At 35.3% G+C, this 121,896-nt stretch overlaps 6 protein-coding genes and 1 long non-coding RNA gene across 10 annotated transcripts; 1 reads left to right on the forward strand and 6 right to left on the reverse strand.

Annotated features, from left to right (window-relative positions):
- Positions 1–8,858: 8,858 nt before the first annotated feature.
- Positions 8,859–10,455, reverse strand: LOC120634512 (acetylcholine receptor subunit gamma-like). The gene has a single exon (XM_039905187.1). It carries the CDS (start codon positions 10,453–10,455, stop codon positions 9,223–9,225), a length of 1,233 nt encoding a protein of 410 aa, XP_039761121.1. The 3' UTR covers positions 8,859–9,222.
- Positions 10,456–23,534: 13,079 nt separating this feature from the next.
- On the reverse strand, positions 23,535–26,509 carry LOC120634647 (facilitated trehalose transporter Tret1-like). Its single transcript, XM_039905377.1, has 3 exons — positions 26,474–26,509; positions 25,696–25,834; positions 23,535–24,805 (listed from the first exon to the last, which is right to left on the reverse strand). Exons 1-3 carry the CDS (start codon positions 26,507–26,509, stop codon positions 23,535–23,537), a joined length of 1,446 nt encoding a protein of 481 aa, XP_039761311.1.
- Positions 26,510–27,712: 1,203 nt separating this feature from the next.
- On the reverse strand, positions 27,713–30,145 carry LOC120634648 (facilitated trehalose transporter Tret1-like). The gene is made up of 3 exons (XM_039905379.1): positions 30,110–30,145; positions 29,518–29,653; positions 27,713–28,974 (listed from the first exon to the last, which is right to left on the reverse strand). Exons 1-3 carry the CDS (start codon positions 30,143–30,145, stop codon positions 27,713–27,715), a joined length of 1,434 nt encoding a protein of 477 aa, XP_039761313.1.
- Positions 30,146–31,555: 1,410 nt separating this feature from the next.
- Positions 31,556–37,679, reverse strand: LOC120634625 (facilitated trehalose transporter Tret1-like). The gene is made up of 3 exons (XM_039905358.1): positions 37,644–37,679; positions 36,373–36,511; positions 31,556–33,995 (listed from the first exon to the last, which is right to left on the reverse strand). Exons 1-3 carry the CDS (start codon positions 37,677–37,679, stop codon positions 32,767–32,769), a joined length of 1,404 nt encoding a protein of 467 aa, XP_039761292.1. The 3' UTR covers positions 31,556–32,766.
- Positions 37,680–43,080: 5,401 nt separating this feature from the next.
- LOC120634649 (procathepsin L-like) lies at positions 43,081–54,486 on the reverse strand. Its single transcript, XM_039905380.1, has 9 exons — positions 54,483–54,486; positions 53,752–54,062; positions 52,644–52,796; positions 50,316–50,438; positions 48,342–48,475; positions 47,167–47,299; positions 45,578–45,738; positions 43,885–44,019; positions 43,081–43,178 (listed from the first exon to the last, which is right to left on the reverse strand). The coding sequence occupies exons 1-9, from the start codon at positions 54,484–54,486 to the stop codon at positions 43,118–43,120; spliced, it is 1,215 nt and encodes a 404-aa protein (XP_039761314.1). The 3' UTR covers positions 43,081–43,117.
- A 2,979-nt stretch (positions 54,487–57,465) lies between these two features.
- LOC120634556 (trehalase-like) lies at positions 57,466–118,091 on the reverse strand. 4 transcript variants are annotated; one of them, XM_039905252.1, is made up of 16 exons: positions 117,897–118,091; positions 102,655–102,973; positions 89,902–90,039; positions 89,460–89,572; positions 87,672–87,827; positions 87,311–87,476; positions 86,043–86,195; positions 84,317–84,394; positions 82,990–83,102; positions 81,389–81,555; positions 80,340–80,510; positions 79,465–79,680; positions 77,682–77,790; positions 76,764–76,775; positions 72,955–73,075; positions 57,466–58,455 (listed from the first exon to the last, which is right to left on the reverse strand). In XM_039905252.1, exons 2-16 carry the CDS (start codon positions 102,729–102,731, stop codon positions 58,320–58,322), a joined length of 1,926 nt encoding a protein of 641 aa, XP_039761186.1. In that variant the 5' UTR covers positions 102,732–102,973; positions 117,897–118,091; the 3' UTR covers positions 57,466–58,319. The 4 variants fall into 4 exon arrangements, with proteins under 4 accessions (XP_039761186.1, XP_039761187.1, XP_039761184.1 ...); XM_039905253.1 differs by lacking the exon at positions 76,764–76,775 and having other exon boundaries at positions 117,897–118,090; XM_039905250.1 differs by lacking the exon at positions 76,764–76,775 and having other exon boundaries at positions 57,467–58,455; positions 72,955–73,090; positions 117,897–118,084.
- On the forward strand, positions 62,122–62,828 carry LOC120634557. The gene is made up of 2 exons (XR_005659251.1): positions 62,122–62,157; positions 62,643–62,828. It is a non-coding gene; the product is annotated as an uncharacterized LOC120634557 (long non-coding RNA).
- Positions 118,092–121,896: the final 3,805 nt, after the last annotated feature.

Genomic DNA, 121,896 nt, shown 5'->3' on the forward strand with positions numbered 1-121,896 from the left:
TAAGTATATAAGGTATTTAAGTAAATAATGTACTTAAGTATATAATGTACTTAATTTATTATTTACTTAAGTAAATAATGTAATTAAGTATATAATGTACTTAAGTAAATTATTAACTTGTAAGTACATTATATACTAAAGTACATTATGTACTTAAGTACTCAATTATATATTATGCACTTAAGTATATAATGTACTTAAGTATATAATGTACTTAAGTAAATAATGCAATTAAGTATATAATGTTCTTAAGTAAATAATATTCTTAAGTATATAATGTTTTTAGTAAATTATGTACATAAGTAAATAATGTATCTTAGTAAATAATGTATTTAAGTATATAATGTAAATAAGTAAATAATGTACCCAAGTAAATGATGTCCTTAAGTAAATAATGTGCTTAAGTATATAATGTATTTAAGTATATAATGAATTTAAGTATATAATGTATTTAAGTATATTATGTACATAAGTAAATAATGTACTTAAGTATATAATGTATTTAAGTTAATAACGTACTCAAGTAAATGATGTACTTAAGTATATAATGTATTTAAGTATATAATGTTTATAAGTTAATAATGTACTGAAGTAAATAATGTACTAAAGTAAATAATGTATTTAATTTAATAATGTACTTAAGTATATAATGTAAATAAGTATAAAATGTATTTAAGTATATAATGAAAATAAGTAAATAGTGTACTTAAGTTAATAATAAATAAATAAAAATAAAAATAAAATTCATTTATTTCGACCGACTTGGATCATAAATGGTTAGTAAAATACAAAGTTAAAATTAAGTTAAGTTGTTAGTAAACTTAGCCTAAGGAAATATTTTATATAAAATCCTTCGAGCATGCCCGATTGGAAAGCACGTGTACCATGCAGCAATGGCACAGGTACTGACAATCAGTCCTGCCAACAAGTACCTTCAGAAGCAGTGGCGGATTTACCAGCAGGCTGAGTAGGCTGGAGCCTAGGGCAAATTTTAAGGGGCGGCAAATTTAGTTCATAAATTTATTATTTCGGTTTACAAATTAAAAAAAAATTATTATACACAGTGTGTAATTTACACACACATAATACGAATTTCGAAAATTGGAGAGAAATTAAAATATTTAACAAAAATCGAAATATTCTCATATACAGTGCTAATTAATAAATATTTCAACATCTCTGCATGAACAATTCCTAAACGCTTTACTAATTATACATTAATGATTAGGAACTTTTAGAATATCGCGATTCGATATTATAATTGAAATTTAGTAATTTTTACATATATTCTTCACTGATAACTGCTATAATTTTTTCTCCGTGTACCTAATAATTATGAGATCTGCTTACCCAATTCAATCGATATAATATCGACGGTCTAATAAAAATACTGACTAAAATTGACTAATTTTTATTAAATAAAAAACTAGTTCAATATCTTATAGAGATCATATTAATTAAATAACTGATAGTTAAACGACTGTGACTTGACAATAAGAAAATTCCCTCCACAAAATATGAAGTGTGACAATTTGCTCATTAGAAAATTTATACATTTTATCAGTTAATTATTTTATTTGCAGTAAGAAAAAGTTTGGAAAATCCAAATGAGCAGGCCTTAAGCGCTCATGTCGTACACGAATTATTTAAATTAAATGTTAACCAACGTTCGCCAAATGTATGTTTTTTACGTAAGCTTAATTCATATTTTGTAAGTATTGTATAGTTTTAAGACATACCTTACCTTACTTTAAAAGTGGTATACGATTGAGATATTTTTTCCTTAAAATAATGTTTTTTGATAATTCTTTGCTGTAAAAATAATCAAGGATCTAACACGGGACCATAGTTCTCAATAATAATAACTATATGAAAAAGTTGATGTAACGAGGATGATGGAGCACAAATTATAAAGTTGGAATTTTATTGATAGAAAATTGATATGATTGTGGACTAAGATATCAAAATTTAGAGGCGGCAAAAATTGAATAGCCTACGGGCGGCAAATCTATAAATCCGCCACTGCTCAGAAGGCCGTTGGAACTAGCCATAACCCTGCGCACCAAGGATGTACACCGTTTTCGCGCTGCAAGACCGAGGCAATCCCATCAGCATCCTGAACGCATTATTGTACTGTACGCGGAGGGCACTGTACTGTTTATGCGTGTAATTAATCCACAGACTGCTCGTGTAAAATGATGTATGCTCTGAAAAGAGTGACTTTAACAGGAACTGTACAACGAGCAAACCTGCGCGCGATGATATTGGCCCTCACAGACAATGCCCTGCGCTCTCTCTCTATATCTGCATCATCTTTGAGGTCAAAAGATATCACATGCCCCAGGTATTTAAACTGTGTCACTCTCTTTAACGGTATACCGTACATTTTGATGGCAGGTACACTGGCAGGCAGTGCTTTTCCTTTGGCCTCAAAAACCATGCATTCGCTTTTCTTAACGTTATAGTATAAGCCATGACTGCTGGCATAGTTCTCACAAATACCTAACAGACAGACGCACTCAGCAGTGCCATGTCATCTGCGTAACTAATGTTGTTGAAACATATTCCACCGATATGACGTCCGAGACGAGAGCTGCTGAGTTCCTCTATTAGTGCATTAATATATAGATTGAAGAGCTTTGGGGAGGTCAAACCCCCCTGCCTAACTCCGCACTCCAACCTATACGGCTTTGAATATGTCTCGGACCATCGCACGACATTTATCTGATTCTTATACCAAAACTTGAAGATCCTAGTGAATGCTTCGGGCATACAAGTATCCTTTAGTTTCTGCCACAGAATATCATAATTAACCAGGTCAAATGCCTTGGAAAGGTCGAGAAAGCAGGCATAAGTAGGCGTTCGCCTGACTGAGTAGTATTTGACAGTTTGCTTTAAACATAAAATGGCTGACTCAGTAGAAAGACCAGGTCTGAAACCAAACTGATTATTATGTAGCTTATATATTTGTCAAGCTGGGTGCTAAACAAACTGTCAAGCACTTTGGCAACAATCGTAGCAAGGGAGATCGGCCTGTAGTTGGTCCTGTCACAAATGTCCCCAGTTCTGTTTTTCACAATTGGAACAACCACAGTCTTCATCATTGCAGCAGGAAGATACGAATGTGCTATGCATAGACTATAAAACATCGCAAGCACTCGGGGCAGATGAGGACCAGCATGCTTGAGATGTTCGATGCTGAGTCCGTCATGGCCTGGAGATTTTCCCCGTGACATGGAATGTACCTAAGTAAATAATGTTCTTAAGTATATAATGTATGTACTTAAATACATTTTTTACTTAAGTACATTATTAAGTGTGTGCCAAGTGAAGAGTTATATATATTTTTACTGTCAGTTTACGCACACCGAGTGATTCTCAAACTTAAAATGTCACTTTTTTAATTTACACCGTTACGCCAGGGTCAGGTAGGTATAGTGGTAGTTCAGTGATAGTTCAGTGGGTAAAGCCTCGGCTTTCCTTTTTTGGACCACTGATTTTTCGGAGTTATGCGCGTTTTTAAATTCATCATCATCATCAAATCAACCGACTGTCGTCCACTGCTGGACATAAGTCTTTTGAAGGGCGTTCCAAACTTCACGTTTCTGGGCCGCTTGTATCCAGCGGCTCCCCGCGACTCGTTTGATGTCGTCTGTCCACCAAGTTGGGGGTCGACCAACGCTGCGCTTACCGGTGCGGGGTTGGCACTCTCACACCTTGGAACCCCAACGTCCATCGGTTCTCCGAGCTATGTGCCCCGCCCATTGCCACTTCAGCTTCGCGACTCGTTGAGCTATGTCGGTTCTTATACGGATCTCCTAATTTCTGATTTGATCACGTAGGAATATAATATAAAATAAATAAATAAATATACTACGACAATACACACACCGCCGTCCAGCCTCAAAGTAAGCGTAGCTTGTTTTATGGGTACTAAGATGACTGATGAATATTTTTGTAATATAAAAATAAACATTCAGACACTGAAAAACATTCGTGCATCACACAAACATGTTCCAGTTGCGGGAATAGAACCCACGGTCACGGACTCAGAAAGCAGGGTCGCTGCCCACTGCGCCCGTCGGCCGTCATACTCCTGACTTATACCCTTAGCATAGCTCTTTCCATCACCCGCTGAGCGACTCTCAGCCTTCTTATGAGGCCATAAGAGTTTTTAATTTAAGGAATTTAAATATTACTCTATTAAAACGGTGAAAGAAATAATGGTAAGGAAACCTAATCGCCTGAGATTTCTACATAATGATCTCAAAGGTGACTCTTGGACTATGGCCCGAAGAATGACAAGAATTCTGCACGGTTAGCATGGACAGGAGACAATTATATCCCAGGGGAAAGGATATAAATTTATCTTCTGCCACAACTCTCATAGCACTGGTACACAAGTGGAAATAATATCCAAATAATATGTTTATTAATAAACGGGGGTAAATTTCTCCTATTCCATGTTCCAGTTATTTAGCAGGCACGTTAGTTATATCTCTAGTCAGGGGATATAATCGGGGGATATAATTTTTATCTCCCGCCCGTGCTAGCCCTGCTGAGGTGAGACCCGTGTCCGTGACCCGGGTGGCATAGTGGACCGGCAATGCTTTGCTGACGATGATGAACCCTCGTAGCTTTAGTTTTAAGTGCGAACAAGCATGGAGTACTGTAGTCACCTGTGGGGTGGCTCTGCCAAGTACCAGCTTGAAGCTTTGGATTCGGTAAATTCGTCGCGCCAGGAGAATTATAGGCGACAATTCGTTAACACAGTCGAAACTACATAGTCTCCAGCACCGACGCAATGTTGCCTGTTTATCGGTTTTTTACCGGATATACTTCGGTGAGTGTGCTCAGGAACTTCACAATCTTGTTCCTCCTTCCCCGTTTTACCACAGAACAGCGAGACACAGTGGGCGGTGGCATCCTCATGTGGTTGATATTCCACCAACACGCACGAAACGTTTTTTATCCACGTTTCTGATACGTGCCGCTAAGATGTGGAACGCCCTCCCGGCAACTGTGTTTCCTGCCACGTATAATTTGAGTACCTTTAAGGCTAGAGTGAATAGGCTTTTTCTAGGCAAGCGTGCTCCAACCTAGACCTCATCATTGCTTTCTAACGGGCATGATTGTCGTCAAACGCTGGCCTATCGTTAATAATAAAAATAAAAAAAGTTGACGAATTTAGTTATCACCATCAACTCACTTCTATATCATATTTTGCATGTAATGTACGCATCAAAAGTGCCATCTATGTGCCTATTTGATTAAAGAAATATTTGACTTTGACTTTTACTTTGATGATGTTATAAAAGGTAACAGCCTCAGATACACAGTTTTATTATTCGAATCCCTTGAGCCCGAACCCTCGTCACGGTAGGTGCTTATTTGGTCAGATTCCTGAATGCAGATTTAGTTTCAAATTTCGCGAAAATTTTATTAAAATTTTGCAAGCGGAAGTAAATCGATCTCCGCCCAATTTCCGGCGCTGTATGTCGGTATTTTTTGGATTACAGATTTTCAAATATAAATCCTTTAATTTTAACGTAAAGTTTTCGTTGTTTTATTAAAATCTGAATATCAAGTTCATTTTTAACGTTAGTGAAAAACTTTTAAAATAGAAAAAAAAAGTGTGTGTCAGCTCCGACGCACGACTGGAGTTTACTCATTAAGTACGATTGTCGAAACATACACAAAAAGAGTTTATTTAACTGAATAAAGATTAATACCATATGAAAGGGTAAATGTGCAATATATTCACACACGGCGGAAGTGTAATTTCTTAAAGTAGCCTACGGGAGATTGAGGTGGATGTAGAGTATCTGAACTATTAGGATAAATGTAATGTTTATTATTTAGTTTCCATGGTAACGAGAATAGGAAAAACAAACTCACTCTGTCCCATGTATTTATGTGTTTGTTTCTTTACCTAGATAATATTCGGTTTCCTTGGTAACTTAAATAGGAAAAATAAGTTTATTAAACGAAAGCGACGTTGCATGTTTGCCGGGCATGCAACGTCGCAAAGCGAAAACGTAACGAGGGCGCCTTATATTATATGAAAATCGATTCTTAAGGAGTAAACTCCAAAAACGCTCTTTTACCACTCCACAATTATACAAGGTCCAAGATCTACTTCTAGATTATGATCATCCGGCTATGATCATCCGACAGCCGGTTGGCGCAGTGGAGAGCGACCTTGCTTTCCGATTCCAAGGCCGTAGGTTCGATTCCCACTACTGCAAAATGTTTGTGTCATCATCATCATATAAAACCGTTACCAGTCCACTACAGGGCACGGGTCTCCTCCCACGATGATAAAGGTTTAAGGCTAACACGCTGGCCCATTGCGGATTGGTAGACTCCACACCTTGGACAACATTATGGAGAACTCTCATGCAGGTTTCCTAACGATGTTTTCCTTCACCGTTGAAGCAAGTGGTATTTTAATTACTTTAAACGCACATAACTTTGGAAAGTTAAAGGTGCGTGCTGGGAATCGAACTCGGCCCCCGAAAGTGAAGTCGAGCTCCTACCCACTTTAGCTGCGTGACTCTGTGTGCTACGAGTATGTCGGTAACTCTGGTTCTTCTACGGATCTCCTTATTCCTGATTTGATCACTACCGTTCATTGGTAAAGAATAATAAACAAATGAATAATGTTAAGAAAATTCAATTAATAGTTAGGTGATTAAGAATTATCCAATGTCTAGTGTAAACGGTGCGGTGGAGCGGCGGTGGTATCATTTAAAAAAAAACGGTAGTTATATGCATCAGAAAAAACATTCACCTCCCTGGTGCAACGGTGAGCGCTGTGAATTTAAGCAGGAGGTTCCGGGTTCGATTCCAGGCAGAGGCAATTTGGGAATTTATAATTTCTAAGTTTTCTCTGGTCTGGTCGGCCGTGGCTAGTTACCACCCTACCGGCAAAGACGTGCTGCTAAGCGATTTAGTGTTCCGCTGCGATGTCGCGTAGAAACCAATTAGGGGTATGACTACGATACTCACTAACAGGTTAGACCGCTACCATCTTAGACTGCATCATCACTTACCACCAGGTGAGATTGCAGTCGAGGGCTAACTTGTAGTGGGATAGGAAAAAAATCATCAGCAGATCTGCAGGATATGTTTTTTTTTTTTACTCGTTTTTACCAGTAATTCTTAGTACTTCAAAGCAATACTCAAATATTGGATAGAAGCAGGCGTTACTTTGCGGAAATCCATAATATATTGTTAAGACTTAACAATTATTCATTATAAAGTCAACATCTCCTGAGGATGCTACGGTTTCGGAGCGAAACGTGCGTAGAGGGTACTTTGCCGAGGATCTGTTTGGTGTGGAGTATTCGGATTGAAGTAATTATAAATTACACCGTACAGATTCTCCTGCTGTTCGCGGAGTATAAGCAAATTAAGCATAATTTTCATAATGCAATACTCAAAATAGATTATTACTTTGAACTAATAGGGCTCTGCGCGGTGTGCGACATTAAAATATTTCGTGACGTCACAGAAAAAGCAGTTATTAAAAAAAAAAAAGATAAATAACCGAGACGTGACCAAATAAACAATGACACAGCAGAAACTTAGTAATAGGGCTACGGAATCCTAAAAATAAATGTACTGCTTATATAATAAACTGACTCTGATTAAGTGCCACAGACATGATAGACCGAAAAATATGATCAAGGCATATAATGTGTCACGTACACGGTCTGCCCCATAATATTCACACGTACCATATCCGTCGAGAGCACCCCATGGAGGTGGTTTTCCCTGTATTAATGATCAACCATTATTCCCCATTTTTCTTTTCGCGCTTCTGCAGAAAATCGTGGTGAAAACAGACAATAAAAAGGCGAAGATAAGAAGGGGCAAGTTGATGAAACTGATTTCCTTTTTTTTTTTGAAGTTATACTTCTTTTGGCGCGATGGGGAAAAACGATGAGAGTGAATTTTTACGATGCGCGCGCACACCGACACCTGAATTCTACATCGTAAAGTTAGCTCTAGGTAGCGTGAAAACTTTGTTCAAATTGTATATTCTAGTATTTTTATATTTAGAACACGTGTTTCGTAACAGTACAAACAGTTAATAAAACCTTTTTTATTTAAATAAAATCTTTTTCATTATTTTAATATTTATCGTAAGTCACTACTGCATTTTAATTATTTTTTTTCCATACGCCAAAGAAGTATAACTTCTAACGCGTGTACATAAGTACACACACTCTTTTTTTTAATTTCTTGTCTAAAAACTAAACCCGCTAAACATATAACGTTGTGTTTTTAAGCGTACATACATATTTTGATAAAAAAAAAAGGTTTTGTATATTTTATTCAATATTTCTATTCAAGTCATAGTTAAAAGATTATCAAAGTCTTATTTGTTTAATTAAATAGTCGTAATTGCTTTTATCTGTATTACCTCAGAATTACGTCAATATTTGTGTGATGAACATGGTTTCTTTTTTTCAGTGTCTGGGTAATATCTATATATTATAAGTATTTATGTTGATTATTCTAAAAAAATATTCATCATTTTTCTAATTCAAACTTTCAGATGTTTAGTAGTATGGGTATTACATCAAAATACGCTTATACTTTTGAGTAAACTACTGCCATAGTTTCTACTGAAAGAAGTCAGATACAGCTCTAACATCACATGCAAAATTTAATTATGTGTCTCCTGTCACTTTACTAGGTACGCGTTACGTAGCGTAGTTAGGTACTATGCGCGTGTCGGTCTTCAATCTTCAATAGAGTTGTCATAAGTAAACACTTAGCATGTTTTGAATTCATTTGTATGTAAAAAAAAACATGTTTCTTTTGATTTAATATTTTTACTGGGTGATTCCTTATGAAATATACCTATGTATCCATCAACATTATTTGTTAATTCGGTTACACGTTGTATACTAAAAAGCTAAAAATTATAATGCTCTAAAATTAACTGCAAACGACACTAAATATCTGCTTACATTTATTTTTTGTTCACCTAAACTTTTAAGTGTTGTGCATTAAATACCTACGTTTTCATCCCTATCAGTTTTCAAAATACTTTACAAACAAATAACTTTTAAATTTCGCAAAATTTTAACAGAAAGTTGAAAGTTACCAAAGAACCTCTAAAATCGATTTATTCATTGGTTTCCCTTAAACACTTATAAAAACTTTTAAATTGTTAGAATTGCTAATTTTGAATACATTTCCTTAGCTTCATTGTTTAAATCCTTCCGGCTGAGGCATAAGAACACAATATAAAATTAAATACACAACTAAAAATACATAAAGGAATAAACTGTTGACTATACTTGCGAGGTTTATCCGAATTTCTGCATTGTTAATCGAATATTCAGTTTCTCCAGTTGAAATCACTTTCCACTTTGGAACTATAAAATATTTCAAAGACGTTCCTAGAACACTTTCATTAAAACTTACAATCTTAGATGCTGATGTTATTTGCATTCTTAATAGCATATTTAAAGTTACAGTCAATAAAATAACACACGTGGTAACAATAATGGACGCACAATTAAATAACAAAATGAATGGTGTCGCAACTTCGTGAAATGGCAAGAAAACACTCATGATTTCCAATAATGAAAAATGGATGAGTAAGCTAAAACTGATCATAACAATTCGAATGTAACACCTAAAATCCAAAAACACTGAACACAAAGTAAACGCAGCCGTAGCTAAAGATGGTATAATAACGATGGTAACAAAACCTAATGCTTGCCTTTGAAATACAAAGTTAAATTGTATAGACGTTCCATTAATTTGCGTTATGCTACTGTTGTAGTCAATCAAATCCCACCCAGGGCCGTATGTTAAGGAATTAAGTGCTGTTTTCTCAGGAGGAAAGGAAAACTTCACACGGTGATGTTGTTCGGAATGTATAGGTACAGATCGCCGCGCTATAAATATAAATGTACAATTTTTCGTATCGTACGGCCAGTTGTTCAGTTTCGCCTCGCAATTTGTCTGATGATATAACTGTAAAGCACATGTGACGTTCCCTTCACTCATCAGTTTACAGACCGCTGATGGCTTAACCCATTCCGTGTTCGCGTCGTCGTTTAACTGATCCACGTTTTTGAAAGAGCAGGATGGTCTCCAGATGAACATCGATCGAATTTTGGTCTCATCTATGTTGCTATAGTCCTCAGGCTTCCACGCAAGCCTTGAATCCTGCCACTCGAGGAATACCCACGTGCTCATCTCAAAATTATCGTCTTCTTCATTAAAACTGAAGTGTTTTAGAATGAATTTTATTTGGACGGTCGTTGTGTCTGCGCTCGGAGGTTTATAAGAGATGTAGTCTTTAAGGAGATCACTACGAAGTCTTTGTTCAGCTTTGATATCTGTAGATCTGTTGTCTATGGCACTATTTATTGTCACATCAATAAGTGATACTAGGGTTAAAATAATAACTAACATGGTTATCATTTAGTGGTACATAGAATACTGGTGACAAATGCTCTGTAATTTAATACATTGGAATGCGTCTACGCCCCCTTTGATACAATTGCAGTTAAATAATAACCTATACAGTCTGCCTCGGTTATATGATATCTTTTTAAAGTATTCAGTAGGTACTTATGTAAAAACAAGTTTGCTGTGTAATTCTGCGCAAATTGAGTCACGGGTACCAAATTTAAAATAGGGAATAGAATAGAAAACGTTGAATGGGATAGGAAACCGGGTTATTTTTATTTTTTTTAGAAGTTATTACTTACCATCTCACCTGGTGGTGAGTGAAGTCTAAGATAACAGAGAAAGCTTAGGGGTTTGATGCCTATAAAAATACAAACATATATGTATAATATATGTTTATATTTTTAATATATGTTTATTAGTTTATAACATATACCAGAACAAGAAAATAATGCAATAATAAACGCTAATTACGATATTATTTAATAATAAAAACGACTTCAAAAATCGAGTGTCAAAATAGTTATGTCTATCAATACCATATATAAACATTCGGCCGGTTGCGGTAAGTTGTTTTTGTGTTACATCATAATAATAAGATATAACCTCAATTTCAGCAACTTAAACAAAAAGGTTTCTCTTAAACCTGGGTGAATAAATCAAAATAGTTTACAGAATTTTGAAAGATAATTGTTTTTCTACGTAATAAAATTATAACCACCGTGACATAACATAATGTCATTAGGGGTCCAAAGCTCCTAAGAAAATGGGGAATGTCCTTTAGGAATAACAAATTCCCAAGTTGCCCCCGCTGGAAATCTAACTCGGGTCATTCCACTTGTAAGACCGCAGCGGTTACCAATGTGCCAAGTGGTCGTCTTTAGCGTTTAAGTAACCACATATTAGTTATAATAACCGCGACCTGTGATAGAGTACTTTAATAGCTAATTCAATTTGGCGTGTCTTGCCTTAAATTCTTGTGAATAAAAAATTATTATTATATATTGGCCGAATGGCGCAGTTTGCAGCGACCCTGCTTTCTGAGTCCAAGGCCGTGGGTTCGATTCCCACAACTGGACAATGTTTGTGTGATGAGCATGAATGTTATTCAGTGTCCGGGTGTTTATATGTATATTCTAAGTATTTATGTATATTATTCATATAAATATTCATTAAAAAAAAAAAAAAAAAAATTTGCGTGCCATCTGGCACACCTGCCAATAATTTGCCACCTCTGCCATATAAAATCAGGACCGTTATCCCGAAGCTCCAATGGCACTTTCCTCAAGACTTTCCCGGGATTTCCCCCGTGTTCTTTTCTTTCATAAAAACATTCCCTAAATATAAACAGCCGCTATAAATGTTAATGCACCAACCGAGGTGTCTGTGCCCCGCAAGCTACACAAATAGGAGTAGACATAGCACCCGATAGGAATTGATATCAAGTTGTATACAACTTGATATCTATGTAAAGTAGAGTATGACTATGTAGAGTAAAATGTTCTCGCCTAGTATTACCCTACTGAAAAAACACGCACATTATTTAAGTACACCCAGCAGGGCTATACAGGCAGGAGGCAAAAATTATATCCCCCGATTATATCCCCAAGGGATATAAATAACGAGTCCACCTGCTAAATCACGGGAACATGGAATAGGAGAAATTTACCGCCGCTTATTATTACATATATTATCTCTATCATTTATTCTTTTTCTTTTTTTTTTAATTATTAACAATGCTTGAAAATAAAATAAAAAACACTATTAAAAATTTAAAAAAAAAAATAAAAAAACTTCCACCCTCCGCTTGCGGGGCTTTTGAATGCCCAAGCAACCGGTGGTCAGGGCTCCAGAGTGAGGAACCTCCTCACCATACGCGCCGTTTCAAGGACTACTGCCTTCTGTATCCGACCCTTTATCCAACAACCAAGCGAAAGCTTCTTAAGATGTTGGTCGAAGCTTTTCGCGAGAAGACCATTGGCTGAAACGAACTTACACGTATATTATTTGGACATTATTTCCACTGCTCCGCCAGAGTTGCTAAAGCTGTGGGAGAACATAAATTTTTCTCTTTTCCCCGGGGATATAATTGTCCCCTGCCTGCTAGCCGGTCAGTGGTTTGGCTGAAAGGCTTTTGCCGCGCCTGATAAACAAATTACAGCAAAGCGATTTAGACAACCGTTTAGCACCAAGAATTTTTCGTGCAAAGGCGGTCTTATATCGACCTATTACCGGCCCACTCCGCCATAATGAGCATGGGCTCCAGGGCATAATGAGAAGGGGTTAAGGTAGTCGACCACACTGGCCCAGTACAGATTGGTGGACACACACCTTTGAGAATATTATGTAGAACTCTCGGGCGTGCAGGTTTCCTCACGATGTTTTTTTTCACCATTGAAGCAAGGGATATTTTTAATTAATTATTATTTGTTTTATTATCTATACTTATAATAAAACTGTAACTAGATTTCTGTACATTTAATATTTTTTGAAAATTTTGATCGGGGGATGCTTTATGATCGATACTGAGTCCTAAACAGATTTTTATTTAATTTTTGTATGTCTCTCTTTCTGTCTGTCTGTGATCATTAATAAGAATAAAAAAACAAAAACAGCAAAAAATATCCTTTTTGAGAGATTCTGATGCGTGCGAATCGTGAACGGTAAACGTTACGCCAAACGACGGAATTATGTTGTAATAGGAATATCGGATTTGTCGGAATTGTGGTTTCTTTAAAGTTCTATAAAACAGTCCGCGATAACATACGACTACTTATTTTTTAAGTCGACTCATTCGCGGACGAAGTCGTGCCGGTCCGTTAGTTTGTTATATAGTAGAAAATAAAAAATGCAGCAACTATAATGTATGTGTAATGAGAGTTAGATAGGTGAAAGTTCAAGCCTGATCTGCGATTGGTACCGTAAGGATTTTTTTTTAAACTTGGCAAACAATCTTCAATGGAAATTCACATGAATTCGGTCGTCCATTACACATTAAAATACTTTTCTGTTTTCGTAGTTAAATAAAAGTCCTTCCCATCTAGTCATATGGACATGGACCTTTTCTAAAGTAATTCAAAGCTAGTCTTTTTTGCGTTGAGTAAGAAGGGGCAAACGCCATATACTACTAATAAGTATATAGAGTATAATATAATATTAAATAATAATATGATATCAAAATACTAAGATTCATTCAGATGCACTCTGCTAGCTGCTAACTCTCAATCTAATATTATTATATAAAATAATAAATAAATAAATATACTACGACAATACACACATCGCCATCTAGCCCCAAAGTAAGCGTAGCTTGTGTTATGGGAACTAAGATAGCTAATGAATATTTTTTATGAATATAATACACATAAATACTTATAATATACAGATATACACCCAGACACTGAAAAACATTCATGTTCATCACTCAAACATTTTCCCACATTGAACCCACGACCTTGGACTCAGAAAGCAGGGTCGCTGCCCACTGCGCCACTCGGCCGTCGGTAATTATATATATTATTAGATTGAGAGATAAACTTTTTGTAGAACTAAATCAAAACAAAATAATAAAATAAGAAAAATAGCCATTATGTTGCCCGAAGCAAAGTCCTTCTACATATAATTTGACCTAGTGGTCCGATATTTTGACAGATGGATAGCCTCTCCCCAAAAAAACGCAGCATCGCTCATTACGCTGTGTCTCATAAAATTTGAATTTTCGCCGTCGCATCCAGAATTATTTCACTGAAAACGAGACGAGATTATGTAATTTGACAATGGATAAATAAGCTCTGTTGCTTCAAATAAAAGGTGTAAATTCGCTTGGCAGATATATTGTTATTGCTGGCTTTACTTAGGAAGGTGAGCATTTCGCAGGTATTTTTTTAATGTATTGAAATTTTATGATACTTATCTTCATTATTAATCCATTACTGACCCACAGCATGGCACGGCTCTCCTCTCAAAATAAATAAATAAATATATATTATATACTACGACAATACAAACATCGCCATCTAGCCCCAAAGTTTGACGGCCGACTGGCGCAGTGGGCAGCGAACCTGCTTTCTGAGTCCAAGGCCGTGGGTTCGATTCCCACAACTGGAAAATGTTTGTGTGATGAGCATTAAGTGTTTTTCAGCGTCTGGGTGTTTATATGTATTTTCTAAGTATTTATGTATATATAATTCATAAAAATATTCATCAGTCATCTTAGTACCCATAACACAAGCTTACTTTGGGGCTAGGTGGCGATGTGTGTATTGTCGTAGTATATTTAAAAAAAAAAAAAAAAAAGAAGTAAGCGTAGCTTGTGTTATGGGTACTGAGATAATATACATATAAACACCCAGACACCGAAAAACATACATTTTCCAGTTTAAGGAATCGAACTCACGGCCTTGGACTCCGTTGACTTATGCCATTGCCTACCACGCTGGCCGTATGCGGATTGTTAGACTTCACACCCCATTGAGAACATTATGGCGAAGGCGAGCAGGTTTGGCGACCTCCCTGGCGCAACGGTGAGCGCTGTGAATTAAAGTAGGAGGTTCCGGGTTCGGATCTCGGCAGGGGCAATTTAGGAATATATAATTACTGAATTGTCTCTGGTCTGGTTTGGTGGGAGGCTTTGGCCGTGGCTAGTTTCAACCCTGCCGACAAAGACGTGCCGCTAAGCGATTTAGTGTTCCGGTACGATGTTGTGTAAAAACCGATTAGGGGTATGACTTCCATACTCACTAACAGGTTAGCCTACTGCCATCTTAGACTGCACTAACTAACTTAAAGTCCACTTTAAGTTAGTTAGTGCAGTAAAAAAAAAGATTTCCTCACGATGTTTTGCTTCACCGTTCATCATCATCATCATCGTCATCATCAGCCCATCACCGGCCCACTACCCACTACCGGTCTCAGGTACACTGTAGTGGGAATATCATCGTTACCATTATTTCCTGTCGAATATACTATCCCACTTCTGAACAATTCCTGTTTTCTAATGTGAAATAGAAATCTGGGCTTCACCCTTAAGCAACAAGGTTGCTTGGAAAACCACCACAATTTCTAATATATATTATTTAATTAAATTACAACCCACTACCGGTCTCAGGTACACTGTAGTGGGAATATCATCGTTACCATCATTTCCTGTCGAATATACAATCCCACTTCTGAACAATTCCTGTTTTTTAATGTGAAATAGAAATCTGGGCTTCACCCTTAAGCAACTAGGTTGCTTGGAAAACCAACACAATTTCTAATATATATTAAATAATTATTCTATAAATAATAATTATTTGTGTGCACGAAGCCACACTTATGATGTCTAACGTTAGGGGACATCTAAAGTTACGACACCGTTTTGGCGGATCGTTAAATTAGGGGACTCGTAAACTGACACTTGACATCAATCCCTATCCCTATCCCTACTAATATTATAAATGTCAATGTAAATTTGATTGTTGCGCTTTCAAGCAAAAACTGCTTAACCGATCCTCATGAAACTTTGTACACATATTTTTGGAAGTGTTAGAAATAATATAGGATACTTTTATCCTGACATTAAGCTCGGTTCCTTTGGGAGAGGGGATGAGTTTTGAAGATTTTACACCATAACTCCGACAAATTTTAACCGACTTAAATAATTATTTTTGTACTATAGAGGTTATAACATATGTTTCATTTTGCCCAAACTGTGGTTGGAGATAGAGGGCAGAACTCCTTAGCAGACAGCAGCAATAATCCCCTCATTTAATACCTTGTGGCAAGAACCATAGACAAGCCATGTGAAATGCCTAGTGCAAATCGATTGTTGAAAGGTAAATAGGCAACGAAAGAAATAATCAGAAAAAAAAACCACGACCTAGCCTAGCCCCAAAGTTAGCGTAGTATCGTATAGTAAGTTAGCGTAGTCATCATATAATCCAAGATTATGGGTGCTATGATGACTGATGAATATTTTTTTATGAATAATATATACATACTTAATTATAAAATACATATAAACACCCAGACACTGAAAAACAATCCTGTTCATTACACAAACATTTTCCGTTGTGGGAATCCACGGCCTGAGTATTCTATTTATTGATGGCCTATTGGCGCAGTGGGCAGCGACCCTGCTTCCTGAGTCCAAGGCCGTGGGTTCGATTCCCACAACTCCAAAATGTTTGTGTGATGAACATGAATGTTTATCAGTGTCTGGGTGTTTATATTTATACTATAAGTATTTATGTATATTATTCGTAATAAATATATATTCATCAGTCATCTTAGTACCCATAACACAAGCCATGCTTACTTTGGGGCTTTATGTTTGTTTTGTCGTACTATATTTATTTATTTTTTTATTATTTATTTAACTCAATGTCATGAATATTGGTTTCTAATCAAAATTCATTTATTTTAAGTAGGCCTAATATAAGCACTTTTGAAACGTCAAGTCTGTCTGTGTGTAGTAACCCTACCACCGGTTCGGAAGGCAGATTCTACCGAGAAGAAGCCGGCAAGAAACTCAGCAGTTGCTCTTTTCCAATATCAACAATATACATTTTACATTTTATAATTCATTTTTCTATCTTGTGAGAGATGAAAGCGGAACCGGATGCTTCCAAGCAACCTTGTCATTAAGAAATTCATCAATTGTATAATAACCTCGCTGTAATAAATGTGTTTTAACACATTCTTTAAACTTATGCAATGGTAGGTCCAAAATTACCTTAGGAATCATATTATAAAAGCGTATACTCAATTCCACAAGTTACTTCTGCACCTTTCGCAGACGATATTCAGACAATATTCAATCAAATATAATTTCAATTCTTTCTTGAAAACTATCTATTAATTTATTAATAATTATTCTGAAATATCTGAATAATGAAATTATAGTTATCACAAGTTTAACTACCCACTTTACAAAATTACTGTAACACTACCTGTGTAACAAGAAAAGGTTAAATTACCTCACTACAGCTAGTTTTCTTTGGGTTGGGAAAAAGTTAACAAATGTACCCGTGTTTTTGTCACCACCTGAGCCGTCACGTCGACCCTACCCGCCGGACAGCTGACAAATGGTTTCCACGAAAAATGGCGTCAGTTAGCCCACTTGCCCTACTTTGTGCTTTAATAACTAGAGATGGCCGAGATCTGGCTTGACGACCTCCTTGGCACAACGGTGTGCGCTGTGAATTTAAGAAAGAGGTCCCTGGTTCAATTCTTGGCAGTTGCAATTTGGGAGGTTATAATTTTTTTTTTTTTTTTATTTATTTGTGAACAATAACATATCCTAACCACTAATGAATGCAACGATGATCACTGTAAAAGTTTGAAACTGCGTACCAGTGATCACGCCCGCCTCCAAAACTTAAAATTTACCACTGTTCACTTAATATTTATCAAAAAATCTATCAATTATCTAATCATTATCAATATCATCATCCCATTAACTATAGGGCCCACATATAAGCACGAGTCTCTTCTCAGAATGAGAAGGGCTTAGGCCGTAGTCTACGACGCTGGCCGAGTGCGGATTGGTAGACTTCACACGCCTTTGAGAACGTTACGGCAAACTCTCAGGCATGTAGGTTTCCTCACGATGTTTTCCTTTACCGTTTAGAGCAAGTGCTATTTAAATTAATTAAATTGAAAACGCACATAACTCCAAAAAGTTAGTTAAGCGTGCCGGGGCTCGAACTCGGTCTCAACGAAAAAAAAGTCGAAGCCTTACAGGATATAGCCTATTTATCCGTTGAACGGACATAAAATAGATTTCTCCGACGGAACGGTCTCCGATGACATTTTATCACGACCATTGTAGCTGTTGAGACAAACATGACATGAAACAGGCGCGCTTGCATCTCTAAGTTTAGTATGGAATGTATTTGAAAAACTTGAAAAGTGGATAGCAAATTTTTAAACGCAAGAACGCAGTAAGTTAAATCTTGAGAAATGCATAAGCTTGTAAGAAGCATTAAAAGCGATGTCTTGAAACCAGGCGCTGAAACCCGCTGACGGGGGCGAAGTCGCATTCTTCCAAATCTTGAGAGACATCTCGACACCTCCAACACTCGTTGGATTCACTATGTATAAATGCGGGAATACAAAATGCTTTTTGTTCAGTAACATGGAAAATCTACTAAGCGACAGCATTTTCCGCAAAATATGTTTGCCAGATTTATGCGGATGCTTGTGTCACGTGTAAAAGTTAGTTTCGAGAAATACTGTAACCTCGAAGCGGTGATTTTTTCTTGCTCCTCGTGGTAAAATGCTTGGATTGCCTGTCCTTTTGGGCAGGGCAGAGGTCACGTATATCCGAACTAAAAACCACCACCGCAAATCCCTCTCGTTGGCTTTACTAGAGACGCCCAACCCGGAAGCCGAGTGCCGAGTGCCAGGACTCCCACGCTAAAGAGGAGGGGATCGGGACGGCTTGAATCCCCCCCCCCCCCCCCCCCCCCGCCAAGATTAAGGCTTAAACCCTTTTCATTTATAAACGTTTCAAGCAATTAAAATATCACTTGCTTCTACTGCCTGAGAGTTCTAAACAATGCCCTCAAAGTCGTGTAAAGCCCACCAATCCGCACAAACCCAGCGTGGTGGACTACTACCTAAACCCTTCTCATTGTGGGTGGCCCGCGCCATGTAGTAAGCCGGTAACGGGATGATATATATATATTGGCTTTAATGACGAACATTCGCGATTCAGCAGCATAGTGGGTTTAAACTACATAAAAAAATACATCTCCTATAGAATAGGAGATGTGTTCCCAGCTGTGGGATAATAAAAGGCTAATAATGATCGCGTGTCTAAATTGATTGTGCAAAGTTGGTAGAATATTTTCCAATTAAAAGTTATGTGACACGCCTCTCGGTTCCCACAATCCAAAAGTTTTGCGGCAATCAAAATATTTTGGGGCAGTTAGAAAATTTACGGTATGTTTTATTATTTTTTAGTAAATTCGCCCACGCTCATAATATTTCAATTTAAATAGGTACTCTATATCTCAAAATAAGCTTTTTATCATAAATTTTTATATAAAACATAGAAAACCGGCCAAGTGTAGTCGGACTTCCACCTCGAGGATTCCGTAGGTACATCAGAGAGAAGTTAAAATTTTTTTGTTTTTTTTGGTAAAGATAAATTATATAAAAATACACAGTTTATTACATATTTGTTGTCACCAGTTACTGTCTAACATTGTAATATTACATAGAAATTTCTGTTTACAGTTTTTTGTATAAATAACGAACAAACAAACAACTTTATTTTACAACTTTAAATTTATTATCATCATAGTCACTTCAACCGATTGACGTCAAGATCTAGACATAAGTCGTTGGTAGGAAGTTGCAAAATCCACGTCTGGGCCGTTGTCTCCAAGGGCTCCTAGCGACTCGCTTGATGACGCCTGTCCACCTCGTATCAATCTGTAGGTTTTAAGATTACAATGGGATTATGAACGTTTAGTAACTTAGGTTGATTTAAAGGTAACACAACACTCGACTTCAGATTGTTGCAAACAAAAACACCACCTAAAACAAAAAGATCGTAGCTTTTCCGTGCATTTTCCGTTTTCACTTTTTTTTAAGAACCTGATAGTTGCATAGCCAAAGTAATCAGTAATTTAATATAAACATTTATGGTTTTTTTAAATTTCATCCATAAATTTGAATAAATAACTGAATGATCTTTATAATTTGTACTAAGCAAAAAATCGTGTAGAGTATAAACCAATATAGACAGAAAAAAGTTCAAGACGCACTGGACCAGCGTGGTGGACCAATCTTAACCCCTTTTCATTGTGGGACGAGACCCGCAGGGTGATTACGTATCTCGCGCCAGCAATGCGACAGGCGTAAATCTTGCAATCACTGCTGTCAAACGTCACTTTTGTTTATTTATTGTATGGAAAAGTGACGTTTGACAGCAGGGTTTGCTTATTTACGCCTGTCGCATTGCTGTCGCGAGATACGTAATCACCCTGCAGTGCGTTGCAGTGGGCCGGTAATGGGATAGATTTGAAGATAATGATGTCCTATTAACGATAAACCTTCGAAGAAAAATTGCGTTTGTAAAAAAATATAGAATTGTAACACTGTGTGAAATTTCCAAGTCAGAAATTGTCAAGTCACTCCATCGACCACATTTCGATTTTGCTAACACTAACATACATACTGGATCAAACAGTCGGTTAAGCAATTTACAAATTCCCTACACCTTTTCCACCGAATATGTTTTTATCATCTGCCAGTTTCGAATTGTTCGGAGCCGCGCCGGGGGGACATGTCAGATTTGTGCAAAAGTTTTAATTGGAAACGTTGCCGAATTAAATTTTTACTTTTATATTGAACTACCTACCTACTTCAAATCGGTATGTAGATTGTTGTGCGTTATGCCTTTAATTTTAAGGTAAAGAATGTAGTTATAAGTATTTATAGGGCAGCTAAATTTGTTGATGCTAAATGAGTTTCTTGTTTTGTTGTGTTGTTTTGTTAAATTCTAATTTTTATGTTTATAATTTTGTTACGTAGGTATACCCACGGGATAGCCATAGTATGCCTGCTAACCAAGAAGCGGTCGTATCGCATCATGTTCAAGTTACGTCGGCGCAGCGAATTCCGGAGGCTAGCTTTAAATCGTGATGCGATACCGCTTTTACCACGTTTCCTATGGTTTTTAATTGTAAAACCTAGGCTAAATTTGTCGAGCATAGTTACATTGGTTGAGTTTAGTTTAAAGATTATAATAATTAATAATGTAATTCTTTAGACTAATCAGTTTATATTCGTCTTAACATCTTTTTATCCTGCATCCTACAGTAACGCTAAATATAAGAATTATTATTATTGTGCAAAGCCTGTAATTCCACCGGCAACCACGATCTTCAGACATAATGCCAAATATTCCAATGGAGTGCCAGTGGTTTGCCATCGGAAAACCATAATGACGCCATTGGGTAAGTAGAAAACTAAACTTGTCAAAACTGCCAATTATAAAGTCACTGATCGACCACTGACACACATTTGTAAGAGCAGACTCGGCCTCCAGAACATAGCATTGCGAGTGACTTGTTGCATTGGTGGTAGTTCCCAAGACGAGCTCTTCACTAAATAACTAGGTATAACTAAAAATTCCTTCCTTGTTATGTTTCTCGGTGTTTTGTTCTCATAAAGTTTTGCACGCCTCATAAGCGAAGCGTTGAGGTGGGTATTACTGTCAGTTTACGCATACCGAGTGATGCTCCAACTTAAAATGTCACTTTTTTTTATTCTTTATTGCTTTTATAAGTGAATATAAATAGACAAATGTTGAGAAAAACCACTATTTTTGACACTCATGAAATTTTTAAATCGCTTTTATTATTTAAACTAATTAAAAAAATGTTTAAAAAAAAATTCTGTCTTACACGTCTGTGTGTCTGCATGTGCGGATCCCGTATCTTGTGGTCACGATAACGAGCGAAATACTTCACTTATCGAGTTGGTTTTTTTAATAGGCTTCAGAATTTTGAGGAATAGAAGCCTATTTATTACTTTTCACGGTATAATTAGATGTAGTTTAATTATTATTTACAAATAATCTCAATTTTATTGTAATGAATGAGATTATGAGGCGTACACTTTTGGATTTTTCTATTTCGATATTAGAAAACGACAAATTGTCGATAGATCATGAAATATCATGACCTTGAATTGCTTCTACAGCCAAGAAGGTATTACATTCTAAGAATAGATTTTACAACAAAGAATAATATTTTGTATGTTAAAATTTTCCATATCAGTGGATACTGATGAGTTGAAACAGCCAAAAACAGCTGTGCAAACCGTCTGCGAAACTTGCAAATTCTGTGACCTCTCCATATACGAATATTGCTCTTTTAAATTGTTGGTAGTCACGTTTAATTGAAGGTCCACTATTTAGAAAAGTAAAATTATATTTTATTACTTAGAGTACACTGCCGTGAATAGGTTAAAAAAAAAGGATACCATTGACACATCTTCTTACTTGTTTATATTTCGTTTTAAAGTAAATATTATATAACATTTAAAAACTTAAATTAGAACTTCATTTTAACATGGTTACTTTATTGGATCGAATTTTTAATGTGTAAAATTAACGTAGCATATATTATGACATACTCGTATGTTCTGAAGCATTTTATTCTTATGATAGTCATAGTCATTTCATTTATAATCATTTGAATTTTTGCATACTATTAAATTAGTTGGCTGTTTAGGAGTCACAAATAATTATTGTGTAATAAAAACATGTACGTACCACATTCTAGCAACTAAAGTAATTCTATTCTATTCTTATAGTTCTTCAGTCTAAAGATTTAAAACTAAGATTTTCCTGGTCAATCAACATTTCTTAAATATACTTAGTTATATTTATAACACGACAAAATTTTTCGATTTGTCGATACTTCGACCCTGTTGCATAGATCGTGGTCACGACGGAACGGGGTCCTTAGTGTATCTTAAAAAAATTGCACGGAGCCATATATTTTTTATAGAGTTTATGCCGAAAATAATTAAAAAATGTAATAATGCTTTTGAATCTTCATTATAAGGTATACAACATTAGTCCTTACAAAAAAACATATGTATCAAAACAATCTTGTATTCAGATAGAAGTCTATAACAGTCTACGGCTGGACTAAAGGCATGATGACCATCGGCAGGATGGTAGTAGTAGCACAGACGACGTGTTCTCCATTATATTCTGTTGGTGGCCTCGTACGAAAACCCCGGAAAGAGGACAGGTGGTGATAATTGTATTCTGATCTGTCACCACACTTATACAAACATTAAATTTATTAAATGTTCGAATTTTAAAACGATATTATATTCTAATAAATAAGTAGAAGCGGCGATTGCCCAGTGGGTAGAACTTCGACTATGTTATGTGCGTTTAAAGCGGTGCAAGGAAAACATCGTGAGGAAACCTGCATCCCTGGGAGTTCCACGTAATATTCTCAAAGGTGTGTGGAGTCCACCAATCCGCACTGGCCAGCTTGGTGGACTACGGCCTTAACCCCTTGTGGGAGGAGATCTGTGAGATGATGAAATAAGTAGGTACCCACATAAAAATCTTATTCCGTGCAGATGAGTGGTTTCCCATTCAAATAATAATCATTAAAATTGGGTTGCTTGCGACCTTTGATTTCATTTTCTATTTGTTGCAGCGTCTTGTCCTTAGTTTCATTCAATATGAAATACAATATCAACAGACCGACAATCACGTGAAGTGCATAGATACCAAAAGTGCTCTCCACTCCAGTCTTCTCCATCATCAATGGAGTACATTTCATCACAATTGAATACAAAATAGTAAAAACTACACCCGTCGCACCCGTACCTATACCTTTATGTTCTAGTGGAAATATTTCGGACATTATTGCAAAACATGCGGGTACAACTCCTACGTTAACTATAAAAACGTTTAATAATATAACTATAGGGGTCAACCACCAATAAACAGATCCCCCAATATCGTAATGAGATTTCAAAAACGTAATCAAACTTGTTGAACACATCAAAAACGCACATGTTATTCCAGAAATAAATAGTAATGTCCGTCTTTTACAACATCTGATAGCAAAACATGAAATTAACAACGCGGTAATAGTTAAAATATCAGAACCTATAGTACAATACATAGTAATGGACTTATCTTTCGTCACCTCCATTAGTATTTGAACTACATAAGCAAGCATATAGAATCTTCCACTTGCGTCTGTTATCACTGTTAATAAAGAAACAATTATAAATGGTTTGATAAAATCTTTGCGTAGCATATTTTTAATCACAGTCTTCAAGTTGTTATTGAGCTTCAAGTGTTTTCTTACTTCCACTTGATTTGATATTAACTCTTTTAATTCTCTCTTACTCTTTAAACTGTCTCCATAGAGCCACATATGTGATTTGTCACACTCTTCATATTTTCCGGTCAGAGCCAAAAACGACGGACTTTCCGGCCACGTCAATGTAAAAAGTATCGCAAGAGAATTTGGAACAACTGCGAATGCAGCTATTTGTTTCCAGGTCCAACACAAAGCCAAGCAATGACACATTAATGAGCCGATTGCAACCGTGCTTTTCTTTATTGTGATGAAGTATCCCCGTCTTTTTGGGTGGGAATATTCTCCTACCATAATGGATGTTATAAAAACTGCACACATTGGGATTCCTTGAATAATTCTTGCTGCGTATAAACAAGGAATGTTGGTAGCTAGTGCCAAGATAAGAAATCCGAGAACGTAAAATAAATTCAATGCAATGTGAACGAATTTTCGGCCGTAAACTTGCATAACATAGGGCACAAAGCAAAATCCCACAATGCCCGAAATTCCATTAGTGCCAGCTGAAAAAGATAATGATACTAATAAACACCCTTTTCTTACCATTTAGTCTGATTCTTGAATAATTAATCGGAAATTTTTCAGAAGAGGTTTTTTTTTTTTTGTTTTATTACTACAAGTTAGCCCTTGACTGCAATCTCACCTGGTGGTTAGTGATGATGCACCCTAAGATGGTAGCGGGCTGTTAGGGAGTATGTTTGTCATACCCCACCACGGTAATCGGCTTCTACGCAACATGGATAAAATTCCCCATTTTAAAAAGCACGGCAGTGTAGCGATAATGCTCTTGAACTGTTTTTTAAACCTAGATTATATATCAGTTAAAGCCTATCTATGTCTATGTTAAATAAATAAAAAATTAAGCGATTCTCTGAGTTTAACCATGATCTGCGCACATGGTGTTTGTGGAGGCAGATACACAGAAGGTCCTTTTGCGTTCGCTTAAGAAACAACTGTGACAACTGTGAATTCAGTGTCCGCTAATAAGGATCACTACAGTTTCTGGCATAAAGTAGATTCCCTGCAATCTCGCTGCAGATGGCATCATAAATCCTAAGAAATGAGCTCCGCTTAAAGTGACTTACTACGTATCAATTACTGACATTGGTGTTTCATAAGGTACCCTATTTGGACCAATATTTTTTCTGATCTCGTGGTACAAAAAAGGTGCGGTTAGTTTAAAATAATACCACGAAGAACTTCAGTTTATACTTTTGTATTATAAGCTGTGCTGCGCATTGACTGAATTTGAATATAAATAAAATTTCATAATACATGATTCAATTATAACATTACATAAATACAATATAGTAGCGATTCTTTGTTACTGTCATCATGCATATTTGCGAATCAGTCAGCAGGGAGATTAAGATGAACAATTAGTTTTACTTACCAATCCAAGAAGCTTGATCTGGAGTTGCATGTATCCCAGTACCATTTGGAGACAATATGTCTGGATTTAGCACCGCGGGGAATGAAAGCATAAACCCAGTACCGATTGAAAGCATACAATTGGCTGTGTGGACGATACACTTAAACAAAACCCGGTATAAGAAATAGCATTTATGTTTTACTTAGAAAATTTATTGCATGAAAATTTTTCTTTTACTAAATTAGTACTTTCATCATAATAACCTTCAACCCATTACCGGCCCACTACAGGGCACTGGTGTCCTTTGAGAATGACCTGGCCAAGTGCGATTGGTAGACTTTACACGCCCTCGAGAACGTTATGAAGGAACTCTCAGGCAAGCCGGTTTCCTCAAGATGTTTTACTTCATCGTTTAAAGCAAGCGATATTTGAATTGCCTTAACTAAAAAGGCACATAGCTCCGAAAAGTCATGTGGTCACCGGGCCAAAACACTGGGTCAAAACTCCGGGGCTCGAACTCGGTGTTCACGAAACGAAAGCCGAAGTCTTATCCACTGGGTAAGACTTCGGCTTCATGGTTGGGCTATATTTGTTAAAGAATAATTTAGAATGCAATATCTGATTTTATGGTGATTTTAATTAGCAACATGTATAATAATATAAGGTAAAAAGTAAACTGAACAAGAAAAACAATTTGCTTACCGTAATTGGATGATATGGATGGATGGATAAGATAAAAAAATCTAGCTAGATTTATTAAACCTTAGTTTAACAATTATGTAAAACTAAGAAAACATACCTGCCTGCGAAAATAAACATCACTAAAGCAACACATGGTTTTAAATTGAATAAACAAGACTTTGTTTCATTTCAAAAAATTATACAACAACCATTTCTGAAGTATTTTACATTACAAATAAAAAATTTAAACGCGTCTTTTAATTGTCAATGCTGAATCGTAATAACTTTATGTGAAATGAAAATATATAGAGTGCTTGATCTAAATTAATATTTTAATTATTGTTTGTTCAAATGGAAAATTTACATATAAAAAGACGGCCCATTGGCGCAGTGAGAAGTGACCCTGCTTTCTGAGCGAAAGCTGTGGGTTCAAATATCACAACTGGAAAATATTTGTGTGATAAACATGAATGTTTTTTAGTGTCTGGGTGTTTATCTGTATTTTATAATTATTTATGTATAATCATAAAAATATTCAGTCATCTTGGTAACCATCAGCTCCTTTGTCACACTTTTTTTTTTTTTAATTTTTATACTTTAACAATTATTTTATTTCACAAATGTAACATTTTACACAAATGTGTGACAATAAATACGATTTTTCTTTCTTTCTTTCTTTCATAACGCTTACTTTGGGGCTAGATGGCGATGTGTGTCGATCAAAAACTGTGATCAAAGGAAAACTTATTTTTTCCAAACCACTTGATGAATGAATATTATAGAAGCCGAAATAGTAACTAGTATCAAAGACGTAGATGAAGACTTTCGCCAGGGCAGCAACACAAGAAATAATAAATAATGCAATTATTTTTAATTAGAATCATCATCTGCGCCCGTAATATAAAATTACTTCCATTTGTTTGTATTAAAAACTGGGCAATTTAACTTGATAATAATCTCAAACTTAACATCACGTTGAGAGAATTTTTACTAACTAGAAAACTCCGTTTTCTATGCGTTTTCTGTCATCTAAAATACAGGGAGTTTTCCGTGGATTTGTCAATACTGGTACCATTTCCCTGTTCTCTGATCGCACTATGCGCCGCAGAAACGATTTTTGCCGCACCAGCTAGATGGCTGGTATTCTTAAACTGTTCTAGCAGATAAATTTGCTTGTTGTTATTAACGTTTATCTGTGGTGCTTTTACTAAATTGCACTCTGGGATTACTATTAAATGGGCGGATATACAAATATCTTAAAAACCTATTTAATAACCTCATTATATATATAAGTATTCATTAAATTAAATTCAAAAGATTTTCTTAAATTAAACGCGACATATAATATTTCAGCTGGTCACGCACTAATAAGTGGTTTCTCATTCGAATAACACACACCAGGATGTTTGATGCCTTTGATTTCGTTTTCTATTTGTTGTAGTGTTTTGTCCTTAGTTTCATTTAATATAAAGTATAATATCAACAGACCGACAATCACGTGTATTGCATAGATGCCAAAAGTACCTTCCACTCCAGTCTTCTCCATCATCAACGGAGTACATTTCATCACAATTGAATACAAGATGGCAAAAACGATACCTGTTGCTGCCGTACCTATACCTTTATGTTCCAATGGAAATATTTCGCTTAAAATTGTAAAACCCGCGGGAACAATACCTACGTTAATAGTGAAAACGTTTAGTAATATAACTAAAGGCGTCAACCACCAATACACAGATCCTCCAATATTAAAATGGGATTTTAAGAACGTAATCAAACTTGTTAAGCACATCAAAAACGCACATGTTGTTCCAGTAACAAATAATAAGGTTCTCCTTTTACAGCATCGGATCACAAAACAAGATATTAATAATGCGGTAAAAGTTAAAACATCAGAACCTATTGTACAATATGCAGCAATGGACTTATTTTTTGTGACATCAGTCAGAATTTGGACTATATAAGCAAGCATATAGAATCTTCCACTCGCATCTGTTATCATTGTCAATAAAGAAACAATTATAAAGGGCTTTATGAAATCTTTTTTCAGTAACTTTCTAATCTCATTCTTCAAGTTATTTTTCTCCTTTGACTGTTTTCTAATTTCCATTTGGTTTGATACTAACTCTTCTAAATTTCTCTGACTTTGCAAACTGTCTCCAAAAAGCCATATATGTGATTTGCAACACTCGTCATATTTTTCATTGAAGACTAAAAATGATGGACTTTCTGGCCACATCAACGTAAGTAATATCGCTAGAGTATTCGGAATAACTGCGAATGCAGCTATTTGTTTCCAGGTCCAACACAAAGCCAAGGAATGACACATTAATGCACCGATTGCAACTGCAGTTTTCTTTATCGTGATGAAGTATCCTCGTCTTTTTGGGTGTGAATATTCTCCCACCGTAATAGTTGTAATAAAAACACCACACATTGGGATTCCTTGCATTATTCTCGCTGCGTATAAACAATAGACGTTGTGAGCTAGGGCCAAAATGAGAAACCCGAGAACATAAAAGCAATTTAAGCCAATGTGAACAATTTTTCGGCCATAAACTTGCATAATATGTGGCACCAAGATGAACCCAAAAACACCTGAAAACCCATTGCTGCCAGCTGAAATTGACAATAATTTTAGTGATTATTTGAAACAACTGCTTTTTGAGGTGATTATTAAAATATTCTACACAATTTTTAAGCTGGACTCCACTATTTTGGAATGATGAAATCAGAACTTTCGTAGTTTATTTTAGTATAGCTACTAATCCACTCAGCACAATTTCGGAAGGTTCGCGAATGTAGTGGATTTATCCTGTTACTGAGCTTCATGCTTTAGTGAGCTGTTAACCAAAGACTAATTTGATTTATAGAGATTGCTTGCATTCGGGTAGGAGAAACGACCTGTGTATCAACTACTAAAACTTCAGTCTAAACAAAATCACTTGAAGACTTAAAACTAAAGAGTTACAAAGGTTTAAGAATTCCAGACGCCGCGCGGAAGTATAATCTCACGATCAATTTGGAGTACTGGTGTTTTACAAGGGACCATACTTGCACCACTACATATCCTGATCTAGAGATGCAGTTAATCGCCATCCCTCATTGCTATAGATCAGGCTATATAATTATTTATTAAATATTTTCGTTCGTTTTGCTTACCAATCCAAGAAGCCTGATCTGAAGTTACATGTATGGTGCCGTTTGGTGATAGTATATCTGGGTTTAGAACCGCGGGAAACGATAGCATGAAACCAGTACCAACTGATAGCATGCAGTTGGCAAACAGCACGATACACTAAAATAGAATACATAAAACTTAAGCGATGTATCATAATGATCAATAACAGCCTATCACATTCTACTGATGGACTAAAGGCCTCTCAAATCGGAGGATTTGCCCATGAAGTTATACTCCTTATGGGGTTTTAATTCTGAAACATGACTGACTAAAACTGACACCAATCCCAATTAAAATAAAGTAAATCATCAAACTTTTGAATATTTTAATTTAGCTAATATAACTATCATAAATAAAGGTTACGTGGTTATGTGTGAACTAACGTGTGATGACGGGATTTTCATTTTAAAGGAGACATATAAAGAACTATGCAAACTCAAACTAGTAAATCTTGTAAAAATCGAGTAGATTACAAGTATTTTATTTGGTAATTATTTCATAAATATCAATATATTAATGAAATAATTAGTCTAAACAATTTTAATATAACTGAATATGTTCAAGAAAACATACCTGTCTCCAAAAATAAATATCATTTAAGCATCCCATGGCTTAAAATACAGTGAAGTCGTCTTCATTTGAAAAGTAATTAAGGAATAGTTTCGAGGTCACGATAACGATTAAATAAAAATATCCGCATTAACCGTGTCTTTTTTTTCACCATATGCTAATGAGAGAGTTATCTCATAAACAGCGTACATAACTAGTTTATTTTATCTGCTTAATTATTTAAAGACTTGAAGAGCTAATTACACATTTTGTCGTAGGATCTTAGTCAAAATGTCCAAGCTTTTGAATAATTTCAGTAATATTCCGAAGCTAAGAAATTATTAATGTGAATCGAGGTATTGAGCTACACAGTTTTGCTCTCTTTTCATTTTTTTAGGTTTGTTGGCAGTATCATTTCTTTCTATTTCTAAACTTCCGTCTTTCTTACCGTCGATACCTACCATTTTCGCAGGTCATCGCTATCACCTAGTGCAGGTCGCGGTGCATCACGGCAGTGTAGCGGTTATGCTCTTGAACTGCTCAATTACTCAGCACCCTGGTTTCATCGTATAGTGTGATATATCTCAGTTATAAGACACTTTATTATGTAATTTAACATAACCATTTAGAAAGCGTTCTTTTACGATAATTATCTTATACAGGATAATTTTTAAACCACTGCGGATTTTTTTTTGGTATCGGTAATAGACCAAAAAATTTCATTTTTTTTGTACAATGTCCACGCATAAAACAAGCCAATCATGGCTACTCGTAATAGGTGTATATCCAAAGTAATAATAGCCTATTTTAGACTGCATCATCACTTCCATCACCAGGTCAGATTGACGTCATGGGCTAACTTGTAGTGGATTAAAAAAAAAACATCGTAATGTGTGGCATAGTTTAAGTTTTCAATTTTCAAGTTATTATTATGCTTTATTTTATGGAATTACCGCTGCGACGATAGGACCGAGTGCTATAACGGTGATCGCAAGTTAACAGCTGAGAGCTATTGTATGGGTTAATTTCTTTATCGTTAAGTAAAACATAAAAACTAAAAAAATATATGTTCATAAATTTGGTTCATGTATGACATATTAAAAATATCCGCATTGAAAAAAAAAATATCTTTTATGATCCCAAAAATTTGAAATGCAATTCTTGAACTTTTTTGAAAATACATTATAATGAAATATTAAGAAGATATTGCTTAATTTATTTATTTATATTTTTCAAAAGAAAAATAAATTAAACTATCTTGTAAATATATTCAATAGATAAAACTATTATAAATTTATAACTTATAAGTTTGGCAACTCATGTTTTTTACATGCATAGTTAAAACACGCTAATAACAAGTATAGCAGATGATGGCAAATATCAAAATACAATACCAACCGAAAATAGGCAATAAAAAGAAAGAAAAAATTAAAAAAATTCAAAATTAATTTATTTCAAGTAGGTCTAATATAACTTTTGAAACGTCGAGTCTGTCTGTGTATAGTGGCTCTCCCACTGGTTCGGAAAGCAGATTCTACCGAGAAGAAGCCGGCAAGAAACTCAGCAGTTGCTAGAGCTACATTATATAGATGAAAGATGAAAGTGGAGCCGGATCCTTCTAAGCAACTTTGTCATTATGAAAATAAGAAAAAGAAAAGAAATAAATTATAAGTATTTAAAGCTTTTGGACACAGAATTTTGTATATCTCCGGAAACGAGAGTACAATAGGCGTAGCAAATCTTCAATCTGAATTACTTCAAAGACTTTTTTTTACAATATTATCATTAAATATCAAAAACAAAAATAACAGTAATCTTCTTCATTACGTTCTTGCCAGGGCGTTTTTAGTAATCATGAAGTGACGCTATTTTTTTCTCTATTATATACTCCATGTTTGTAATAATACAAAGTACTTTAAAATAAAAAAAAATACTGGGGATAGAAAGCAGACTTTTTTGTAGTCCCAGACGGAATTTAAAAATTTAATTTAAACTATCCAATACATTGGCTTTTTTTTTCGTGGGGAAATCCTCATGGATCGCGCCACTAAGGGGCACGGTGATTATATCGGACTCGTACCGACTAAAACCCCACGGTCCTACCAGTCGCCTGGTGGCTGGGCCACGGGAACGCTTTCGCACACATCCGCGACATATATATTATTGCCTGACGCAACCATGGCCCGTGTATGGTCGATGTCCTTTACCAGACGAACTCGAAAATGTGAGTATTCAAATTTTGTTATTTCAAGAAGCCTACTTTATAAGCGCTTTTGAAACGCCAAGTCTTTCTTTTAGATTTGGCTTTTCATCTCTTACTAGACGAAACTAAATTTTTAAGCATATCTTATGCCACATATTTCGAATTTAGATTCCCATGAGAATCTTGAATTGATTTGTATATCCCAATGTCAGTGGCGTGCACAAGGTTTTAGACCAGGGTAGGCACAATTCAAAAACTTGTCAGAAAATGGAAAAATCCTCCTACTTTACGTGTGATATAATTTTTTAGGGTAGGCAGTGCTTCTGTGCATAAATTTAACTCATACAGACACAACAAAATTATATAATAAAAAAAAATATCGTTAAAAAAACAATTTTTACCGCTTTAAAATTACGACATAAGACTTATTGAATAGAAGATGCACCAATATATTATTTTCATCTGAATAAAATGTGCGTTACGTTTCTATCAATGTTTTAACTCCCCTGATTTCGTTTTCTATTTCTTGTAGTGTTTTATCTTTAGTTTCATTTAAAATAAAGTATAATAAGAATAAACCGACAACCACGAGAAATCCATAGATACCAAAAGTACCTTCAACTCCGGTGGTCTCCATTATCAATGGTGTAAATTTCATAACAAGTGCATACAAAATACTAAATACTATACCCGTTGCGCACGAACCTGTACCTCTGTGCTCTAACGGAAATATTTCGCCTATAACAGCAAAACATACAGGTATAACACCTACGTTAACTATAAAGACGTTTAACAAAATAATAATAGGAATTATCCAAATTGTAGATTCACCAAATATATGACGAGATTTCAAGACTGTAAATAAACTAGTTAGAAACATTAATAGCACAGAAATTGTTCCAGTAGTAAATAGCAAGTTGCGTCTTTTGCAGCATCTAATTACATAGCACGATACTAACAGTGCAACAATAGTTAAAGTATCAGCTCCTATGGTACAAAATGCAGCAATGGCTTTGTTTCCAGTGATTTCAGTTAAAATTTCGACGACATAAGCTAACATATAATATCTCCCACAAGCGTCTACTATCATAGTTAACAAAGCAGCGATTATAAATGGTTTAAGGAAATCTTTCTCCAGCATTTTTCTCATCACGTTTTTTAAATTGCATTTCTTCTTTGCCTGTTCCCGGCGTTCCATTTGAGTTGCTATCAAATCTTCCAACTCTTTCTTATTCTTCGGGCTGTCTCCGTGTAGCCACGTGTGTGATTTGTCACACTCATCGTATCTTCCATTCAAGGCCAAGAACGCTGGGCTCTCAGGCCATATGAATGTCATAGCTATCGAGGCAATGTGAGGAGCTATAGCAAAAGCAGCAATTTGTTTCCACGTCCAACACAAATCCATTGTGTGGCACATAAGAGAGCCAATTGCAACTGAACATTTTTTTAGCGTGATGAAGTACCCTCGCCGTTTTGGATGCGAGTATTCTCCTAACATTATCGGTGTCACATACACTCCACATAATGTCAATCCTTGAGTGATTCTTGCTATGTATAAAGCGGGGACACTTCTGGCCAGTGCGAAAATGAGGAAACCTACACTGGCGAAGACATTTATCCCGATGTGGACAACTTTCCGGCCAAGAGTTTGCATCAAATGTGGCACCATTAAAAATCCAACGATGCCGGCTAGTCCGTGGCTGGCAGCTGTAATAGATTAAATAATATTTTAGTTTTAAGCTTATAAATTATAAATAACCCTTTACTTTTTTGGTGTTTGTGATAAAAAAAAGGACAGAATAGTTTTCAATCGGTTGATGTTAAGGAGAAATTATTTATTGATTTGGTACTGGTTTTTCCCGAATCTTATGGTAACTGGTAGTTATGTTAAGTTTAAAGTGAAAGTTCTCACAAGACATTGTTTGAGAATGAAATCAATTTAAAATTCAAAACATTACAATCTTTGCTCCAGGGCTGAATTGGCAAAGTCGATTTCTATTAGATTCTACGGTTTAATCATCATTATTAAATTAGAGTAAAAGTAAACAAAGTATCAGCATAGGTACTGGTATGCCTGATTCCATGATGTACATAATTTGCTATAGCCCGCGAAAACCAGGAAACTGTACAATGTATAATTTCTTCAATTTCTATACTCCATAATTGGAGGATTTGTTACACTCCAGTATAGAGATTGAAGAAATTATAAATTGCACTGTAGATTTTCCTGACTCTCACGGATTTTGCAAACTAAGCTTAATACTTTGCAAAGTCCTCTTTCTAGGCAAGGGATTAATTATTGAGAGCGATTCTGTATTTCTCACGGTAAATATTATCACTTACAAGCCCGCCAACCTACACTGCAGCAGCGTGGAGTACCCAAGCTCCAAACTCCCCTTTCCCACGAAATAGGAAGTTGGTACTTAGCACATGATGATATATAAATGTAGTATGATTCTATTAGTAGTTGAACTTTCTGTTATCAAAATGAAGCTTAATTTGCTATACTCCGCGAAAAGCAGGAGAATCTGTGTGGTGTAATTTATAATTTCTTCAATCCTTATACTTCACACCAAACAGATCTTCGGCAATATACCCTCTACGCACGTTTCGCTCCGAAACCGGAGCATCCTCAGGAGATGTTGACTTTACAATGAATTAATTAGTTAAGTCAAAGTTTCGCGGAGTATAGCAAATTAAGCTTAATTTTGATAATATATCATGGATTTCCGCAAAGTAACGCCTGCTTCTATCCAATATTTGAACTTTCTGTGACAGAGCTTCTCCGGGAAAGTAATATTACTGTGCTTATTTCTGCCGCTAAGCAGCATTGTGCCAGTCGAAGGGTGGAGGTTGAAGGGTTTGGTTGCCGGTGTAGTTAAAGGCCTCAGGTGGATCGGCACAGGGCGACATGTTGCAGGACAGTTCGTAGGACATTGTCAGGCAAAAATCATCATCATCAGCTATAGTGCGTCCACTGCTGGATATAGGCCTCTTTCAAGCAGCGCCAACTTTTCCTATTTTTACTAGGGGCCTATTTATTGTTTTGCTTACTCATAAGGATAATGCCCTATTTTTTTTGTTGACCGGGGGGAATTCTTCTTAAAAGATACCCAATTCTCTGTGTGAATTTGGGTTATGTAGGATTTCTACCCACTAAAACCCCCTCAGTAGCCAGCCTCAGTACATAATGGGAGGCTCCGGGATCTCCTATCTTTTTAAGATTTATGATTTCCGATTTCCTGTAGGTACGTCACTTTGAGGTAAGGCAACACCTTGGCTCTTCTTGTCTTCCCAGGGTCGTAAGTAGAGGTGATGACGTAACTACTGTCAGACCGTTCTCGACCCTGATGTCCCTTCGTCTGGAACTATTGAGCAGGTGAACGAGCGTGGATAGCACCAGCTCTCGGGCGCTGTCTTCTCCGAGCAGGATTGGCTAATGCCCTAATCACCACGCTGGGCAAGCGGTTTGGTGATCGCAGCACTAGACTTGATTGCGATGATATCTCTGCTGCCCGACATCGGCAAATGTTTTTTGTTCAAGTCTAGCTAGTTTAGTTTAATGGTTATCCCGCCATTAGTCGGTCGCCAGTGCCTCGTTCATCAATTAGCAGGTGGTACCACGAGCAGTAATTTTTAAATTCAATTTTGGATTATTTGCATGTCCTACGAAGTGTTACTCTGTTCACAAGCTAAGGTTTGCCACTTTCGCTCAGGTGGGTCACCCTGCTAAGCCCGTCAATTATTATTTTAAAAAAAATACATAAAACTCCACTATCCCACATTAGAGCAGGATTGCGGATGCAAGCTCCAAATTCCTCTTTTACGGGAAAGAGACTGCTCAGCTCATGATCCTAACTAATATTATAAATGCGAAGTTGTTTGTTTGTTTTATTGTCCTTCGTTCACGCTCTAACTAAGCTTCCAATTAACTTGATTTTTAGCAAAAAGTTAGTTGGAAGGTCGGAGAGTAACATAGGGTACTTTTTATTCCAGGAATACAAATAGGATAGGATTTTCACAGGATTAGTAAAAAAACCGCGGGTAACAGCTAATGTATAAATGAAAGTTTTGTTTCACTTACCAACCCAAGAAGCCTGGTCGAGAGTCGCATGTATTCCAGTACTGTTGAGCGAGAGTATAGCTGGCTGAAGTACCGCAGGGAAGGAAAGCATGAAGCCAGTGCCAATCGAGTGCATGCAATCCGCCGTGAGCACGACACTCTGAAATGTACGTGTAATTAACAGTCATTATGGCCGCCATAAACATAACACGGTAACACGTGATGCCGTAAAACAAGAGTCAATAATCAATATGTATTTAAACTAATGAACAATGCTGGTATTCTCACAAATCATTTTTGTATTAGTTTAGCTAGTTTTTTTCATTGTCAGCATTTAATATTTTTTTTATACCTATAATTGAAGTATTTGTTTTTTTTTTTTGTTATTAATTCTAAAATGTATGTTTTTGTTCGCGGCACTAGATGCGGCTAGTTTATGTCATAGCTTGATGGATCTTACAGCTCCTACTCTCATATCTCTCTTCTTTATCGTTTTTTCTCCTTCTAACTGACATTATAGTTTTTTATTTTCAAGTTTTGGCAGTCTCTGAATGGATCTACAATATAACATTAATACGTTTTTCATTTTTTGTTTAGTTTTATAAGAGCTATTGGAACCTGTTGACTGTCCATTAAATAAATCATTATTTGGTACCCTTGTGTGACATAGTTTAATGGCCGATTGGCGCAGTGGGCAGCGACCCTGCTTTCCGAGTCCAAGGCTGTGGGTTCGATTACCACAACTGGAAAATGTTTGAGTGATGAACACGAATGTTTTTCAGTGTATCGGTGTTTATTTTTATACTATAAGTATATATGTATTCATTAAAATATTCATCAGTCGTTTTAGTACCCACAGCACAAGCTACGCTTACTTTGAGGCTAGATGGCGATGTGTGTATTGTCGTAGTTTATTATTTAGTTCGTAGGAAATACACGGGCCATTGTTGTGTCAGGCAACAATATATTTGATAGTTTAAATTCACTTTGGGATCACAAAAGTTCTTCCTATCCAAGGTTTTATTTTAAAAGTACTTTATATTTAGTTTTATTGTAATAATAATAAATCGATTTCTTTTCTCGCAAAACATCTCGTTATCTAATTATAATCCAAATAAAGCTAAATAATGTCTCTTTATTACACCTTTCGGTTACAATGATAAGTCAACAATAATGCTAAAAACAATAATAAATAATTTTATAATCTTACTGCGATCACAAGCGATAGGAATTTTATCCGAAATAAACGTTATTATTATTATAAAACAATTTAAAACTTTAAACATACATACCTGCCTCCAAAAATAAACATCACCGACTGAACCCATGCCAGTATTTGAAGTGAAATTGTTTCAGAGTACACACAAACCTGCATCAGTCTATACAAATAAATAAAAGTGAAGTGTTTGCGAATTTAAAATAACTATCTTTTCTTAAGCTGATACGTTTACTTAACCGTTATCAAAATCCACACATCCGTACTTAATGTTAAAAATGCAAAAGTATTTGTCTGTTTTTATCACCCTTTTTCGGATGTATTTATCACCATCATCTTACTACCATAAATACTTAATAGTAACAAACCAACACTCCGCAAGGCATGAAGAAGAAGAAATACTTTATTGCACACAAACATACATAAATATATATGTATGTTTGTGTGTAAAAATAGAATAAACAAAAGAACAAGAGTTCTAGGCATGCAAAGGCGGCCTTATTGCTGCAGAAGGAAAAGCTGCAAGAGAGCGGGATAATGCAATTATATATACTTATATATATATATTCGAAAATAAATAGACATACATAAACTATACTTATACTTATCCTAAGAGTATATATATAACTAGCTGTTGCCCGCGACTTCGTCTGCGTTTGATTTTGTTTTTAAAGTATTCAGTATCGCTAAGCCTTAAATGAGTATAGTAGTATATATATATATATATATATATATTTATATATAACATGTGACTTTCAATTAATTATAGACAAATAATTTGCAATAAAATTAAATTGCGACTATAATTAAAAATCAAAGCTATCCTATCTCTTAAGTTGGACCAGACTGCTCACGGTGTACCAATTTAATCTAAAATCGGTTAAGTAGTTTAGGAGTCCATCGCGGAGTCCAAACATCGTGACAGGAGATTTATTTATATTAAGATATTGCATGCGTTACCTCGTACACGACCAGTATGAAGAAGCGAGGGGAAAACCTATAACCTATATATATATACATATAATATTAATAGCGGACCCCAGCGCCATCTGTCGGGCTTATTTGTGAAACCATCCAGGGTGCCACCCAAACGCATACCAAAAAAAATCATTCAAATCGGTCCGGCCGTTTAGGAGGAGTTCAGTGACATACACACGCACACAAGAAATATATATATAAAGATGTAATGACATATGGAGCCGAGACGTGGACACTGACAGTCGACCTGATCCACAAATTTATAGTCGCGCAACGCGCTATGCAGCGAGCTATGTTGGGAGTCTCTCTTCGGGATAAAATTCGCAACGACGAAATCCGTAGAAGAACCAAGGTCACCGACATAGCTCAAAGGATAAGCAAGTCGATGGCCGTTGGGGCAGACGTGTTCTAGAGTGGAGACCGCGAATCGGTAAGCGCAGTGTGGGACGACCTCCAGCCCGCTGGACAGGTGACCTTAAAAAGGTTGCTGGGAGCGGCTGGATAAGAAAGGCGGAAGACCATGTGTGGTGGCGCGCTCTTGGAAAGGCCTATGTTCAGCAGTGGGCGCTTGTGGGCTGTTGATGATTTGATATTTTTTTTTTTACTACAATACACACATCGCCATCTAGCGTCAAAGAAAGCGTAGCTTGAGTCATGGGTGCTAAGATGACTGATGAATATTTTGATAAATAATATATTTAAATACTTATAATATATCTACATATTAACACCCATACACTGAAAAACATTAATGTTCATCACACAAACATTTTCCAGTCGTGGGAATCGAACCCACGGCCTTTGACTCAGAAAGCATGGTCGCTGCCCACTGCGCCAATCGGCCGTAATTATTTAACTCTTTATTTGTACACATTTGTTGTACTATGAAGTTAGGTTAGAATACAAAAGGCGGCCTTATCGCTTAGAAGCCTGTAGTAGATATAACAGAAATTAGTTTAGCCGGCAGATTCACAAGCAACAAAACAGCTAAAGCGATAAAATCAGAAAAGAAACATAATAATAATATGTTGGCGTGACAACTAAGTATGTTAGTATGATAATTAACGTAGCACGTATTTGTTACGGTTTATCGCTGTAACTAGACACTTTGCCAAGTCTACTTTTAACATTTTAAAACAACGTTACGTATTATAGTTAGGTACATTGCGTTTGTCTTTATTAACCACTCTGGCGCAGTGGTAATCGTTTTGATCCTATAAGTGTGTGGTCCCGGATTCGAAATGCGGGAGGAGTAATTTGAGAAATTATAATTTCTGAATTTTCTTCGTTATCTACCGACAGGCGTGCCGCCATTGCTTTCAAGTGCGAAGCCGTGTACAAACCGATTAGGGTATGCGTTTAATATAGCTGCCATACCCCTTCAAGTAAAGTCAAAGAATAAAAAATATAAAATAAAGCAAAATTAGAAAAAAATAATGAAAAATAAAACAAGAAAAGGAATAAAAAAATGTAAAAAACAAAGTACATATCTATACCGACGATAGCTGCTATGTGAAGGACAATTTTAGGTGTAGGCTTCAGAAGATAATAATGTACATAAATAAATAAATAAATAAATATACTAAGACAATACACACATCGCCACCTAGCCCCAAAGTAAGCGTAGCTTGTGTTATGGGTACTAAGATGACTGATGAATATTTTTAGGAATTATATATAAATAAATACTTAGAAAATACATATAAACACCCAGACACTGAAAAACACTTATGCTCATCACACAAACATTTTCCAGTTGTGGGAATCGAACCCACGGCCTTGGACTCAGAAAGCAGGGTCGCTGCCCACTGCGCCAGTCGGCCGTCAAACCGTCCGCCGTCATGTTTATACCTAAGATTCTAGAAGGATAATTTTACGCTTAAATGAAAAAAAAAAACATGCACTTGGCACCGACTTAATACTGTTGTAGAAAATTTTATTTCCTATTTTTTAATTTTTTTAACCAAGTCCGTTTTTTATTTATCAATTTTATTTTATTTAGACAATAATACGTAGTTCATGAGTATCTTAAAAGATGGCGCTGTTTTATTTGTGGATCGAATAAGTGTAAAAAATTTGTTCGCAGGAGTTTTAAAATGCAGGCAAACGTGGGGTAAAATACAAATATGTTTAACCTGTTTTTATGTTATGTTAATATTAACAGAGTGGCTAAACTGCATTTAATCGATAAGAATTAAAATTTGAAACAACTTTCCTGGATGCTTTATTTTGAATTCCTTTCGTATTAAGTAATCAGTAATCGCTTCTCAACCCATGTGCGAGTGACACGCATCTTTGTTTTTTTTTTTATTTCCTCAAAAACTATGCTGGTTAGGTAACATATTTTTTATAATATCTACACGATATCTATATTTCACATTTTTCGTTTTACAAACTTCCGATTATATTTTTTATGATACATGTATTTGACAGCCGATTGGTGCAGTGGGCAGCGACCCTGCTTTCTGAGTACAAGGCCGTGGGTTCGATTCCCACAACTGGAAAAACGTTTGTGTCGATGAACATGAATATTTTCAGTGTCTGGGTGTTTATCTGTATATTCAAAACTTATTATTTGTATGCATTATATTCATAAAAATATTCATCAGCTATCTTAGTAACCGTAACACAAGCTACGCTTACTTTGAGGCTAGATGGCGATGTGTGCATTGTCGTAGTATATTTAGATTTATATAAAATTATCAAGATGAGTAATGTAATTAAATATCTTTACGAAACAACTGTCTCATTTTAATTCTTAAATCGCGACAAAAGTCGTCTTTTTACATTGTTAAGTTAATTTACGTTCATAAAATGGGATTAACGGATTTTAGACAGAGCAATGCTCTTAAATGCACTTCATTACTAAAAGGTTACGTACGTAGTATACTTATAACTGAAGTACTTCTGACGGCCGATTGGCGCAGTGGGCAGCGATCCTGCTTTCTGAGTCAAGACCGTGGGTTCGATTCCCACAACTGTAAAATTTTTGTGTGATGAACATGAATGTTTTTCAGTGTTTATTTGTATTTTATAAGTTTTTATGTATATTATTCATAATTATAATAAAACTGTAACTGGAAGATTTCTGTACATTAAATATATTTTGAAAATTTTGTACGGGGGATGCTTTATAATCGATACTGAGTCCAAAACAGATTTTAATTAAATTTTTGTCCGTCTGTCTGTCCGGGCATAACGCGAAAACTACTAAACGGATTTAAATAAAAATGGTAGCTGATATTCCGGGTCAACTTATAGGATAATTTTTATCTTGATAAACAATAAGTATCCTCCGGGAAATGGGATGCAAATTTTTGTCAATTTTACTTTATAGCACCATTAAATTTAAACTGATTTTAATAATGTTTTTTTTATTTGAAAATGTATACGATCAAGCATGTATTGTCTTATTTTCATAAAGATCTGATATATATTGTCGTATATAAAGGACATAACTCTTCACAAATAACAGCAAGTCGCATCGTACCATCCTACTAATATTATAAATGCGAAAGTTTGTGAGGTTGGATGTATGTATGTATGTATCAACTAAAATAATGGCAACTTACTAACTAAGTATACCACGTAAAATAATAGTATGTACATAGCTAGCCACGATGATTATGCTGTTAGCATCAGATCTATTCTAGCTTTTCGATTGACTCATACGCGGACGAAGTCGAGAGGGTGCGCTAGTCTATATATATATATATATAAATGTTATGTAGGTTTGTGTACGCTTCAAAAACTCAAAAAGTTCTGTACCGATCGAGCTGAAATTTTAGCATGATATATAATACGCATCAAGGATTGTTTTTATCTATTTTTCTCAACCACCACTGTGATTGAATGGTTGAGAAAAGTACCTAGCTAGTTATTCATGAAAATAGTCATCAGCCATCTTAGTACCCATAACACAAGCTACGCTTACCTTGGGGCTAGATGGAGATACTACGACAATACACACATCGCCATCTAGCCCCAAAGTAAGCGTAGATTGTGTTATGGATACTAAGATGGCTGATGAATATTTTTTATGAATAATATACATAAATAAATAGCAATATACATATAAACACACAGACACTGAAAAACATTCATGCTCATCACACAAACATTTTCCAGTAGTGGGCCAACTGCGCCAATCGACGGTCAAATAGAGAAACACTTCGCAGGGCATGCAAGGTATACATGTCCTGACTCCTGAGTCCATAAACCTGACGCGAAGGTGTCAAGCCTCATATGCCTGTTATTACACCGGCAACCAGGTCTTCAGACGTCCGTACCGCAGTAGCGTGCACTTCATATACGCACAAAAGCACTGCCTACCCAAATTATTTTATATAGCTCGTATTAAAGGGGATTTTTTCTATTTTACGCCATGTGTCTGCTTTATGCATAGTCTGGCCAAAGACCCCGTGCACGCCTCTGCCGTACCGGAGATCGAATCTGGTACTTCCCACATATAATTCCACAGCGCTCACCACAGAAGCAGCTTGGGTTTACTATTAGAAAAATAAACTCTATTTCTTTGTAATGATATAAATATATTTATTATAATAATTGTTTTTATATTTCCACGTAGGTAGCCATGTTTGCAACTCCGCAAATGTTGAAGCCTCTTCGGATCCTGTTGGGAAAAAAAAACATAAATTTTTAAATTCCGCAGCCGGGATTCGAACCTGGGACCTCCTGCTCTGGATCTCATAACGCTCACCGTTGCGCCAGGGGGGAGCTCGTCAAAAATGTTCAAACTCCTTAACGTAGGGCTATAAGTTTGTATTAAACGTAAGCTTATAGAAAAGTCCTATTATAGTATTAAGGACTACGTCAACGATAAAAATGCTTGGGTGCAAATTATTGCTCTAACCAGGCTGCTTCTTTAATAGTTTTAAATGACAATGTGAGATGGTGATAACAAAAAAAAAAGACAACCGGCTATGTATGTTGTGGGCTTCTTCTTAGACCAGGACGCGTTTGGAACCCTCGTAGCTTTAGTTTTAAGTTGACGAATTTATTTATCGCCATCAACTCGCTTCTATGTCGTATTTTACATGTCATGCACGCATCAAAAGTGCCATCTATGTGCCTATTTGAATAAAGAAATATTTGACTTTGACTTTGACTTTGACTTTATAACATCATATAAACTAACTAGAAGAAGAAAAAGAAGAAACACTTTATTGCACGTATAACATACAGGAAAAGAAACAGTAAGGAGTATACAGTACACAATGTAGACATGCAAAGGCGGCCTTATTGCTGCAAGCAATCTCTTACAGGCAACCTTTGTAGATAGGACTAGCTAGTTGTTTTAAAAAGTAGGTAAATATTACCTCATATAGCCATTCTCTCCCCACTGCTTGCCCCACCAGTTCAGTAGAATCCAATATTCTGGGGTGTATCCGACCAGTAGCATCGCGTGGTTCAGTTTCCATGGAACGCAGAATGGATCATTATATATGCCGCTTCTGTGAGCAAAAATCCAGCACTTGAAATTAACCTCTTAATAAAGGCGACTGTTTGGTCTTTCTCTTTCGAATGTGAAATCACTGATGACAGAAAGAGAGAGATCTAAAAAATTCTAAATTCATTTATTTCAAGTAGGCCCAGTTTATTAGCACTTTTGAAACGTCAAGTCAGTCTGTTTGTAGTGACTCTACCACCGGCTCCGAAGGCAGATTGCACCGATAAGAGCCGGCAAGAAATTCAGCAGGTTCCTCTTTTTCAACATAATTTTACAGTTTACAATGAAAAAGTATATATACAATTTTCTATCTTGAGATGAGAGCGGAGCATGCTTCCAAGCAACCTTGAAGAAATTCATCAATCGTATAGTAACCACGATTTATTAAATGTTTTTTAACATTGTTTAAACTTATGCATTGGCAGGTCCAAAATTACCTTGGGAATCAGATTATAAAAGCATATACTCAATCCCGCAAATGCCTTCTGCACCTTTCACAAGCGATATGCATCGTGTATACTTATCACCAGCAATAGGTACCTACTGTAATAATGAGATATCTTCTTTCATCATATCGACCTATTACCGGTTCACTACAGCGCACGGGACTCCAACAATGAGAAGGGGTTAAGGCCGTAGTCCACCTCGCTAGCCCAGTGCAGATTGGTGGACTCCACATCCTTTTTGAGAACATAATGTAGAACTCTCAGGCATGCAGGTTTCCTGACGATGTTTTCCTTCACCGTCGAAGCAAGTGATATTTGAAATTACTTATAACGTACATAACGTAGAAAAGTCAGAGGTGTGTGCTGGGATTCAACTCGACCCCCCGATTGTAAAGTTGAGCCAAAATGCCAACGAGGTGAAAAGGCAGGAGCAATTGGTTCCAAGCGGCACAAGAGTGATATACCGGAACGCAACATAGCTTATTCCGTGGGGTGGTACACATAACTTAGAAAAGTTGAGATGTGTTCTGGGATTGGGTCCGCCGAATCCAACTAGGACAAGAAGCGATCGGGAAACTTCGTGACATCTTTTCGTCCAAAATACCTCAGTACCTGAAGACCGAAGTCTTCGAACAGTGCGTGTTGCCAGTGATGACCTATGGTTCGGAAACATTGACGCTAACTATGGGCCTCATAAGAATGCTCGAAGTCACTCAGCGGGTGATTGAGAGAGCTATGCTCGGAGTATCTCTACGTGATCAAATCAGAAATGAGGAGATCTGTAGAATAACCAGAGTTCGCGACAGCGAGTCGCGAAGCTGAAGTGGAAATGGGCGAGGCACATAGCTCTGAGAAAGGATGGAGGTTGGGGTCCCAAGGTGCTGGAATGGTAGCACCGCACTGGTAAGCACAGCGCGTCGCAGGTAGCCGCTGGACCCAAGCGGCACAAAACCGTAGAATTTGGTAATCCCTACAAAAGATCTATGTCCAGCAGTGGACATCTATCGGTTAATATGATGCTATGATGAATAACAGATCAGAATACAGTTGTCGCCCGTTAACTCAGATGTCCTTATTTTGGGGCGCTTAAAAATACTTCCTCTGTGAGACACTTACCTGTAAAGTTGGAAGGTGAAGGGAGAAGCGTTGACAGCTACAGCCAACGGTCCTATAGTGGCCAACGCTCGTTCCATGGCCTCTTCATCTCCCGCTGGTAATGTGGCCCAGCGTCGGGCTCTGGTTCTGACTGAGCGACTGTTGTAGTGGCAACGCTCTTTCTAAAGTAGTTTTAGTTAGTTTTAGTTAAAAGTAGTAGAGATTTTTGCAACTGATCAGTCATGCTTATATAAGCCGCTAAGAAGTATTGCTGTGTTGGTGTCTGACGGGCGTGATTGCTGGTGTAATAACAGAGGAATGAGGTTTAACATCTACGCAGTTTGTTGGAAGTGTTCCTTGCATGCTCTTGTAATACATAGGTATACAACGTGTTAATGAAAACCGAAGTAATACTTCACAGGCTTTAGAGGTACATGATGTACTGTCTTTGAGACTTGTCTCTGAAACGGAAAACCTAATGGTTTTTGAGTAACAACTGCCCTGTACATATCACATGTAAAATTATTTTATTTATTTATTTAAACTGTTTATTACAGTTAGGAAAATAAAGGACGAATAGAGACAAACACAAAAACTGGAGTAGAATACAAAAGGCGGCCTTATCGCTTAAAAGCGATCTCGGCCAGGCAACCTTAGGATTAGGACAACAAGAGCGAGAAAAAATAGGCGGTGTAAAATTATTATAAATGTACATTCAAATTGTTTTCGTATGTAGTTATACATACGAAAACATAAAATACTAACATACTACATCTTAATATATATAAATCTCCTGTCACGATGTTTGTCCGCGATGGACTCCTAAACTATAATTACCGATTTTGAATTAAATGGGCACACCGTGAGCAGTCTGGTCCAACTTAAGAGATAGGATAGCTTAGATCTTTAATTATAGTCGCAATATTATTTTATTGCAAATTATTTGTCTATAATTAATTGACAGTCACATGTTATTATATATATATATAGATACTACTAAAATCATTTAAGGCTTAGCGATACTGAATATTTTAAAAACAAAAACAAACGCAGACGAAGTCGCGGGCAACAGCTAGTAATATATATATATTAATTATATATTTTGTTTATTTTATATATTTTATTAATTATGTGATGCCTGTCACTTTATTAGGTACACGTCGCGTAGGTACTATGTGCGTGTCGTTCTTTTATCTTGAATAGGGTTGTCACAAATAAACACTCAGAATGTCTTGAATTCCTTACTAACGATTTCCTTGGCGCAACGGTGAGCGCTGTGAATTTAAGTAGGAGGTCCCAGGTTCGATTTCCCGCTGGGGTTATTAGGGGTGTGGTTTGGTGGGATGCTTTGGCCGTGGCTAGTTACCACCCTACCGACAAAGACTTGCCGCTAAGCGATTTCGGTTACGACTACCATACTACCTAACAGGTTAGCCTGCTACTTTCTTAGACTGCATCATCTCTTCCCACCAAATGAGATTGCATTCAAAGGCTAACTTGTAGTGGAATAAAAAAAAACCGTTTTCGAAATAAATATGCGTTTTTTTATATAATATTTTTACAGCGTGATTCCTTTTGAAATATACTCTCGGCACTCGTCAGAACTCTACCTTCCCAACGTATGGATAATAAGTCTCCATCATCAGACCAGCTCTGGCGGCATATCTGAGCGCAGCCTGGAGAGAACCCCCGTCGCAGCCCAAGTTACCGTCCTTGAGGCTGCAGTCAACGATCTGTTGAGGGCTGCAAAACGAATACAGAATTCTAAACGATAGCTTGGCACAGTGTTTTTTTTTTCTTGATAAACTTCGTTCTAATTATATTCCGTACTTCTATACTAATATTATAAACGGGAAAGATTTTTTGTTTGTTTAATAATAATATACTAATTTAACACACTGCGGCAACACACACATCGCAATCTAGCCCCAAAGTAAGCGTAGCCTGTGTATGGGTACTGAGATGACTGTTGAATGTTTTTATGAATAACTAGATATCTGTCCCGGTGAACTTTGTACCGCGGATCCTTTTTTTTGTTATGAATGTTATGTTTTAATACTTATAATCCTATTCCGGTCTAAGAGGAATCCAAAAAATCAAATATTATAAAAATTGGTCCAGCCGTTCTTGAGTTATAAATGGTGTCACTAACACAACTTTCTTTTAAATACAGGATGGCCGGTCAATTGACGTTACAAAAAAAATTTTGGTCCGGTATGTTGTGGAGTATCCAAATCACCCCGCGATATATGTTCCGCGATATTTTACAGTTATGGAATTATGATTTTTTTTTCGATTTTTTGAGGAATTTGGACATGACCATCTTAAAAATTTCTGAAAAAAAAATCATGAGTTGCACATTTATGCATAAAATAATCAGCTTCGTAGCTTTGATGAAAGTTATGAAAATGTTGGTCTGAAGTTAAAAATTTAAGTTCCGTGAATTGGTACTTAAAGTTGAAAATTTAAGTTAAACTTTTAACTAAATTTTTAACTTTACATCAAAATTTTATTTTATATTTTATAAAAAAAATAATATGGCGCGTAACGAAATATGTGGCTCAGAAATGAAGATGGCGCGTAACAGAAAAATATGGAGCGTAACGAAAAAATGTGACGCGTAACCAAAAAATGTGACGGTAATTTTTTTCCAACGCCGATTAAGTAGTTTCACTTCAAAAACGTTTCGTGCGTGTTGATTCTTAATTCTGTGGGTATATCATATCCCGTTGGTATCCTACGGGTTAAGATCGCTGGCAAAGAACGCTAGTTTTTGCTGCTCTACCTCAATTCCTTCCAATTCCTGTGCCTCTTGTAAAGCTGGGCCTGCAACGCGTGGGTGATCGCGAAGGCATAGCAAGCTCCGCAATGCCATTGCTCCTCAAGCTTAGGGGTATAGCCTTCTGCACGCCAGTCTACCTGAACATATTGCAAAAAACATTTCAAAAGCATACTGGGAAGTGTTTTAGTCGAAACGTCTGGTCAGGTGGGAGCAACCAAACGACAAAGACGTGCCGCTAAGCGATTTAGCGTTCCGGTACGATGTCAGGTAGATCCGATTAGGGGTTTGTTTTTAATTTAACTGACATTACCCCTAACAGGTTAGCTCTCTAATTATAACCCCTGTATTTGCTAAAGCATGGGAACATGGAATAGTAGAAATTTACCATCGTTTTTTATCACGCATACATTATCTGGATATTATTTCCACTTGTACACCAGTGCTCTGAGAGTTGAAAAAGCTGTGGGAGAAGATAAACTTTATCCTTTCCCCGGGGAGATAATTGTCTCCTGTCCATGCCGTACTGCAGGGCTAGCATAGGTAGGAGACAAAAATTCTATCCCCCGATTATAACCAAGGGATATAATTCACGTGTCCACCTGCTAAACCACGGGAATATGAGATAGGAGAAGTTTATCCCCGGTTATAATTTATTTGCATATTATTTCCACTTGTGCAGCCAGTGGGACATAATTTTTGTCTCTTGCCCGTGCTAGCCCTGCTCGTGGACAGACTCTTATGAACGCTTTGTAAGTGTCTATGAATAAAACGTCTTTATTAAAAAAGATAAAGCTAATGCCTCTTATGTTAAACCTAGGCATTGCCTAAATTGAATGCCAAATGTTTTCGGCAGCGTCTATTGGAAAAAAAATTGGTGAAAGGTTGTTCGTCATAAGTATAAAGTGTCAAAGTCAAAGTCAAAGTCAAAGTCAAAAATATCTTTATTCAAGTAGGCCCATAGGTGGCACTTTTGATGCGCACATGAGAATTACACGGTGCGGTGGTGAGATGATGGCGATAACAATATTCGTAAACTTAAAACTAAAGCTACGAGGTTTCAAAATGCGTCCTGGTCTAAGAAGAAGCCCACAACAAACTTAGCCGGGTGTTTTTTTTTGTTATCACCATCTCACAATGTAATTTTAAATTATTAGAAGAGCAACCTGGTTAGAGCAATAATTTACACCCAAGCTTTTTTATCGATTACGTATAAGCTTACGTTTAATACAAACTTTGAACTTTTTAAGAGACATCTCCCAGATGTCAATTGGTAGTTTATTGTAGAATTGTATGCAATTTCCTTTAAACGAATTATGAATTTTATGTAACCTAGTATATTGCACTTTAAGTTTATTCTTACTTCTAATGTTTAAATTATTGCAGTCACATTTTTTCTTAAATTTAGAAATGTTTTTATGAACGTACATTAAATTTTCAAATATGTACTGGCTATACACTGTCATTATTTTAAAATCTTTAGTGAAAGTCATAGTCAAAAATATCTTTATTCAAGTAGGCCCATAGGTGGCACTTTTGATGCGCACATGAGAATTACACGGTGCGGTGGTGAGATGATGGCGATAACAATATTCGTAAACTTAAAACTAAAGCTACGAGGGTTCCAAACGCGTCCTGGTCTAAGAAGAAGCCCACAACAAACTTAGCCGGGTGTTTTTTTTTGTTATCACCATCTCACAATGTCATACTAAATTATTAGAAGAGCAACCTGGTTAGAGCAATAATTTACACCCAAGCTTTTTTATCGATTACGTAGTCATTTATACTATAACGACTTTTCAAAAATATCTTTATTCAATAGGTGGCACTTTTTATGCGTACATGAGAATTACACGGTGCGGTGGTGGGATTATGGCGATAACCATATTCGTAGACCTGCTGGTGGACACGTTAGTTTACCCACTTTAGGGGTTATAATTTTTGTCTCCGTGCTGGTTGGGTTACAAAAACGCTCGTTACCTTTTTCGGTATCCTGCTATGAAGGTTGTCCCGGTATGTCGTCTTCTTATGATCTTCCGCCGGGTCGAACAGAGGGATGGTTTTGATAAGCTTTAACAGTTGCCGGATGTACGCTGCTATCGGCTGGAAGAATATTATGCTATTACATTTTATAACGTTGTAAGGCTTGCACTTTATGGAACACCAAAAATTACAGAGGGTACCTAGAGGTAAAAGAAAACGTCTTATATGAGGGACAAGTCGATAAAGTATGAAACTGCACCGAGTGTTGTTCAACGAACACGTACATTATAAAATTGTAAATTGTATTAATTGTAATATCTTAATTTTTCTATGGTTAAGTCTTTTTGTATTTAAGCAAACCCGGAGGTGGGCGTTAATAGATGTAACACAGTTTTTAACTAACACAGTTGTTACCGTTCCTCAGATTATAAGAATCCGTTATAAATGAGACACAATAAAGACAATTATATTATATTATCAGGGGCACAGATGTCTATGAGAAGGGGTTAAGGCTGTACCAGTTGCCCTGTCTACCACGCTGGCCCATTGCAGATTGGTGGACTCCACACACCTGTTCTCCAACATTAGGTTTCCTCACGATGTTTTCCTTCACCGTTAAAAAATAAATAAATAAATATACTACGACAATGCACACATCGCCATCAAGCCCCAAAGTAAGCGTAGCTTGTGTAATGAGTACTAAGATGACTGATGAATATTTTTATGAATAAAATAAATACTTATAAAATACATATAAACAACTGAAGAACATTCATGCTCATCACACAAACATTTTCCAGCTGTGGGAATCGAACTCACGGCCTTGGACTTAGCAGGTCGCCGCCCACTGCGCCACTCGGCCGTCAAAAAGCACTTGCTTTATATTTAAATTGATTAAATTAAAAACGCACATAACTCCGAAAAGTCAGTGATGCGTACATGAGAATTACACGGTGCGGTGGTGAGATGATAGCGATACAATATTCGTAAACTTAAAACTAAAGCTACGAGGGTTCCAAACGCGTCCTGGTCTAAGAAGAAGCCCACAACAAACTTAGCCGGGTGTTTTTTTTTTGTTATCACCATCTCACATTGTCATTTAAAATTATTAGAAGAGCAACCTGGTTAAAGGAATAATTCACACCCAAGCTTTTTTATCGATTACGTAGTAATTTATACATCACATCACATGATCTGCGGTTGAAAACTAAAGTAGAGGTTTATAAAGCCATCATTCTACCAATACTTCTTTATGCTTCTGAAGTTTCGTGTCTGTGCAAAACACATATTAAGCGTCTGGATATTTTCCATCTCAAATGTTTAAGAGCAATAATGCGTGTAAAGTGGCAGGATAAAATCACAAACTCTGAAATTCTGAGGAGATCGAGCATGGACGGCATGGAAGCATTAATATTGAAAGGTCAACTCAGATGGTGTGGACATTTGACACCCGGCTACCGAAAGCAGTTTTTTTACTCTGAGCTTAGTAATGGTAAACGGAAGTCTGGTGGTCAGTACTTGCGCTTTAAGGATGTTCTAAAACGCAATCTAACATCATGCAATATACCATGGAGCAATTGGGAGCAAAAAAATTAGGCCAAAGCTTCCTATACGTATAGTTATAATAACAGCGGTCAACTTTACTGCGGGTCGTGCAATCGAATCTTTAAAACTAAATTTGGCTACGCTAGTCATATCCGTGCACACTCGATACGATAAAGCCAAGGTGTCGCCGTTGACGGATACGTCATGGAGGACATCATCAATTTATACTATAATAGGACTTTTCTATAAGGTTACGTTTAAAAAAAACTTTGAACTTTTTAAGAGACATCAATGATCACTGTATTCTTTTTTGTTTATTTCGTTTTCTACATATTTTTGAGGGTTCTTTTATTTTAATAATTTTTTTTTTTTATTTTTTTTTTAATTAAGTATTTATAGTAGCGTATTTGTATGTTTATATGTTTGTATATAAGTATGGAATATATTTTATATTTTTGTACATATCTTTAATATGTTATGTTTAGTATATACTATGTTTTATGTTTTTTTTTATGTTAATTTAGTTTTAAATCCTAATATTTAATTTTGTTTGTTGTACCACCTACTTATTTCTTATAACATTTTCTTGTATGCCTTTGGTTGCCTGGAAGAGATCGCTATTTAGCGATAAGGCCGCCAAATTGTACGTTCTACCTTATTGTGCTGTTGTATTTGTATCTCTGTAAATTTTCTCTGTGGTGTACAATAAAAGTGTATTCATTCATTCATTCATTCATCTCCAGATAGAATTAGTATCTAGATAAGTATATAAGTACTAACCCAGTCTCCGAAATGGTTGAGTTGAAGCGCGTATGTCTGCTGTCCGGTGAGATATTGTCGGTTGTGTTGCGCAACTCGTTTCAGATTATCCCGCCATACCGATAGCGCTGATTTTTCATGATGGTGACTAACATAATCCTTATTGAATGCTGCCTAAAAAAGCCAGGTGATATGAATTCAAGCTGTGAAAGCTTAGCTGTTAGGACTTTGGCTTTACTTTTAGAAGCCGATTTCGTATCCCAGCACGCACCTTTAACTTTTATTTGTGTTTCGAGCTATTAAATATCACTTGCTTAAACATTGGATAGAAGCAGGCGTCACTTTGCGGAAATCCATAATATATTATGAAAATTAAGCTTAATTTGCTATACTCCGCGAACAGCAGCAGAATCTCTATGGTGTAATTTATAATTACTTCAATCCGTATCCTCCACACCAAACAGACCCTCGGCAATGTACCCTTTACGCACTTTTCGCTCCGAAACCGGAGCATCCTCAGGAGATGTTAACTTTACAATGAACTTAATGTTACTTAACAATTATTCATTGTAAAGTCAACATCTCCTAAGGTAACTTAATGTTACTTAACAATTATTCATTGTTAAGTCAACATCTCCTGAGGATGCTCCGGTTTCGGAGCGAAACGGGTTAAAGTAATTATAAATTACAATATACAGATTCTGCTGCTGTTCGCGGAGTATAGCACATTAAGTTTAATTTTCATAATATACTTGCTTAAACGGTGAAGGAAAACATCGTGTGGTAACCTGCACGCCTGAGTGTTCTCCACAATGTTCCCAAAGGCGTGTGGAGCCCACCAATACACACTGGGCCAGCCTAGTGGACTACGGCTTAAATCGACTGGCATTCTGGGAGGAGACCTGTAGTGGGCCGATAATGGGGTAAAATTATGAGTGTAAATGGACCAGTGAAACTAAACCACCTTGTTTGGCAACTGAGATTGTATGAAATCCCTTTGAAATCCCGCAAGAACGCCTAGCAGAAACGAATAGCACGACGGGCGTGTGTAGAATAGTGGATGAAAGATTGTATGGGAAAAAATCCTTATCAGAAGTTGTACGCAGAAGTCGCGCGGAACCGAACGAACCTTATATTCCTCCCAATGCGTCTCAGGGACTTCTTCATGCACCAATAATCCGTTGAAGATATGTTGCTTCTTATAAACACTATCACTTGCACCAGCACTACAGTCACTCACGTTAAAATACTTCAAATATTCACCAAATCTCTCAGTCTTCTCCAAAAATCTTAAAGTATTCTCCGCGAAATTTTTAACCTTCAGATGTTCTCCATTCTCGGTGTCAATGCAACGCCGTGTTCTAATTGACTTGTATTTATTCAAAATGAATTTAATTTTCTGGGTTGTATTATTTATGTATAATTCAGAATTTACGACTGCTAATAATTGAATAAATAAAATTAATAAATACATTGTGAAATAACTTTAAACAAACATTTTTACACAACACACATAAAAATAATGAAATAAAAAAAAAAAAATTGTTTAAAATACGTAATATGCTACAGTTATTGAAATCAAATGGAGCTCGCGAAATACGTAGTCTCTCACATACCTAAAAGTTATTTTGTAGAAATGACAATGAAATAAAAAAATATTATCAATCCGACCTTTTGTTTTCAAAAAAACTTATGAATATTCTTTGCTTACCGTAATCTTATTATATCAGTAGTGATACCACGAATTTGTGATTCAGCGGATTTTTTTTCTTATCGACTGAATCCGGTCGTAACATTCTTTAAAAAAACGCTAAAACGGTGATAAAAAAATAACCGTTTTTGATTTTAGAAATATCATACACATATTTTAAAGCTGTGATAGCGCAGTGGGTAGGAGCTCGACTTCACTTTCGGGGGGCCGAGTTCGAATCCCAACACGCACGTCTAACTTTTCAAGTTATGTGTGTTTTAAAAATATCACTTGCTTCGACGGTGAAGGAAAACATCATGAGGAAACCTGCATGCCTGAGAGTTCTACATAATGTTGTCAAAGGTATGTGGAGACCAGCAATCCGTACTGGGCCAGCGCGGCGTGGTGGACTACGGCATTAATCCCTTCTCATTGTGGGAGGAGACCCGTGCCCTGTAGTGGGCCGGTAATGGGTCGATATGATGATGATGACATATTTTAAACGCACACTGTTCATCTATACTTATAATAAAAAAATTTGAAAATTTTGAATATATTTATTAATTTTACTTCATAGCTCCGTTAAATTTAAACCGATTTTAATAATTCTTTTTTTTATTTTAAAGTGTATACTAACAAGCATGTATGGTATATTTAATGAAGATCTGATATATATTGCCGGATATAAAGGACATAACTCTTCACAAATAACAGTAAGTCGCAAGGCATATGGGACAACAATCGAATGCATGCGTACCATCTTACTAATATTATAAATGCGAAAGTTTGTGAGGATGGATTTATGTATGTATCAACTAAACTAATGACAACTTACTAACTCTGTACAAAGCTAGCCACGATGATTATGATGTTAGCATCCGATCTATTCTAGCTTCTCGATTTACTCATACGCGGACGAAGTCGCGCGGGTCCGCTAGTATCAAATAAGTTTATAACATTTACCTAGATCTTCAATCGGTTATGCATAAAAAAGACCAACAAGATAATCAGAGGCATACATCGCTCTCATAAACAACCTTGTTCCGTGCGCAATTCAAAAAAGTGTGGCTAACCTACAACCTACATGGGAAATGCAAGCAAACAATATTATTTTGCTTAGTTCAAATATCACTATTATTAGTCGCGACCCAGTTCCACAATTTTCTGTGTATGTAAAATTGTAAAAATCAATTTGCCATTAGTTTAAATTTTATTTTATTTTATTTAGTCCAATTACTTTTGACAAATCAATGCTATGCCAGCGGAGAAGGGGTTAAGGCCGTAGTATCAACGCTTTAAAAAAAATGCGCCAAAAACAATAGAAGCTTCTTTTTTTTTTAGACGTCAAAATTTTAAATAGCCATTTTTGAGTTTTTTAATTATTTCATAGAAAATATTCAGTTGAGAGGATGAAATAAATTATTTTTCGTCATCATTAAATATATATAAATATATAAATTATAGGATTGTGAAAAAAAATATACACATGAAATAGAACTAAATATTTATTGATATTTTTTTTAATTTTTTGTCAATTGATGAATAATACAGATAATACATTGGCATAATACAAATACATAAATAAATACATTAAACAATTAACTACCTAAAAAAAATACGATTTGCTAAACTATATTTTTAAAATGTCGTTTTAACGTCATATTGACGGAACTAAACTAAAATAATAGGCTAAAATTAGTGCCAACTTTTTCACAATGGTCTCAACGGGAGAGAACAAGAGTTTTAGATTTCTAGTAACTTGATTTAGTTTTGTGTACATCATAATTTGAGTAAATAACGTACAAATTATCCGAAATGAATATGAAAATCACACTTCCATCAATAAATGCAAGCAAAAATAATAATTATTAAAAAAAAAAAAGACTATTTACACCACGATACATATAACACATTGTCTACTTAAAACGAACATTAACAACTAGACTAATAATACTCTGGGTTATTAATAATACCTATTAATAATACAATTATTAACAGACTGACTTTGTTCTACAGTTAAATAGGATTTCAAAAATCTAAACCGATTTTGATGTGTTTGAAATAAAATCGGCAGGGTGACTACGTACACGCGACAGGTTTGCACTGCTGTCAAACGTCACATTTCCATACAATAAATATACAAAAGTGACGTTTGATAGAATACAATAGAATAGCATAGAATATAATCGAAAAACTTTATTGCAACACAACATACATAACTACATTTACATATTAACTAGACAAATAGCGATATAAATTTATATATTCTATAATTGATATATATGATATATATTCATGCTATTCTAAACTTACATAATGATTTGATTTGCGTTTTGACGCAAGATTTACGCCTGTCGCGAGCCCGTCGCGAGATACGAAATCAACCTGCGGAACTAACATTTCCCTTTATACCCAAATAAAAAATAATCATCGAAATATATATATGTTATATGGAGAAGAAGGTAACCTAATCTCCTTTATTGAAAATATATTTATATCGGCGGAGATTGGAGTTAAATTTACCAAGTTAATTTGTTATTTCATGTGTTTATAATGTTAAGGCTTAATATTTCTTGTTTTTATTTCTCTTGTGTTTAAAATGTTAAGTCTTAATAATTTTGATAATTACTAAATTCCTAAGGCCAGTTACCTTGCATAAATAAACTTACATTTTAAAAAGTTCATAATTGCTATAATTTAGAAAGTTCGTTCATTGAAATATCTATAATATTTATTAAATTTTTAAAGTGTTTTTTTTTGTCTGCACTGACACTTCACAAGTTATGACACTATTTTCTTTAAGTTTCACATTTTTAATATAATCTAATGGGAAATACTACTTAATTCACATAAGATATCGAGTTAATTTGTTGTTTTTAATCATATTATTAGTCCATACTCAGTTAAAATAATCATTTTAGAAAATAAATAACTGCTAAAACATGAGACTTCAAACGGTTTCCATTATGTTTCAGATCAATTTATAAAATAGTTTATTTAAAAAAATATTTTTAACACGTTTCTCCTTAATTGTATTGAAATGTACATATACTTTTTTAAACTTATTAATCAAATTAAAAAAATATATATATTTACGTAAAAATAGTAGTAATTTTAGAAATAAACAGAAGTTTATTTCTATATATTTTTTTGTAAACAAAAATTTTTTTCTTTCTAGTTTTTAAAACACACTTTACACTAAAAAGAATAGGATTTTATACACTTCAAGACAGATAAGAAGAAATGACGATAAATTATACATACAAGCATATATCCTAAAATCTATTTACATACGAGTTCACAGCACTTTTAGAGAACTGATGTAACACTAACTCCATTTAAAAAGTAAAACATCGTTTTTCAAAAAACGATATGGATGTAGCTGAATCGATTAAAAAATCGATTAATTCGTAGTTACATCGAATTTTTCGTTAGACAATACTTGACTATATTGTCCCTACTGTCTTGGTTTTTATTGTCTATACCTCGACAGTAAGTCGTATTCGAAACTGTTAATTAGTATACGTTTAATGAGCGTTTTTAACGTCATGAGCAATATTTCTATTTTACAATTACGTGTTATATTAAATATTATAATAAAAAAATACGATACGATGCTTGGCTCAAGGCTTTGATAATCACTAAATAATAATAGATAAAGGTTAAAAAAAATATAGAACTTGGTAAAATTGTTTTAAAGTACAAGTAGATATACGATTTTAGTTTCAAAGAAACGTCAACATTTAAAAAACCACGTAATTTTTCGTCTAAATAATCTTGCAGCCATTATTTTTGTATACAAAAAAATATTGCTCTTCTATTATAATAAGTTAGTCGTCATATTCATTTAATCACCCAAATTAAAATCTATATTTGGCATACAAATATATTATTTGCGTATAAGTTAAATTATAACTTTGCTATGTACGAGTATGTCTCAATAAAAGTCACTCTCGGTTCGTTTATGACTTCAGTAGCAATGGTAGGGTTACGAGGTAGTTTTTTTTTCAGCGTTGCCGTGCATTCGATACCCCGTTGAGGCTCTTGAGTTCTGTATACGGCCTCCGAGCTGAACTTAGAATCTTCAGATCTTCACCACCGACGAGCGGTGCATAGTCCCGACGCCTCCAGTAGACCATGAGCCTGCAATTTAAAACAAATATTAGGTAACGAATTGTATTTAAACCCCACTAGTGTATCCAAAATTAAATACCGTTAATTTATTTTTAGTCGCAAAACGAGGCCGTAACGTAAACTTATACTAAAATTATACTAAAATATTAAATAAATATGGAATGTTTTATAATTACTTTTTATACTAATACTGGATTCAATAACAAAAAAAAAACTAAAAGTTACTAATCTACATCTGCTTACAAGAACTGTCAGTTTTGATTTCATAAGATGTAATCTATGTCACGAAAAGCGTCTTAAGTTATGCAAAAATAACATCAATCAAAAATTGTATATATATATACTCGTACATATATATATATATCTCTGTATGTACGAGGGGATATATGTATATATATATAATTGGAATCTCGGAATCGGCTCCAACGATTTTCATGAAATTTAGTATACAGGGGGTTTCGGGGGAGATAAATCGATCTAGCTAGGATTCATTTTTAGCTAGTATAGAATAAATCTATCTAGCTATATTTAATGCACTAATTACAAAGAAAAAAATATTATAAATAACGTAACAAGATAGAAAAATAAACGCTTGTTCAAATAACTTATGATGGAACAAATAGTGAAAACAGATAATTGAGAGAGACAGATGCACTGAACTATAGATTATCATAAACTGTTTCCAATCGCTGCCATAAACTGTTAACCTACCCAGTCAATGTGCGCATGACCTTATGAATTAAGTATTACAAGGTAATCCTTTAAAATTAACGTAAGTAATTGTTGTCTGGTGGGAGGCTTTGGCCGAGGCTAGTTACCACCCTACCGACAAAGTCGTGCCGCTAAGCGATTTAGTGTTCCGGTGCGATGTCGCTTAGGAACCGATTACGGGTAGACTCCCTAACAGGTTAGCCCAATACCATCTTAGACTGCATCATCACTAACCACCAGGTGAGATTGTAGTCAAGAGCTAACTTTTAGTGGAATTAAACAAAAACGATCGTTTTCGATAATAATAATGAATAATAACAACAATAAACACATCGCCTTCTAGCCCCAAGTAAGCGTAGCTTGTGTTATGGGTAGTAAGATGACTGATGAATATTTTATGAATAATTTACATATATACATATAAACACCCAAACACTGAAAAACATTCATGCTCATCACACAAACAAATTTCTGAATGCAGAATTTAATACATTCATTTTTGAATACTTGTGTATTAAAATTCCGTTATTTTGGATATTATTTAGACCTACTGTAGATCGGATATATTAAAGGGGCTGACGCTGTTCGAAGATACGAAAATCTCCTTAGATAATATCAGAATATAATATCTACATATAGACTTTAATTACATCGGAGTTATGAGTAGGATCATAAAGTTAACACGATAAACTGCACATGTATGTTTGTTTATAAGAACCGTATTTTATGCTTCTACACATGTATATCTAAACTCTTAAACTGTATAACTTAATATGTATATGCTACGAAATATACTACGACAATACGCACATCGTCATCGGTAAGCGTAGCTTGTTCCCAGTGGCCTGCACTGGGTTTCTTACCAGGGTATGCATACAGCAGGAAAATTGCATAAAACGACTAAAATTCTCCTCCTATACGAGTTATATATCAGTTTTAGGATAGGCAGTGCTTTGGTGAATGTATGCACGCCACTGCTTGTGCTATAGTTTTTTTTTTTTTTTATTGGATCATTAAACTGGTAACAATCAATGACGTTATCATGAGAATAACATAAATAAAAGAGAAAGACAGGAGATTGAAACCTTCTAAAAATGAACACAGCATGCTCATCAAATAACAAAGCAAGATCATCAAATAACAAAGCAAAACTTAAAACTTAATACCTGCTCCACGCACGTTTCGCTCCGAAACCGGAGCATCCTCAGGAGATGTTGACTTTACAATGAATGAATTATAATTGTTAAGTAACTTAAGAGGCTACATTGCCGAGGATCAGTTTGGTGTGGAGTATACGGATTGAAGTAATTATAAATTACACCATACAGATTCTGCTGCTGTTCGCGGAGTATAGCAAATTAAGCTTCATTTTCATAATATCAATGTCCTTTTCTTGTCATACTTTTCTGTGTTTGGTTGTTTATAACATATAAACGCCGTGACACTGCCAACATTCATGTTCATCACACAAACATTTTCCAGTATACACTTGCATAACTATTCAGTATAGCCAATCAGGTAGGTAATAGTTATGTGTGTAAAAACCTATTTTTAATCGGTTGAAACCTAGTTAGGCGCCTTTTTTTTTAGGTTTTTGTAACCAGACTGTAGAGGCCCACAATTCTAGCAAATAAGTTATTATATACAGTTTATGATTCCACAATAAAAGATATACGATAAAAGTAAAATACAAAAAAAAAACAGAAAGAAATAAATATTTAAGGGATGACCACAGATTCCTGCCGTTATTATAGATAATAAATAGTACGGAATCATTAGTGCGCGAGTCCGACTCGCACTTGGCCGGATTTTACTCTTATTGTTAACTCGCTGCCATCTTAGAGTGCATCACCACTTACCATCAGGTGAGATTGCAGTCAAGGGCTAACTTATAGTGGGTTAAAGGAAAATCTCCATATAGTTATGTTAATACACGATATCCAAAGAACTCAAAACGACGTATAATGACCCGTTTCTTATCAAACACATTCTTCAGCCCGCACGTTTTGTACTTTAAAACACTATTTTATCTCACTACAATTACAGCATTTTTACATATTAATGAAAACATAAAGATAACAGGCACAGTGTCACTCAGCGGGCGATTGAGAGAGCTATAGAGTTAATATTAAAAGAGCTTTTTTTTCCGTGAATTTTTTATGTGAAACATGTATAGGCGGAGGGTAAACCTGATTGTTGGTGTATAATGGAATATATGTAATATACGTAGTTGAGATGTCGCAATTTCAAATAAATTCTTTTTCTTTTTTTTATTTGATTTTGTTTTTAATAAAAAAGTAAAAAATCATTCAACCAATCAACATTTTTTTTTTTTGACAAATATGTAATGCATGCTATGAATCTTTTCAGTACGCTTTATCTTATTCCTGTCGTAATCTATATCGTATTTTATGCATATAACTTAAAAAAAAACAGTTTCAAAGTTTCACATCATCACACCGCCAGTTATGTTATGTTAGTAACTAGCTTTTGCCCGATTTGTTCGACGTCCGCGTTTATAACGGTTTTTCACAAAACCCGTGGGAACCGTTCGTTTTTCCTATACGCATAAAGCCTATATTACTCTGCGTCCTTTCAACTAACTCTATGCCAAAAAATAAGTTTATTTGTTTAGTGAGAGCGTTAAAGTAGGACTAACAAACACACTTTTGCATTTATTATAATAAGCGAGGATAATAATTCAGTTGATATATTTCTTTATGCGAATCATCCTGTATGTGCAGTTTACAGGTGATATAATTAAATTAGCGAGTTGCGCATACGCAACAGCTCGGACAGACTCCGTTGATCTTTAGTCGGTTTCAGTCATCTCCTGACCACCGATAAGGACACACGTATTCAGTGAGAATATAACAAAAGTATTTAAAAATAAATATTTATTTTTACTTTTGGATTAAATTGACGACCAAATGCATTGAAAAAATTAAATTGACATCTAAGGAGTATGTATATTTAATTTAACTTAATCGATGTTTAAAGGTTAGTATGACAGTTATTTGTTTTAGCTTTATCTTCGTAACGTTAACTTCTTTATCCAAATTGTTTTTTAAAACTCTTTACACACCTTTTAATTTTATTTTTTAACAGTATAAACCAAGATAAATACATATATAAAAAATAATTAATATTAAAATCGCATCCATAATTCTGTATTGAGCAACATGATTCGATAGTTATTATAATCTAATATTCATCTTTAAAATTTTTAGGTTTAAAAATAATTATTATTCCATAATTAATATTTTTTGAATCTGGAGTCCCGCGTCATTATTATAGAAAACTATAAATAATTTCGTTTTACATTTGGTACTTTATCTATTTTTTTAAATATTATAAAATGAAGTAGTATTTTGCAATTATTTATTTTTATCTTCATAATATTGGTTTAAAGTAAATATTTAAGTCAATATTTTTAATTAGCTTAGTTAAAATATAAGAGGTACTTATGTGGTTATTTGTTTCAGGACTTGTGATACAAGCATATAACGTGAAGTTAAGTAAGAACTATTATAGATAAAAATAAGTTGAAAAATATATTGCCATAATCGGTATGGCATTAAAAAGATAAGCAAATATCCGAACAAGGATTTCGCGAACAACCTCGAATCCTGCTAAAGAGGTTACAGTTCCAAATAAATATTTGCACAGTTCCGAGTTTTATTTAAACACCTATAAAATAACTACTGTTGACGGAATATTTTTTTCGTTTGTTTATACATTGTCATTATCACCATCACACGAGATAAAAGTTATTAAAGATAGAAAGAGAGAGAGTTACGTTTCGTTTATTACTGAAGGGGCAAGAGAGTAGTGCAAGCACACATTTTGTTTCTCTCTTTCTCTCATTGCTAGTTACGTTTCGTATATCTAAGACACAGTGCAGGCCTATCGTCTGTATCACACTGTAGGTGCAAGAGAGAGCAAATATGTATATGAATACGTATGTACATTTTATAAGTCTGATGTTTTATTTGTCATGTGGGAGGCTTCGGCCGTGGCTAGTTACCACCCTACCGACGAAGACGTGCCGCTAAGCGATTTAGCGTTCGTGTACGATGTCGCGTAAAAATCGATTAGGGGAATCGGTTTAATTTTACTGCCACATCCATAACAGGTTAGCCCGTTATCATCCTAGACTGCATCATCACTTATCAGGTGTGATTGCAGTCGAGGGATACCTTGTAGAGGAATAATAAGAACTACATACAGCGCAGTGGGCAACGGACCTGCTTTTCGAGTCCAAGGCTGTGGGTTCGATTCCCACAACTGGAAAAGGTTTGTGTGATGAACATGAATGTTTTTCAGTGTCTGGGTATGTACAGAATACAGATGTTGAAGTTTGCTCCCGCGACATTCGTGCATGTCTTGTGTACAAATTTAATGTATATTATTTGAAGTATTTATGTTTATAATTCATAAAAATATTCATCAGATATCTTGATACCTATAACACAAGCCTACTTTGGGGCTAGATGGCGATGTGTGTATTATCGTAGTAAACAACGTGTAAATGAAAACAGAAATAATACTTCAGGGGCGAAACTGAAACGCTAATAGTTTTAGAGTAAAACACTGCCATAGTTTTACTGAAAGAAATCAGATACAGCCCTAACTTCACATGCAAAAGTAAAATCAAGTGACTACTAGTAAGTACTATGCATGTGTTAGTCTTCTATCTTCAATAGGGATGTCACTAAACGGAATGTTTTGAATTATTTGGGATGAAAAAATAAATATGCTTCTTTTGATTTAATATTGTTACAGGGTGATTCCTTATGAAATATACTTATGCACCCTTCAACAGTTTTTCGTAATTCCGTTACACTTTGTATATTCTTATTTAGTATACAGGTATAAACATTAGGGTGGCGCAAAAAAAACCGACTTTTTTTTTTTTTTGGTCTCACGTGAATATCGGTCTTCGATGTTTTATGAGCTGTTTCCAAAGGACAGCTCAAAAAAAAATTTTTAAAAGGTCGCTCAGAATTTTTTAACATTTAAAAAAAAAATAGTCGGTTTTTTGCACCACCGTAATAAACATACATATATAGATGGCGCTAAAGAAGTTTTCCTTCAGTCGCGTGGTCTAGAGCGTCGTTCTTTTTGTTATGCTTCTAAGCGGCTGCTATGAGAGTGTGGATTAAGGCTCGGAGGTCGCCCGGAAATGCAGCGCAGCGCAATTACCTCTAACAATGGCTGACGATACAGCGAGGCTGTAATAATGGGAGAATACGAGCCACTGATTGACGTCAAAGTGAACAATTGCTCGTCTATTTAATTTAAACACTACACGTGCTTCTACTGGAAAACGGTATAAGTACGATTTAAGCAAAGTTGAGTTATGGTGCTTATTCTGTCTTACTTCTTCGTCGTAGAGTCTGCTCAAAAGTGTTCATAAAGTTGGCATCTTGAAACCAATGCATTTTAAAGTTTTCAATTTGAAAATGGTTTAAGCAATGTCGTGATTATGGTTTGAGAACATAACCAATAGGTGTATTTTAAAATAGTTTCTTTAAATATTTTTTTTTTTATGTGCGTGACTGACTTTTGGAACTTAGTCGTTCTTTATATTATCTTGGTGGTGTAGTATGGTGATGGCAGATCAGAATACATATAGTACCTGCAGTATGTTATCCTTTTGTTTTCCTTATCCTAAGGTTGCCTGGAAGAGATCGCTACAAAGCGATAAGGCCGCCTTTTGTATACTTCTTCAGTCTGTGTTTTCTTTTATTCTTTTTTTGTATTTTTATTTGTGTGCAAATAAAGAGTATAAATAATACAATAAATAAATAAATATTTTGTGTCAGATTAGAAATCTGTCGTGGTTATATTTTAAAAGAAAAAATGAGACCATTTTATTTATGTATTGGTTTAGGTAGATTTCCGCAAACAAGCTGAGAGTCTGAGAAGATACCGCAGGCCAATACGTATTTAATATTGTCTATTCTAGCGTAAATCTCAGACACTGCTGTACGGATTTAATTCAGAGTTGATGAAGGTTATAAGGAAGTAATGTTGATTATATATTCTAACTATTTTCTAACTTTGTTTTAAATTTTGGTATCTAGGCTTATGTTTTACCCTGACACGTAAACTACCACTATGCAAAATATCATGTCGATCTCTTGCTCTGTTGTTAACATAAAGAAATCTATCCCACTAGAATATTACATTTTTACAGGAAAAAAACAGCTTTACATATGTGCTATTCCAGACTATAAGCTAACTGTCCTAAATTACATCCAGATCATTTCAGCCGTTCTGGTGTTATTGAGTAATAAACATCAGGATATGTTAATATAATTAAAGATTTTAAAATATACCTACTGTTAGGAGAATGGAAATCACCATGTCTAACAAGTCACTTATTGCCAAGTATTTTTATTACGGGTGGTACATATTGAAATGTAAATACATCATGTTATCGCGAAGGTAATTTGAAATTAAGCAATGTAAATTATAATTATTGCAATGCTGTGCTCGTTTCTAAGGCCTAATCCATAAGCGGACGCGGGATCGTGACCAGTTGTCTTTATAATTCCAGTCAAGTTCGTCTCTAGTGACTCTGCCACCGGTTTGGAAGGCAGATTCTATCGAGAAGAAACGACAAAAAACTCATCAGTTGCTTTTTTCCAACCCTTGATTGCAATCTCACCTGCTATTGAGTGATAATGAAGTTTATGTCTGGGATATGGTTATAGTGAATCCAAATTCCTAATCGGTGTCTACGCGTCATTTTACTTACTTAATAGCTTAGCGGCACGATTTTGCCAGTAAGGTGGTGACCAGCCACGGCTAAAAATCTCACCAGACCAGACCAGACCAGGGGATCGAAACAGCCGCGCCTGGGAGGTTGTAATTTTTTTTTATTTTTTATTATGTTCAATGTATCCGTTTCTTTTTGATAATAAACAGATTGAATAACTTTTGAAAAGTTACTCGCCCAAACATTGTACCATATTCAAACTGCAAACAATATAATTTTACAATGGCCGCTATCTTTGAATCTGTGTTTGAGTTGGTGATTAAATGTGACAATGCAGATGTGCGATAATAACGACCTTGTCAACTGCGTCCGCTTGTGATGGAATGGATTTAAAAAATAATATACAAGCGATTTCATTTTATTTAATGTCGGTTAGACTACATTAGTATTAACGAAATAATTTCATGTCAACTATAAAAAAGCTGAGTCTTTTTTTTATGAAGTGTTAGAATAATTTTATACCATTTTTCTGCTGATGATATAAATTACAGCATACATACAGACTACAGTTATTCAAGATCATATTTTTAACAAAACAATAGTCGCGTGGTTGTGTGGTTTCCACGTACATTGTACCGGAACCCTAAATGGGTGGTATCTGTCGGTATGCTGGACACGCGCGAAGCCACCAGAGAAAAATAATTTATTTATTTATTCCCAATCTTACATTTTTGTCATTACAGGATGCACAATGCAATACAATGCGGCATGTTATGTATAATAATAATAATAACAGGGCATATATTCAATTATCACTGGCTATATAACTCAACATTGGTTTGTAATAGATAATTAACTATACCCAAGGCTAAGTTAAGTAAGCGACTGTCAGTAAGTAAATATAACAGGTTCAATAAAAAGTGTTATCTGTTTAAAAAATGTAAACCTTCAAAAGTTAAAATTACCTTATATTTCAAAATATTTTAAGTTAAAGCACTTTAGTATTACCGAAATAATTTAATAAATAATCAAATTATCTAAGTATTTTATTATGTAGTTTTGCGTATTATAAAAGTTTTTGGAAATTTTTGGATTAGACCACTTCTCTACAGATGATTTAAATGATCGCAAAACTAAAGTTATTCAAGATCATATTTTTAACAAAACAAAAGTCACGGAAATCTTTCAGAGTAAAAATAGAATTGATAAGCGAGGACAAGTGAACGTTTGTACCGTAGAACGACAAAGTAGCGATAGTCAGAGATCCAACGAAGCATTTTAGACAGCAATTTCGAACGTTAAGTACGATAAGGGCGAGAAAATGACCCTTACTGCCCTCAGCTGTAGACGTATCTATTTTTACACGCTTTTTATTCGCTTTATCAATATGTTTGTTTGTATGTTTGTAACAGACTCCTTTGGACTTGATTTTGACCCTCTTCAAACGGTCTGATCAAACTTTGTTTGAACGATATCAGACCGAGATATCGAGGACCGATGACAATATTTCATTTCATTTTACATTTTATTGCAAATAGCAAAATAATATTTTTGTTAATTTATATAATTTTCATCTATAGTCGGTAAGGTAGAAGTTATGTTAATTTCAATTTCCTTACCATTATCTTTAGCCGATTACTAATATTAACGCTTTATTGTGGTGTGCAATATATTCATTCATTTTGTTTAACCTCTTAGCAGTAGACGTATCTATTTTTCCACGCTTTTTATGAGCTTTATCTGTATGTCTGTTTGTATGTTTGTAACACTCTTTTGGACTTGACTTTGACTAAACTGTCTGATTTCGTTCAAACTTTCTAGATGCATCGAGGACCGATGAAAATACACTAATGTGATAGGATAATTTCATTTTATTATTTGCAAAATAAGATTTTTGTTAATTTATATAATTTTCGTCTATAGTCGATAAGGCAGAGGATTATGTTCATTTTAATTTACAACCATTATCTTTAGCCGATTTCACTAATTTGATGGTGAATGAGTTACGGATTAATTTTGTTCTATATAATAGTTTAAGAAAAACTAAAAAAATACGCTTTCATAAATAAACTCAATTAAAGAACTACAAGGTAGAAATTAGTTTTTTTTTTATACCAAGCGAGTTTTGTTTTGTTTTTAATTATTATGTGTTTTTGAACTGTGGTAGTACTGTATAGGTTTTCTTAAATGTTATAAAGAAGATCAAATTGAAATTTTTTGTAGTCCAAATTGGCTTTATAGCACAAGTAAGGATAATCATACAATGGTTCAACGAAGCCGTCCAGACATAGCAATCGTGCGATAAGTGCGGGGTGAGAATATGACCCTTTCCGCCCTCAGAAGTTACGGTCCTATACGTTTCGCGACGCTGTCTAAACGATGTCAGCATTTACCAACAGGTCAAAGGCGTATCTGTATCTTATAAAAATTAAACTTCATTTGCTATACTCCGCGAAAAACAGGAGAATCTGTATGGTGTATCTAATTTATAATTCCTTATACTCCACACCAAACAGATCTTCAGCAATGAACCCTCTACGCACGTTTCAATCCGAAACCGGAGCATATCCTCAGGAGACGTTGACTTTACAATGAATAATTGTTAATAATGGAGTATAGAAAATTAAGCTTATTTTTTATAATATATCATGGATTTCCGCAAAGTAACGCCTGCTTCTATCCAGTATCTGTATATATTCTTTATACTGCGGTAGTAGCCGTAGTATTATATAGGCATTCCATAATTTCATAAAGCTGAAACGTTTACTTGCATTTATATATTTACTTTAACTCCGTATTTGGTTACGGATATAAAAGAAGGGTAGAAAAAGCTACATATCTTTTAAGCTCATAATATGATAATTTGTAAGATACCAAAATCCACAGCCACGAGTGTAATATGTCTGTCTTGACTGTTTGTAAGACAAACAAGACCTTTACAAGCTAAGCGAATGTAGAAACTAAGCAATCTACTTCCGCGGTAGCTCCTGAACACCATGCTTTAAGGCTGCGCTACCTCCGCATTTATCCATAAAACCGTAATCACTCATATATTTCTTTTTTTAGATCCCAAACCTAGCTTCATATCGATGTATAATACGATATGCAACCGTAATTAAACTACATAATAAAATTACATTTCTCTTGAAATTAACAAGCCACGTAACACGACATTTCATGGCAAAAGAAAGGAAAGTAATGTTTTAACCTCTTTCTTTCTCTACTTTTGAGCATTAAATGTTGTTGTGTTTTTAAAATATCAAGCTTATTTATTCCAACACATTCGTTACGATTCTTTTTTGAAAAACTACTTTCCAATAAAAGTAATGAAAATATTGTTTACATTATAAGACGGGTTAAAGAAATGGAGTTTATTTTAACAATTCTACACTCGTTTCTATGTAATATCTACCTACTTATAAGTCTGAATAGATAGTTTTAGTATCTAATAATTTATTAATAAATCATATAAATTACTACATTATATAAGAGAGATCCCGTCAACAAACTGTTCTAAAGTTTGACGGAATGGTTGTAATTTATCTTAATGCCGCAATTGTTACTATATAATTATATATATAATCCTAGCGGCCAAAAAGAAGATTAACACATACGCATGGCTAGCCTGAAGTTGATTAAAAATCGCTTAAAGCTGTCGAATGTTTCCGATTCGAAATAGCACGCTTTATTCCCATGCACGCGCTTAACAAAAAACTACTGGCGAGCATACACTTAATAGTGATTGTAGGCAAGATACATTGCACATGCACTAACAGTTATTATAGACTAGGCAAGGTTACACGGGTTAAAAATATACCCGGATGTTCAGTAGACGATCCCGGAGATTGTGTGTTCCGGATTTATCCCGAGGATAATTGATGCACATTTATGACGTTGATTGTGACGTTTGTTCACATCTATCTTAATTTTTTAAGACCTCCCTGGCGCAGCAGCGAGCGCTTTGGTTTTGGAAGTGCGAGGTCCAGCAGTGGACGTTTGGACTCATTTTTTTTTTTGTTTGGCATAATGATAATGATTATATAATTTAGTGGCGTCATTATCTATGGAAGAGGAATAAAAATACATATGTGTACTTATGTACACGCGTTAGAAGTTATACTTCTTTGGCGGAACAAGATAAAAATCTTTTCAAAATTTATTATTCTACGTTTGTAGAGAAAACAACACTAACAATAGAAAAAAGGTATTTAATACATTTAAAGTTTTATTATAACACATTATCTAGATATCTCATTATCGGACCACCAAGTTTCACTGAACATAAAAATTTGTGATTTTCTGTACAATAGAATCAATTAAATCACCGGAATAATTAATTTTTTTTAAATCTTATAGCTAACTTCAGGTTGCCGGTTTTTTGTGACGGTGCGCGGGCGCATCGTAAAACGTGAGCTGGCGGACGATGTATTAACCTCTCACTCGGTTTCGCCACTACCTTCTTGTTAAAATCTTGTAACCATGTTCGCCCGCATTTCATTTCATCATATAATTTCACCCGCATTTGATTTTTTCCTAACGCAGCTAACGAAGTATAACTTCAATAACACTCATAATCACTTACCGTTTATTTTTTTTCCATTCATATAATTTAAGACCAAACTTAAATCTAGTTAGTATAGAATATTAAAATGAATATTGAGTTAATATTTTTTTTGTTCACAACCTTTCGTTTTATTTATTAATATTAACATACATAAATAGTAAGTAGGAAATAATAAACCTAATTATTAATAAATTAATTGTATAATTCCAACGCTTCCAATTTTTCAATCGCCAAACATTTATTAAATATTAAATTACATTTTTTTTAACTAATAGTTTATTCGAAAAAGGAATTCTGTCGAATTATAAAGTAATAAGTGTCAATTTTTTGGGAATTGAAAAATCAGCATTAATACTTCGGTGAAATAATTTTAAATAAAATACTTAAGCCTAATAATACTTTTATACATAGAAGGCTAGATAGGAATGGAAGATTAAATTATAATATTCTAACTACTAAGAGTTTTAAGTAATTACGAAAACTAGTTATGAATAAAATACATTTCTATCGTAAAAGACAAAACAATTCATGCGATTAAAAGACATGAAATATACTTTAACTAAACTAAACCATACTGTCTTCAAAATTCTAACTAAAAGTATCCATTTTAAACTTTTTTTTTTGTTCATTTGGCAGCATCTTAGGAACTTTGCCTCGCTGCGGTGGTTTCGAAGACGTTTTAGATTTTATTTTGTTTTACATAGTTTATTTTAGGTTATTTTTGTGTACCAATTAATTATTTTAATTAATAGTTTTTATAGAAATTATATTTTTAAACTTATTTATTTTATTTTCATTGGAAAACCAACAGTTTATTTTTATTGGAAAACCAATTACAGGTATTATGTATTGTCTGTCTGTAAATTTAGTTTAGTTAAAGATTTATGAAGAAAACTATACTAATTATATTATTTTACCTTGTAATACTTTATTCAATAATAATAGGAATGCGCACACTGAATAGTATGGTATCTAAGTAATACCCGCACACTATTCGATATAGTGAGATAGCATTTCCCCTAAAGTTACAACTAGAAAATAATGGAAAGATCTTACTTTTAAAACGCCTCGTATGTGGATATGTAACACCAAAAATAATCTGCAACCAAAGAAATAAATATTATTTATATGCTATGCTAAATAATTTGTAAAATTAATTAATTGTAAACCTATTATCTCTTTTAAGTGAACAGTATGTTTTTTTTGAGAATTAAATATCTTTAAACCGAAATAAAGCGGTGATAGCATAGTGGGTATTTGGGTAAGACCTCTGCCTGCCTTTAGGTGAGACCGAGTTTCGACCTCCGGCCCGACTCTTCAGATTTAGGTGCGTATTTTTAAGCGGTGGTAGCCCAGTACGTAGGAACTCCGAGTTCGAATCCCAGCACGCACCTCTAACTTTTACATATCTAAGCTATGTGATTTTTAAACAATTAAAATATCTATTGCTTCAACGTTGAAGGAAAACATCGTGAGGAAACCTTGAGAGTTCTACATAATGTACTCAATGGCGAGTAAAGTCTACCAATAAACCGGTCTAAACACTTCTCATTCTGAGAGCACGCCCTGTAGTGAGCCCATAATAGGTTTAAAATGATGATGCTATGCTTAATAGTCTGATAGCTAACACGATCGGATCATAACTACGTCCTGAGTTCAATTCCAGAGCGGGACTTAGGTCCGGCCGCACTATATAACATTTGTTATTTGAATATTGGATAGAATTTAATAATAATTTTTTTAACCGCAAAGTAACGCCTGCGTTACTTTGCGGAAATCCATGATATATTATCAAAATTAAGCTTAATTTGCTATACTCCGCGAAAAGCAGGAGAATCTGTGTGGTGTAATTTATAATATAATTGTTAAGTCTTAACAATTATTCATTGTAAAGTCAACATCTCCTGAGGATGCTCCGGTTTCGGAGCGAAACGTGCGTAGAAGGTATATTGCCGAAGATCTGTTTGGTGTGGAGTATAAGGATTGAAGAAATTATAAATTACACGATACAGATTCGCCTGCTTTTCGCGGAGTATAGCAAATTAAGCTTAATTTTGATAATAATTTTGATATTTTTTATTTGTCTAAGAGCTTTAGGCTCAGAATTACTCAGCGGGCGATGGAAAGAGCAATGTTGGGAGTATCTCTACGTGATCAAATCAGAAATGAGGAGATCCGTAGAAGAACCAGAGTTACCGACATAGCTCAGCGAGTTGCAAAGCTGAAGTGGAAATGGGCGGGGCACATAACTCGGAGAACCAATGGACGTTGGGGTTCCAAGGTATTGGAATGGCAACCCCCGCACAGGTAAACGCAGTGTTGGTCGGCCCCCAACGAGGTGGACAGACGACATCAAGCGAGTCGCTGGGAGCCGCTGGAAACAAGCGGCCCAGAACCGTGGATTTTGGAACTCCTTACGAAAGACCTATGTCCAGCAGTGGGCTTCAATTGATTGAAGTGATGATGAAGAGCTTAAGTACAAAACTGGTCCTTTTACTCACCTCACCCCAAAGCACCGGCGGCCACAGATGCCATAACGACCAGAAGTGCCGTAAATATTCCACCGGCGCCGACGTGTGCGCCGTACACCGCTCCTGATTGGCCGGGCGCGTCTCCGAACGCGTCCGCTGCGTACAACGTTTCTGTCAAAATGCACACCGGTCAACATTGACTCGGTGGGCACCTCTATACGGGGCATACTATATGACTTTGAACTGATATAAGTTATTATATTTGAGCTAAATTGTAATATTCATAGAAAGGCCTTAAATGACCTGAATCCATTGCCGTAAAATAAATTTAAAAATAAAGTTATTGATTTAATATGTTAGTACTTAGTATCACTGATATTGGAACTCTAGTTAATATAATATAAAATTTCTTTATATAGAAAATAATATTTATTATTCCAGCAGCATAAAGAATATGATTTGCGAATTTGCGAACTTATGTAATTCAGCGGTTTTCATTCGTTTTGGAATTTGATACGACGCATTTATTGGTTTATTAAAATAGAAAATAGAAAAGTATCACAGCTAACATGGGCAGAAGACATTTTCTCCGCTGGAAAAGGATTATTGAGTATTATGTATATAATATATGTATATTAAAGTATTTCGCTGTATTTGTGTTGGTTTGAATGTATTAAAGTGCAATAAAGTGTATCTACCTATCTTTATAATGTCTATGCCCTCCCACAGCTCCCACTAACTGTTTAATTTTCTATAACACTATAAGTTAGCCATTGCAATGTAATCTGGTGAAAATAATATACTTTAAATGTTAAAGGGACCCCCCCTTTAACATTTCTCAACAGGTTTCAGGTTTTAACAGGTTTCTCTTTACCCCTGCGGGGATAGCACGGGCAGGAGATAAAAATTATATCCCCCGATTATTTTCCCAGACAAGGGATATAATTAACGTGCCCACGACTGTAAATCACTGGAACATGGGATAGGAGAAGTTTACCCCTGTTTATTTATAAGTACACATATATTATTTGAATATTATTTTCACTTCTGTGCCAGTGCTCTGAGAGTTGATAAAGCTGATATATAGCTGATAGATGCTGGATATCGATCCTCGGGGATATAATTGTCTCCTTCCCATGCTGTTGCATAATTTCATAGGTGAATGAGTAAATTTCATCCCCTGTATGATATATTTAATTGGGGGATGAAATTAAATAAAATCGGTAAAATTTGTGTTGAACATGAATGTGTTCCAGTGTCTGGGGTTTATCTGTATATTAAAAGTATTTATGTGTATTACTCATAAAAATATTCATCAGTCATCTTTTTTTATTTTCTCTTTATTTAAAGAGCTTAGTCACATAATGTGACTATGTCACTCTGTTAGTTATATTCAGATACTTGTCCATCAGTCATCCTAGTAACCATTTCACAAGCTACGCTTACTTTGGGACTAGATGGCGATGTGTGACTGTCGTATATTTTTTAATTGTTTATGATAAAATATCGCCTGCCTATGCTAGCAGCATGACACATATAACTGATTTATTATCTGTTTCACTTAATTAAACTTTATTAAAATATTAATTTTAACATGCCAGAATATTATCCAGTTAATATATAACATAAAGGTTATGGAATATATATCCATCTACATTAAACCTTAGTAATAAATATATTTAACCGTTAAAAAATAAATTTAAACATAGATTATCTACGTGCAGCATAGATTGTAGAGTGAGTATAACCAATAAATTACAGACTACACATTTAGCCCGTATTAGAGTGCCCACCGGTTCATGCAATGCTATAAACATAAAAAAAAAATGACCTGTCTTAGAAATAGAAGAAAATAGAAACACAAAAATAAATATGCAAATATTTTAATCACCCAATGAAGTCTCATTGTATAATAATTTATTAAAACATCTCAAAGCTTGGTAAAAATAGGTAAAAAGCTTTTCCACCGCCCCAAGCACCGAACAGCACCAAAAATTTTGCGACTCATTTGAGAAACGTGTGGTACCCAAGACATAGTATCTATAATGAGTCCAAGATTCCTGACCGAAGTACTAATCGGAATAGCCGTACCATCAAAGAGAACTGGCGGTAAACTATTATACAATATGGAAGAAAGGAAATAACTGCTGCCCATAATAGTTACTATTAGGTTATCAATTTTGATCCGAGTGCCAATTATTATTTCAAGATTTCTACCTACGTTTACTTATTCGATAGCGTAAAAGTGAACTAGGATTTATATGAAATCGAAAAGCGCCATCTAGTGATAGTACTGTTTCCCAGTGTTATAACTAGATATCCTATACGAAGATAATATCAAACTTGGATGAACACGCTGGATGCAGAAATGTCGATGATTTTTTTTTTTTGCACACGTAGTGAGCCCTTGCAGAAGAATATGCTAGAATATGATGCAGTCTCAGATGGTATCGGGCTAACCTGTTAGGGATATGGCAGTTATATTAACCCATACAACTTTAAAGCGTACCGGAACGCTTAATCAGTTAGCGGCACGTCTTTGTCGGGCGGTAACGAGCCAACCGACTGACTTGACTCTATTTAAACCATATTAAAGATAATTCCAATGATTCGAACCAGGGATCTCCCACATAAACTACAGCGCTCACCGCTGTAGTAGATATCGGACAAACTGCCAAGTCTAAGATTTTCGATCCTGAAAAAGCTAACTAAGATTTTTATGGTATCGAAGGAGCGCCATCTAGTGATAATAGTGTTACAGCAAAGTCAAAGTTTAAAATATTTTTATTCAAGTAATAGCCCATAGGTGTCACTCTTGATGCGTACATTACATGAGAACTACACGGTAGTGAGATGATGGCGATAACCATATTCGTAAACTTAAAACTAAAGCTACGATGGTTCCAAACGCGTCATCGTCTAAGAAGAAGCAAACAAAAAACTTCGCCAGGTGTTTTTTTTGCTATCACATTATCATTTAAAATTATTTGAAGAGCAACCTGGCTAGAGATATAATTCATACCCAAGCTTTTTTATCGATTACGTAGTCCTTTACACTATAATAGGACTTTTCTATAAGCTTATATTGTGACATAGCTCGTCCGGGTTAGTACTAATGCCATGCTTATTTCTTAGATTGCACTCCCAGAATTATAAATTACATTAATAATTTATATTATGGCGATAAAAATATTTAATTAATTACCTGACGAAATTAAGCCACTAATAAATGACACAAAATGTTTAAAAGATAAATTATTTCAAAAATTTTAATAGTAATTATTTTTATACTATTGATGAATATTTAAAATGACATTCGTTAATCATTATTAATTTATTTGTATTGTTTGGCATGTGCCCATTTAACTTATTTGTAATTTATTATTTTATTAATTTTATTGTATTATTATAAACATTGTAATTGCCTATATCTTAATTGTACCTAGTAGTATCATTAATTAAAATTTAAATACTACAATTTGCATGCCATTTTGACGTGGTACAGTTAAGATCTACATATTATAAATAAAATTGAATTGAATTGAAACTTCACCTTAAGCTAAAAATAAGTTTTAAAGGAAATAACACACAGTACAAGAGCGAAAGTACAAAGTTAGTACAAGTAGTACAGTTTTTTTTTTTTACCTACTCCTATATAGTATAAAAGTATTATCACAAGATGCCATTTATCATCCGGATTAACTGAATCGCCGTTGTACGACAAAAAAGTTCCGTGTACTGTAGTAACCAACACCAAAATAATATAACAAATACATGCCCTTATTAACTTAACAATAAAAATAAGAAGTATAGTACAGACAAAAAAATTGCAATGTCTACGTACCTATCGGACCGACTTCATCGACGGGTGGATGGGGGAACAAAAAAAAAAGTTGTAATGAAAGCAATCAATTTGTATTAAAATCAGTGGAATGCATGCACAAAAGAACTGCCTACCCTACATTTTCAATTAAATTGTATCGGAGATGGATTTACCACTACACGCCATTTTCCTACTTTATTCATAAAACATAATTTTAAAATGCCGTTAATTGTATTTAAATCAAATGCAATGAATGTAATTCAAATATAATTTTATAAACAGAGTTGATTAATGTAACGAATTTAATTTTTAAAATGTCGTTAACTGCATTTCATGTACTGAATGTAATTCATATATAACGTTACTAACTGAGTTTCAGTTATATTATCACTAACACGTGAACGCTGGTGTACGTGGTAGATAGAGTCTCTACCGAGACTGATTTGACGTTTTAAAATTGCTTATAAACTACTTAAATTTGAATTTTGATTTCGTTTTTACGTTAAAAATTTACATTTAATTTACATCAATAAATCACTACAATCAGTCGAAGTATAGTTATGAAAAACAAGATTACGATCATTATATTTGGCCAAGGGTGCACTTATATTCATCGTTAATATTAATAACATTGGAGCGGCGTGGTGGGTTTGAGCGCTATATCTCTTTCTACTATGCGAGGAAACCAGTGCCCAAGAATAGGATTTCATTTATTTATTTATTTACCAATTTACATTTTTGACATTACTGGACAAAGTTGTCCTAATGCGACAATGTAGCATGTTATGTAAATTTTAATAATATGTATGATAAAATCAAAATCGTTATCATTGTGAGTTCACTCAGAATGCTACAAAGTAAATCAGTCTTTTCTATAATAACATACCGCAAGCAACCCTCGACCATACGATGTTATAAATAAAGTGCAAATTCGCTTACCTCCATACAAGTTGAGAAGTGCCATAACCACTCCATTGGTCCAGCCAAAACCTTTTTGTACTACATATTCACCACCGCCGCCAAAGCCGCCAAAGATTGTTGCGTCATACTGCAAAGAACAAGCAAATTAATACTAAGTAATATTATCAATGAGAAAGTGTGTTTGTTTGTTGGTCCTTTTCCAAAGTCAAAGTCAAAGTCAAAGTCAAAGTCAAATATTTCTTTATACAAATAGCACATATATGGCACTTTAGATGCGTATATTACATGTAAAATATAACATAGACGTGAGTTGATGGCGATAACTAAATTCGCCAACTTAAAACTAAAGCTACGATGGTTACAAATGCGTCCTGGTCTAAGAAGAAGCCCACAACAAACTTAGCCAGGTGTTTTTTTTGTTATCACCACCTCACATTGTCATTTAAAATTATTAGAAGAGCAACATGGTTAGAGATATACTCGTAATTCACACCCAAGCTCATTTATTTGTTTGTTTGTTGGACATTTTTCAAAGTCAAATATATCTTTATTCAAATATCACATATATGACACTTTTTACATTACATGTAAAATATGACATAGAAGTGAGTTGATGGCGATAACTTAATTCACCAACTTAAAACCTAAGCTACAAGGGTTCCAAACGCGCCCTGGTCTAAGAAGAAGCCCACAACAAACTTAGCCGGTAACTTTTTTTTTGTTATCACCATCTCACACTGTCATTCAAAATTATTAGAAGAGCAACATGGTTAGAGTAATAATTTACACCCAAGCATATTTATCGTTGCTGTACTCTTTAATACTATAATAGGACTTTTCTAAAAGCTTACGTTTAAAAACGTTACGTTTACGTTTTCATCCCTATGTTGTTAATATACCAAAAAGTCGCACAAAGCGATTTGTATCTTCTTTTCTTATACGCATGGCTGGGGTTAGGAACACCCTTCAGAGTTCTGTGTTTCCTAATTCTTACGACCTGTGTATCTTTAAAACTAGAGTGAATAGGCATCTTAGAAGCAAGCGCGTCCCATCTTAGGCCACATCTACACTTTCCATCAGGTGAGATTGTGGAAAAGCGCTAGTCTATTACAGTTTGAAAAAACAAACTTTCATTTGCACCCTAACAAACTAACGAATCAACTTGATTTTTGGCATAGTTGAAACGATGGAGAGTAAATAGGCTTTTTATTTGTAAATAACCGTAATAAACTTGTACTACGGACATGGGCAACAGCGAGTATAAAAAAAACTATTAATATAAGCTTCAGCGATATATACAACGTGTAACGGAATTACGAAACACTGTTGAAGGGTGCATAAGTATATTTCATAAGGAATCACCCTGTAACAATATTAAATGAAAAGAAGCATATTTATTTTTCCATGAAAGTTATCATGGAAAAATTCAAAACATTCTAAGTGTTTACTTGTGACAACCCTATTAAGGATGAAAGACCGACACGCGCATACTTCTTTCAGTAAAAACTATGGCAATGGTATACTCAAAAATGATTAGCGTTTTGGTTTCACAGATAATAATTTTTAAACAATTATTCATTGTAAAGTCAACATCTCCTGAGGATGCTCCGGTGTCGGAGCGAAACCTGCGTACATTGCCGAAGATCTTTTTGGTAAGGAGTATAAAGATTGAAGAAATTCGAAATTAAACCGTACAGAATCTCCTGCTTTTCGCGGAGGATAGCAAATTAAGCTAAGTTTTATAATATATCATGAAATTGCGCAAAGTAACGCCTGCTTCTATCAAATATTTCATAAATACCTTTTCCAACATAGCTTTCTTCTGCTTCCAAACTTCAAAGTTGGACCGCACCCATTTCGTGGCCATCTCGTTGGCAAGCCTCATGGCCTCTTTATTCCGGGTGCTGTCTAATCCCATCACCACCATATACTGGAGGGGCGGCCACGCGTTGGGGTAGTCCCACTGCTCCCCTGAATGCTCGAACGTGGTGGGGATGCCACCTTCGAAGATGTCCACCTGAAGACAAACCAAGTTTGATTTTGTTACATTACATATCTATTATTTTGGTAAAATAGTACAAAGAGAATGGAATTAATAGTTTGGTTGATAAGAAGCATCCTACATAGAGTGTATATGGCGGTATCAATTGAACAAATTGTGGTTGTACCATAGTTTAGATTTAGGGTATTTACTCTATAGTTTGGATAACTAAATGGGTCTGTCGATGTTTGGAAATAAAAAAATAATAAAAGTTTTTAAAAAAAACTAGAAACCTCATTTGTTTTCAGTTTTCCTGCTTTATTAAATGAGTCAAGTCTATGAACAGTACTATTTCATGCTTGGCAGAAATAGCAATTGCTGATTTGATTGGAGTAGTTGTGTGAGACTTGCACCCACTAAAAACTGTGTGTTCCTCACGTACGTAGTACGGGATTCACTTGCGTATTCACCGCACTCTCGCCAAGTTTTTGACCCCCAATGCATGCACCCCCATCGTTGATGACTTGGTCTCTGCCGAATCGCTCTACACGACACGCGCTTACTTGAACTTACCTTGTTTTTTTCGAAATAATTAATGACCCGGATCGACACTCGGACAGATCGGGTGACAACTCTTTTCTGAGCTGCCGTAACCCCACGGATTTATCATTCATAAAATGATAACTCGAACTAACCTTGACTTTTTCTAAATAATTGATGACTCGGTTGACGTAGTAATCGCTTCTTTCCACGTCGTAGCACCCGGTCCACAGCGGCACAATATTAGAAGGGTAGAAGTAGTCTCTCCGCCTTCCAGACTCCAGGTTGAAATCCAACCAGGCGCCTACATCTTCGTGCCACAAGACCTGTTCAAAACAAACTTTATAGGCAACTGGCGTACCCAGCCCGCTTCGCCGGGCTAGATTTTGCTTTATTTTATTTAAACAATATATCTTACATCATTAAATTTTTAATTTAAGTCTCATAATATATTAGATCATTTATTTCTCTCCGTATTCATTCTCTTCTCGAGCGGGGAAGATCATTATCTACACCCATGTACACCCAAGTACACCCACTATAGAATATCATCATAGCAACTAAAAGCTGTATTTGACAGATTGACAGTTCATAAATAGGAGTGCTCCGATCGTCACCAAACTTTACAGGATTACGCCAGGTCAATCTGGAGATTCCCTGAAAGTTTCATTCCAATCGGTGAAGCCTTTCAAAAGTTATAAGAGGCTCCCAAACAAACACACATACAAACCCAGAGCAGATCAAGAGCTCTTTGAAAGAATTTGCTACGGGCCCCGCGTTCCCGGGTCGCGTCCGCGGGCCCCCCGGTTCCTTAATATTAATATTTCTTTTATTTTTATTTTCCGTACTCTGCGCGTGCCAAGTAAATATCTATCATTGCATTAATATCTTAATATATATAAATCTCCTGTCGCTTTGTCCGCGATGGACTCCTAAACTACTAAACCGATTTTAAATTAAATTGGCACACCGTTAGCAGTCTGGTCCAACTTAAGAGATAGGATAGCTTAGATCTTTAATTATAGTCGCAATTTTATTTTTAAAACCAAAATCAAACGCAGACGAGGTCGCGGGCAACAGCTAGTCTTTTATATAAATCGTCAGTAGACCCAATAATAATACAAATACTCATACATGACTGATGTGTGTGAGTAGAACCATAGATTTATTATGTTTTTACTGTGTAGTGAACCGCTTAACTCACATGTTCGATGGCCTCCTTAAACTTGGCGTGCATCATCTTGTAGTACTTGGCCTTCTCGAAGTTTTCCAGCAGCTCATGGAACTCGGCCATCAGCTGCGCGTTCCAGCACATAAAGGCATTCAGGTCTACTGGTATAATGGACCTGGTCTTCAGGTTTGTGAGGTTACCTGTGGAATTACGTAAGTTAGCACAGTTGGTTGTAGCGGTGTCAACTTTTGTAAGTTATGCGCAACTTTCTTCAACGGTGAAGGAAAACATCGTGAAACCTAAAAGTTTTTTTATATATATTTTTATTAATACATAAATATACTACGACAATACACGCTACCATAATAATAATAATAATAATCTTTATTGCCTGATTAAGGTGTAGTATAGTCAATTATTATAGTATAAAGGACTACGTAAACGATAAAAAAGCTTGGGTGTAAATTATTGCTCTAACCAGGTTGCTCTTCTAATGATTTCAAATGACATTGTGAGATGGTGATAACAAAAAAAACACCCGGCTAAGTTTGTTGTGGGCTTCTTCTTAGACTAGGACGCGTTTGGAACCCTCGTAGCTTTAGTTTTAAGTTTACGAATGTGGTTATCGCCATCATCTCACTACCGTGTAATTCTTATGTACGCATCAAAAGTGCCACCTATGGGCCTACTTGAATAAAGATATTTTTGACTACAACTTTTGACTTTGAATTTGAATTGTTCAATTAACAACCAGCCACACAATGGCTGCGCCAATCAGTCTGCGTTTACCATCGACAATCTCGGATTTTTATGTCCTCCAGCAGGGCTAGCATGGTCAGGTGACAAAAATTTTATCCCCCGATTATATACCCTATATACAGGGATATCATTAACGTTTCTACCTGCTAAAACACGGGAACAGGGAATAGGTGAAGTTTACCTCCGTTTTACTATTTTTTGTTTATTGATCTTTATTTTTTTTTTAATTCTTAACAATGCTGAATTATTTATAAATAGAAACGACACTATTAAAAGTTTTCATACATAACTGATGGGTGTGATTAAAACATTACTTTTTCTTTATCATTTATTGATTTTCATTTGTATTTTAAACTCTTAACAGTGCTTTAAAAAAAACCACTTAAAAATGTATCAGATAAAAAAAACATTTATTATTACACATATATTATTTGGAGATTATTTCCACTTGTGAGCCAATGCTCTGAGAGTTTATAAAGCTGTGGGAGATGATAAATTTTTAAAATATTTGCCATAGTTAGGCGGCTTTTGGCGCAGTGGGTAGCGACCTTGCTTTCTGAGGTATTATTGGTTCGATTCCTACTACTGGAAAATGTTAGTAGGATGAACATGATTTTTTTTTCAGTGTCAAAAAAGCAACAACAATTATGTATTATAAAGTCAACATCTCCCGAGGATGCTCCGGTTTCGGAGCGAAACGTGCGTATAGGGTACATTGCCGAAGATCTGTTTGGTGTGGAGTATAAGGATTGAAGAAATTATAAATTACACCATACAAAATCTGTTGCTTTTCGCGGAGTACAGCAAACTAAGCTTAATTTTCATAATATTTAAAAGTAGGAAAAAAATGCTTGTTTAAGGAAAATAAACCGTACCTTTGTTCGTGCCATTCAGTATAAACCATCTGGATGAGAAGTCCCATCCGGATTCAGCAGCGGATTTCAATTCAGCGAATAGTTCTTCCTTTTTGTCTACAGTATCGAAATGTCTGTAATTATAAAAGAAAATATTTCTTTTAAGAAGCATCCCAAAAAAATCCACGATTAAGTAGTGTTTAGAAGTAGTTTATTCAAGTGTTGTATAAAAAGGGGTATTAAACACGAGTGTGGAATCCCATGAATGTTTTAATACCTTATAATCAACATGCATACAAAACTTTATCTACTCCCTTATAATGAAACCTCGAAAAGATTCTGAAACAGTTAACTGTTTATATTAAAACAGCCAGTCCTAGTATTCTGAGTATGTACAAATAAACTAATTAAAGTAGTAAAAAAAAAACATTGTTGTAATTAAGTATTATGTAAGTTTATAATAGCATAAATTTAATCATAAATATCTATTATAGTATATATAAATTTATATCGGTATTTGTCTAGTTAATATGTAAGTGTAGTATGTATGTTCATGTAAGTTTATTTGATTTTTTTGTAACATACTTTATGCACCATCCACTTTCCACTTTTTTATCGGCTTCGTACGCTCAGGTTGCCTTTAAAAGATCACTTTCAGTGATAAGGCCGCCTTTGCACCCTAGAACTAAGTACGAGTACTATTACTGTTTCCCTTGTATTTTTCCTATTGTGTTGTTTTGCAATAAAGTTTTTCTATTTTATTTATTTCAGGCTTGTTATGCAGAATTCAGGCATGCATGGTAGCTAAATGGCATAGTAATTGTTACTACAATATGGCGGAGTATAAGAAAAATACCAAATGAAACAGTTTGCTGAGAAGAATATGAGAGTATTTTTAAATTAACTTGAAGCGAAGAGCGATAATTTGAAGTAAATGAAGTTAAAACAAGTAATTTATTACATTACATTTTGGTATTTATGTATATATTACAACCCTTTGGCACTATCCCGTTCTCTTGCTCTAACTCCTTTCTACAAAGGTTGCCTGTAAGAGATTGCTTGCAGCAATAAGGCCGCCTTTGCATGTCTACATTGTTTACTGTTTCATTAATGTTTCTTTTCCTATATGTATGTTATACGTGCAAAAAATTGTTTCTTCTAATTTATATCCACACTTTTTGAATTAGTAATAAAACATTGTTCAGATAACAGTCACTTTTCCATGCCAATTATTACATTTGCATCCCATAAAATGGGATTTTATTAGTTTTACGTGATCTATCAGTTAGTATGTTTAACGTTATTAGTTATGGAATAGAAATAGGTAGATAACGGAATGACGACTCACCTCGCGACATCGATGTCTTCTTTGTAACTCTCCGGACGTGGACCTTGCGATTGCTCTGTATATCTAGTCATTTGGTATCTGGAACGAAAATTAAGTGTTTTTTAAAGGTATGTCGATGCGTCATAAGAAAATCGACGTCAAATCCTCATAAATCAAATAAATCAGCAAGGTTTTAAAAGCTATAGGAATCCGACCTTAATGAAATTATTATTTTCATTTTTTACGGCTTCAACAAATCCCGTAGTAACTGTTGGTTTTTCTGGGATAAAAAGTAGCCTTTGAAACTCTCCATCCCTTCAACTAATAATATGCAAAAAATAAGTTGATGGGTTACTTAATTAGGCGTATAGTAAGGACATACAAACAAAAAATTGTCGGAACGGGAATGCAAGATTTCACTGTAAAAAATTTCGTCAATATTTAATCTTAGTTATTTTCATATAATTAATAAATTCTCTTTTGTATAGTATTCTGCATTTCATACTAAAGTTATAAATGTAATGAACCCTTATGTAAATTCAAATTCAAAAATATTTTATTCATGTAGACCTTATTACAGGCACTTATGAAGCGTTCATACAATTAACATGTTACACTAATGTTAGTGATGGTGATAACTTCATTCGTTAACTTAAAACTAAAGCTAGGAGGGTTCCAAACGTGCCCTGGTTTAAGAAGAGCCCACAACAAACTTAGCCAGGTTTTTTTTTGTTATCACCATCTCACAGTCTAGTTAATGTTGCGTTATGGAGTTAGAGCAATTTGTAAGTTAAACAGTAACAGATAACATAAGATTAAAAGAGAAGAGTTAAATCAAATAACAAAAAAAATAGAATAGATAATATTACAGAGATTTACTATTATTATCAATTATTATTATTTATAAATCGCTAATATTAAAAATTTTATATTTCTTTGATATTTTGAATTAAAAAACTTTGTCACCTATTTACGAAGTCTATTTACGAAGTTTTTATGCCAAACCAAAAGATACTATATACCGATATCTTATAAAGTATAAGCCACAATCACGCACTTTATGCCTGAAAAAACTAAAATATGATTTTCAGTCGACATTTTAAGGCATAGAATAATAATACTTTAAAAAAAAAAGTCAGTTTGTTGTGAAGACCATCTTTTATAGTTAAACGTTCCCCTTTACAGCATGGTTATTTTGTTTTACAGTTTCGGAGATAATATACAGTTATAATAAAACTGGGATAGGTCCGATTAGGTAAGATATTTTGGCATATTTTTTTGGAGGGCACTGTATTATCGATACTGAAAGCAAAACTGTTTTTTTTCTTTTTCTTCGTTTGTCTGTCTGTCTGTTTGAATCTAGGCCTACCGACAAAGAAGCGCCGTCAAGCGATTTAGCCTTCCAGTACTATGTGTGTGGCACTTCTTTGTAATAATTAATTAGGAGTAATGGATGACTAGATAGCTGTCATATCTCTAACAGGCAGTGGCGTGCACTCCATACATGCAAAAAAGTACTGCATACCCTAACATTGATATATAACTCGAATAGGAGGAGAATTTGTCCCGTTTTATGCAATTTTCCTGGTGTAGCATACCCTGGTAAGAAGTCCAATGCACGCCACTTCTAACCAGTTAGTCCGCCACGCTTTGGTATGTAAGACGGCATCATCACTAACCACCAGGTGAAATTGCATTCTAGGGCTAACTTTTAGTGGAATAAAAATAGTAAAAATAACTGACTCACTTCCTCCCATTATAATCAACTTCGACGGTGTGGTTCTTGATCCAGAAATCAAACTCTTTATCCATCGTACCAATGTGCTGTTTGAGAAAATCAATATCTCCGATGTCTTCCATCAATAACTTCACCATCGGTATCAGGAGGGGTGGCTGGGATCTGTAATAAATTATTATTTGACGGCCGATTGGCGCAGGGCGCAGCGACCCTGCTTTCTGAGTCCATGGCCGTGGGTTCGCACAACTGGACAATGTTTGTGTGATGAACATGAATTTTTTTCAGTGGCTGGGTGTTAATCTATATATCTATATATATTATAAGTATTTATGTATATTATTCATAAAAATTATTCATCAGTTATCTTAGTACCCATAACACAAGCTACGCTTACTTTGGGGCTAGATGGCGATGTGTGTATTGTCGTAGTATATTTATTATTATTATTGTTTATTAAAAAAAAATCTTAATAAGAAGTCCTTCTTTATGTGAGTTTAGCGTCCGGAAAGTTTGATTTCTGCACTAGTGATTTTGGTTTTTCTTAAGAAAGGCCGCCAAATTGTATACTTTTCGTTAATTTTTTATTTGCTATAGGTATGTTTATGTGGTTTACAATAAAAGTGTACAATAAGTTACATTCATAACTGTTCTGAACAACAAAAAGATCTTCATGTATCAGATAGATATTATCTAAAACATGAAGATTTCTTTCTTAAAATTATGTAAATAAATAAGTAACGCAATTAAAACAATTTATCAATATTATCTTGGAGAAATTATTCCATCACATCGGATTAGACATCTGTTACAGAGAGACAGTATCCGTGACCCTACTTTATCTTAAGCAACAGCTGGTGTTTTGGTTGTCACTGCGTAAGTAGTGACAACTTTCTAGTTATTTCTCCAAAAGTATTGATATCAGAAAGAGTTGTGAAACATTTTTTAATTTTTTATGAATAATGAAATACTAAATCGGCGTAGTACCTACCTAGCCTTGAATCATCGTTATTGTTAATAACCCATTAGCAACTCACAGAATAAGAAGGGTTCAGGCCAGATTGGTGGGCTTCACAAGCCTTTGAAAATATTATTGAGACCTCTCAGGCATGCAGGTTCTTTCGCAACCTTTTCATTCACCGTTGAAGCAAGTGATAAGTATTTTAAAACGCATATAACTTAATGGTGCGTGCGAGGTTCGAACTCGGCCCCCCAAAAGTAAAGCCAGAGTCCTAACCACTAGGCTATCAACGGCTTGAATGTAGCAAGTCAATACTCACCTCATCAGATAATAAATCCTTCCTCCATTAGGAATGAAGCCGTATCGGTCTACGATGTCCAGGAAGTTTGTGACCATGCCAGTAGCAGTGGCATGCATTTCTGACAGCAGCAACCCTTTTATGATCCAGTACGAATCCCAGTAGTAAAACTCTCTAAAACGACCACCTGAAAAAAAATTTCTTTAATAATATTTCAATTGCTTAAAACACAAATAACTTAGAAATGTAAGAGGTGCTCGCTGAGATTCGAACTCGGCCCCCCGAAAGAGAAGTTGAGCACCCACTGTGCTATCACTGCTCTTCTACTTGCTTTACAGGCAATAAATAAACAAACAATTATTTTAATACAAATTTTCCTCACCCGGCACAATGACTGGATGGTCGACGTAAATAATAGAATACAAATCTTGATTTTCCTTGACTTCGTTCTTCATCTTTCTGCCCAGGTTAAGCCACAGCTCGTTAAGACTTTTAGCCCATTCTAAAAGCAGCGGATCCTTTATTCTTTGTAAGAATGCTGTAAATAAAATAAATTAATTTTAGTAATCTTTTGTTTCCTATTTTTTCTTTAGTAATGTTATACTAATATAAAAAGCTGAAGAGTTTGTTTGTTTACTTAAACGCGATGCTCGCAGGAACTTCTACGCTATTTTGAAAAATTATTTCAGTGTTGGATAGCCTATTTATCGAGGAAGGATATAGGCCAAGTATCATATGCTATGGCCAAAATTACCAAAGCGCCAATAAATAATGTTTCAAAATCGGGTATTTTTCACTTTCTGAGAGCTTCCGCTGCATTTGCTGCGTAAAGTCTCGATAAAATCATGTATAATAAAGTTGTTCTCCTTTAAAAGTTCTAAACAAACGTCCGCGACAGGATATGCCTATCTTTTAATTCGAACGAATTTATGCCTATCTTTAAATTCGACCGCTAGTCCCTACTAATATTATAAATGTCAATGTAAGTTTGTTTGTTACGCTTTCACTCAAAAACTGCTAAACCGATCCTCTTGAAACTTTGTACACATATTCTTGGAAGTGATGGAAGTAATATAGAATACTTTTTATCCCGACGTTAAGTTCGGTTCCTTTGGGAGAGGGGGTGAAAGTGTTTGACGATTTTACACCATAACTCCGACAAATTATAACCGATTTAAATAATTATTTTTGTACCTATAGAGGTTATAATGTGTCTAATTTTGCCCAATTTTTGTGTAGATCTGATGAAAGTGGTTTGAGATAGAGGACAGAACTCCTCAGCGGACGGCAGCAAACCCCTCATGAATGCCACATCAAAAAACAAAATCAAATGCAGACGAAGTCGCGGGCAACAGCTAGTAATTCATATTTTAAATAAAAATGACTTGCGGTGACGGCAAATCAGAATTTGCAGTACAAAAGTAGAATTCTAGTAGTAAAGCGTTTTGTGATAGAGCTCGTCCGGGGAAGTTCTACCGCCACACTTTTTTGTGCCGCTAAACAGTATTGTTGCGATGCTGTGTTCCAGTCTGAAGTGTATGGTTGCCGCTGTGATTACAGGCACATTAGGTGTTAAACCTACGCCTCAAATTGATGTGTAGAGGGCGGCATGTTGCAGAGCGTGTTTCTTGCATGCCCTGCGAAGTGTTGTTCGGTTAACCGGCGATGATTTGATAAAGCAGTGATACCACGACCATAGTAACAAGAAATACAACGCAGGTCGAAAGTTCACGTTACTTTCCTTTTAAATGCACGTTATTTCACAGATAACCGTGTTGTGTTAATATTGTAATTAGTCTACACAAATATAATTTTGTTGTGTTATTTCTCACATCTCATGGCCGATTGGCGCATCGGGCAGCGACCTTATTAATATTTATAAATCTCTCTCTTTGGTTTTAATTATTAATATTTAAATAATTACAAATGATATTTACTCCAAAGACAGTAAAAAAAAAAGTTTTTATTGTAAGTAAATATTGCCGTATATATTATTCGTCAAAATAATTTATAATGTATTACATATATGGAGTAGTTTTCTGTACAATATGTGAATTGAATTAATAACACGTTGTTATAGTACGCAATTAATGAGAATCCATTGAGTGCCGGGGTCCTAACTACTGCGCCATTCAGAATTAGGTACAATGGTAAGAAAATAAGACTCTACCAGGATTATGTTTCCAATCCAAGGGTTGCCATTCTTCAAATTCAGAGCCTTCCACGTCGAAGTTGTTGTCCACAAAAGTCCTGATCTCCTCCTTCGTTGGCCGGAAGTCTGTCCTGGAACAATTACAGCATCATCATCATCATATCAACCCATTACCGACCCACAACAGAGCACGGGTCTCCTCCCACAATGAGAAGGGGTTCTAGCCGTAGTCCAACACGCTTTCCCACTGCGGACTCCACACACCATTGAGCACATTACGCATAACTCTCACGCATGTTGAAGCAAGTGATATTTTAATTACTTGTAACGCACATAACTTAGAAAAGTTGGAGGTGCGTGCTGTGTCGAACACGGCCCCACGAAAGTGAATTCATGCTTCTGTCCACTGATCATCAGTCATCACCGGTTCTAAACTGTTATTAAATGATAAAACAATCACCTGTTCATCATAGTCTGGAAATTGTCTAAGATGACACTGGCTGGCGACCTCATCTTCTTATCCACGAAGGTTTTGGAGTCGTTGTAGAGACCAGCCATTTGCACTGTGTGTAGGAGCGGGCCATGACAGTAGATCATACTGGAAAAGAGAGGAAAAGCAGTTTATTATACGAGCAGAATATTATCAAATTTAGATATTACGTATAAATTATGATAATACATGATTAAAGTACTCATTTTTACCTACGAAAAAGTCCGCGTCGGAAAGTCAAAGTCAAAGTCAAAAATATATCTTTGTTCAAGTAGGCCTCGGCCGATAGGTGGCACTTTTGGTGCGTACTTTACATGAGAAGTACGAGGTAGTGAGATGATGGCGATAACCGTATTCGTAATCTTAAAACTAAAGCTACTAGGTTTCCAAACGCGTCCTGGTCTAAGAAGAAGCCCACAACAAACTTAGCCGGGTGTATTTTTTTGTTATCATCATCTCGCATTTTCATTTAAAATTATTAGAAGAGCAATCTGTTTAGAGCAATTATTCGCACCCAAGCTTTTTTATCGATTACGTAGTCCTTTATACTATAATAGGAATATATCTCTTTATCATATTGAAGTCGCATTAGAAACAAAACTGGGTTACATTAGTATCTATCACAGTTTTTAGACTTATTCAAATATGGATGCAGATTTGTCTGGTTGCATAAGAACTGAAAAATGTATTAAAATTTCACCGTGCAGATTTGTCTGGTTCTTACGGATTATAGCATATTATTACCATTCCAGACAACAACGTCTTTCTTTGCGCAGTTCTCTTACGTCATTGTCTTACTGTATGGCTTCGGAGAGAAGTAAACATTGTCTGACCCCTAGATTAACTCTGTTAAGTAATATCGGTCAGTCTGTACTTCCTCCTTACTTCCAACTAGCGGTAGCCTACGACTTCGTCTGCGCACAATTATCTATTTATTTATTTGTACACCACAAAAAGAAAAAAAACAATGGACACAACAAGAGGAAACTTAAAAAGTAGGATAAAAAAGGCGGCCTTATCGCTTAGTAGCGATCTCTTCCAGGCTATCTTAGTATTAGGAAAACCAAGAGAAACCGATCTATCTAGTACTTCTTTTGCCCTTATCCCAGCTTAAGTGGGATCGGCACATGTATTCTTCAAACTTGAAGATATACTTGTTGTTTTGGCTACTCTGACAGCAGTCCTTATGACTCCAAGTTTTACTTAAAAAGTAGGATAAAAAAGGCGGCCTTATCGCTTAGTAGCGATCTCTTCCAGGCTATCTTAGTATTAGGAAAACCAAGAGAAACCGATCTATCTAGTACTTCTTTTGCCCTTATCCCAGCTTAAGTGGGGTCGGCACATGTATTCTTCAAACTTGAAGATATACTTGTTGTTTTGGCTACTCTGACAGCAGTCCTTATGACTCCAAGTTTTATAAGTATTTTTTTTATTCCACTATAAGTTAGCCGTTGACTGCAATCTTACCATGTGGTAAGTGCTAATGCCGTCTTTGATGGTTAGGTTAGGTTAGGTGTTAGGGCTAAAAGCAGTAATATAAAACCGTAGAAACCGCTAGCCGCTAAGCGTTACGGTACAATGTCGCGTAGAAACCGATGAGGGCACCCACATCGGTTTCTACGCGACATCGTACCGTAACGCTTAGCGGCTCGTGTATGTCGTTAGGTTGGTAATTAACCGATGACCAAAGCCTCTCACCAGACTTAGAAGTAAAGAAGATACTTAGGTAGAGTACTTTCATATATAAAAATTGGTTGTCCGTAAAGTCGGCTTACTGACGATATTTGAACGTGACAACGTCGTAAGAAAATACTGATGGAATGGTTGCATTTTTCAAAAGAAAATTTTAATTTTATTTGTTTGATAGATATTATCGTTGCTATAAACAATTGGCACCACATTCACTTTTCACTGCACTTCATCCTTGCCGAAAACATATAAATGTATTATTGTATAGAAGCTGTCCACGCGGACGCATCGCTCACTCAAGTAGGAGAGAGACAGATGTCGAACGCGGAGGCCGACTGTGCCTCTTTGTCGCTCGTTCCGCGCTCTCGCTTGCACTTCAAGCCTTGAATGGAACGCCTCAGAGCGAGGTAACGCCGCATACGTCATGGCTCCATCGAATTATAAGACGTTGTCACGTCAAAAGTATGCCTTTAGTAAAAAAACTGTAATTTCTGTTACAGTAATTTTATAAAGTAGGTAAATAAAATTTAACTTTTGATAACCATAAATTCATATTTGCCAGTTATTTAATTAAATTGATAAGGATTTATCATCATCGCTCATAATTTTTATTTAATTATTAAATAGTTTTCCAGAAACAATTGAAATTATATTTGAATCACAACCAATGTTCATGAAATGATTGGTGAGTTTTTCGATACACCAATAGACTTTTACAAGTCCTATTGACGTCGAACGGAGCCCTTGAAGGAGGCACCTTTGGGTCGACGGGGACCCTTTCCCCCCCCGATGTCGTCAAGCCCTGCACGGCGAGCATGGGCAGGAGATAAAGGGATCCCCCGGGGAAAATATAACAAATTATCTCCCAGAGCTTTATAAGCTCTCAGATCATTTGCGCACAAGTGGAAATAAATTCCTAATCTTATATCTTTAAACGAGCAATTCTTGTATATATATATATATAATTGGAATCTCGGAATCCGCTCCAACGATTTTCATGAAATTTAATATACAGCAGGGCTAGCATGGGCGGGGGACATTTTCTCCACGGGGGAAGGATATAACGTTTATCCCCTCACGCATTTATATCCACCCCCCGAGCATGGGCACACGGGTGGACAATATATCCACGGTGGATATAATAGGGGAAAGACGAACCCCCGGTAAATGTCACAAATTAATTATTCTAATCTGTGCTCATGGTTTTGACAAATAAATTTTTCGTTTTCTGTTTTGTTTTAGTTGTCTAAGTTTTTTATTGTTTTTTTTATCTATAAATGTTCCTCGTCTGCGGCTGTTTGTTTATATTATTTATTCTGGATTTTTCAAAGTGGTATAAAACCTACCTTTCGAGAAAATAAAATGAGTGCTAAAAAGTAAGTCTTCTATTATAAAATGTTTGAAAAAGTGACTACCTATTGATTTAGAAGCGTACCTAATGAATGAATGTTTTACAGTGAAAGTAAACAGAGACGTTAATCATCAAGATCCAATCCTGTTTACATATCAAATTATTGATCTTGTACTATTTTATTTAAAGTTGTGCTTGCCTTTTTCTATGGCCCATTAGTTGACAAATTTGTGTTTATTCAGATCAAGAAGTAATAAAATACAATTGCAAATGTTGGTAGATTTCATGCCAACCCACAACCACCTTGCCACTGGGGAATTCACAGGAACTCTTAGGAGCCAAAAGGGCAGACTCCCAGTGGCAAATCTTAGTCATTACTGAAGGAGCATGGGCCAGACTGGACGGTCAATCAGTGGAAACAGTTAAGTCAATTTTGCGGTAAAGTAAGCAAGTGCAAAAAATTTAAATTATTTATTAGTGTTGTTGGCATCAAACAAGTCTTGCATAATTTTTCTTTTATTTGCAGACGTGGCAGGACATTAAAAAAGCTGCAACAGCACGGGGACGCAGCACCACAGGCAACATATACATAGTATACATGTTGCTGTAAAGTCAACCAAGTGAAGAATTTATTTATTTTCCAGAGTAGGTATAGATGGAAGAATGCAGGATGCTCATTTATCACACAAAAATAAATTAAAAAGGATGAAAAGGTTAATTTAGAAATTTTATTAATTAAAATATGTATTTATAAATCTTTCTCTTTTTTGTCGAGCAACTGTTAACAATCTTGTTTGATCCATATTTGATGTCTGATGTCGTTCTTCGCTCGTATTTACAAAATTTACTGTCATTTGCTCCATTAGAGTTCTGAAATATACAAATTATATTATGCTCAATACTGTTGACCCAAATTAGTAGGGCAAATTGTATGTGAAAATGCAGGATCAATGATTTATAAGGAACCATTATTATAAGATATAATTTTATAATATTACCAAACATTAATGTGCCCAATAATAATAAGTTATGGGAACTTAAATATTATTTAAAGTACATATTTACAATACACGCCTATAATGATGCATAATATTATAAAGTGTTATGCAGGCATATATAAGTGGAGATGCTTTTTCGGGACTGTAATGAAGCACCCAGTCAATCCCCAAGCTGCGTAATGTGTCTTTGAGGTACCTATTGGCCCTTTCCGCACAGTTTCTTACTTGGCAGTGCCAATTTGTGTACTTCTCTGCAGAACTATTTGGTGCAGCTTCTAAATCCGGAGTCATCATCCAAGGCTCTAGAGCATAGCCCGAGTCCCCAATAAAATTCTACTTTGTTATTTAAACATGTAAATTAATTCCTACTTGTTTTGCTTTTTCAGATTTTCTCCAAGATTTTAATAAAATGTTGAATAGAAATATATGCACAATCCTACACTGTAATTTGGACGTGATGATTAACCCATGCCCATGTTAAATAATTTATCAGACATTTTTTTTTGTAATTTCTTATATTTCATTACTAAATACAGTATCTACTGCCAAGTTTTTGTACTAATTCCGCAAATAAACAATTTTATTATAATGAGACATTGTTTTTTGTATATTCATATAAATAATTTACCAGACTAGTTGTATACAACATATGCAGCAGAATCCTAGGCATGTAATTTCTAGGTAATTTGAGGAGTATAATAATATAATGATATAGGTAGGTGTGTAACTTTTTTTGATTTGCATTGTTTCCCTTTTATACTAGTAAATGGCAACAATAAGTAAAGTTTTGAAAGTTTGCACATTTTATTTAAAACATACATAAGATGTAGTACTGTCCGATTCTACTTTCATACAGCTGTATCTTTTCATATTTTACTTTAGAGTTAATAAATATGAATTGGTCATGGACACACACTACAATCTGTAAAACATATTTTAAAATTATTAACTTACTTGATTGTTTAAGTTTTTGATAAACTCTAGAACTAAATAATTTGTCTTTACCAGTTGAACATCTATCGTGGATCTCCAGAGTCTGTTCCCGGGAATAATATCTACTTTGGCATTAGTCTAAAATGAAATGAAAAATAATTAAAGTACCTAGCATTGAATATCTTTGCTATGTACTTATACTGAAGTACTAAGTACTGACTAATAATTTAATTATTAAAGTAAGTATATCTATATTTGATGAGGGGATGTCTGCCATTGCCAGACGGGTGATCAGTCCTATGTAAGGACCATTCCACCCTATTCCCCATGTTTGAGACACAGGTTTTACTGGTGTCCCGGCAGGGTCCCCCCTGAAACCTACCAGTCTCTGTGGTGAACCTAACAATATCCCCTAAGGTGAGGTTTGCTAGGTCTTCTTCACTTATTCTATCCTTACCTTGTAGTTCCCATCTTACCAACACGTACAAGGGGCACTCAGCTATAAAGTGAAAACTAGTTATCACATCACTGCACTTTGAACAGGATGGGATTTATATTTACTAATGAGAATTATTAGGAAGTAAGTACCTATATATACTCACATACTGACAATAGCTCCAGTAATTTGGGTCAGTTATTTGCTGACTGTTGTTTGAGCAACAGCCATGGTCTTGACCTGTCCCCGCTGATAACTACCGTCCGCTTATAGCCTTAAAGATGTGAGAACCTAGACAAAAAGTGATTAGCCATGCTTTTTTTTAAACCTACGTTCATATATAGATGATGTCTTTGCACAAGGTGATTTTAGGTACTTAATAACAACTTACTTTTATGTGCACTGGTAGTCCATCGACAGCATTTAGTGGTTAGTGCCTCTTTAAGGTCCTCGCACGAGTACAGCACACAATTTTTACCCATCCGAAACAAGTGATGGAAATCTGCATCGGGAAATTCGAACGGATTACTGGCGTCACGTATAGATCGCCGGTGTAATTTTCGTTCAGATTTCTCCATTTCACTTGAATAATAAGAGCCCCAGAAAGCACGAGACATGTTTTTTTCGACTTTAATTCGTTAACAGAATTTTAAACCCACGTCTAAGGACGGGGATAAAATTGTCTCTTTCAAATGTCAAAAAAGGATAGTCTTTCCCCTTTCATTTCTTCCCATGCTATGGGCGGGGGATATATATCCACGAGAAATGTCAAACGGGGATAAATTTATCCTCTCCCCTGTTGCCGTGCTCTGGCAAGGGGAAAAGATAATTATATCCCTTGATAGAGGATATAATCGGGGGATATAATTTATATCTCCTGCCCGTGCTAGCCCTGCAGGGGGTATATTCGGGGGACATAATTTTTGTCTCCTGCCCGTGCTAGCCCTGCTGGGGCTCTACTCACGCTCGCCCCTCTCCCGCGGTGACTCGGTGGTTATCGGCAACTGTCCATCCGAAAATTGATGCACTTCAGTCTTGTATGAGACTAGACGAAGCAGAGATTGATGTGACCAAATCAATCTCTCAATAGACACATTCTGAAAACCCATTAGCTCTCTGTATCGCTCACTTATGTACTCTAATCATTTTTACCACAGTCCGGATCAATGTTATAAGGCTCTAAGTAAATTTAATATTATTCAAATTAATTCAGTACATTTTCTCGACATTTCAACAAAACCTCCATACTTCACACATGTTAGCTATTAACGAGAAGTTATCCGGAAAACCCCGGTTCAAACCAGATAGCATAGTATGCTTGCGAATGGTACAGTTGGCAACGGAATAGTGCAAATATTGAATTGTCGCTCATAAATATTTATGTCACCGCCACGTGTTCAATTCACACAAAACAAGGCAGGATCTTAGATAACATGATCTCAATGGTAGCAACAGCGTTTTCTTTGCTTTGAACCATCCCGCGAAGTATTGAAGCGGTGATTGACGAGTTGTCAGGACTTCGACTTCAATTTTTGGGGGGTCTGTCTGTGGCATCATATTTCGCGAACGGATGAACCGATAGTAAATTTGTTTTTTTTTGGTTTGAAAGGTAAATTATTCGGGAGTGTTCTTAACTATGTTTTATGATAATCAGTCCAAGATGGCCGCCGCCACAAAATGGCGGACAACATATTTTATCAAAACTACCTCAAAATGGGTATCAAATGAAAGGGCTTGATTAGTAGAATAATGTACACTATGTTGAAAGTCTGGCGATTTGAAAAAACAAAATTTGTTTATATTATTATCTAAATATAAAAATTAAATGCTGTTCGTTATCGGTAAAGAACAGATGGACCGAATAGACGAATTCTAGGTGAGAAAAATACGACAGCAATATACATAATTCTGTACGTGTGTTTGTCACGCAATTCCACTATGATTTTTAAGCTTATAGAAAAATCCTATTAAAATATTAATGATTACATGTATTTATATATAAAAGAGAAAGTGTGTGGGTATGTTCCGTATTGGCACCGAAACTTTCATGGAATCTCCGGATTGACCTGGCGAGTAATCCTGTAAAGTTTGGTGACGATCGGAGCACTCCTATTTTTGAACTGTCAAACTGTCAAATACAACTTTTATTTACTATGATGAGATTCTATTGTTGGGTGTACATGGGTGTAGATAATGATCTTCACCCGAAAAGAGAATAGAAGAGAATGAATACGGAGAGAAATAAATGATTTAATATATTATGAGACTTAAATTAAAAATTTAATGATGTAAGTTTATTGTTTCAATAAAATAAAGCAAAATCTAGCCAGGCGAAGCGGGCTGGGGACGCTAGTGAATGATAAAAATGGGTATGAATTGCTCTAACTTCATAGCTAAATTTTGGAACCCACCTAGTAGTTATTAGTAGTATTAGTATACTTCTTAAATATAGTTCAACGGGTACATATCAGTCATACTACTCAGTCCCGTCGTGACTACGATCCATGCAACTGGATCGAAATATCGATAAATCCAAATTCAAAATTCAAAATTCAAATTCAAAATTCATTTATTTCAAGTAGGCCTAATACAAGCACTTTTGAAACGTCAAGTCTGTCCGTGTGTAGTGACTCTACCACCGGTTCGGAAGGCAGATTCTACCGAGAAGAAGCCGGCAAGAAACTCAGCAGTTGCTCTTTTCCAACATCAAAAATTTACATTTTATATTTTAACATTCATTTTTCTATCTTGTGAGAGATGAAAGCGGAGCCGGATGCTTCCAAGCAACCTTGTCATTAAGAAACTCATCAATTGTATAATAACCTCGCTGTAATAAATGTGTTTTAACACATTCTTTAAACTTATGCATTGGTAGGTCCAAAATTACCTTAGGAATCATATTATGTATTATCGTGGTATGTACCCGTTGAACTATATTTAAGAAATTTTGATTAACCACGAAAATCTTAGTTTAAAATCTTTAAGTATTAGTGTAACTTATTTGAATTTGAAAACACTGTCTTTAAAATTAAAAAAAAAATCCGACTTAATTGTGGTAGACTGTACCTTCAGTTATTATTATTCAAATGATTCCTCAAGAGCATTGTTTTCCTGATCCGCGGTAACGTTACTAATCGAAAGTTGCTTCAAATTCTATTTCTATAGTAGGTACCGGGTACCTCATCACCATATTAATCTTCTGAATGCCTGGTATGCTTCTACCATTCGTAATACAATTTTTTTTATTCCACTACAAGTTAGCCCTTGACTCCAAACTCGCCTGGTGGTAAGTGAAGATGCAGTTTAAGATGGTAGCGTGCTAACCGCTTAGACGTATGAAAGTTATATCAAAACCATACACCTAATGTTTCTCTTTGTCTGTAGAGAGAACAGAATAATAAAGAAAAATAAGATGTAAAATATTAAAAATGTATACTAAAATTATTAGATTATTAAATAAAACTAATTTATATTAAGTACATAAAAATAAGAATTTTTTTCTGATTGCCAGAGAGTCGCAGGTTTAAATCCCGTCGGCACCGAAAATTTTTATACGCATTTCTAATTTATAAAATTGATACTTCCTCCAAGTGTCGGTAAAAACACTAATAAAAATTATAAAAAAAAAAATACTTTTGTTAGTAATTTTTTTTTTCTTTGGTAGGTATTTGCGCGCTCACATAAGGCAGTCCAGAGCTGCGACATGACGGCACAATAGAGCGTCATGCCGTAATCCGTGACGGCAAATGGGTCGAGCTCACATATAACAATCCATAAGCAAGCTGTGAAATGACGGCACAATAGAGCGGCATGCCATAATCCGTGACGGCAAATTTTGCTTCAAAGGCGCGCCGATATTGTTTCACATTAACAAAATGCTAAATACATTTTTTATATATAATGCCTGCAACTCTTCACAGGGCACGCAAGGGGCATGGCTACATCAAATGAAGGTAAAGAAAGGTGTTAAGCTTCCATTCTAAAAGAACTGAATATCTAGTAACGACTTTCGTCTACGGCGCAGTTACGCATGTTCAAGTTTTTTGGCCACATCTCAAGGAATGAGGGGTCGATTGAAAGAATGGTGGTGCAAGTACTGGTTGAAGGAAAAAGGGCAAGAGAGCGGTCACCTACTCGTTGGACAGATACGGTGAAATCGCTGACCCAGACACCTGTGGCGGAATGTTTCCGACACCCTACCAACCGCCAAAAGTGGAGAAGAATATATTTTTTTTTATTTTTTTTTCTTTTATTTAAATTTCTTTCTTAAATTTACTCGGGCGTCGCGGTTGTTTGCTCAGTCGGATACTGGTGCAGACTGAAAATCAGCGCTGAGCATTGTTGCTAATGCACAGCATAAGGCTGAGTTTGCGGCCATTTGCCATATTGTTAATATTAATGGATGATTATTTTAGTTATTAATCTTGTATTAGCAATAGTGTATGGCAATAAAGGATTTTTATTATTATTATTATTATTAGAAGACTCGCGCGGGAAGCCGTGCAATCCAATTATGCCTAGCGCCATGAAATTCATCTCAGCAGCCACGACCACTCTGCCAAGAGTGCACGACTAAGAGAGAGTGTTAAGCCTCATACGCCTGTAATCCCACCTGCAACCACGACCAACAGACCGGTACAGCATTGCGACAATGCTGTTTAGCGGCAGAAATAAGCATGGCGATTATATAAGGTCGCTCAGAATTGTTTAAAATTTCAAAAATCGATATATTTTTTTTTTAATTTGTTCCTCGTATATTTTTATAGACCAAAAAAAAAAACAATAAGCTCCTGAAAGTTTCAATTAAAAATTCAAATTTTAAAAGGTCGCTCTGATTTTTTTTTAATTTGCTAGTGCGTTACTTTGGATTTTGTCGAGCGACCTTTTAATATTCAAATTAAAATGCCGTGCATTTTTTTTTCCTCTTATTTAATGTGGTTATCGACATAATCATAGTCGTAACAGTATCAGAGTTGCAGTATAATAACGCATACCGAATTCTGATGAAACGGCCTAAATTCTGCAGTGCGTCGAACATGTTTGCCAGAATACCAGATATTGCGCGCGAGTTGCAGCCTTCTAGTTCCGTATACGCAATTCCAAGAACGGAATCCTTGATGTATCCTCCGAGTACCCGAAGAATCCTATTGTAAAGAGCTGGCTTGCCGTGCATCGCGATGGAAACCGTAAATAGTAGGTTATACGGCTACGAACCCTCTTTTGGGGTAATTTATTATATTTTATTTGTATTTTTTTTAACGGTTTTCATTTCATTTATTATTTTTTTGATCTTTTAAAATACTTTGCTACTTTTTTTACGTGTATATTGAGATGGGTTTTACCTGAATTAAACAATTATTATTATTATTTATTTTTCTTTTTTTTAAAAAATTATTAACAATGCTTAAAAATAAATTAAAAAACACTAGTAAAAATTTAAAAAAAAAAAAAAAAAAAAAATTTATAGTCGGTTTTTTTGCGCCACCCTAATGGCGATAGTACTTCCCCGGACGAGCTCTGTCACAACAAGCTCATTATCGTTACATGCAAAAGTTTATAATCTGATATCATATAAAACAAAGCCAGTACTGAAATGAATCCGGAAACGGCGCGGCCTTGTCCATCCGTTTGTTTGTTACCTCGAATGAATGGCAGCTGTATGCCTAACCAACCTACCTAACTACCGACTTGCGAAAACTACGTAACTTGTTTTCATAAATCATTATCGTAATCAACCTATTAAACGCTTAGACTGCATCATCACTTATCACCAGGTGAGAAAGATTTTAATAAGCACCGTAGATATACTTGCATATATAATAAACATCATCATCATCATATCAACCCATTACCGGCCCACTACAGGACACGGGTCTCCTCCCACAATAAGAAGGGTTGAAGCTGTAGTCCACCACGCTGGCCCAGTGCGGATTGGTGGAGTTCACACGCCTTTGAGAACATTACACGTGGAACATTACTAGGTGGTAGAGTCACTATACACAGCAGACTTGACGTTTCTAAGGTTATATTAGGCCTACTTGAAATAAATGAATTTTGAATTTTTGATTTTAGAATTTTCGAATTATGGAGAACTCTCAGGCATGCAGGTTTCCACAAGATGTTTTCCATCACCGTTTAAGCTAGTGATATTTGAATTTCTTAAAACGCACATAACTTAGAAAAGTTGTGTGCTGGGATTCGAACTCGGCTCCCCTAAAGTAATGCCACTGGGCTACCACCGCTACATAACAACATAAGACGTTAATAATGAAAATAATAATAATAAAATTTTTAATAGTGTTTAATATTTTTTTTAAGCGATGTCAAGAATTTGAGACGAGAAACAAATGAAAATCAAAAAACGATAGATAAATTAATAATAATGAAATTCTTTTATTACCATATTCTATTGTTAGTACAAATTCTTCAACAAAGTATTTAACAATATGCCAAATGTTCACAACTCAGGCATATGCTGTGAATTGGCAACAATGGTCAATCCGCATTGGACCAGCGAGTTGGACTACGGCCTTAACCCCTTCTCATTGTGGTAGGAGACCCCAGACCCGTGCCCTACAGGGCTAGCACAGCAAGAGACAAAAATAATATCCCATGACACCTGCTAAAGCACAGGAATATAAGAAGTTTAACCCCGTTTATAATTACACATAAAGTATTATGAATATAAATAAATATACTACGATAATACACACATCGCCATCTAGCCCCAAAGTAAGCGTAGCTCGTGTTATGGGTACTAAGATAGCTGATGAATATTTTTTTATGAATATAATACACATAAATACTTATAATATACAGATAAACACCCAGACACTGACAAACATTCATGTATTAGTATGTATGTACTAAATAGTGTACGCCACTTATTCGTTTTCTTTTTAGTTTTCCTAATCCTAAGGTTGCCTGGCAGAGATCGCTTCTTAGCGATAAGGCCGCCTTTTGTATCCTGCTTCATTCTTCATGTGTTTGTCCTTTTTTTTTGTCTCGTTTTTCTGAGTGGTGTACAAATAAAGAGTATAAATAAATAAATGTTCATCACACAAACATTTTCCAGTTGTGGGAATCGAACCCACGACCTTGGAATCAGAAAGCAGGGTCGCTTCCTACTGTGCCACTCGGCCGTCAAATTTATTTCCACTTGTGCGCAAACGATCTGAGAGTTTATAAACTTGTGGGAGAAGATATTTTTTTTACTTTTCCACGGGGAGATAATTGTCTCCTACCAATGCTAGCTGTGCTGTAGTGGGCCGGTAAATGGTTGATATGATGATGATGATAAAAAAAAAACAACTGACCTTTCACACGGAGCCGGCAACTTGGACCGATCGGCCACAACCCCCAAGGCGAGTAACAATACACTTATCACAATCATAGTTCACTTATGGCACTAAACTTAACACTAAATTACACTAATATCACTCTGATTTTGATTTAAATAAATAAATAAAGGAACTTATACTATCACTGATTGTTTTAACTTTGGTCTATGGCTTATGTGTTTAGAAATGTGCTGAGGATTTTGAAAGGCTTGCTCCTGAAGTGTTGGCTGGTCATCGTGGGAGGTATTTTTGTGGGGTTAAACACTTGGTTGAGGGCACTCTCATGTGCCCAATTCTGGAACAAAGAAAAACAAAAATTAGTATATTATATAGAAGCTGGTGTTAATTTGCGGAATTCCATGATATACAATGAATATAAAACCAGGCAAATCTGCACGGTGTAATTTATAATGTACTAGCTGTTGCCCGCGACTTCATCTACGTTTGATTTTGTTTTTTGATGTGGCATTAAATTTAGTTGTAGTTCTAAAAAAAATAAAAGTATTCAGTATCGCTAAGCCTTAAAATCGTCAAACACTTTCATCCCCTCTCCCAAAGAAACCGAGCTTAATGTCGGGATAAATAGTATCCTATATTACTTCTAACACTTCCAAGAATATGTGTACAAAGTTTCATGAGGATCGGTTAAGGAGTTTTTGCGTGAAAGCGTATCGAGCAAACTTACATTGACATTTATAATATTAAGTAGGGATAGGGATTTAATGTTTACCAGGCAAATCTGCACGGTGTTATTTATAATTTATTTATACCCACATCATCAATAGCCTATAACAGTCCACTGATGGACTAAAGGCCTCTCCCAACGGGAGGGTTTGCCTATAATCACCGCGCTATGACGCTGGGCAGACGGGTGTATAGGAAATGGTAGAAGATGGATGGTGGTTTGACGACTTCCCTGGCGAAGCGGTGAGCGCTGTTGTTTGTAAATGGAGGTCCCGGGTTCGTTTCCCGACAAATCGACGTGGGAACGTGCAGATCTGGGAGTTTAAGAAAGAAGTAAAGCAGAATCCATATTTTATTATTAAAGAGCCTACGTACTCAGTAAAATTACAGGCGTAGATTTTATTACGCTTAGCCATCAATAGGGGAGTATCAAATGACAGAGAAGTCATTTTGTAACTCAAACACACTTGTTTTCGGGGCTTTAATGTATAAATGATTTTTACAAACATTTCTATAAAGAAGAGCTATTTTTATATACTTTTTTAATTATTTTTTATTTCTAGAGAAATCACCACGACGTTGACGAGAGTTATGAGTCGCAATTTGATTCTAGGTATACTTATTTCTTCGATCTTCAGCACCTTTAGTTTTACAGAATTCTGAAGTTGGAAAAGAGCAACTGCTGAGTTTCTTGCCAGGTTCTTCTGGAAAGAATCTGCCTTCCGAACCGGTGAGTCACTACAAGCAGACAGAGTTGACGTTTCAAGAGAAGGCCTATTTATTTTAAATGAATTTTGAATTTGAATTTCGATTCTTTGCAGATGAATGACAAAAAGTCCCCTCAAATCTACTCGTACCCTTGCGGAACAAAAGTATTATTTCAAGTGATAGCCACAGATAATCGTGCGAAATTGTCTACGTGGTTACGTATGTAGCTATTATGTTGAACAGAATAAATAACGAATGGGGGACCAAGTGGTATGACGACTGCAGTATATGATCTAGGACAGGGATGGCAAACCAATGGAATTTTCCGGTGAAATTTTTCTGTGTAACATTTCTCTGTACCAGTTTCATTGATTCACTGCCTCGTGCGGCAACAGCGACTGGTTCTGTTATATTTTTTTTTTAAATAACATGTAAAGGTTTCGCTCATGTAATTCCCTAATGTCTTATATACCCTATTTTAGCACCCTCCATTGAGTTCCAGTTTAGAGGTTTAGAGGTTAGATTAGACCAGTTTAGAGGTAAATTAACAGTATTCACTTCGAGCTATAATTCAAATATACTTCGTCTATTTCGAAATAATACATTATAGCCTCTTGACACTCATTTATTTTTTAACCTCGGACGCAAAAACGACTGGGTGTTAGAAGTTTGTCGTGTGTATTTTTGTGTGTCTGTCTGTGGCATCGTATTTTCCGAACGGATGAACCTTGTTTGATTTTGTTTTTTTTTTGTATCATCATCATCATCATCATATCAACCGATAGACGTCTACTGCTGGACATAGGTCTTTTGTAGGGATTTCCAAATTCCACGGTTTTTTGCCGCTTGGATCCAGGAGGAGAAGAATTTTTAGCTATGTTTGACGAAAATCTGTACATGATGGCCGCCGTCACAAAATGGCGGCTAACATATTTTTTCATTACTTTAATTTTGCTACAGTTCATTTTCTATAATGTAATCCTTATCGATCGAACTTTGGACTGACTTTCCATCCATCGTTTACCGCTGCGCCAGCAAGGTAATCAAACGTCATAGGTATTTGTTCGCAAAACTGCTTTTAGCGGTAATCAGGCGAACAAACACGGAACATCCAAGTGAATTCTTCCGCTCGAGTTAGACCAGCCAATTGGTTGAGACGTATCAATTGGAAGATTACAGGTTACCTTTGGCCAACCTTGGAGCCAGTCTTTCTAGTTCCTTCCAAATATTGGTAATTTATTGACGCACGTCTCGAATTTCTTTAAGCTGTAGACTCGCGATATAAAAGTATGAATGTATGTAAGACAGCTTTATATATTTTCTAGCCTTGCTTTCTTTCCAGTACAAGTTAGCCCTTGATTGCAAAAAAAAAACCTAAGTCCATAGAAAACTTGTTACTTTTTTCCGTATCGAATAACAGCGAATGAAAGCATCAAAACTATATGTATATCGATCGATCGTAATAAAAATTGAGTGACAAGACTAAAGCCAACAAAGCAATATTTGACGATAAACAAGTATGTAAAATAATATCACGTGAGGTCTTAGGAATTTTTTTTCGTACCGGACAGTCTAAAGGATGAAAACTATATAATCGATCTTAATTTTAGGTAGAGTTTAACTAAAGCCAAATAACTATTTCTAAATTATATCACGTGAGCTCTTCGAAAAAATAGCAAGTGAGAGCAACAAAACTCGGACTTTTTTAAATTTTTATTTAAAAATTTAAAATTTTAATTTCATTTTATTTCTATTTTTACTCTATTAGATTTTTTTACATTATAACCTTGTTAAGTAGTAAAATATTTTTAATTTTTTTTTCGTTTTGCAGTTGTATTTAAAATGTAATTAATTTTCAAGTTATTTGTAAACGTGAAAACCTATGGCGTTCGCGTACCTAACAAATTCCACGGAATACATTAAGCTACTAGATGGTAGAGGGCGTTAGCTGTTACTTTTTAATTGCCTGTTTTAAATAATAATTAGAACTTGCATTTCGAGAGACGGGCACACTGAATAAAAAAAAAATATTTTATCTCTTTAATGGTGGATGGGTTACCGATTAATTTTGCTCTAATAAAAATAATAGATCAAGAAAAACTAAAAAAAATCGCTATTATGAATAAACTTAAAGAAAGAAATTAGTTTAGTTTTATATACCAAGCGTGTTTTTTTAGTTTGTTTGAACTATTGAATTATTCGTACGGAACAGTGTCAGTAGAAACCAAAAATTCCAGTAAATTTTAATATGTGGAAGTTAAACAAAACTAAAAGTAACAACAGTATTGGACAGTAAAAAGCTATAACAAAATAAAATCACGGAGACTACGGGAAAATTATGATTTCTTTCGTATCGATTAACCGCACGTCAGTGCATAAAACAATATTATATAATCATTTTCATACATAAACAAATTGCTGTCCACTGTTGGATATAGGTCTTTTTGCTTTCATCGCTTGTTTTCAGCGACTGCCAGCGATTCGTTTGGCGGCTGACCAGCGCTTCGTTTACAGATGCGGGTCGCCATTCCAGCATCTTGGGACCCCAACGTCAATCTGTTCTTGAAGCTGTGTAACTCGCCCATTGCCACTTCAGCTTCGCGACTAGCTGAGCTTTGTTAATAATTAAACAATGTATAATCGATCTTAATTTTAGATGGAGTTGCAAGACTACTAAATTAAACAAGATACAACTATCGCCAAATAATATCACGTGAGTTCCCACCTACAAATTTGCGCAGATTGTATTCATGACACATTCTTCGGCAATAATCCAAAACAGGCACACCCTCAAACGTGACGTCAAAATGTATAATGGAAACTAATAGAATTAATGCGACAATAACAATCCTAGGCTGACAATTATCCGCCATTGGCTGAAATACAGTTTTAGCAATACTGATTTACTAACAAACAAATGTACGTCTCTTAGAAATTTTTCGTTGTAAAGTCGACCACTGAGGATGCCAAATGTGCGAGGAGAATACATTGCCGAAGATCTGTTTGGTGTGGAGTATAATGATTGAAGAATTTATAACTGTCCAGATTGTCCTGGAATTAAGCGAAATTTAGCTAAATGTTTATAGTCTATCATGGAATTTCACAATATAACGCCTGCTTCTATCCAATGCTGACGTTAATTCAGCCAGAAACCACGGTTACAATGGAATAATCACATGTTGTTACTGCTCCCTGACTACGGAATTGTATAATCATCTCGCATTTACCTCATACCGTATACAGATGAGTCGAAGTAGAATAGTTTTGAAATACGGCCAAGATTAATGACGGAAATTCGTCATGTAACACAACTTGTACTCAACTATGTGCTTCGATGAGAGATTGACTAAAATCAACAATGGTGAAAATTGAAAGGCAATTTTTTATTTTTATTTACGGGATAGGCTGAAGAAGCTTAAAAGCTAAAGTAATTATCATTGTACATTGATTATTACTATCGACTTTATAGGTTTACTAGGTGGACAGATATCAAACGAATCTCAGGGAGCTGCTGAACACAATCGACACAATACATATCTAGAAACCAACTATTTTATAGTAATAAATAATTGACAGGCCAAGGAGAGTGCCCAGCTGATTCTACTATATATAATATTATAAATGTGATAGTGTGGATTTTTTGTCTCAATCACGCAAAAACATTTGAATGGATTTGGATGAAATTTGACATGCATTTAGCCTTTGACATGGAATATAACATAGGCTACCTTTTATCACGATTTCTTAGGAAGTTCCCGAGGGAAAATTGAAAATTGTCAAAGCCGCGGGTAGACAGCTTTGAAATTTGGTATTCATGTCACCTTTGCTATGGAAAAGATCATGTGATTTCTCTTCCGATCTGTCAAATAGTTCCTGTGGTAGGATTAAAAATTGTTTAAGAACGTAGCTTTTGAAACAATTCTGAAGTCCATTCAGACGAAGTCGCGGACGGACATGAAAAACCATCGTCTACACAGAGAACAACACTTCGAAGGGCATACATGGAACACGTCCTGAAAAGTTTCTCCCTGTGCCCATCAAACTGAGGCGCAGGTCTTAACCCTCCTGAAACTGTAGAAAGTGCAACCTCCTTGATTATTTTTGCCGCCTAACAGGTTAACTGTGTTCTGGTTTAAAGGAAGTGGTTGTCGGTGTATTTACAGGCACATTTGGCTTAACACCTACGCCTAATGTTTATGGTCAGAACGCAACACTTTGCAGTTCGTGTTCTTTGCATACAATGCGATTTGTTGCTCTTTTTCTGTAGTTTCTTTTTCTGATTTGGGCCAACTGCTTGGTCCGTCTTTTATTATCAGAACATTGTGTGCAACAAAATTAGCGCCATTATCAACATGTATTGATTTTCTGTATTTAAATACGGTAGCAGAAAAATATCAAAGATAGTAGAGATATCGCAGGACAGTACCAACGTTAACAATTCTATATTAATTATATGTAGAAGCACGTGACACACACCTACAACTTTGTACAGAAGAATATCCCGGGCACACCCCCAAAATATATGACGTTCGATGCTATATTAGAGATGGAATCGGATGATCTTTGGAATGTTGTCAGACTACTCTACAATTACCTCTTTTGAATTAAGGCCAGAAAGAGATGAGATCTACAGACAAATAATAACAAATTTGCTTTAAAATATTTTTGGATACTTTATTGAAATAATAATTTCTTAAGTAAATCTGGATAACTACTTTAATTTTAAATATTGATTGTTTTATTTTTGATAGTAACACAGAAATAAAATAACTTTATACGCATAAGACACATTTAATTCCATTGCCATTCCATGGCGAGCAAAATCGAAAACAAAGCATTGAAAAACGATATTTTATAAAACAATCAAATTATCTCCGAAATAACAAAATCGTTATAAAAAAAATTCTGCCCATTAATTCAATTCTTCAAGGTATTTGTAAGGTAGTTTCTTTTTTTTACTCGGTAAAATATTAAAATTACAAAATTTATAATTAAATAAATATGTACGGCTATGCCGTTATTTCTTGTTTTCAGACATTTTTATTTACTTTGCAAAACAAAAAAACGCTTCTGACAACTTCTGAAGAGACAGAATCACATGATGATTTTATGGAGTTTTAAAAGAATTAGTTTAAATAGTATATAATTATAAAAAAAAGTTCGGGTCTCAATGGATTCATCTCAGGCTGAATGGTACATGGTTCTTATATATATTTAAATAATAACTCTTCGGATTTGGCAAGACCATTTGGCACGAAGTTAATATATTTATGTGACCAGTCAATTGTTTAGCTAATTTTAAACGTCTCAAGACTCTACGAAGTAACTTTGCACCGTTTTGGTCATAGATAACTCTAGCTTTTTGGTTTAAATCCATATTTATATAAAATACCTGTCTGTAAGTGTAATCTATCGACATAACTGTCAATAAACGTTCATTATGAGCCAAATATGTTTTTTCTTATTTCTTCTACCATTCAATAATTTAAATAATTGTTTACATTGCAATCCATTTATCCATCCAATTTTTATGTTGCAATATACGATATTAAGTCTGTTAATTTGCTTCCATAATGGAGATATTTATTTATTCATTCTTCTAACATAACCTTAACGTTGAGGAACAGTTCTACTAAATCAAACTTCTCTTTAAAAACTAAAACTTACATTGCACTACTATACGAAACCTTTTACCTATAACCACACATTCGGCTCGACAAGGTTCATTGATCTTCATGAATCACTGAGTATATTTGAACAGAGTGCACGACATTTTGACCTTCAAATTTTAAACTAAGACAATGTATTTACCATTTTAATAATAAATTGTATTCCGTTAACCAGTGGCGTGCACAGGTTTTTTGACCTGGGTATGCATAAAGCAGGTACATGGCATAAAATGGAAAAAATCCCCTCCAATACGAGCTATATAAAGTAATTTGGGTATGCAGTGCTTTTGTGCATGTATGAAGTGCACGCCACTGCCGTTAACATACATGATGACTTTCGAACTATAGGCCTTATAAGAAGGCTCGGAGTCACTCAGCGGGCGATGGAGAGAGCTATGCTAGGAGTATCTCTACGTGATCTAATCAGAAATGGGGAGATCGGTAGAAGAACTAGAGTTACCGACATAGCTTAGCGAGTCGCGAAGCTGAAGTTGCAATGGGCAGGGCACATAGCTCGGAGAACCGATGGACGTTGGGGTCTTAAGGTGGTGGAATGGCGACCCCGCACCGGTAAACGTAGCCTAGGTCGGCCCCAACGAGGTGGACAGATTACATCAAACGAGTCGCAGGATACAAACGTAAATTGGTTGAAGTGATGATGATGATGAAACATACATTATGAAAAAGGTTAAGTCATCCATGAAAATCATCACCTTTTACAGTTTATTACAGATTCGTGACGCACCTACGCACAAAGTTTATTATCAATCTGATCCAAAGTCTTCAGACCGCAGATGGAATTTATTTATGCTATTTATCAACAGAGAATAGTAGAAAAAGGGTAGCACAACTCTATTTGATTCGGTCGAATAAAAACGCAATTTCTTTGAAATCAATCAAAAAAAATATGGTACTTAGCAATCTCTAACACTGCCTGTGTTACTGATCAAATTTTCTCGATTTGCTGTATGATCCTAAAAATGAACGTTAAATTGATGGAAAAGTGTAACATGGATTTATTTTACAGGCTTCTTCACGGTAGAATCTTCCTTAAAAACCAGTGATAGACTCACTACAAACTGACTAAGTTAGAGAGTAAACCTACTTGAAATCAATTAACTGTGTATTTTGGACGGGATAACAGAAATAACAGAATTCAGAACATACAGAATCCTCATTCAGCCATTATTGCATGCAGTGCATTGTTTCCAAAAACAGAGAAGACGCCCCGAGCACATCTCACTTCACACCCGCAGTATGTTGCTAGCTCACAAACTTTTCCTATTTTATTAATTTTATGTCAAACATTTAGAACATCAGAGGTAAAATAAGTACAGCTAAATGAATGACGTGAATAACCATCGGTTTGAGACTGAGAATGATTGATGAATTTCTTAAAGACAAGGTTGCTTGGAAGTATCCAGCTCCGTTGACCGTCCGACTTGACGTTCCAAAAGTGCTTATATTAGACCTACTTTAAAGAAATCTATATATATAAAAATGTTATGTTGGTTTGTGTACGCTTCGAAAACTCAAAAAGTTCTGCACCGATCGAGCTGAAATTTTAGCATTATATATAATCCGCATCAAGGGTTGTTTTTATTTATTTTTTGCAAATTGAGAAACACTACTGAAGTGGAGTGGTTTTTGATGCTTCAATATTAGTCGTGAACACGGATTCTGCATGTTCTTAATTCGGATTGCTTCAATAAAAATATGCAGTACTCTTGTGATTCGGGAGTATACTATTTGCACGCGTCTTTACTCGCCAACGGCTCTTGTTCGTCAAAGTCAGGGGTCAAAAGAAGAAAAATATGTTAAGTAATTTTTCCCGAGTCTTACCACAACTAAGCCTTGCAAATACCTATTAGCAGCACAAGTGATCGCCACGTGTCTGAGGCGCGTCACGACACCGTGGTTCAGCTATTGTGTAACCATGCCAATGATTACGACTGTGATTATACATCACATGCAATTGTCAAGTGCAAACGTGCTATTCAAACTAATAAAAATATAATAATATAATCTCTGTTAATCCAAACATTAGTCTGTATAAAAAGAAATAGATTTACTAGAAACGGTAATAAATTGATGACATCAACATTTCGTCTAAAAAAATACAAAAAAAACCTCTGTGGGGCTCAGTAGGTATATTCTTTAATAACATAATATTAATTTTGATTTACCTTTGCACAAGCTTACAGAATGTATAAAACCGCATCTAATTCACCGAGGTTACTATCTCATTGATGAATTTCTTGAATTTCTTAATGAAAAGGTCGCTATTTAGCGTCCCGTTACGATATCGCGCAAAAACCGAATAGGGATATGCGTTAAATCGCTACCATCTTAAGACGGCTTCAATCACTTCGTATAAGGTGCGACCAGTGGCGTGCATAGAGGGTATGCACAGGGTATGCAGATAATATGAAATGATGAAAATCTCCAGTACGAACTATAAAAAACTTAAGCATAGGCATTGTAGGAGTTATAAAAAGCCTACCATTACGTATTTATAAATCATACAGGAGATTTTCTTCATTTTATATGATCTGCATACCCTGTGAATACCCTCTATGCACGCCACTGGGTGCGACTGCAGTCAAGGGCTAACTTTTCTTCTTTTCATAGTAATAATTAACGGACCGAGCAGATTGTCCACCTGATGGTAAGTGTAACCATCGCTTATTAACAGAGCAACACTTTACAGGACATGCAAGGAGTACTCCTTCGTCCTGCAGCTTGTCGCCCTGTGTCCATCAAGTCCATCAATTAGAGGCGTAGGTGTTAAGACTCATGGGACCGGAACACAGCATTTCACACCAATTTATGTCTCGTATGCTCCACGAGATTCTATAAATAGTTACAATAAACGAATTGATGTTACGTGGGCGACAATAAGAGGAAAATTAGCTCGAATTAGAGCAATTGACAGTGAGAAATCATTCTACATACAGGTACAAATACTTGAACTCTCCGGCGCATGGCGTGGTGTTTTATACCCCACATAGGCAAGAGTTTTAGAAAACATAAGTGTATATTATTAAAATTAAGCTTAATTTGCTATAGGTACTTAGCAAAAAGCAGGAGAATCTGTATGGTGTAATTTATAATTTCGTCAATCCTTATACTCCACACCAAACAGATCTTCGGCAATGTACCCTCTACGCACGTTTCGCTGCGTAACCGGAGCATCCTCAGGAGATGTTGTTTACAATGAATAATTGTAAAGGTTGCCTTTACACTTACTCATTGTAATTAAGCTTAATTTTCATAATATCATCGATTTCGATTTTCGGATGGACAGTTGCCGATAACCACCTGCTGGGCTATCACGTGCGGAAGATAAAAATTATATCCCCCGAGGGTTATAAACCCCTGACAAGGGATATGATTAACGTGCCCACCTGCTAAATCACTGGAACAAGGAATTTGCCCCCGTTTGTTAATACATATATATTATTTGGATATTATTTCCAGTTGTGCGCCTCTGCTCTGAGAGTTGATAAAGCTGTGGGAGAATATAAATTTGTATCCTTTCCTCGGGGATATAATTGTCTCCTGCCCATGCTTGCCGTTCAGAGAATTGTTACGGCGTCACCGGGGGAGTGGGACGAGCGCGAAAGCTCGCCATGAGAAGAGCCCCAGGGCTCGACAACATCGAGGTTATAATATATCATGGAGTTCCACAAAGTAACGCCTGCTACTATCCAAATATAAGTGTTTTAAAAAAATCTCCCCAATTAATATAAAAACAAGGATTCAACAAAAGGCTGGCCTTTTATTATTTCAAGGTTATTCAACCCACTATAATAACGTACATTTAAAATTAACTATCATAAGAAATGCAAAAATATATCGCCGTCATCACGGCACTAAATTTGTTTGCGCAAACACTACGTGTGTTTTAAAGGAACACTAGGATGTCGCGTGATCTAGAGGAAAATTTTTGTTCCTTCTGCAAATTAAACGTTTGAAACGTTTTATTTACCTGAGATGAAACTTCCACAGTTCGAACTTCGAATGCTCACTAACATACCACGTGATAAGAAGTTATTTGAATTAAACCCAAGTATTTTGGGTTTAATTCAAATAAGTTTTATATTAAAAGTAAAATAAGTTTTATAATCAAACTCACTAAATTATAGATCAAACAGAGCAAAAGCCAGGGTTTAATTCAAATAAGTTTTTACGTTTAATCAAACTTACTAAATTATAGATCGAACAGAGCAAAAGCCATGAACTAGATGACACGTCATGAAATTTTTGTTACATTAAACGATCAAAAACTGAGATAAAACTTCCACGGTTCAAATGCTTACTAACTTACTACGTGACCGATACGCGTTCACGTGAACATCCAGTGATTAATTTACTAACCAAAATACGAAATATTTTACTATACAAATAAATTTACCATCGTCAATTTTAACAGAGCAACAGCCATTATTATACTTGAAAATACCAAAGCCCCAGACAGAGATTCGTCCTGAAACGTGAGGAAACGCAACAATACAATCAAGATAAGAAGCTATTCGATAACAGGAAATATTACGATGTTTCCAGTTAAATGAATGCTATCAATGAACTTCAATTAAATCACGAAAACTAACGTAACGATTTTTCATTTGAATGAATCTTTGACACGAACGTACTGTACTTTCAATTTATTTGACTTTATACCTTAACTTTCATTGATATATGTTACTATCGTTAACTTTAATCAAGATTTACAAGCATTTAGGGTTTTTCAGATTAATGATAGCCTTGCTTGTCATCAAAGTTGACCTTGGAAGACATAAGAACATTAATTAGATCTGATTGATGTTTGGTTAGTGAATCCCCAGATCTACAAAAAATGTTGGGGAGTTTTTGCTAGTTTAACACAATAATCCATTGCATAGGCTTACATCGCTTTAAGTCTGTGTCGGGAATTCAGTATATTAGTTTTTCAAATAGCTTACCGACATCATAATTAAGGAGGTTGTAGTGATGTCGTGGTGCGACAGGAAGCCGGTCCTCAGCAGTGGGATACGCGAAAACGAGGTAAGTTAATACCTTATTTGCTGAAGGCTAAAATTCTAGAGACTAGAATAAAAAAAGCTTCTTTTTGAGAGAAAACTTAAGGCCCAAAACATAAACCTTAGATCAGCATAATATGATTCGAGTTTTCTAAGCTATTTATGTCATTACTCATTAGTTTAAAAAGATCAAGACTTGCGTCATAAGTGCTAACTTAAGTACTTTTTAAATAGCTTCAGCAAACAGCAAAAATAAACAATGGAATATAAAAATTGCTGACTTGCTATATTGCTATTGCTCTATTTTTGTAGCCATCATGTATGCCACGGTCTTGTGCCACTTTTCTATCTGTGACCAGTTCGACGTCCTCTGTCCACTTAGAAGGGGCACTACTAGCAATGCGTTTTCCGGTATCGTGTCTCCGTACCAGCATCTTAAAACCCCAAGTCCGACTCGAAGTTGTGCCCACTATTTCCAATTTGGAAACCCGTGAAGTCATGCTTGGGAAACTGTTGTATTCTAAAGATTTGCTAAGCATTTATTAATTCATGCAGTGATCTTTGCATTTAATACCTTTGTTATCATTCTTATTCAGGCCATAGTTATACTAAATCCTCACTTGCCTCACACACTGTTCGAAAACTTTTGTGAGTGATTTTTACTGCATCTTAGTATTTTAGTTTAATGTTTATTTAAGTGTTATTATCTATTTAATATAAATGATTTCGAAATTAATAAAGATTCAGAATTGTACATTAATTTAAGTAAAATAAGCTCTGTTACCGAAACGTTAATTGATCTTGTTGTTTTGTTTTCCTGTGATATAAGTAGCATGTTACTCTCCGACCTATCAACTAACTCTATGCTAAAATCAAGTCGATTCGTTGCTTATTAAGGGCGTCAAAGAAGGAACAACAAACAATTTCTAGCAAAGAGTTGCCAAAAATCGAATTTTGTTTCACAGTTTAGCATATGTAATATTAGTAAGGATTTACTTGTTGACATTATAATCCTTATTTTTAGGGCGTCAAGGTATGTCATGACTACGGCCTTAATCCCTTCTCATCGTGGGATGAAGGTATGTCAAAAAAACTGTCACTTAGATAATACTGTCTCACCAGGACCACGATCTTCAGTGATGAAGGAACGAATATAGAGAGAGAGATAATACTGTATACGTCCGCAATGGTAGAAAGACCCCAGGTGCTAGTGATAAGTGCTAGTTTGTGATAAATGAGACACGAAGGTTAAATAATTCAGGACCTCAACGATTGGAACCCATGCATTATGAATTTACTGACATACCTAGGTTAAGTGTTTATATAACCAGTGCAATCAACTGTTTTGTTCTCATCAGAATTTTTTTTTTTTTAAATACACGCATATTTGAAATTTATTAAGTTTAGAAGTGTAAAATTAGACAACCCAAAAACTTGCTTTTAGGGTCATATAGAGTCAAAGCATTGGTATAATTGAACATAGTTTTTTTTTTTTTTTAACGAACTTAAAAGAACCTTCTTTGTTTTACAATTACAACAAAAAGCAAGAAATAAATCTTTTCAACAACATTTTGAAGTCTATCCCAAGTAGAATGTAGAAATTTTCTATGTATAGATCATATACTTAGTTTTTCTTTTTGTATAAGTAGCAAGGAAAGTACCAGTAAATATTTGAAGAGTTCCCTCAATTTATCCAGGATCCCATCATCAGATCTTGTTCTGATGAAAATATTACCACATGTTCCAATTTACCGTCCCAAACAAATCTTAAATTTTTCAAATCTGTTTATAAATGACAGAGTTCCGAGCTAACAAACAAATTGCAACCGAATTCAAACCTTCTCCATTTTTTCTAATTTGGTTAAAAAGGATAATTATGTTGGAGCTAATATTGTAGGTACCAACATGATGAAATGAAATGTATGTAGGACTAGATGTAGAGGAAGGACTAGAATAATATGCTGGGGAGATACATTTGCATTAAAACATTGGCATTTTAAAACTAGTTTATTCAAAGTTATCGAAAAAGAAATACAAAACGATAATTAATTCGGTCTCATAGGTATATATTATGTTAATTAATTAAACCGGCTTAATATGATAGAGTGAATGGCATACCAAAGGACACTTGCTGTTTGACCTTAAGAGTTAGCTTTTTGCGAATCACTTTAATATTCGTCTGAAACTTTAGCATAAATTCTTTAAAATATTAAAACGTTAAAACATTAACAGCATTAATGGCGATAAAAAAATCTCGAGCCTTCACTAATTAGTAATGGCACGAATAAAATACGTATATAATATATATTCATGAAATATAAAAATGTACACGGCTAATTCATAGTGAAAACATTACATTACTTAAAACATACTGATGTCAAAACAGAACACATTCTGAACCAAGCAATGAATTCTACACAAGTGTCAAATAACATAGATTGCATACTCATAGTAGCCAATTACGTCGAAATCGAGTCGACACTCAATACTAAGTGCCCCGTATCTCGTATCACATAAATTGCAATTAGATAAATATAGAAAAATGCAATTTATTTCTGCTCTTTTAAATGAATCAGTAATTGATACGGAAAGAATAGAATCCAATGACTAGAAAAATATTAAAGACAGTGTATAATAGTACTGTGAGAACAAGAGCCAAACAACTCGTCAAGTTTACAAAAATAGTCTCTACATCACATGAAATAAGACTGTAACCTGAAATGTAAGCAAACGCTTGTGACAGTAAAAAAGAAGACTAAAATACCTAACTTGATACTCAACAGTTATGCAACGTTTTCAAGGTTTTAAATATAGTTAAAGCGGAAGCACGTGCGTTAAATATATTAAGAAATTTATTTATATGACATATTAAAACCTGTCGGTGCATATCGGCGTAAGACCTGTTAAAAGCAGACTGGCTGTTTTAAAAAAGCCTTTTAAAAATAACAGTTTTATATACTTGCATTTCCGAAAATAACCATTTCTAATGCAAAAATTGACTTGACCGTCCCTACTTCAAGGGTAACAGCAGGGAGTTGTGCCAAAATGTTTATTTCTGTACTCGCAATATACATAGCGCATCAAGATCAAAGTTAACAAACGGAATCACACTGAATACAATATTAATACAACTCACCAAAGAATACGTTCGATTTAATCCCAACACGACACTAGGCGCACAGAAAATTACGACAAGCGAGAATTTCGAACAACGACACTTCCGTCTCTATCGACAGTCCGGTATCAACTGACTGAAAATGATTGTTTCGCAGTGTATAGGTGTAATAACTGGCTGCACACACGTGCATAATTCATTGGACGAATGTGACGTCAGCATACAATAAGCACACAACGATACAAGCCTTCATGTGTGGGACGGACAACAATACTTCAATACTGACGCATTGTGGATTGCATCCGTTGTCGAATCAAGTGGTTTTTAGAAAGACACTTGAGTTAATTTAAGACAAGGATTAAAACTAGTTCAAGTAGGTTCAAAAGGATAATCTGTAGTTTAAGTAATTAACGAATTCAAAAGGATAATCTGTAGTTTAAGTAATTAACGAACAAGAGTTAGTTACTACATATAAGCTAGATTTGTTTAAAGTTTTTTCCCTCTCAGTGTCTTCTATCTTAATCAATAGGAAAAGTTTGGTTACATAATCTTTGCAGATGCCCGTAATCTTTCTATAAGGTGATAAGTTTTTTCTTTATCTTAAATCTTGAGAAAGATTAATTACAGTTATGCAATTTCTTAATTTACACGTTTTATTTCAGACCACAATCATATTATTCCGTTAAATTGCAGCACGTAGGTACCATTTAAAATAATCTTAACTTTTTCTAAGTATTACAAAACTACTAGAACATAATCTATGCTTGAGTGCTAGGTACTTGGATTTAATTGGTTTTAAATCTCAAAATAAACCTCAGGGAGTGGGTAAGGCGTTGCAGATTTTTGACTAGACTGAAATTACCATAAAATTGAGATTGAGAAATTAGGATTGAAAAGCTTACTTATAGAACTTCGACTCTTAGGTTAATATCAGGTTTTCTGCTAGGCATGAAGTTGAAAAAGCGGAAATCTTAACCTAATCAAACTCATAAAATAAACGATTTCGGTAACGTTGCTTAGTAAGCACTTTTTGTAGTTGAAACTAGACCACACCACCCTGATGTTCGAGGAATATTTAATAATATAAAATCAAGCTACCTATGGACCTCCAATCTCTTGAATTATTACCACCATCTGCCTTGTCCGTCCAACGGCTGGGTACAGGCCTTATAGTAGAGACGGTTTTAGAGCATAAGCCCGCCAAGCTGCTTCGATGCGGGTCGATTGGCTTTAACGACTATTATTATCGCAAGTTATAGATAATAGCTGAAACCGACTGCATAACATGCTCTCCGAAGCGTGTTGGTTGACACCGCCAATTTTCAAACTCCCAAGCTGGTACTGAATTTTTTTTAACAGAACACAATTTTTGACCCAGAATTTTTGACCCTGTATAAAAAAATGCGAGTAGTAACAGAGAGCGATGGCTTAACGTACTCCCCGAGGTATGGGGGTTTAAACCGTCAACTTCCTAACTCGGGACTGATACTGGATCCTCGTGATCCATAGTTGAACATGCTAACCAACCAGGCACTAGGCATACTCCAAAATAGGCGCAATATATGTCCATTTATCACCATTATCACACTGATTTGAGTTGTAAACTCGGCGCCGTCTACATCAATCTCACTTCAAACAATTAGACCATGAATTGCAGATTCCACGAAGTTGCGTATCAAATAATAGCGACTCCATCGTTTCAATCATGCCCATCAAGCGCAGCGACATTATCATCGTCTAAACACAACAAACCATGAAGCGCTGTAATAAATTCTGCAGCGCTACGTTTCTCATGTTACACATTTAGTAGGTGCGCCTGCGTACTTATTTCTGATTGGTCGAACAGATCCCTTACGATCGTACGATTCTTGCTGTTCTGAAACCTAATTATTGTGATGGCTAATTTCAGATTTTTTGCTCTCTGTTGTTTACTGTGAATGCATGTTACGTAATTTGTGCCAGTATCGGAAAAACACTTAGCTTGTAACTTATTTATTCCGTTGCGTTTATTATAATAACCTACTTATTGAGATCGTTGAAGTTCTCGATAACATCCTGGAATATTATTATAGGTAATTTAATCATATTGAAGTGAAAATTTCTTTATCGTGACCTTTTGGTAAAAACTTATGGGTTCGCGTCACCGATAACCTTGACACGCTTGTGGCTCTGTTTTTTATCTATTTTAATTCTATACATAATAATATAACATGTACGTAAACATACATAAATAGATACTAGGACTATACACAAAAATTTATCGTGATCTTTTGGTAAAAACTTATGGGTTCGCGTCACCGATAACCTTGACAGTCTTGGGGCTCTGTTTTAATATATTTTATAATTCTATACATAATATTATAACATGTACCTAAACATAAATAAATTAATACTGCGATAGTATAAAACAACTTTTGTTGTTACCCCAAATTCTATCATCTAGCCCCAAAGTGAGCGTAGCTTGTGTTATGGGTACTAAGATGACTGATGAAAATTTTTATGAATAATATACATAGATACTTGTTGTATACAGATAAACAACCAGACACTACAAAAAACATTAATTTTCATCAATTATTACATATTATCAATTAATGTTAAACTTTAAAAACTTATTTCCTTAACATCTTGGCTGTTTATATACGTCATACCAAATGTTTGTTTTTTTACCTGGTAGGTACGTGACTTGCCCTATTATTAAATTAAATTATCCAGCATACAAAGTATCATAGTTCACAAATGAAGCGTGACTTTACAATGTTTTTTTGAGTAGTTAGGAATAATCCGATTTCCCCACGAAAAAATTATTTGCTTAGAACATATTTAATTTTTTCTAGGTTTTATTGGGTAATTAATAGATAGATAGATAGATAAAGTCTTTATTGCACAAATTAAAAGTGAAAACAAGAAATAACAAAACAATAAAAATATATATATAAGATGTGCAAAGGCGGTCTTATCGCTTTAAGCGATCTCCTCCAGACAACCCTTTTGGTAGAGAATTAGGTTAGGGAAAACGGGATAGTACAATCGGTGATAAAATTAAATTATATACATATAATTATAATATATATATACATATAAACATATAAAATATTTAATGTATTATAATAGTTGCCGATTTCAAGATTTTTACTCGCCACAATACATCCGGACACGCCTCTTGTTTTAAGTTAGCCCACTCAGTAATTATGATACCAATATTGCATATTGCAATATTTAGTCTACTATTAAATCCCATTTCAAATGTAAAAATGACAGAGGTCTCTCAATCTCTAAGTGATCAAATCAGAAATGAGGAAATCCGCAGGAGAACGAGAGTTACCGACAGCTCAACGAGTCGCGAAGCTGAAATGGCAATGGGCGGGGCACATAGTCCGAGAACTAATGGACGTTGGGGTTCGAAGGTTCTGGAATGGCGACCCCGGACTGGCAAACGCAGCGTTGTTTGGCCCCAACGAGATGGACCGATGATAAAGCGGCCCAGCACCATTGATTTTAGAAATCCCTACAAAGACATAGGTATATCCGGCAGTGTATAATAATAATAACAATAATAATAAATATTATACAACAATACACACAGCACCAACTAGCCCCAAAGTAAGCGTAGCTTGAGTTATGGGTACTAAGATAGCTGATGAATATTTCTATGAATAATACACAGAAATACTTAAAGTATACAGGTGTCAGGTAAACACCCAAACACTGAAAAACATTCATTTTCATCACACAAACATTTTCCAGTTGTGGGAATCGAAGCCACGGCCACGACTCAGAAAGCAGGGTCGCTGCCCATTGCGCCAACCGGCTGTCACAATGTACATCAAGTTCAGCGTTAAATGAATATCAACTGTAGTCTAGAGAAAATGCACATGACAGTCATTCGTCAGGATGCCATCTTAATTTCGCCTTTTCAAATAAACGAATGAGTAACTGTGCCAAATTAAATCTACGTGCGTGCAATCACGTAGATAGTTCGGGCTGTTGATGTGCTGTTTACAATCCTTAAAAGAATGCA

Source organism: Pararge aegeria, chromosome 24 (genome assembly GCF_905163445.1).
Source record: "Pararge aegeria chromosome 24, ilParAegt1.1, whole genome shotgun sequence".
Taxonomy (NCBI): Eukaryota; Metazoa; Arthropoda; class Insecta; order Lepidoptera; family Nymphalidae; genus Pararge; species Pararge aegeria.

Bases quoted from the DNA above. Each gene is read 5' to 3' on its own strand.
- LOC120634556 (XM_039905250.1), bottom strand. From the start codon at position 102,731: ATGATTGTGATAAGTGTATTGTTACTCGCCTTGGGGGTTGTGGCCGAT. The intron at 89,573-89,901 runs GTGATTGTTTTA...TAATTGTTCCAG, and splicing joins TTCCAGACTATGATGAACAG to GACAGACTTCCGGCCAACGA. The intron at 87,828-89,459 runs GTAGAGTCTTAT...TTTTATTTACAG, and splicing joins GGATTGGAAACATAATCCTG to CATTCTTACAAAGAATAAAG.
- LOC120634649 (XM_039905380.1), bottom strand. The intron at 47,300-48,341 runs GTAGAGCAGCAA...TTCGTTTTGCAG, and splicing joins AGGAATTGGAAGGAATTGAG to CCCTCAACAGATCGTTGACT. The intron at 45,739-47,166 runs GTAGAGTTCTGA...AAACTACTTTAG, and splicing joins ATTATCCATACGTTGGGAAG to AAAGAGCGTTGCCACTACAA.
- LOC120634648 (XM_039905379.1), bottom strand. From the start codon at position 30,145: ATGGGATGCTTAAATGATATTTATTTTTGGAGACAG. The intron at 29,654-30,109 runs GTATGTTTTCTT...ATTCTATTTTAG, and splicing joins ATATTTATTTTTGGAGACAG to TGTATCGTGCTGTTTGCCAA. The intron at 28,975-29,517 runs GTAAGCAAAACG...TGTCAATTTCAG, and splicing joins AGATCAGGCTTCTTGGATTG to CTGGCAGCAATGGGTTTTCA.
- LOC120634512 (XM_039905187.1), bottom strand. From the start codon at position 10,455: ATGATAACCATGTTAGTTATTATTTTAACCCTAGTATCACTTATTGAT.
- LOC120634625 (XM_039905358.1), bottom strand. From the start codon at position 37,679: ATGGGTTCAGTCGGTGATGTTTATTTTTGGAGGCAG. The intron at 36,512-37,643 runs GTATGTATGTTT...CGTACATTTCAG, and splicing joins ATGTTTATTTTTGGAGGCAG to AGTGTCGTGCTCACGGCGGA. The intron at 33,996-36,372 runs GTAAGTGAAACA...AATCTATTACAG, and splicing joins CGACCAGGCTTCTTGGGTTG to CTGCCAGCCACGGACTAGCC.
- LOC120634647 (XM_039905377.1), bottom strand. From the start codon at position 26,509: ATGTGTTGCTTTAGTGATGTTTATTTTCGCAGGCAG. The intron at 25,835-26,473 runs GTATGTTTTCTT...GTTTTGTTTAAG, and splicing joins ATGTTTATTTTCGCAGGCAG to TGTATCGTCCACACAGCCAA. The intron at 24,806-25,695 runs GTAAGTAAAACT...TATCTTTTTCAG, and splicing joins AGATCAAGCTTCTTGGATTG to CTGGCACTAATGGAATTTCG.